Source organism: Rana temporaria, chromosome 1 (assembly GCF_905171775.1).
Source record: "Rana temporaria chromosome 1, aRanTem1.1, whole genome shotgun sequence".
In the NCBI taxonomy this organism is placed as follows: domain Eukaryota; kingdom Metazoa; phylum Chordata; class Amphibia; order Anura; family Ranidae; genus Rana; species Rana temporaria.
In genome coordinates, this window is record NC_053489.1 from 22,932,144 (window position 1) to 23,076,322 (window position 144,179).

General features: G+C 42.9%; 3 protein-coding genes across 3 annotated transcripts in view; all 3 read right to left on the minus strand.

Moving 5' to 3' along the window:
- Positions 1-19,236: 19,236 nt before the first annotated feature.
- Positions 19,237-74,276, minus strand: LOC120928900 (vomeronasal type-2 receptor 26-like). Its single transcript, XM_040340011.1, has 7 exons — positions 74,062-74,276; positions 69,132-69,479; positions 62,876-63,167; positions 52,930-53,712; positions 42,647-42,880; positions 37,766-37,889; positions 19,237-20,977 (listed from the first exon to the last, which is right to left on the minus strand). The coding sequence occupies exons 1-7, from the start codon at positions 74,274-74,276 to the stop codon at positions 20,085-20,087; spliced, it is 2,889 nt and encodes a 962-aa protein (XP_040195945.1). The 3' UTR covers positions 19,237-20,084.
- A 35,817-nt stretch (positions 74,277-110,093) lies between these two features.
- LOC120925187 (vomeronasal type-2 receptor 26-like) lies at positions 110,094-124,734 on the minus strand. The gene is made up of 3 exons (XM_040336005.1): positions 124,492-124,734; positions 118,050-118,173; positions 110,094-111,441 (listed from the first exon to the last, which is right to left on the minus strand). The coding sequence occupies exons 1-3, from the start codon at positions 124,672-124,674 to the stop codon at positions 110,549-110,551; spliced, it is 1,200 nt and encodes a 399-aa protein (XP_040191939.1). The 5' UTR covers positions 124,675-124,734; the 3' UTR covers positions 110,094-110,548.
- An 11,668-nt stretch (positions 124,735-136,402) lies between these two features.
- LOC120925171 (vomeronasal type-2 receptor 26-like) overlaps positions 136,403-144,179 on the minus strand; it is a 22,879-nt gene continuing 15,102 nt past the window's right edge. Inside the window, exon 3 of the mRNA XM_040336004.1 lies at positions 136,403-137,218. Coding sequence (XP_040191938.1) covers positions 136,424-137,218 — 795 coding nt within the window. The 3' untranslated portion in view covers positions 136,403-136,423. The remainder of the gene's footprint in view (positions 137,219-144,179) is intronic.

Sequence of the window (144,179 nt, forward strand, 5' to 3'; positions counted from 1 at the left end):
AGGTAACAGCATAAAACAACTCTATATGGATAAGTGCAGCAACGAAATTTCAGGCCGTTGGAGGTGGCAATGGTCCTCACACGGAAAGATAAAGGAAAGCACCAATAGCATAATAACCTAGGAGCAATTTAATAGTATAAAAACAGCTTATACACTAGGTACTCACAAAGGTAGTTTTAAAATACAGCATATAAAAAACGAGTGGCGGACTCGCTGGCATTACATCCGGTACCTCTTTGAACAGGACTCTTGCGCGCATTTGTCACTCACAAGTGACTTCTTTAGGAGTGATAAGAGGTATGTGGAGTGAGTTTAAATAGTGGGGTTCCACTCATTAGCAATAGTTTGTCAGCTAATGAGCACAGGAAGTGGGGCAGCAGCCATCTTCCCAACAGACAGGAAGTAGGGCAATCGCCATAGGTTTCCTAAGTTTCCATAATCCTGTGATCCCAAAAAAAATACTACATAAAAGTTAAAATATATTGATATGTCCCGGGGGCTATCGGGGCCAATATAATATGTGTGCCGTAGATAAAAAAAAAAAAAAAAAAGCGCACAAATACAATGCCCGGCAAGCGAAAACGAACACCAGAAGTATGTTCGCGGCCATTTTGGAGGAGGCCGGAAGTGAAACCGTGGCCATCTTCTTGGGGTCCGTGATGTATGCACGGAATCCAGCCACATCTCCATGCCGGCTGGATCCACACACAGTTCACCGGCCGCCCCCCCACCGGCAACAAATTTCTGCAGAGTATATACGGCAGGCCCCTACTTTCAAACATCCAACCTACAAACGACTCCTACTTGCAAACGGAAGGAGACAACAGGAAGTGAGAGGAAATCTACCCATAGGAAGGGAAATTCTCACCTGTTCACTTTAAGCATAATTAAAGTTTTTAAAACTTTTTTTAGGACAATAAATTGCATATTAGCCTTTAAAATTAGCACTTTTGATTTTGAATGTTTGAGTCCCATAGACTTTAACAGGGTTCTAAAGTTCGCGCAAACCTTTGGTCCATTAGAAGGTTTTGGAGCGAACCGAACTGGGGGGGTGTTCGGCTCATACTTAATCAAAGGCCCCTCTTCACATCAGAGGTCCCCCATCATGCCATAGTCCTCCCAATATGGTAAAGTCCCCATTATATGTCATTCCCATCATATTAGATTCCCATTATCCCACCAAGTCTTCACGTCACATCAGAGTCTATCTTCACAGAATCCCCAATCACACAGTCCCCATCCACATCAAAGCCTTCCAGCAGTGTGGTAGAAGGCTGATATTGGAGCAGGTCTGGAAAAGCCGGGCTTCCATCCTCTCCTGAATGTTGGGGTGGTTGTGCATGCTACCTGCCATAGAATTGCATCATGAATTGCCATTTTTACATGCAGGTTGGCTGCCAGCATCATAGCAATTATAGGCACAATGCCTACTGCCCTAGAGGATTATTGTTGTTATACTACAATAAGAATAATTAGTTTAATCACACATTCCCAGTGCTGACAAAAAGTGAATTCCCACTGCTCCTCTACAAATGACTACCTAATTAATTCAATTCAAAATTAATCTGTGTTGTTTCTATTGCTTTTGGCAGACAGTGAGAACTGTATGAATTGCCCAGAGGAAGAATGGCCTAATGAGAAGAAAGATCTGTGTATTCCAAAACTCCTTGAATTCCTTTCCTACACTGATGTAATTTCCAAAGTATTCCTAACAGTTTCTGCATTACTCTTCATTGTGACTGTTTTAATAAAGGGGATTTTTATCTCCTATATAAATACCCCGATAGTCAAAGCCAATAACAGAAATCTGAGTTTTGTTCTCCTTGTCTCCATCTTGTTGAGCTTCCTCTGTGTGTTTTTGTTCCTGGGTCAACCACTGGATATAACCTGTATACTGCGTGTCATGACATTTGGAGTCATCTTCTCTATAGCCGTCTCTTCTCTTCTTGCTAAAACAATCATGGTTTGCATTGCCTTCAAAGCCACCAAACCTGGCAGCTACTTGAAGAAATGGCTTGGAAGCAAACTGGCCAATTTCATAGTATCAGCGTGTTCATCCATTCAAGTAATAATATGCCTTATTTGGTTGTCCTCCTCCCACCCTTATAAGGAAATGGACACTCAGTCTTACAAAGATAAGATTGTCATCCAGTGTAATGAAGGGTCAGTTATCGGGTTCTACTCTGTGTTGGGTTATATGGGGTTTTTGGCAGCTGTGAGTTTTGTTCTGGCTTTCATGGTGAGGACATTACCGGACAGTTTTAATGAAGCCAAATACATCACCTTCAGCATGCTGGTCTTTTGCAGTGTCTGGATTGCCACGATCCCGGCCTATCTGAGCACTAAAGGGAAATACATGGTGGCTGTGGAGATTTTTGCCATATTGGCCTCAAGTACTGGACTTCTAAGCTGTATATTTTTTCCAAAATGTTTCATTATTTTATTTAAACCTGAATTGAATACACAATCATGTTTACTTGACAGAAATAGACATGAGTAACTACTCTTAGGGATCTGTTTATAAATGTTTTCAGACAAGAGTCACATCACTGTCATGTAGTTACATAGTCTAATGCTGGCCATACACGCACAGAATTTTGTCCGAAACTGGTCATTTTTTGAAAGATCGTTCGATGATCGTGCCGTTACTGGACCCAACTTTACCAATGATTTTGACCATGGGCTCAACTAATGTCGATGGATCCCAAGTGAGAAGTGTATGTGTGTACTGTACATGTGTATATGTTGTAATCAAAAGCATAAGAATATTCTGTCTTGTATAATTTATATATGTTTTTATTGTTATTCAATGGTAACAACGATCATGGAAATGATCATGTAAACAAGTTTATTCTGTCAGTTAGTGGACAATTCACTTTGGCCCAATGAATAATCGTTCAATCCGCAAACGGTCAAAATTCTTTGCGTATATGGCCATTATAAGTCTAAATGTTAATCCTGGGTGAAAGTTGCATGAATCTTGTGTGATTTTAGTGTGTTCTCACTGCAACACATCTTAATTCATTAGTTATATCTGAGTCACCAAATTGTCTACCCTATATTTTTGTAAGCCTTAGTGAAGGGACTGATGTGGGAGCCCTGAAATGCATTATCTGTTTTATCCATTTCATATTTAATATTTGAAATAAACATATTTAGTGTGGCACTTCAATTCTTCAGATTACGATTTTTGAGAAAACCCCCCTAGTGTCTTTTTGTCAAAGTGTTTCTTATATTGGCATTACTTGCAGCATCTGCCTCTGCTATTGCCCTACACCGAGCCCTAGAGCCACTTTCACTTTCTCCACTTAACTATGGTTTGTTTAGATGGGGATATGTTCGATGATCCCCTGCTGACCAGATTGACAGGTCTGTGTCCACTCAGTTTATGCAGAGCAGATACGGACACAGCTTGCTCTGCTCTATTGGTAGTTAGATGTAAATGGACTGGCTGTTCATTTACACCCGATCTGGCCAGACGAAGGGGAATGAATCCCCTTCCATTTGTTTTTGCCTGATCGGATCAAATCAGATTGGAGGTAGTTGGGTGTCAACAGACACAAATCAGTTTATATTTATGTCTGTTTTCAGACCTCATGTGAAAGTGGTTCTAATTGTCTTTTGGCTCACAAAAATTACATGGGTAACAGGGTCATATTGATGGTTGTTTTGACTTCAGCAATTAAAAAGAAAAAGAACAGGATGGACATATTTTCCAAACAAAGGTTTCCATTTTAAAATCAAATCTTAGTACGAACACATACAAGTCAACGAAAGCAATACACAGTATACAAACTAACGTTCTTCTGACTCCTTCACTTGCTGATATTGAAGAACTTTCATTGCCATTTAATACGGAAGAAATTGCATCACCAATTAAGTCCTTTCTGGTCAGGAAAAGTCCTAGCCCTGATGGCTTTACCCTTCGCTTTTACTACCAGTTTCTAGATTCTATATATCCACTTATGAGAGAGGCCTTTAATTCTATCTCACAGACTTGTCCTTTTCCAAGATACTTACAAGAAGCTTTCAAGATACTTACAAGAAGCTTTTAAGATACCAAAATCCAATAAAGACCCAGCGTTATGTAGTAGTTATAGACCGATTTCTCTTATTAACGTTGAATTTAAACTATACACACAAATGATAGCCCATAGACTTCAATCTTGTATTCCATTTGGACAAGGTAAGGTTTGTCTTTAGCAGAGAAGCAAGGGTTAAAACTATCAAAATGTTTGCCTTCATCATGGACTATGGAACAAAAATAACATCGCCCCCTTGGATCTTAGCGATAGCCAAGAAGGTGTTTTAGCATGTATACTGGGACTTTATTTTTGTTTCAAGAATTTTATTGGGTTTTATAACATTGTAATACAGAACAACATGGCATGAGTGTTGCATTATATATTTCCGATAATAACTAGGCATATAATATCAAAGTAGGTGACTAACATTTTTAGTCTAGCATCCATCAGGCTGGGTTCACACTATTGCAAAATAAATGCAGGTTTCCCTGCATCCAATTAGTATAGCAGAAGATTGTGACCGGCTCTCTATGGACCCGGTTTACACAACTCCACAGCGGCTCTGGTGCGAATTGTACGGGAGTCCTGTGCTTCTTTTGGTTCTTTTCAGATCCAAATTCAGCCAAAAATGTGGGCTTAAATCGGGCATGAAATGGTGAATGGACTCCTGCTGTGAGCCACTGCATTCTCCAGTGTGAACCCAGCCTTGGTGTCAAATTTAGAAAAGGTAGCTTCTTTATAGGGGCAAATAGGTACAGGAGAACATAATGAAGTCACATTGTTGAAGTTAAAAGTAAGTATCATAGCCTACAACAATGAATTGGACATGTATTGCTGTTTAAAGGTCAGCAGGTATGAATCCATGAAGAAAGTAAAAAGGGTATAGGGGGCGAGATGAGGTTTTGGAGAAAAAAAGAAAAACGTAGAAGAAGTGGTCAGGATCTACAGGATGCATAAAGTATCTAATAGGGTATAAGATCCAACATATTTTCCCTGAGGGAGGGGGAACGTCTGTAAGGTCTCCTCTGTTCCTTCTTCCCAGCGACCAAAGTAGATTGTGAGTTAGTGATGTTTGTGGGAATTCACTTAAATATTTCCCTGTGATGCTGTGTGTTAAGACCTGCAGTGGTTATGGTACTGCGGCCTTCTTTCCATCCCTCAATCGCCAAACTTAAGTGATTATCGCTACCATAGGAGGTAGAGGGATAGTGGAGATGAATGCAGTTTCCAGGATGATTCTTCCCAATGATTAGAATTTTCCCCCAAATATGAGCCAAGACTTCATGTAGGGTGTACCAGGCATAGAACAACTTTATTGAGAGGGCAGGCTCTTATATACACCAAAAAGTATACTTGCAGTAATCGAATGGACAATGACACACTCCACCCACAACATCATACAATGGGTACTAATGAGCCTCCAATACACATCTTTTAGGAGACAGACATTCTGTCTCTGAGATAATCTACATGAGTTAATTACTAATCATTTAGGTGACAAAAGATAAGCTCTTCTCACCTGCTACACAGTACACATGTATTATCAATCGAAATTCACACAATACAGTGTCAATTAGCATCACACCATGAAAGGTTCCTGAGAGCCAGACTAAGGTTCATTTACATGATAGTAGTAGATGACATTACCACAGCAAGCTTTTATAGTACACCCGCCCTCTCTCTGCCTGGGAGACATTGAGATCAGTTAAGGAATAAACCGATTATCTCCAGGCAGAGAGCACACAATTTCCCCAAAAGTTTGAACACCCCTTTCCACACAAGGTATCCCTACCATTACATATCTGCTGATAGCCCCGATCTGTGGGACCAACATATCCAAATTTCACCCAGATCGGTACAGGGGTTCTTAAAAAACAAACCGAACCTATGAGAAAATACAGAATAAAGTCTATTTTCTTCACACTGTGCATGTTAGAGAGTCTTGGAAATGGAGCCAATACGCCCATGTACGGCTGAATTTAGATGGATTTTCGTGAACAATAATGATCAGTTCTTACATTTCAGCCATTGGTTTGATACGGCAGTACCAATTATTTAATGTGGGGGGAGTGATGGTTCCCCATCTAGAGGGGTGCACTTTCTGGCCATGTTGACTAAATGTAGAGCTAGTGATTGCAGTAGATATGGTTGGGGATAAAGATATGATGTAGTAGGTATTGGGCTGGAGTAAGGTCAAGTTGGTAGATAGTTATTTTCACTATGGCATCATGTACCTCAGTCCAAAACACCTTAATTTTCAAGCAGTACCACCAGATGTGTAACAAAGTTCTGGGTTCATGACCACATCTCCAACATAGTGGGAAAGTCATTGGTGCAAATTTGTGAATAAGCACTGGTGTCCTATATCACCTTGCAAGTATTTTATAGCCCAGCTCTTGTATCATGACATTCACTGAGTTCTTATGTGTATGAGTAGGCGAAAACAGTTTTGTCGGTCTATGTCTCTAAAGTGTGCCACATCCAAAATTGAAACAAGAAAAAGGAGATCCCCTGACTGGATTTTTCAGGCACAAGGATTACAACCACGTATTGAAAAAATATGAATATAATTCATTATACATATACAAAACAGTATAAAACAGTATGTAATAAAATACGCTGTGTATGGAATTAATACAGTATGGAGTAAGAATTACAACCAAATAAAGATAAGTATATAGGGCATGATTATCCACATTGCACCCGACTTTTTGGAGAGACAACTCTATTTCCTCAGGGGTATAGGGAAAATAATCAGCCAGCTATCTATAATATGTAGGATAATAAATTAACATCAAGTTTAAAAAATATCAAACAATGGTATTTGCAACAGATAAGTATTATGATATAAATGCTCACATAATTGGAGTTATTCTACATGCATATCATTCCAACAAAGCATTTAAAAACAAGGAGAAGGTGAGCAGCAGTACAATACTTAGTACCTACAGCATGCAGAATACCTGTTATGTGCTACATTCCTAAAATCCATAAAGATAGGAATAATCCTCCGTGTAGACCCATAAACAGTGGAATTGAGTCACTTTCATCTAGATTAGGGGAATACATAGATGTACACTTGCAACCACTTGTGAAGCCTCGTACACACGTCCGAGGAACTCGACGGGCGAAACACATCGTTTTGCTCGTCGAGTTCCTTGTGAAGCCGCCCGAGGATCTCGGCGAGCCAAATTTTCCCATTCCCGTCAAGGAAATAGAGAACATGTTCTCTTTTTGGCCCGACGAGATCCTTGACGGTTTCCTCGTCGAAAAGTGTACACACGACCGGTTTCCTCGGCAAAAAAAAAAAAAACAGCAAGCTTCTTGCTGGTTTTTGCCGAGAAACTCGGTCGTGTGTACAAGGCCAAAGTGATACAAGTACATTCCTCAAAGATACAAAGCTTACACAGTTATTGAACAGCTGTATGCTATACTAACAAAAAAACACCACGCTGTGTGATAATGGTTCCCTCGCAGGGAGTTTCTAAAACAAGTTGCAATGACTGGGGGGCCCCTTCTGCACTATATTTCTAATCTATGAAGGCTCTGATATGTGGGGCCCCTGCTGCCCCAAGGTGTCCGCATACATGTGTTAGTCTGTGCAGAGGAGTGAGGCCGTTATTGTTGAGCATTCTGGCCCAGGGCCCCTCTCCTCAGGCTGCCTGTATTGATTGTGCAAAGTGGGGCCCAGGCCCCCGGGCCGCTCACTCCTCAGTGCCCATCAAATGCAGCCTGATCAGTGCCCATCAAATGCTGCCTGATCAGTGCCCAGTAATGCAGCCTTATCAGTGCCCATCAAATGCAGCCTGATCAGTGCCCAGTAATGCAGCCTTATCAGTGCCCATCAAATACAGCATTGCCAGTGCCCAGTAAAGTAGCCTTACCAGTGCCCATCAAATGCAGCTTGATTAGGGGCCATCAAATGCAGCTTTACCAGTGTCCATCAAATGCAGCCTTACCAGTGCCCATCAAATGCAGCCTGATCAGTGCCCATGAAATGCAGCTTTATCAGTGCCCATCAATGCAGCCCGATCAGTGCCCATCAAATGCGGTCTTACCAGTGTCCATTACTGCAGTCTTACCAGTGCCTATCAAATGCAGCCCGATCAGTGCGCAGCAATGCAGCCTGATCTGTGTCTAGCAATGAAGCCTGGCATGTGTCTGGATCTGGGATTTGAATATCCCAGCGCGACCCCGTCCTCCCCTCCCTCGGTCCGCCGCCTCCTCCTCCTCCAGTGGGCGCTGTAACAAAGTCCCAGCACCTATAATTCACATCACACTGATTCAATTTGCCATCGGATCAGTGTTCCTATCAGGGCCGATCCTAGGGTCACAGACGCCTGGTGCAGAAATATTTCTGGTGCCCTCACATGGGCAAGGTCATCTTACAAACTCCTCCCCTTTACACATGTTTTTATGGCAACGAGTCAAACACAGAGATGCTCCTCTAAGAAGTATTTGTTACCCTGGGATCCTCCCATGATCTTATAACAAGAAAAGACAGGAAGAGCTTAAACGAATGAGACCTGGAGGGGAGTCTCTCTAATGCACACAGAGAGTGCTTCTGTTAGAAAGAGCCCCCAGACATAGTACAGGAGATGGTCAGTGACTGCAGACATGATACAAGAGACGGTCAGAGACTGCAGACATGGTACAGGAGATGGTCAGAGACTGCAGACATAGTACAGGAGATGGTCAGAGACTGCAGATATAATACAGGAGATGGTCAGAGACTGCAGACATAGTGCAGAATATGGTCAGAGACTGCAGATATAATACAGGAGATGGTCAGAGACTGCAGACATGGTACAGGAGATGGTCAGAGAGTGCAGACATATTACAGGAGATGGTCAGAGACTGCAGATATAATACAGGAGATAATGGCCGATTGGCCCTCTCACCTGACCCAGCGATACAGCAACAATGGTTCCTATGATCAGGAGTCAGCTCACTCCGAATTGCCCATGTATTTTGGCAATGACTCAATTCATTTCTCTGCCAGGGATGGTGCCAGGCTGTGTGGCTTTTCTCTTTGGTGGTGCAAGGCAGCGGGGTTCTCTCTCTGATGGTGTTCTCTCAGCACTCTCATCTCCCTCTGCCGTTCCCGTGTTACAGTGGGGCTGCCAGTCCTCGGGACTATATGTCCCACAATCCTCTTCTCTGCTCCTTTATCTATTCTATTTCTTCCCTGGCCAATATGAAGGCGGGGGAAGAAACAATTTAGGCGGCTGTGCTGGCAAGCGCTTCTCACTAGTATAGCAGCGCGAGGAGAGGGCGAGGGAAAGAAAACCCTGCGGCTGCAGTGGCTTCACTAGGGTTGATGTCACCCCCCTCCACCAACTATAGTCTCCCCTCAGTAAGTACAAACTCCCCACTAAGTATAAACCCCTCCCTCAGTACAGACCCCCCCTCCATTAGTACAGACCCCCCTGGACAAATCACCACCCCTCCATTGGTACAGACCCCCCCAGGACAAACCACCCCCCTTCATTAGTACAGACCCCCCTCAGGACAATCCACCTCCCCATTAGTACAGCCCCCCTCAGGACAAACCACCCATTAGTACAGACCCCCCCCAAAAACCACCATCCCATTAGTACAGACCCCCTCGGGACAAACCACCACCCTCCATTACTACAGCCCCCCCCCCACAAACCACCCCCTCCTTTACTACAGACCCTCCACAACCCCCCCCATTAGTACAGACCCCCCTAAAGACAAACCACCCCCCTCCATTAGTGCAGACCACCCCACAAACCACCCCTCTGTAGTACAGACCCCCTCCATTAGTATAGACATCCCACAAACCACCCCTCCATTAGTACAGCTCCCCTCCATTACTAGTACAGACCACCCCTCCATTAGTGCAAACCCCCCTCAGGACAACCCCCCCTCAGGACAAACCACCCCTCTCCATTAGTACAGACCACCCCACAAACCACACTTCCATAAGTACAGACCCCCCTCCATTATTAGTACAGACCCCCCTCCTTTTTTAGTACAGATCCCCCTCCATTATTAGTACAGACCACCCCCTCTATTATTACAACCCCCCCCTCAGGACAACCCCCCCTCAGGACAACCCCCCTTTAGGACAAACTCCTCCCGGGCGGCAGCTGGAGAGGTGTGGAGCCGCGCCGCCCAGGTGGAGAAGAAGATCGTGGCAGAGAGAGCAAATGTATTGTCGGCAATGTCCTGCACTGCACGCCACGGACCACCTCACTAACGTCACTAAGTGAGTCTCTCCGAACAGAGACAGCCGCATAGATCTCCTATGATAGAGGGGCAAGGGCAGGAAACAGTGCGGCGGTGCAGTGTCCAGAGGCATGCCGTTAAGGAGAGGAGGAGGGAGGGGAGCACTCTGGCACTTGAGCGCCCCCACCTATGTGGCGCCAGGGTGAACTACCCTGCCCCCTATGCTAGAGCCGAGACTTTGGAGGAGGAATAGGCGGACCGAGGGAGGGGAGGACGGGTGCGCCTTGCTAACAATGGGAACAACGTTCCTGCTGAGGAAGAAGTGGGGGAACGTCGTTCCCATGCGTTCCCGCAGGACTTGAGCCCTGGTGCTAGTGCATGTTTACTGCAGTATATTGCTGTGCATTTGTGCACGTTTACTGCAGTATGTTGAGATGCATTAGTGTATGTTTACTGCAGTATATTGATGTGCCTTTTTTGCACTTTTATGGCCGTACATTGAAATGCAAAAGTGCAGTTTTACGGCAGTATATTGAATTGTGTTAGTGCACTTTTACTGTATTAAACTGATATGCGTTAGTGCACGTTTATTGTAGTATTTTGACAAGCATTAGTGCATGTTTACTGCAATAGATTGATGGCGTTCGTGCACGATTTCTGCAATATATTAAAGTGTGTTAGTACAGTATGATGATGTGCGTTAGTGCATGTTTCCTACAGTATATTGAGCTGCATAAGGGAACTTTTTGCTGCACTATATTGAGGTTCATTTGCGCATGTTTACTGCAATAAATTCCCATGGGTTTGTGCATGTTTACTGCATTATATTAAGGTGCGTTCATACACGTTTAGTGAATAGTGTCTTTCACGCTACTACACAGTGAATAATTAAACAAAATCTTCCAAGATAAACAGTGTATAAATTGCAGCAAAAACTAGCAGCGTTTACAATACACAGTTAATACACATTTTCTGAAGTATATTGAGGCTCAGTTCACACCTATGCGAATTGAATGCGCGCTTCCCCACATCCAATTTGCATAGCAGGAGAATGTGACTGGCTCTTTATGGAGCCAGTTCACATATCTCCGCAGCGGGTCCGCTGCAGTGTGCAGGAAAAATGTGTGCCTTTTTTGGTGCGTTTCAGGTTCGATTTCAGCCCAAAATTTGGTCTGAAATCAGACCTAAAACAGTGAACCAATACGCACCGGACCCCTCCTATGCGACGATGCGGCGATGGTGTGAACCAAGCCTCACGTGTATTAGTGTAGTTTTACTGCAGAATTTTGCATTGCATAAGTGCACATTTACTGAAATATATTGTAATGCGTAGTGCATGTTTACTGCAGTATATTAAAGTGCAATAGTGCACTTTCACGGCAGTATATTGACAGGCGTTTGTGCACATTTTTTGCATTGTATTGGCATGTGTTAGTTTAGTTTTAGTACGTTTACTGCAGTATGTTAAATCATTGGAGATGAATTTTACAATGTTTTGCACTTTATTATTTGCATATTTAAGATGGTTTGTACAATAGTGTTTATATGTATTTAAGTATTTGAAGGGAGTTTAACAAGACACTTGGCCACTCATTAAAATTAGAAGAAAAGAGGTTTAACCTTCCACAGGCGGTGGTCTCAGCGGTCAATGGTTTCAAGAAACTATTAGATAAGCACCTGAATGACCACAACATACAGGGATATACAAGATAATAGACATGTGCATTCGTTTTCGTCCGAATGCATTTTTGTCTGAATTTCAAGTATTTTCGTTATCGTTTTAACAAACGAAAACGAACGCACAGAATACGAAAACGGAAAGATCTGATTTAAACAAATGCTTTATTTTTGTTTTCGTTGGTCGAATGTGCCTAACCTTAATTCTATCAGTCCAAGATTATTCTACATAGAGAGAAAAGATTTGACATTATAGAGAGAAAAGATCGCTGCTGGAATTGGGTGGGGGAAGTAAAGTAAAAATAATGATGATGATGAATGTTATTGGCTGATTGTAACCAAAGAGGAGGAACAGTAAAATAGCTAGAACTAACTTGACAATTCAACATGAGCGACGAAGATTCGACAAAGCATTGATTAACATACAAAGGTCGAATCTGTCATTGAAGGCTCATGGTGTCTGTTGATAGTTATAATGCCACGTACACACGATCGGTCAAACCGATCGGTTATTTATCCATCGGTTAAAAAAATTCAATCTTGTTTTAAATTTAACCGATGGATACCTAACCGATAGAAAAAAACGATCGTTTGTAGGCTAAAAATCAGTTAAAAATCCACGCATGCTCAGAATCAAGTCGACGCATGCTTGGAAGCATTGAACTTCCTTTTTTTCAGCACGTCGTTGTGTTTTACGTCACCGCGTTCTGACACGAAAAATCCATCAGACCGTTTTCATCGGATGGACCGATCGTGTGTACGCTATAAGAAGATTCGAAGGAGCAGCTAAACTGTACGACGCCGCAATCGTACATTTCCGGTCAAATGTTTGGCCCATAGGCGATAGAAAAATTCTAATGTTGGTTGACTAGTAATAATAATTAATAAATATAATTATTACTAGTCATACAACATTAGAATTCTACTATAGCTTGTAGGCTGAACATTTGACCGGAAAAGTATGATTGCGGCGTCGTAGAGTTTCGCTGCTCCGTCGAATGTTCTTTGAACATTCGACAGTCAGACACCATAAGCCTTCAATGACAGATTCAACCTTAATTTGTTCGGATTTTCGGACGAATGCAATTTCCAACGAAAAACAAAATAAATAAAAATTTCGGGAGTAACTAAATAAATGTATTTTTCGGACGAAAACAAAATTCCGAAACAATATATTTAATGTACAGAAAAAAGATTTATGGCGCACGATCAACTAGAGCACTAAAAATATAATGAAACATAACAATAAAGGTTAAAAGTAAAAATCAATATGAGTCCATATAAAACAAAGTCCATCTAAAACATGGGGCTAATATCCAAAGGATCCTGGTTAGTAGCTGTAAAGGGAGCTTAGCGGCAGCACCTGAAGCAGAAGCAGACTTCTGGAGGAATCAAAAAACAAGTCTACAAGATAATACTGACATAAAATCACACACATAGGTTGGACTTGATGGACTTAAATATTAAATAGGCAAATATTAAAGGCAAAGATTTAAAAAATACATAACAAACACGACATACTTGTCTTCTCTGGGTCGGTCCCTCCTGTCAAGTGTTACCAGAGCAAGCAGCTTTAAAATCACTGCTCCTGAAAAAACAGCCATTTTTAAAACTTTTTTTTTGCATTGATACATGTCCCCTGGGGCAGGACTCGCGTCCCCAAACACTTTTTAGATTTAGATTTCAAACGTTCGAGTCCCATAGACTTTAACAGGATTCTAAAGTTCACACAAACTTTTGGTCTGTTCGCAGGTTCTGGTGCGAACCGAACAGGGGGTTGTTTGGCTAATCCCTACTGATGAGTGCTGATAGGTGACACTGATAAGCACTGATGGGCACTGATAGATGGCACTGGTGGGGACTGATAGGTGGCACTGGTAGGCGGCACTTATGGGCAATGACAGGTGGCACGGATAGGCGGCACTAATGGCCACTGATAAGCAGCACTGACTGGCATTACTGCTGGGCATTGATTAATGCCACTGCTGGGAACTAATTGGTGCCACTGCTGGGCACTAATTGGTGGCAATGCTGGGGCTTCATTGATAATCAGGGCACTGCTGACAGAGTGTGAAGTGAGGAGAGCTAAAAAATGGCACTTCCATGTTTACATGCGCTCGGCTGAGATTGGACACAGCCAATCACATGGTTAAAGTGCTGAGTCATCGGCTCTTTACCCAGGTCAGGGTCCTAGGAACATGGCATGAGCGTGATCGCCGCGCTGTGTGCCCCCCCCCCGCTGGTGCGCGATAGCGGGGACAAGGGGGCGACATCATGGGATTGGCACCCCATAACAAGAGAGGAGGCCGCTCGCCATCATTTTACAATACGCCAGGTGGAAGGTAGTTAAAGGGTCACTAAAGGAATTTTTTTTTTTAGCTAAATAGCTTCCTTTACCTTGCTGCAGTCCTGGTTTCATGTCCTCATTGTTCGTTTTTGCTTTCATGTTGCTGTAAATCCTCTCTGTTCTGGACACTTCCTGGTTGCCTGTTTCCTGATGACCACAGTACTGGGAGATTTCTCACGGTGGTCACTAATCAAGGAGGTGTGAGTAAAACTAAACTGGATTGGTGCTGAGGAGTTTTAGACAAAGTATCACTGCCCTCTAGTGGCTCTCTGTACATCAGAGAACCAGGAAACAACAGCAAAAACGAAACTACACTGCAGGCACATTATATGATTGTTTTTTTTATCTATTTTTAATCATTTTTAAAAGGAATCAGTTAACTATTATGTCTCTATGCCCTGTAAACAGTCATTTCAGCAAAAAAAAAAAAATTCCTTTAGTGACCCTTTAAGCTACCATAAGTCTAATGTTTGATGTCTTCTTCAGAATAAAACCTCTGATTGATCAATGAGCACCTGGAAGCTTTGGAAGTTTTCATATCAGTATCTGGCAAGGTCTGGAGTAGGAGTGGTGTCTCTGCAACGTTGTATGGGGAAGCCAAATTTGTGGCAGAAGTTTTTAAAGAGATATATATATATATATATATATATACAAGGAGAAAGTTGTTTTATTATAAGGAAAACACCCTTTAAAATGAAGTCAACTTACCACTTAAAATGTGAACTTATTGAGAACATGCACTCATCACCTTTAACTAATATTAAAAAGGAATTTAGAATACACCAACAAAATGTATTTATTCATTTAGACATAATTGTCTACATACAATATAATTAAAGTGACCTTGACACTAAATTAATGACATTACAATCATCATATAAAAGAACATTTTTAATATTTTTTTTCTGGAGGTGGCGAGTAAAAAATCCCCTCTCTTGAAGAGTGATAGGTGTCTCTGGTATCAGTTTAGTATGTTTTGGATACTTTGTTCCCCTCTGGTCACTGTTGTTCCTCCTCAATACGTGACTACATTATTCTATAGTGATGTAACTGCTGGTGGGAGGAACCACTACACACAGCAGGGTTGAAGATTTCCAACAAACCCAAGTGTCTGATACCAGTGGTGTCCAGAGCAAAAATTCAACTCACCTTCCAAAGGAGAGGTAAGTATTAAATGTCCAAATTTAACAGTGTTCATTCTCCTTGTCAAAAATATTTTATTAAATACAATAATTTGGGGTGCGTGTTACACACCTGTGCATGTGATATGCCGATAAATACGGTACAATAAATTAAGTACTGTACATTATACAATTCAGAATTAATATATAATATTCATAAGTGGTTATAAATATAGGGCCAGATTCAAATAGACTTACGACGGGCGTATCAGTAGATACGCCGTCGTAAGTCCGAATCCCCGCCGTCGTATATTTAAGCGTATTCTCAAACTGAGATACGCTTAAATATTGCTAAGATATGACCGGCGTAAGTCTCCTACGCCGTCGTATCTTAGCTGCATATTTACGCTGGCCGCTAGGGGCATGTACGCTGATTTACGCCTAGAATATGTAAATCAGCTAAATACGCCTATTCACAAACGTACACCCGGCCGTCGCAGTAAAGATACGCCGTTTACGTAAGGCATTTTGAGGCATAAAGATAAACCACCAAAAAGATGGCGCAGCCAATGTTAAGTATGAACGTCGGAACCGCGCCAAATTTTTCACGTTTTACGTCGTTTGCGTAAGTCGTCCGTGAATAGGGCTGGGCATAAGTTACGTTCACGTCGAAAACCAATGAGTCTTTGCGGCGTAATTTGGAGCATGCGCACTGGGATACGTCCACGAACAGCGCATGCGTCGTTCGTTAGAAACGTCAAATACGTGGGGTCAATAGTATTTTGCATAGAACATGCCCCCAACCAGCCTATTTTGAATTAGGCGGGCTTATGCCGGCCCAGTTACACTACGCCACTGTAAGTTAGAGCGCAACTTCTTTGTGAATACAGGACCAGCTGCTCTAACTTACGGTGGCAAAGTGTATCTGAGATACGCTACACCCGCCGAAATCTATGTGAATCTAGCCCATAGTGTTGATTAGGATATAAGGAAGTGTGAAAAGTTAAAGCAATTAGTTAAAGCGGAAGTAAACCCATTTTCAAAGAACAGTTAACGTTCCTGTCATGCCGGGAATGCTAACTGTCACATTGGTTGTGCTCTCAACCAAACTGTCAAACCATCCAATGGCTGCTGTCATAACTGATCACATGTGCAGCATCATGGCAGTTGTAGATTAAACAGAGGCCAAGATGGCATCTTCCTTGGCTGAAAATCATAGGAGGGTTTACTACCACTTTAACAATTATGGGGTAGATCCACATACAAATACATCGGCGCAGCGTATGTGAGATATGCTACGCCGCTGTAACTTACTTTTTGCTGGTTCGAATCCCCAAAGAATTTGCGCCGTAATTTACGGCAGCGTAGTGTATCTCAAGTGTCATAACGGCACGGAATTCAAATCGGCGATTAGGGGGCGTGTTTCATTTAAAGCCGAATGAACTGCGCATGCGCCGTCCCTAAATTTCCCGCCGTGCATTGCGCAAAATGACGTCGCAAGGACGTCATTTTTTAAACTAAGACGTGACTTACGTCCATCCCGATTCACGGGCGACTTACGCCAAAAAAAAAATTCAAATTTCGACGCGGGAACGACGGCCATACTTAACATGGCAAATCTAACAATACGCCGCAAAAAATCAGCTTTAACTATACGCCAGAAAAAGGCAACTAGAGACGACGTAAGAGAATGCGACGGCCGCGCGTACGTTCGTGGATCGTCGGAAATAGCTAATTTGCATACCCGACGCGGAAAACGACATGAATGCCACCCAGCGGACGCCAAAGTATTGCATCTTAGATCCGAAGGCGTACGAAGACATACACCTGTCGGATCTAACCCAGAAGCCGTCGTATCTTGTTTTGAGGATTCAAAACAACGATACGACGCGGGAAATTTGAAAGTACGCCAGCGTATCAGTAGATACACCAGCGTACTCGCTCTGTGGATCTACCCCTATGTGTTCAACCTAAAGAGATGTAGATATCCAAAGAGTAAATGATTCTAATAGCTATGAGTAACGGAATAAAGATTTCCTGAGCAAACTTGGGTTAATGGATTGTCTTTCAAAACTGGTACTATATTCATAACCTATGGAACTTCAAAATCATAAGGTATAAGGAGAGACAGAGTATAAAAGAAAAGTAAAGAGTAAAGAAGAAGTAGTGGGGAGGGGTCCACTAGGTCGATCCAGAAGTCACAGTCAGGCCTGTATGATCAGTATAACTTTAAATCATCTACCACGGCATTAAAACAGAGTCATTAAATGCTGTCGGTAAGAAAAGTTCTATCCAAAGTTGCCATCATTTATGGAATTTAGTTTTGTTTAATAGCCGCCATTTTGGCATGTATCGTAACATTGTTTATTCTTTGCTTTGTCTCGGCCAGCGTCAAAGACTGAGTTTTCCAAGCTCTCGCCACAGTTTGTTTTGCTGCTGTGATCAAAAATATAAAAAGTTTAAATTGGGCATGAGTCAGACTATCTGGTTTGATATTAAGTAATGTCGTAGTAGGATTGGGTTGGAGGGTTACGTTAAACATTTTGGAGGCACATGTATATATTTCTTTCCAAAATGTTTGTACTGTCGGCCAGGACCACCAAATGTGTTTGTATATACCTTCTTCTGTGCAGCCGTGGAAACAATGACCAGGATAGTCAGGGGTAAATTTAGCAATTTTGGCTGGTACTAAGTACCATCTAGTTTGTACTTTATAGTTAGTTTCCATAGCTATTACATTAGGGGAGGAAGATTTAATTAACTTTTAACCATTCTGCCTCATTTAGGACATATTCCAAGTCCTCCCATTTCCGCACATAGGTAGGTTTATCCGTTTCAGCATTTATTAGTAATTGAGAATAAAGGGAGGAGATTAGTCCTCTAGCGTGTAGGTCATTTTTGCAAGCGGATTTAAAACTAGGGAAATGGTTCAGAGGCGTGTCTGAAGTGGTATTAGGTGTAAAGAAATGTTTAATTTGTAAGTATTGGAACATTTGCGATTGTGAGATATTATATGTTTCGCAGAGAGACGGGAAGGGGAAAAAGGATGATGAGTTAACAAAATTGTGAAATTTCAGTAAATCCAAGGGAGACCATATTGTAAAAGATAAAGGATATATCCAAGCTGGTTAAAAGGTTGGGTTTTTGAGGGAGGAGAGGAGAGGGTTGTGTGGAGATTGCAAATTGTGTTTAAATGTATATCTTTCCCAGATGGATAGATAGGGGCAGATGCACATACATCTGCGCTGGGCGCAGCGTATCTAAGATACACTACGCCGCTGTAACTTACTTTGCTTTTGTTTTAACCCACATGAATCCGCGCCATAAGTTACGGTGGCGTAGTGTATCTCTCGCGGCGTAAGGGCGCGGAATTCAAATGGCTGTGATGGGGGCATGTTTTATGTTAATACGTTGTGACCCAACGTAATCAAAGTTTTTTTTTAACTGCACATGCGCCGTCCCTAGGGGGATCCCAGTGCGCATGCTCGAAATTAAACCAGAACCAGCCAATGCTTACGACGGTGACGTCATTCTACGCAAATTTCTATTCGAAAACGACTTACGCAAACGACGCAAAAAATTCAAAATTGTACGCCGGAAGGACGGCCATAATTAACATTGCCACCATATAGCAGCTTTAACTATACGCCGGAAAAAGCCGAACGCAAACGATGGAAAAAAATGCCCAGGGCCGACGTACGTTCGTGGTTCGCCGTAAATAGCTAATTTGCATACTCGACGCGGATTACAACGGAAACGCCACCTAGCGGCCGCCGAAAAATTGCATCTAAGATCCGAAGGCGTGCGAAGACGTACGCCTGACGGATCTAGCCGAGATGCCGTCGTATCTTGTTTTGAGGATTCAATAGATACGCCGGCGTAATTTCTTTGTGGATCTACCCCGTAATGTTTAGTTATAGGATTACTTAGGCCAAGGCGGTTTTTGGAATGAAGCCATATTATATTGGAAATCGATAAAAGGTCACATTCACAAGCCTCTATCGATACCCATAAAGGTATTTCCTGAGTGGCATGGTATTTGGCTAAACTGCTCTATAGTAAGTGGCAAAATTAGGTACTCCTAGACCTCCTAAGTTTCTAGGTAAGTATAGTGTTTTGAGAGGTATATGCGGTTTTGAAGATCCCCATATAAATGTAGATGTTCTTTTCTGGATAATACGTAAGTAGTTGCCGAGGAATGTTATCAGTAATACTCTAAATGGGTATAGCAGTTTGGGTAGTATTGTCATTTTAACTACATTTATTTTCCCCATCCAAGAAATAGGAAGGTGGGACCAGTTATTCATTAGCTTCCTGATGTGTTTTAGAATGTTAGGGTAGTTTGCTGAGTATAGGTCTGATAAAGAGGCTGTAAGGCAAATCCCTGACTCTACAGCCCTTGTGAAGGGTAGTGCTATTTTAGCTGGTGTTAATTCTATTGTTGAAAGTGATATGTTTAATGCAATACATTTCTTGGGGTTTATCTCTAATCCTGATATGGTAGCAAATTTGTTAAGAATGGGTATTAGATTTGGGCCTGAGACTTGGGGGGATGATTCCACCTAGTTATATTCCAGTGATAGTTGGATCTAGTCTAAGGTATTGGGTAACAGTGTTCATTCTCAATAGACTAGCAAAATCTGAAAAATAACAATAATAAAGATAATAATAATAGAATAATGATATAACTACTGATAACCCAGTGTTTTTCCATACATATTAGCGGATAACTGTTTTTGTATTCAGGTCAGGTCTGATCAGAATTATGTAACATTTTGGGAAAAATATACAGCCAAGAAGTCCAATACTTGAGGTTATTATTGCAAAAACCTCCACAGCCACCATGTATTTCCCTCTGGTGCTCAGATAGGCCGGGATCATGGCAATCCAGACACTGCAGAACACCAGCATGCTGAAGGTGATGTACTTGGCCTCATTAAAACTGTCCGGTAATGTCCTGGCTAAAAAAGCTATAATGAAACTCACAGCTGCCAGAAGCCCCATATATCCCAGGACAGAGTAGAAACCGGTAACTGAACCCTCATTACACTGAATGATGATCTTCCCCTGATAAGAGTGAGTGTCCCGATCCTGGAAGGGGGGAGAAATAGACAACCAAGTGACACAGATGATGACTTGAACCAGTGAGAAGACACAAATGATACAATTGGGCAGTTTGGATCCCATCCATTTCCTCCAATGACTCCCAGGTTTGGTGGCTTTAAAAGCTATACACACCATAATACTTTTGGCAAGCAGAGAAGAGACAGCAACTGAGAAGATGACACCAAAAGAGGTCACACGTAGCATGCAGGTCACATCTACTGGATGGCCGAGGAACAAGAAGACACAGAGGAAGCTCAGTATGATGGAGACCAGGAGAAGATAGCTCAGGTTACGGTTATTAGCTTTAACAATGGGGGTGTCCTGGTAAAGTACAAATATCCCCAATATTAAACCAGTCAGAAGACAACAGAGGATGGAGACAGCTGAAAATACTGCAACAATGGGGTCATCAGTGTAGGAGAGAAACTCCACAAATTTTGGAACACACCGATCCTTCTTCTCATTTGGCCATTCATCATCAGAACATTTCATGCAGTTTTCACTGTCTGCAGGATGAACAATACAAACACAATGAGCATCAGGGTCAGAATTTCTGAGAAAATAAATTGTCTTGTGTTGCATCACAGCTAGCAACTGAATTTCCATCAAAGCTATATGAGAAAGAATATATAATAAATAATAAATACATCATAAATATGAACCACTTGACAACCGTATCACTTGCTGTGTTGGATCACGTAGTAGATATGTGATCTGCGCTCCCGGGAAGTAGGAGGTGCTGTCATTCAAACCAGAACCGATCTGTCATCAGGTCCAGGCCAATGATTTTTGGCCTGGACTTGCTGCTCGGATCTGGCGAATCAGAGAACAGAATGTGCCAGTGTTTACATAACACAGGCACAGGAAATAATGATATGTTATTTCCTGGAGCCCTTTTTTAGTTCCCACAGTATTTCTCCGGCAAGCGTGCCAGATTCGGGGTCAAAATGTATAAGCTCTGTGAGAGGGCAACAGGCTATACATGTAATTTTCAGATTTGCAAAGAAAAAGATAGTCATGTTGAGCCCCCCCAGATGTCCAGACTACATGGGGAGCAGCGGTAAGATAGCATGGGACCTGGTGTCACCATTATTACAAAAGGGCTACCACTTGTAAGTGGACAATTATTATAGAAGTGTGACACTTTTTAGACACCTTTTTAATATTGGAATTAGCTTAAGTGGCACCATGCAACCTAATCTATGGGACTTCCCCCAACGGCTTGTAAATACCCAACTTAGAAAGGGGGAGAAAGCCTGCTTGAGAAATTATGAATTGCTTTCACTGAAGTGTTAGGACAAAAGGGATGTTTTCATGCAGACACAACAGTCCAAATTAGCATCCGCGTCTGGTGTTGTTGAGAAGCACTTCTATGTCCAAGACTACAACTTTAACATGGGAGGAGTGGACTTCAACGATCAGATGATGAAGCCGTATTTAGTTTCCTGTAAAGGCAGACACTGGTACAAGAAAGTATATATATATTTATTTCAATTGGGTCTGTTAAATGCTTTTGTACTTTACAAAGCTTCAGGGAGAAGTGGATCCTTAATATAATTTCAGGAAGAGATCAACACTGCCCTTTTGTATCCAGAAGGTGCTGTGGCCCAACCCCCAAATCCAGAGGCAGGTAGCCAGCTGCAAGAGAGGCATTTTCCGGATTTCCTTCCTGGTACCCTGACCCAAAGGTCACCCCAAAACAGGTGTTGTGTCTGTATCAGACACAGAATAAGGCATGACACCAGCTTTTTTTGTCCATGCTGTCCTGGCCAACCTGGTCTCTGCCTCAAGGACTGCTTGAGTCGCTCCATTTTGTGGAGTATTAGTATAGGGCACACATTCACACAGGGTCTCAAAAAGATGTTAAATAGTCTGGAAATTGTCTATCGCATTTTGAGAGAACCTAGTCTGAAAAGTTTACTGTTTTTATAAGTTACAAAAAAAGTTGAAAAAAACATAAAAAGTTTAAAATGTAAAAATTTAATTAAATTAAAAAGGAAAAAAAATAGTTGTCATTTTTATTTAGTTAATGTTCTGTTGTTATTGTGTTTTATTGTTAAATGTTGTTTGCTTTTCAGGAATGCCATTTAGCTGCAGCACTGATCTGTTTATTCTGACAGCAGCAGGGTGTGCTTTACATCAGCGGTTGCAGCGCTGCTGGAGTCAATTTCTCAAAAAATAACGTATATGCCCAAGCACGAGGGTCCTGGGGTAGTCAGTGGGCGTATCGCTCCTGTACTTGGGTATATATTTTTTACTCTTTTTTTGGCAGAGATTTCTTTATTCACATCGATCAATGTGAATGGAGGAATCTGTTAGTTTTTTTTTTTTTCATTGAGTCCATTGGCTATATGGGGATATCACATGTGAGAGATTTTTTTGTCAGTCTAACCATGTACAGAACCTCAAAATACAATAAGCATGTTCAGGCTTTCAAAGGGCAATATTTCTTCATTACACTTCCTGGCTACCTATTACAGTTTCTGAAATGCCAGGATAGTACAAAACACCTCTCAAATGACCCATTTTTGTAAATCAGACACCCAAGGTATTTGCTAAGAGTCATGGTGAGTGTGTTGCCCAAATTATTTTGGAAAATTAAGAAAGAAAACAAAAATTATATATATATATATATATTTTTTACTTTTGAAAAACCTTGTGACACACAATGAGATCTGCAAAGTACTCACAATGCTTCTTATAAAATTCCTTGGGGTGTCTACTTTTAGAAAAGGGGTCATTTGGGGGAGGGGGGTTGTGCCATCTTGGAATTTCATGGCTTCCAAAACTGTGATAGGTAGTGAGGAAGTGAAATGAGCAATTTTTGCCCATAGAAAGCCTGACGGTGGTCATTGGTTTTCGGCACTCGTACGTGGCTAGGCTCCCAAAAAGTCTCACACATGTGGTATCCCCATACTCTGGAGAAGCAGCAGAATGTATTTTAGGGAGCAATTCCACATTCACACATGGTATGTGCGAGCAATATATAATTTAAATGACAACTTTGTGTAAAAATAAAAAATTATCTTTTACAGAAACATGTGGCAAAAAATTAAATCAACATGTCTCAGCAAATAGCTTAAAGCGGAGGTTCACCCTAAAAACATGTATACAACATTACATTCTGCATACTTCCAACATTTACAGTATGCTGTTTTTTTTCTTCTGTACATACTGTATTATTGCTATTTTCCACCCGGCTTCCGGGTACTCACTCCCGCGGGAGTAGGCGTTCCTATGCAGAGGCGCAGTGTCATGTGGGACAAATTTCCCCCTGGCAGATAAGGCACATCACGAGTTTCCGAAAGTAGCCGAACTGCGAGTCGGCTCTACACAGCGCTATACGGCGCCTGCGCACCGACTAGGAGCCCTGTAGAGCTGACTGCGCAGGCGCCGTATAGAGCCGACTCGCTGTTCGGCTACTTTTGGAAACCTGTGATGCGCATTATCCGCCAAGGGGAAGTTTTTCTCAAGACGTCAATCATCTGGGGGAAGTCCCACATGACACTGCGCCTCTGGATAGAAACGCCTACTCCCGCGGGAGTGAGTACCCGGAAGCCGGGTGGAAAATAGCAATAATACGGTGTGTACAGCAAAAAAACAAAAACAAACAGCATACTGTAAATGTTGGAAGTATGCAGAATGTAATGTTATATACATGTTTTTAGGGTGATCCTCCGCTTTAATGTTTCTTCTTTCTGAAAAGGGGTAATTTGGGGGGTGCTATCTTGGAATTCCTTTGAAAGCCTGAAGGCGTCATTGGTTTTTGGCACCCATACAGTACAGTACATGGCTAGACTTTTAAAAAGTCTCACACATGTGGTATCCCTATACTCAGGAGAAGCAACAGAATTTATTTTGGAATGTAATTCCATATATACTCATGGCATGTTTGAGCAATATATCATTTAAATGACAACTTTGTGTAAGAAAAACATATTTTTTGTATTTTTCCAGAAACTGGTGGTAAAAAATAAAATTCCATGGGCTCAACATGCCTCTCAGCAAATAGCTTGGTGTGTCTTCTTTTCACAATTGGATCATTAGGGGTGGGGGGTTGTGCTATCTTGGCATTTCAGGTCCTCCAAAACTGTGAGGAAGTGAAATGAGCAATTTACACCCTTTGAGGCGGTCATTGGTTTTCAGCATCCATACGCTTCCAAAAAAGTCTCAGGCCCCATACACACGGTCGGACAAAACTGATGAGAATAGTCCGACGGAGTGTTTTCATCGGTTCACCTCTGAAGTGGCCGTACGGCCTGATGTGTGTACACACCATCAGTTCAAAATCAGATCGGGTCAGAACGCGGTGACGTAAAACACACAACGTGCTGAATAAAACGAAGTTCAATGCTTCCAAGCATGCGTCGACTTGATTCTGAGCATGCGCAGGTTTTGAACCGATGCTTTTCTGTACTAACCATTAGTTTGATCCGATGGGGCAGCGGTCCATCGGTTCGGTTTTGAAGCATGTTTAGAAATTTTGGACCGAAGGAAACCAGACCGATAGCCTATACACACGGTCGGTTTGGTCCGATGAAAATGAACTTCGGTTCATTCTCACCGGACCAAACCGACCGTGTGTACGGGGCCTCACAGATGTGGTATCCCCATACTCGGAAGAAACAGTAAAATATATTTTGGAGTGTAATTCCACATATACCTATGGCATGTGTGAGCAGGTCATATCATTTAATTCAAAACTTTGTATAACAAAAGAAACAAAAGAAAAATTGTAATTAAAAGAAATGTGTGACAAAAAATAAAAATACATGGGCTCAACATGCCTCTCAGCAAATTCTTTGGGGTGTCTACTTTCCAAAAAGGGGTAATTTGGGGGGGTTTGTACTTCCCTGTCATTTTAGCATCTCAAGAAATGCGATGGGCAGTCAGAAAGTAAAAGCTCCAGTATATATACCATAGTTTGTAGACCCTATAAATTTAGATTGAACCAATCAATATACACTTATTGGGATTTTTTTTTTTACCAAAGAAATGTAGCAGAATTTTCTTTTTGTAGAAACTAGAAAATATAGGGCCAGATTCACAGTGAGAGTACGCCGGCGTATCTACTGATACGCCGGCGTACTTTCAAATTTGCCGCGTCGTATCTTTATTTTGAATTCTCAAACAAAGATACAATGGCATTTGGCTAAGATCCGACAGGCGTACGGCTTCGTACGCCTTCGGATCTTAGGATGCAATACTTCGGCGCCCGCTGGGTGGAGTTTGCGTCGTTTTCCGTGTTGGGTATGCTAATTAGCTGTTTACAGCGATCCACGAAGGTACGCGCGGTCGTCACATTCTCTTACGTCATCGCTAGTCCGCTTTTCCCGTCGTAAAGTTGCGACTGCTATTTCAATGGCTTATATTTAGACTAGCCATGTTAAAATATGTCCGTCGTTCCCGCGTCTAATTTGAATTTTTTTTTTTGCGTAAGTCGTCCGTGAATAGGAAAGGGCGTAACACATGTCGCTGTTCAAAAAATTACGTCGGTGCGACGTCATTTCGCGCAAGGCACGGCGGGAAATTCCAAAACGGAGCATGCGCAGTATGTTCGGCGTGGGAACGCGCCTAATTTAAATGATACACGCCCCATTTGAATTAGGCGGGCTTGCGCCGGACGGCTTTACGCCGCCGCAAGTTTACAGGCAAGTGCTTTGTGAATCAAGCACTTGCGCGGAAAACTTGCGGCGGTGTAACGTAAATTTAATACGTTACGCCGACGCAGATGTACCTGAATCTGGCCCATAGTTTTTTTTCAAAATGTTGGGTCTTTTTACATTTGTAGAATGAAAAACCCAATAGTTTCCATAGGATTGTCAGTTTAAATTTAGGCTAATCATATAATTCATTAAGGAAAATTTTATATCTACTCACAGTCTTTGGATTTGGTTTAATTCATAATTCCAATCAAAGATAATCATGATTTCGCAATGCATACAATGAGGTTCTAGTACATATATGGTCAATTATATCTGACACTCAGTGATCCTTTGGCCACCACATTTGATACACTTGATTGATTTATTTTTTCTTGGTAAATTATTATGAAATGATATGAAGGTTCCCGGATTGGAATTTTCTCAATCCTCCCCAATCACTTGGGTTTGGGACTGACAAGTAGAGTATGGTGACACATTTTCATGGGCAAAATGTACACATACTGGGGTCAGTGTAGACAAGAGCCAGTTAGTCTGCCAGAAAGTCTTTAGACCCCTTTCACACTGGGGCGGGAGGCGCGGTGGCGGTATAGCGCTACTAAAAATAGCGGCGCCATACCGTTGGATTTTTGCTTCAGGATTCGGCTGCTAGTGGTGCGGTATTAACCCCTGCAAGCAGTCGATAAAGGGTTAATACCGCCCGCAATGCGTCTCTGCAGAGGCGTATTGCGGGCGGTATTGCCGCGGTTTCCTAGCGTTTTTAATTGGAAGGAGCGGTGAAGGAGCGGTATACACGCCGCTCCTCTCACCGCTCCAAAGATGCTGCTGGCAGGAGATTTTTGTCTCTCCCGCCAGCGCATCGCCTCATGCCTCATACACACTATCAGTTTTCCTGCAGTTTTTTCTCCTCAGGTTTACCAAAACCATGTAGTACAAGGGCCTGCCTGATTGCATACAAATTAAAACTCTTAAGGTTTGACCTCATATTAGATGGTTTTGGTAAACCTGAAGACAAAAACCTGCAGGAAAACTGATAGTGTTTATGGGGCTTCAGTGTGAAAGCCCTTGGGCTTTCACATTGAGCATGCAGTGCAGGAGTTTTTCAGGCGGTATAGCAGCGCTATTTTTAGCGCTGTACCGCCTGAAAAAATCCTCAGTGTGAAAGGGGTCTTAGAGTGTGGAAGGAGACCGGAGAACACAGAAGAAACACACATATTAAGTAAGAAAAGCTGCTCCAGGTGAGTGAGTCTCTGGTTAATCCCCACACACACTAGTCAGGTGCTAGCCCAGCTCACATGCTGTGTAACGTGAAGAAATAATTCTGAATGGCTGCACTTCCAAAAATCCTTTTATTGAAGCTTCATATGACAAGTGGTTGACAGATGGAGCAGGGGACAAAGAGGTAGACGCGTTTCGAGCAAATGTCATTGCTTAGTCATTACCTAAGCGCTGACATTTGCGCGGAACGCGTCTACCCCTTTGTCCCCTGCTCCATCTGTCAACCACTTGTCATATGAAGCTTCAATAAAAGGATTTTTGGAAGTGCAGCCGTCCGGAATTATTTCTACACATATTAAGTAGTTTACAGTTGGGCCTATAGTTGGACATTGTTTATTTTAGATACAGATTAGTGTAATGTTTAAGTGGTAGAAGGGTACTGTTCTTCTCTTGGAGTTATTCTTTTAGGCCCCGTACACACGACCGAGTTTCTCGGCAGAATTCAGCCAGAAACTCGGTCGGAGCTGGATTCTGCCGAGAAACTCGGTCGTGTGTACACTTTTCACCAAGGAAGCCGACGAGGAACTCGTCGTGCCAAATAGAGAACATGTTCTCTATTTCCTCGTTGTTCAATGAGGAAAGTTGGCCCGCCGAGATCCTCGGCGGCTTCACACAGAACTCGACGAGGAACTCGATGTGTTTGGCACGTCGAGTTCCTCGGACGTGTGTACGGGGCCTGAGTGTTAGGCCAGGACACTATGGATCATTGATTTTCTTATTCAAACATCTATAATGGGCTAAATGGGCACTATTGTTAGTTATGGGATTTTGGACCAACAATCTTGGTAACTTTCCTGCCTTGACGTCAATCAGAAACATATTGGAGAAGGAGACAGCAGCAATCGTAAAAAAAGACTTTGCCACTGATCAGCAGCTGAACTGTTTGTTCCAGTTCCACCTGCTATTATGGTCAAATACCTAAACTGTTTTATCTGTTGTGAGGGTCAAGTACCGGAACTGTCTATATAAATAGGTAAAAGTTCCATCTACCATGGTGATCAAGTGCCTGCACATTTTTGACTTGTGAACTGCAATAGAATGGAAAATGAATTGGACTTTGTATTCTACAGTTCTTTGAGTTCCACTGCATTGCAATTGCTGTACTGAAACTGCAAACGAATTACCGGATGTCTAATGCCCCATACACACGACCGATTTTCACGTAGGCAAAACTGCGATGAGAGCTTTTCGTCGGGAATGCCGACCGTGTGAATGCTCCATCTGACTTTTTCCCACAGGAAAACTGCCGGAGAAAAGAGCAGGATCTATTTTTTCCCCATCAGGAAAAAATCCTAGCGGGAAAACCGTTTGCCTGTATGCCTTTCTGACGTGGAAAAAAACATGCATGCTCGGAAACAATTCAACACATGCTCAGAAGCATAGAACTTCATTTAGTCGGCTTGTCGTAGTCTTTTACGCGTTCTTGGCAGTCAAAAGTTCACCGGACTTTTGTGTGACCGCGTTCCGACGGGAAAACCGGTCGTGTGTACATGGCATTAGACTCTGCTGTCCTTCACCAGATATGGGGGACTTTGAAGTTTGATGTTCAAATCTGCCCTTATGCTTTCAAATTTTTGAAAGGAAACATTTTTTTTTTATTGTTAGTTCAACACATTGTTTTATTTTTATATAGCAGAATACTGCACAGGTAAAACAGACAGGGAAAGTAAAGTAAGTATCTACACTTTAGATAGATACATTTTAGATCCCCCATTTTACATTTAAAGTGGATGTAAACCCAAATGTTTTTTTTTTTTTTTTTATGTCACAATGTAGAGTATAAGATTTCCTATCATCTATGCCCAGTCTTGCCACACAGAGTTTATCCGGCTCTGAGCAATCCTCTTTTATTGTTCAGTAAAAATTAACAGAATTCCAGATAAAATCCTGTCTAAATAAAAAGTCCTTTTCTCTCTCCTTGCTTTGACAGGTTATTTACATATCTAGCTTGGACATGTTTATCATATGTTATGTTATGTTTTTCATAATATGGGGTGATCCACAGAATAAAAAGTGAGAAATCCACCCCTCCCCCACATAACACATCCTGGTTGTAGTGATCTAATATACAATGACCTGTGGATCACCTCATATTATGATAAACATAACATAACATATGATAAACATGTCCAAGCTAGATATGTAAATAACCTGTCACTCAAAGCAAGGAGAGAGGAAAGGACTTTGTATTTAGACATGGTTTTATCTGGAAGTCTGTTAATTTTCACTGAACAATAAAAGAGGATTGCTCAGAGCTGGATTAACTATGTGTGGCAAGACTGGGCACAGATGATAGGAAATCTTATTCTCTACATTGTGACATAAAAAAAATTGGGTTTACATCCACTTTAACCTGCCTGGCGGTATTCCCGAGTCTGACTCGGGGTTAGATTTTCCTGCTGCGAGCGGTAACCCCGAGTCAAACTTGGGCTCGCCTCGCTGGATCCACAGGGAGTGTTTACTTACCTTGTCCCTGGATCCAGCGATGCCACCGCGCTGTGCGAGCGAGCGGGACCTCGCTCGATTCACATAGTGCCTCTGTGTGACGCCGATCTCCATTCCCTGCGACGTTACGACGCACGGGGGCGGAGAACGGCGCCAAATTCAAAAATGTAAACAAACACATTACATACAGTATACTGTAATCTTATAGATTACAGTACTGTATGTAAAAAATACACACCCCCCTTGTCCCTAGTGGTCTGCCCAGTGTCCTACATGTACTTTTATATAATAAAAACTGTTCTTTCTGCCTGCAAACTGTATATTGTCCATAGCAACCAAAAGTGTCCCTTTATGTCAAAAATAGTTTTAGAGCAGCTAGAAAACAGCGATAATAAATTATAATCACTCGCAGAATTGTGCGATAGCGATTTGTGGGGAAATTCGTCATAAAAAATAAAAGTAATGACAGCGACAATTCTGCAACTGAGAAAATTTCAGTGATTTTGATTTGATTACATTATTGAATCATTTTTATTATAATTATATTATTATTTGTTATAATTATTTATAATTATTTATTATATTATAATTTATAATTTTGTTTTTAAAAAAATGTCATACCCGGGATGCCTATTAGAATCTTGTTTGGTCAGATTTAAGTGAGTTATTCCTAAAAATCACAGGCCTACAGTATAAAACACCAAATTTCCTTGCAAATAATGGTACCGCTTTCAGCACCTTTTTTCTGAAAGAATCATACCGCCAGGGAGGTTAAGTTAAATTTGACCAGGGGGGTGGAAGAATGTTAAAATACTGTAGTCAGGTTCTTTCTCTCCACTGTTGACATGTTGCTTTTAGTTACAGTTGGAGGCATTATTATATGATATTTGTGACCTAGTGAATGGAGTGATGGGGAGATTGTGTATGTAATATCCCCTAATTATGTTGGCCTCACAAATATCTAAGAACGCTCCTAATACCCCGGTTGTTCTGGTTACCTTAAATGACTTCATGCTATAGGAATGTGATTGAAAACTAACTATACTGACAAGCCAGCCTACTCTCCTTTCAGGAATACGCCATTTTCCTTAGAAGGCCATTTTGCTCCAGAGGGGGGAGAATTGGTCATGTCCTAGAACAAACACGCAGCTTGTAATAATGGTCATCTCTAGTGTTGAGCAGAATACGCCATATTCGATTATGCGATATATCACGAATATATAGACGAATATTCGAGAAATATTCGCTAAATTCGAATATTCGTGATATTTTATCGAAATTAAATGTTTGCGAAATTTCGCTATTGCGAATTCGAAAATAATTGCGGAATTTCGACAACTGCGGTAGGAGCCCTCTGATTGGCTCAGAATATTCGTGATATTTTATCGAAATTTCGCAAAATGCGAATGCGATATTTATTGCGGGATTTCGACAACTGCGGTAGGAGCCCTCTGATTGGCTCAGAATATTTGTGATATTTTATCGAAATTTCGCAAAATGCGAATGCGATATTTATTGCGGAATTTCGACAACTGCGGTAGGAGAACTCTGATTGGCTCTGATGCAAAAGAAGGGCGGAGAAAAGAATCGCGCAATATTCCTATTGCCGAATATTCGCATTGCGAATATTCGGCAATATAAAATGATCGCTTCAGCTACTCGGCCGGGTCGGCCCAAGGTCTCTAATCATACCAGCAATGCTTTTAGACGTCGATGGAGATCACTAGGATGTGATCTGTTCTAAAAATAAAATTGAAAAAATCCGAATATTCGGAATAGCGAATATTGACCGCGAAATTCGAGATATTCGCGAATACTCGAATATGCCATATTTGAGCCGAATATTCGCAATACGAATATTCGTGAGCAACACTAGTCATCTCCTCAGAACTGCCATCAGGCATTTGTCTGATCAACGGCACCATGCCATATAATGGGAGGGACCCATGGCAGAAACAGCATCTTTAGTATTCTTATTATATTTTCTAATATTGAAAAAAGATCAACTCATGTAAGGCGGCATGTGGTTGCCATAATCCCTAAGGCCCCGTACACACGAGAGGATCCATCCGCTGGAATTGATCCGCGGACCGGCTCCAGCAGATAGATCCTATGGTGTGTACACTCCAGTGGATCTGTTTCCGCAGATTTTTATCCCCTGCGATGGATTTCCAGCGGATAAAAATTTGAAGACATGCTTTAAAATCTATCCGCTTGAATCCATCCCAACGGATTGATCCGCTGGTCTGTACAGACTCACCGGATCAATCCGTCCGAATGAATCCCCCGCATGCGTCGTAATGATTCGGCGCATGCGTGGAATTCCTTATATGACAGCGTCGCGCACGTCGCTGCGTCATCATCGCGGCGACGGCGTGACACGTCATTGCGATGGGATTTCGGCGCAGATTTCGATCCGATGGTGAGTACACTCCATCGGATCAAAATCCGCGGAAATCCTCGAGAGGATTTATCCGCGTATACGGTCCGGCGGACCGTATCCGCGGATCAATCCTCTCGTGTGTACCCGGCATTAGTAGCTAAACAATTGGAAAAAAACTCAAATTGGAATTGGGATTATGGAGGCAACAAATAGAAGCTTCAAAATTTACAAAAATTATACAAATTCATTACAAATATACATAATTACAAATTGATAAATACAAAAATGATGAATAAATAGCATGATCAATACCATATGAATACTGTCCGTCATGGAATACCATCACCAGATGATTAATGGCAGGTTGGAGCGGATAACCTTGGTTATCCACTCCAACCTGCCATTAATCATTTATACTTCATACTTTACTAGTAATATTCTTTACTGTCTATTAAATTGTGTATTAACCACTTAGGGACCGCCTAACACCGATATACGTCGGCAGAATTGCACGGCTGGGCACAGGCACGTACAGGTACGTTGCCCTTTAAGTGACCAGCCGCGCCCCCCCCCCCCCCACGTGGCATGCTCGCGACCCGGTCCAAAGCTCCGTGACCGCGCCCACGGAACCCACGGACCCGATCGCCGCCGGTGTCACATGATCGGTCACAGGAGCTGAAGAACGGGGAGAGGTGAGTGTAAACATACCTTCCCCGTTCTTCTCTGTGGCAGTGACACTGATCGTCTGTTCCCTGTTATAGGGAACAGACGATCAGTGACATCACACGTCCAGCCTCGCCCCCTACAGTAAGAATCACTCCCTTAGGGCACACTTAACCCCTTAGCGCCCCCTAGTGGTTAACCCCTTCACTGCCAGTGTAATTTTCACAGTAACCAGTGCATTTTTATAGCACTTTTCGCTGTGAAAATGACAATGGTCCCAAAAATGTGTCGAAAGTGTCCGATGTGTCCGCAATAATGTCGCAGTCACGAAAAAATCGCTGATCGCCGCCATTACAAGTAAAAAATAAATTATTAATAAAAATGCCATAAAACTATCCCCTATTTTGTAAACGCTATAACTTTTGCACAAACCAATCAATAAACGCTTATTGCATTTTTTTTTACCAAAAATATGTAGAAGAATACGTATCGGCCTAAACTGAGGAAGACAATGTTTTTTTTTTATAGATTTTTGGGGAATATTTATTATATCAAAAAGTAAAAAATATTGTTTTTTTTTCAAAAATTTTGCTCTGTTTTTGTTTATAGCGCAAAATATAAAAACCGCAGAGGTGATCAAATACAACCAAAAGAAAGCTCTATTTGTGGGGGAAAAAGGACGCCAATTTTGTTGGGGAGCCACAAAGCGACAGTCAGTTAAAGCGACGCAGTGCCGAATCACAAAAAGGGGCCAGGTCCTTTACCTGCATAATGGTCCGGGTCTTAAGTGGTAAAAGGTAATGCATAATGTTTTATATTAATTTGTTAACTTAACAAATGTAATACCACTCTATAGCCCATATACGGCTACAGCGCTGCTCTTAAGTTGTGGGAGGGCATCCCTTGATGTCTTCTCAAGAGTGTACTTCCCACATGCCCCCTGGGGTGCTCATCAGTGAGGCCCCATACACACCATAGAATCTATCCGCAGATAAATCCGTGCAAACGGGTTTCAGCGGATAGATTCTATGGTGTGTACACTCCGTGGGATATTTATCCGCAGATAAATCTCCCCTGGGATGGATTTCCAGCAGATGGATATTTGCTGACATGCTCAACAAATCCATCTGCTGGAATCCATTCCAACGGATGGATCCGCTCGTCTGTACAGACTTACCGGATCCATCCGTCCAAAGGGATTCCCCGCACGCGTCGTAATGATTTGACGCATGCGTGGAATTCCTTATATGACAGCGTCGCGCCCGTCGCCGCGTCATAATAGCGGCGACGGCGCGACACGTCATCGGCAGAGGATTTCAGCGCGGATTTCAATGCGATGGTGTGTACACGCCATCGCATAGAAATCCTCTGAAATCTTTGAGAGGATTTATCCGCGGATACGGTCCGCTGGACCGTATCTGCGGATAAATCCTCTCGTGTGTATGGGGCCTGAGTGTCTGTGATCTCTGTGTCCTTTGGACACAATGGATCACAGTTCGGGGTAAAGGGTCAATCACAATGGCCATTTACCATGTAATCACATGTGTTCAGTTATTGACTCTCCTTTCCTCACACAGAGACAGCGTGTGAGGACAGGAGAGCTGATCAATCAGGGCACAGTGAGTACAGCATTTACACTGATAACCAGTGCAGCCTCATCAGTGTTGCTTATTAGTACCCATCAGTGCTGTATATCAGTGCCCCCTCATAAGTGCAGCCTCATCAGGGCCTCCTCATCAGTGCCCATCAACGCAGCTAATTCGTTCCTATCAGTGCCTCCTCATCAATCCCTATTAGAGTACACCCCTCACATTTTTGTAAATATTTTATGTCTTTTCATGTGACAACCATGAAGAAATTACACTTTGTTACAGTGTAAATCAGTGAGTGTAACTGTAAGGCCCCATACACACGGGAGTATTTATCCGCGGATACGGTCCAGCGGACCGTTTCCGCGGATAAATCCTCTCGAGGATTTCAGCAGATTTTAATGCGATGGAGTGTACTCACCATCGCATTGAAATCCGCGCCGAAATCCTCTGGCGATGACGTGTCACGCCGTCGCCGCGATTATGACGCGGCGATGTGCGTGACGCTGTCATATAAGGAATTCCACGCATGCGTTGAATCATTACGACGCATGCGGGGGATCCCTTCGGACGGATGGATTCGGTGAGTCTGTACAGACCAGCGGATCCATCCGTTGGGATGGACTCCAGCAGATGGATATGTTGTGCATGTCAGCAAATATTCGATCTGCTGGAATCCATCCCAGGGGAGATATATCCGCGGAAAAAGATCCGCTGGCGTGTACACACCATAAGATCTATCCGCTGAAACCCATTTGCTGGGATTTATCTGCGGATGGATTCTATGGTGTGTACGGGGCCTTCGTGTAGCTTGTATAACATTATACATTTGATGTCCCTCAAAATAAGTCAACACACAACCATTGATGTCTAGACTACTGGCAACAAAAGTGAGTACACCCCTAAGTGAAAATGGCAGAATTGGATCCAATTAGCCATTTTCCCTCCCCGGTGTCATGTGACTTGTTAGTGTTACAAGGTCCCAGATGTGAATTGGGGGGGCAGGTGTGTTAAATTTCTGCCTGCTCGTGCCATTCTGTTGACGTAAATAGTCGTACGGTGGTCGGCAAGTGGTTAAAGGGTGTGGGTCTAGAAAAATGTTGAGATACACTAGTCTGAATATATTTTCCTGTTGCTACCCTGTTGTCCACAAACAAGTGGAGACTCTGCATAGGTCCCATAAAAGTTAACTGCATATTCCTTCCCTTTCTTTAATTTAGGTAGATATCTTTGGGTAGGTCACCACACCTCTAAAAAGGCTGAGTATCTTGTTATAAATATAGTATGATATAATATAATATAATAGTTACTCCCCCACATGCCCCTTCCCCTGACTTCTCTGTCAAGATCAATGGCACAATAATCAAACCATTCCCGCAATCCTGGACTCTGAACTCTCCCTTCGGCCCCACTTCCAATCTTTGCCCAAAGCTGTGTTATGAGAACATTTCAACCCCTGTGGAAAAATCATGCACAACTTTTGCTGTATAAGAAGAGGTGATAATGCCAGACCAGTCTGAGCACTGCAGCAAGAAAGTCAAGTATATAGGGCCAAATTCTCAAAAAACCTGCCTAACTTAACTTTCAGCAGTTAAGTTACACAGGCGTTAAATTTCTACCTAAGTGCCCGATCCACAAAGCACTTACCTAGAAATTACACGCCGTGTAACCTAAGTGCCTCCGTCGCAAGGCGGTCGTCTGCTCGAGGGGGCGATTCCTATTCAAATGAGGCGCGCTCCCGCGCCGGACGTTCGGCGCATGCGTGTGACGTCATTTTTCCCGACGTGCATCGCGCGAACGTACTTTACGCCGGACTTTGTGGATCGCGACGGGACAATAAAGTTGCGTCGGGTAAAAAAAAAATACGCGCCGGGAAAAAAAATACGAAATTTGAAAAAAAAACGCGGCGATCGAAAAAAAGGTTTGTTTTTACAAGGTCTAAACAGTTTAGGCCTTGTAAAAGCATCCCTAATTTTACGTATGCAAAACGTAACTTACGCAGAAAACACAAAGCTAAAAAGCTTTGTGGATCTGCCTAAGTCCTCATTTGCATACGCAAAGCGGCATTTCGACTCGAAATGCCCCCAGCGGCGGATGCGGTACTGCATCCTAAGATCCGACAGTGTAAGTGTCTTACAGATGTCGGATCTTCTGACTATCTTTGGAAAAATCCTTCTGAGGATCAGTTCCAAAGATAGCCACAGGGATACGCAGGCTGAACAGCAGTTCTGCCTGCGTATCCCCTTTGAAGATTTGGCCCATAGTATTTAAAAACAAATCCAGAGGAGTACCTTGTTGGGAGGGGAGGGAAGCTTGATTTTTTACATGTAGTGTATGGACTTTACTGAAAGTTCTACATCTCACTGCTAGGATCTTAAGGTGATAAGAGCCCAGTAAACTGTCTGTAGTTAGTTTGAACTCTATGGCCCAGATTCACGTAGGGCGGCGTAACTTTGTGCGGGTGTAGCGTATCTTCTTTAAGCTACGCCCCTGCAACTTAAAGAGGCAAGTGCAGTATTCACAAAGCACTTGCGTCCTAAGTTACGGCGGCGTATCGTAAATGGGCCGGCGTAAGCATGCGTATTTTCAAGTAGGCAGGTCGTGGGCGTGATGTATTTAAATTAAGCGTGACCCCATGTAGATGCATGGCCGAATGAACGGCGCATGCTCAGTATCACGTCAAATTTTCAAAGTAAATTACGCCCGCTCAATGCTCAGGCGACGTGAACGTAACCTACGCCCAGCCCCATTCACGGACGACCTACGCAAACGACGTAAAAGACGCCGCTGTTCGGACGTTTCCGACGTCCATACCTAACATGACTTACCCCTGCTTTATGAGGGGTAACTTTACGCCGGTCTGACGACTTACGTAAACGACGTATCTTGATACGCCGGGCGCACGTATGTTCGTGAATCGGCGTATATAGCTAATTTGCATATTCTATGTGGAAATATACGGAAGCGCCCCTAGCGGCCAGCGTAAATATGCACCCTAAGATACGACGGCGTAAGAGATTACACCGCTCTTATCTAGGCAACTGTGAGGCATATCTGATTCTATGAACGCAAATCTGGGCCTATCTCTGTATACATGAATGTTTCCCTCAATAGTCCAAAAACTTGTAGGCTAGAAGTAATATTACGCAATCCCACATGTTATTTCCTGCACCACTAGAATGTTATATACTCTGTATTTGCACATCTGTGAATTTCAGTGTAAAGTTAAAAACCATCAATTAATAAATACAACTTTATATAAATACGGTATACCAGTCTTATTGGATATCTGCCCTTCTGAACATGGGACACAGTCATAGCAGCAAGAGTGGATTGAAGATCCTGTCATTTTTCTGTATCCGGGCAAACAAGAGTCCACACACTTAGATTCCAGCTTCTAAAAGAAGTGAAAAAAAAATTAAGTCTCCTTGTGTGAAATAACATTGGAGATTCAATATTAGTGTGTTGCAAAATGTTAATGTATCTCCTTATCTATTGCTTCCATTGCACTTTAAAGTGCATGCAAACCCTAAATCTATTTTTTAGTAGGGCTTCCAACATGCCTCACTGTTTACAGTCTGGAGATCCTGCCAGGAACAACTCTTCGTATTTCATGCTTCAACACTTAGGCCTCATACACACAATAGAATCCATCCGCTGAAAAATCCCAGCGAATGGGTTTCAGCGGATAGATCCTATGGTGTGTACACTCCAGCGGATCTTTTTCAGCGGATATTTATCCCCTGGGATGGATTCCAGCAGATAAATATTTGCTGACATGCTAAACAAATCTATCCGCTGGAATCCATCCCAACGGATGGATCCGCTGGTCTGTATAGACTCACCGGATCCATCCGTCCGAAGGGATCCCCCGCATGCGTCGTAATGATTCGACGCATGCGTGGAATTCCTTATATGACAGCGTCGCGCACGTCGCCGCGTCACGTCATCGCCAGAGGATTTCGGCGCGGATTTCAATGCGATGGTGAGTACACTCCATCGCATAGAAATCCGCGCAAATCCTCGAGAGGATTTATCCGCGGAAACGGTCCGCTGGACCGTATTCGCGGATAAATCCTCTCGTGTGTATGGGGCCTTAGGCCTCGTACACACGACCGGTTTTCTCGTCAAAAAACAGCAAGAAAACTGCTTCTTGCCGAGATTACCGTTCGTGTGTACGAGGCTTTCAGGTTTCTCATCAGGAAATCTGGCCAGAATCTCGACGAGAAAAAAAGAGAACATGCGCTTATTTTTCTCGTCAAGATTCTTGTCGGCTTGTTTCCCGACGAGAAACCCGAGAGTGTGTATACTTACCTGTCACCGTTGAAACCCGCGCATGCTTTGAGGCATTCGCAGTAGCTTCCACAGCATAGGTAGGGTGAAGCAAGATGGTGGCGACGGCATCGAATGTGACGGGCGCATGCTCGTCGTACGTGATGACGTCACTGCGTTCTTGCCTTTCAAGAGAACCGTGGTTCTTTTGAAAAGGTCAGTGTGTATACACGGGTGGCAAGAGATTCTTGCCAAGAATCTCGTCAGGGAAAACAATGTTTTTTTTCCTGACAAGATTCTTGCCCGTGTGTAGGGATGAGCCGAACATCCCCCCCAGAACCTTTGAACGGACCGACCGTTCACGCAAACATTTATAACCCCATTGACGTCTATGGGACTCGAACGTTCGAATTCAAAAGTGCTCATTTTAAAGCCTAATATGCAAGTTATTGTCGTAAAACGTCTTTGAGAACCCGGGTCTTGCCCCAGGGAACATGTATCAATGGAAAAAAAGTTTTAAAAACTGTAGTTTTTTCAGGAGCAGTGATTTTAATGATGCTTAACCACTTGACACCCGCACGCCGTCATATGACGTGCAAAACGGGGACCTGTTATCCTGGGTGGACGTCATATGACGTCCTGGGCTTTGCGGGGGGATATCTCAATGATGCCTGCACCCGGAGGCATCATTGAGATATAATTTTTTAGCGGCGGCGATCCTGCGCACCGTAAGAACGATCATAGCGGCGGTTCCGCCGCTAGATCGTTCTTACAGGCGGCGGGAGGGGACACCCCCCCCCTCCCGCCGCCATCCGGTGCTTCTCCGGGCTCTCCCGTCCCACCGGGGGCCCGGAGAGATGATCGCCGTCCGCCGGATGTTTGCCATAGAGAAGACTGGTGACCATCTGGTCACCAGTCATCTCTATGACCGTCGGAGGCCCGGGCGCGATGTGATGACGTCACGCCCGGGTCCCCGTAAGTAAACAAACCGCAATTGCGGCTAGTTTGAATGAGATCTGTGAATTTTTTTTCACGATCTCATTCTTTCCAGCCTGGAGGAGAGATGTGCTGTCTTATTGACCCCGCATCTCTCCTTAAAGAGGACCTGTCACACACATTCCTATTACAAGGGATGTTTACATTCCTTGTAATAGGAATAAAAGCGATTGAAAAAATTTTTTTTTTAAAAAAAAGTGTAAAAAATAAAGAAATAAGTAAAATAAAAAAGAAAAAATAATAATAAAAAAATTAAAATGCCCCTGTCCCCGGTAGCTCGCGCTCAGAAGCGTACGCACACGTAAGTCCCGCCCACGTATGTAAACGTCGTTCAAACCACACATGTGAGGTGTCGCCGCGTGCGTTAGAGCGTGTGCAACAATTATAGCACTAGACCTCCTCTGTAACTCTAAACTGGCAACCTGTAAAAAAATTTAAGTGTCGCCTATGGAGATTTTTAAGTAACGAAGTTTGGCGCCATTCCATGAGTGTACGCAATTTTAAAGCGTGACATGTTAGGTATCTAGTTACTCGGCGTAACATCATCTTTCATATTTTACCAAAAAATTGGGCTAACGTTACTGTTTTGTTATTTTTTAATTTATGAAACCATTTTTTTTACAAAAAAAAGCCGTTTGAAAAATTATTGCGCAAATACGGTGCAAGATAAAAAGTTGCAATGACCACCATTTTATTCCCTAGGGTGTCTGCTAAAAAAAACATATATATAATGTTTGGGGGTTCTGAGTAATTTTCTAGCAAAATAATGAGGATTTGTACATGTAGGAAAGAAGTGCCAGAATAGGCCCGGGAAGGAGGTGGGTTTTAAAGCCCGGTATTGAAGTGGTTAAATAAAAAAATAAAAAATCCCTTTAAATATCGTACCTGCTGGGTGTCTATAGTATGCCTTATGAAGTGGCACGTGTTTAGAACTGTCCCTGAACAAAATGAGATTACTATAAGAAAAAAGTACGTTAAAACTACTTGCGGCTTTAATGTAATGTCTGGTCCCTGCAATATGGATGAAAATCATTGAGAAAAATAGCACAGACACAGACAGTACACACACCACGTAGCTTTAGGTGCACACTGCAGAGGACACGGGCAGTACACACCACGTAGCTTTAGGTGCACACTGCAGAGGACACAGGCAGTACACACCACGTAGCTTTAGGTGCACACTGCAGAGGACACAGGCAGTACACACCACGTAGCTTTAGGTGAAAACTGCAGAGGACACAGGCAATAAACCATGTGAGAATACTGCAGCTAGCACAATCACCTGCCTGCCAGTAAATTAGGAAGAACTGATCTAGCTAAACTATACAGTGTATACATATATATATACAACACCTGGGATGCATATATATCCTCTACACGCTGTAACTTTAACTGACTAGCCTGCCTGCCTGCTCTATCTACCTACTAAAAAATGACACTCTCTCTCTGTTCTCTCTTAACCACCGCAACACACTACACAAAGCCGACCTGCAGGCGGCCTTTTATAGTGTGGGGCGTGTACTAAACCCCCTGAGCCATAATTGGCCAAAGCCACCCTGGCTTTGGCCAATTATGGCTCTCCGTTTTTTGCAAGCTGTGATTGGCCAAGCATGCGGGTCATAGTGCATGCTTGGCCAATCATCAGCCAGCAATGCACTGCGATGCCGCAGTGAATTATGGGCTGTGTAAAGTAACTCGAATTTGGCGCAAACGGCCCAAAACGTTCGTAATTCGACGAACGATCGAACATACGATGTTCGAGTCGAACATGAGTTTGACTCGAATACAAAGCTCATCCCTACCCGTGTGTACAGGGCCTAAGCCACTGCCTCACACTGGAGGAATACTTATGGCAGACATACAATATTGCTGATAATATTAAGGCAGTTGTTTAGCATTGTCAGTCTGCTACAGGAAATGCTGCTACTGATGTAATCTCCGGGTAAAAAAAAGCAAAGCATTCACAAAAAAATGAATTGCTTAATAAAACTGAAAACAGTGAGAAACGATGCCTAACGCCTCGTACACACGACCGGTTTTCCCGACGGGAAAACTGCCATGTTTTCTTTTTGTCGGTAAAACCATCCATGTGTATGCTCCACCCCTCCTATAGCTAGAAGCACTCCCTAGGGCACACTTAAACACTTCAGTGCCACCTAGTTGTTAACCCCTTCACTGCCAGTGGCATTTTCACAGTAATCAGTGCATTTTTATAGCACTGATCGCTGTAAAAATGACAATGGTCTCAAAAATGTGTCAAACTTGTCCGATGTGTCCACCATAAAGTCGCAGTCATGATAAAAATTGCAGATCGCCGCCATTACGAGTAAAAGAAAAAACATAATAAAAATGCCATAATTCTATCCCCTATTTTGCAGACGCTATAACTTTTGCGCAAACCAACCAATATACTCTTGCTTTTTTTTTACCAAAAATATGTAGAAGAATACGTATCGGCCTAAACTGAGGAAAAATAAAAAAATTATATATTTTTTGGGGCAAAAAGTAAATACAGATTTTTTTTTCAAAATTGTCGCTCTATTTTTGTTTATAGCGCAAGAAATAAAAACCGCAGAGGTGATCAAATACCACCAAAAGAAAGCTCTATTTGTGGGGGGGGGGGAAGCGACGCAGTGCCGAATCGCAGAAAGTGGCCTGGTCTTTGGCCAACAAAATGGTTCGGGGCTGAAGTGGTTAATTTCTGTGTTATGTATACCTATATGTGAAGGGCAGATAAGGCTAATATAATTTTTAAAGCTAAAACGTTCTTGGGTGATGCTCAGAAATGTCATTGCTTGACTATGCATTTTTACATATCTGTTGTGAAAACTGTAACGTGAGTGGCCAATGTCATGAGAAGTGAGTGCCCCATGTGCTCCTCCTCACCGTATTATTTCCTTCATCCCATGTTATATTGTTGGAGTCAATGTGAAGTTGGTCTTCTTCTTTAGCCCATGGTGTGTACAAACCAACATCAGTATGACTTGTTCTAAAGTGGCTGTTAGACTTCATCCAATTTACTATTTTGTAGTTTGAAGGATATTCACCGTTTTCATCGAAGAAGGTCATCCTGTCTTCCGTCTTATATGGATTTGTGAGTTGTTTCATATATTTATGCATCTGGAGGATAGAAAAATAGCAAACAAGTTAAACCTGAAGATTAATTTGATTTCTCTATCCCCATTAATCAGCATTTTTTCTTTTTTTTTATAAAATCTTTCTGTTTATATTATATGCCTTATTTTAAAGCGGGAGTTCACCCAAATTTTTTTTTTAACATTAGAGTGAGGCTAATTACGGGAGCAGAATCGGGTGTTTTTTTTTAAATCAATGCAGTACTTACCGTTTTAGAGATAGATGTTCTCCGTGGCTTCCTGGTATGCTCTTCGGGACTGGGCGTTCCTATTTGATTGACAGCCTTCCGACGGTCGCATACAGCGCATCACGAGTTGCCGAACGTCGGTGCGGCTCTATACGGCGCCTGCGCACCGACGTTCGGCTACTCTCGGGAACTTGTGATGCGCTTTATGCGACGGTCGGAAGGCTGTCAATCAAATAGGAACGCCCAGTCCTGCAGCCCATACGCGGAAGCGGCAGAGAACATCGATCTCTAAAACGGTAAGTACTACATTGATTTAAAAAAAAACACCTGATTCTGCTTCGCCTAATTAGCCTCAATCTAATGTTAAAAATAGATTTTTCGGGTGAACCTCCACTTTGAGTTCAATAGTTTTTTTTGATTTTCAATAAAATACAAAGAAAACATATACTGTGTTTCTTACTCAAAACAGCGTATAGAGTGAGAAGAAAATTCTGGACAGCCGCGTTTAAAATCAATGCCTTTATTAAAAAGAGTTAATAATCAAAAAAAATGCAAGCCACAGCAAACAACGAAATACAGAAGCTGACGCATTTCACCCTTTCAAAAGTGCTTATGTATCAGCTCCTGTATTCCGTTGTTTGCTGTGGCTTGCATTTTTTTGGATTATTACCTCTTTTTAATAAAGACATTGGCCCGGATTCAGATAGGAGATACGACGGCGTATCTCCTGATACGCCGTCGTATCTCTGAGTGTGGGCCGTCGTATCTATGCGCATGATTCAGAGAATCAGTTACGCATAGATTTCCTTAAGATCTGACTGGTATAAGTGTCTTACACCGTCGTATCTTAGGCTGCAATTTCAGGCTGGCCGATAGGTGGCGCTTCCGTTTGTTTACGCGAGGAATATGCAAATTACTATTTACGTTGATTCAGAAATGAACGACCGCCCGGCGCTTTTTTTTAATGTCGTTTGCGTTCGGCTTTTTCCGGCGTAAAGTTACCCCTGCTATATGAGGGGTATCCTATGTTAAGTATGGACGTCGTCCCCGCGTCTAGTTTTGAAAATTTTACGTCGTTTGCGTAAGTCGTTCGCGAATAGGGCCGTATGTAAGTTACGTTTACCTCGAAACCAATGAGGCTTTGCGGCGTAATTTCGAGCATGCGCACTGGGATTTTTTAACAAACGGCGCATGCTCCGTTCGTAAAATACGTCAAATACGCGGGGTCACGATTCATTTTAATAAAACACGCCCACATCTTCCCCATTTGAATTAGGCGGGCTTACGCCGGACGAGATACGTTACGCCGCCTTAACTAAGGACGCAAGTCCTTTCTGAATACAGAACTTGCGCCCAAAATATTACGGCGGCGTAACGTATCGGAGATACGTTACGCCCACACAAAGATACACAATTGTATCTGAATCCGGGCCATTGATTTTAAGTGCAGCTGTCCAGAATTTTCTCCTCACCCAATCGCCTATGTTTAGCCTGCACCGGCTGTTCCTATTCTGAGGAGAGTTACATTTCCAGACACCCTTCCTAGAGCGGCATCCCTCTACCCTCAAAACAGTGTATACTCATATGAGACAATGCTTGTTTAACCACTTAAGGACCGCCGCATGACTATTTACGTCGGCAGAATGGCACGGCTGGGCACATGGACGTACAGGTACTGTCATGGATATGCAGTAATGTCTGGCAGCTTACCTTGCTCTCCATGTGTTCATCTTAGAGCCCAGGCCCTCTCACCTGGCTGCATTTATCATCTCTCCTCCCTGTATGGCTCCACCTCAGGCCATTCCAGGAACTCTATATTAACCAGTGCACTGCAGGTCTGCATATATTTTTGGGGGATATTTATTATAGCAAAAAGTAAAAAATATTGAATTTATTTCAAAATTGTCGCTCTATTTTTGTTTATAGCACAAAAAATAAAAAACGCAGAGGTGATCAAATACCACCAAAAGAAAGCTCTATTTGTGGAAAAAAAAGAGGGCCAATTTTGTTTGGGAGCCACGTCGCACGAATCGCAAAAAGGTGCAAGGTGCTTTACCTGCATATTGGTCTGGGTCTTAAGTGGTTAATAGTAGCATTAAGTACATATGGTAACCGTATCTATTACAACTTAGCACTGTAAAGTATATGACTACTCAACAACAATTGGCACATTTATCCAACAAAGTTACTGTTAAGACACAACACATAGTAAAACGTATATATAATATACTGTATATATAAAAATATTCAAAATAAAAAATAAAGTCAACAATGGGTACAAACTGCACTCGTCCATGATAAAAAAGGGTTAGTAACTAGGTTAGTAAACACTATTGAGCAATTTCATTATCTAAGTTTGTCTTGATTATGCTTCCTTAAGCCTCATACACACAATCGGACTTCAAACAAACTTTTCCGTGGATTTTTGTCTGAAGGGCATTGGCCGTGAACTTGGTATGCATACACACGACAGGACTTTTTCAGCAAACTTTCCCAAAATCACGTGTTTTTTCTTCTCTTTTCTGTTCTTTACCGACACCCTTTGGTTAACTTCTGCTATTGTTGGTTGATTTTAACATTGGTTCTGAGATTCGTATTTGTACTTCGGACTAAAGTCCAATGGATTTCTGTACACACGGCAGGACTTTGCACCGTAGGACTTTTGTTGCCGAAAAGTTTGTCCATTTGCAGAGTAAACTTTTGTCCGATAAAAAACAAAAAAGTTTATCCGATGGAGCGTACACACGCTCCGATTTATTTGAAAACCTGGGAATTTTGAAGTTTGTTGTCAAAAAGTCAGACCGTGTGTATGGGGCTTAAGTTGTCCAAGGCTTATGGAATTTGTCAGCTTGAAACAGAATATAAGCCATATGCTTTTCATATTCGTAGCCTAAATCTCTTTGCCTTTTCACTTCAATGATATTTGGGGTCTAATTAAATTTCAATCTTTTAGTTATGGAGAGCCTAGCTGTAGGCAAAACATGCATAATAATAGATCTTAGGTTGGCGGGTATGTTCTCTGTTAAGAAGAGCGAGTTCAGGATTAGGTTTTATGGTTAGCTCTGTGATTGCTGAAAGCATTTTATGTATTGATCTCCAAAAACTATGAAGATGTGGACCATGGCATATGCATCAAGGTGTCAATTAAGCCGCAACTTTTCCAACAAGTGTTGTCTGGCGGGATAGCACATTTTGACACTGTATAAGGGATTACGTTCCATCCCAAGTGATTATTTGACACATTTCCCAGTAAGTGATGCATTTGAAATATGCATAACTACAAGTAATGGCCTTCAGCCATTGCGTATCAGTGAATGAGGTATGGAGTTCCCTCCCTAATTTAAGTAACACAGATGATTTTCTAAATAGACATTTAGACTGAAGTATGTTATACAGAGTGGTGATAACCATGTGTGTTGTTGCAACTTTGGTTCAGAAAAGCAAGTATTCAGTAGGGTTGTCCCGATACCACTTTTTTAGGACCGAGTACAAGTACCGATACTTTTTTTCATTTACTTGCCGATACCGATTACCGATACTTTATTTTTAAATGTGTCCATGTGTCCCCAAATGCAGCCTTGTGTCCCCAAATGCAGCCTTGTGTCCCCAATTGTGTCCCCAAATTCAGCCATGTGTCCCCAAATGCAGCCATGTGTAGCCTTGTGTCCCCAAATGCAGCCTTGTGTCCCCAATTGCAGCCTTGTGTCCCCAATTGTGTCTCCAAATGAAGCCTTGTGTAGGTCCCCAGTGGCCTACCCGTGTAGGCAAAGAGAGAGCCCCCCCCACCACCGCCACTGCTGTCTAGTTGATCAGCGCGTGGGGAACATAACAGCTTTCATTTCAATAGCTGTATGTTCCCTGCCGCGCGTCGTCATATATAGCCCCTCCCCCTTGTCCGGGCACTTTGATAGACAGATCACCCGTCTGATCAAGGTATCCAATTTTACCACAAACAACTGGGAAAACATATTGACTTGAGTACAAGCCTAGGGTGGCCATCTGCATGCCTCACTGTGCCTCACTTTGCCTCACTGTGTCCATGTGCATGCCTCACTGTGCCCATGCCTCACTGTGCCCATGCCTCACTGTGCCCATGCCTCATTGTGTTCATGCCTCATTGTGTTCATGCCTCACTGTGCCCATGCCTCACTGTGCCCATGCCTCACTGTGCCCATGCCTCACTGTGTCCATGACTAGACGTTTAACATGGGAGTCTATGGAAGGGGTGCCCGGCTTTGAAAAATAGGTGCTCCCCAGCCGTAGGTCCCCCAGACAACAAACTTTGCACACTTGTAGAGGAAGAGTGGGGATACATGTGTGCCGGTACCGGGTCCCCAAAGTCTGGGAGTTCAGGCGCAAGAAGGTGACTCGAGTATAAGCCGAGGGGGGCATTTTCAGCACAAAAAAAATTGCTGAAAAACTTGGCTTATACTCGAGTATATACGGTACTTTCCCCTTTGCATCATTAAAAGCAGTTTTAGCATTCACATTCACTACTGCTCCCAGCAGACCCACTTATACCAGATGCTACTGTCTTCAAATCCTCCTCCCCCAACATACTCTTTTTAGGCAAAGGTCTCCCACTGCTTGTTACTCTTCCCTGGGTTTCAGTCACACCTTTTAGGCCCCGTACACACGAGAGGATCTATCCGCTGGTATTTATCCGCAGATCAGTTCCAGCAGATAGATCCTGTGGTGTGTACGGCCCAGCGGATATTTATCCACAGATTTTTTTCTGTACAGACTCACCGGATCAATCCGTCCGATCACCTCCCTCGCATGCGTCGTAATGATTCGACGCATGCGTGGGAAGTCTTTTATTTCCAGCGTCGCGCATGTCGCAGCGGCATCATCGCGGCGACGGCGCGACACGTCACCGCGGATGGATTCCGCACGGATTTCGATCTGATGGTTAGTACAACCATCAGATCAGAATCCGCCAGAGGATTTATCCGCGGGAATGGTCCGGAGGACCGTTCCCAGCGGATAATCCTCTCGTGTGTACGGGGCCTAAGATGTCATTTTCCTTTCCACCATTTTTTGCATACCTCCAGCTAATAGAGAGGTCTTCTGATGAAGAGAGGCCAAAGTCTTCTGATGAAGATGCAGCTCAGGATTGCAAATCAGATCCCTCAGAGAGATCATCGCCTAGGTCATCCCCAGATTTTCCCATCCTCACTGGGGCCAGGCAGTAGATCTGGCCCTCTAGTATCTGGATAGAGATAGAGATACAGCACAAGCAACCACCTCGGGTGCCAGAGACTAATGTGACTAGATCAGTTTCCTTTGAAGAAGGGGGCCTGTTTCAGTAAGGACAGGGTACTAGCGCTGCTGCAGGAAGTGCGTCAGGAGAGGCGCAGTGTAGATGTCTTCTTGGATGTCTTCTGCCGCACTTTATACCATGTCTTGGAAGACATTGGAGGAAAGCAGGAGAAGCATTGTATAGATGGCCTGCATGTCGTTGCAGTATCTGCATGCAAAATTAAGTGGTGGGCCACCACCAAGCAACCCCGCAATTTTTTTCAGGATCCGCTAATGCACCCCAGGACCTCAGCAGCGCTAGTACTTCCCTCTCAACATCAGCCGCCTTCTCAATGCCAGCCCCCACCTACCCAGTCCCAGACCTTCTTTAATCACCCCCTGTCAGGAAAGGTTCCATCCGCTGGTATTATCTATAATTTAGCGTGCAGTACTGAGGTCCACCAGCAGGTGTCTCCTGGCAGTTTGGAACTGTCAGGGGAAATTCTCCCTGCTGGTGTTATGTCATCTTTGGGCCACAGTACTTGCATCCACCAGCGAATGGATATTGGAATTATGGAGCAGATTTTACCTTCTGCAGTCAGGCATCACCTGAGCTTTTTAGCAGGTAATAGTATAAATACCCGGCAAGTGCACACACACCTTGCCCTGGTATTGTCCTTGTGCCCTTACCTGTAGCCTGTTTACCTGTTATCCTGATCCTGAACCCTGATTCCTGTATCCTGAACCTGTTTGTATCTGTTCCTGTATCCCTGGATCCTTGCCCTGCAGCCTTGTATCCCTGGATCCTTGCCCTGCAGCCTTGTATCCCTGGATCCTTGCCCTGCAGCCTGATTCCTTCCATCTTATCCCTGTCTGTTTACTCCTGGCTCCCCCATCTGCTGATCTCCTGTTTATGATCCTGGCCTGGCTTGACTACGATTCTGGTACTCCCTTTGCTATATATGCTGGTTGGTTTACTATCACTGTTTTGGTTGTTTGGTTTGTTAACTTTGTTTATATTGGTGGTGTATTCACACGGGCGGGAATCCCGTCTGGAAAAAAACTTTGGTTTTCCCGATGGGATTTCCGGCAAGCCTTGCCAAGCCCTGTGTACACACAGCCATTCAAAAAACCGCCATTCTTTTAAATGGCCAGAACGCAGTGATGTCTTTGACTATGACGAGCCTGCGCTCATCACATTTGATGCCGTCGCCACCATCTTGCTACACCCTACACTGCCCTTGTAAGCTAAAAGTTAAAAGTGCGCCAAAGTCTTTTCAAACATGCGCGGGCTTACGTGGAACAGGTAAGTATACACACGGAACGGGTTTCTCGGCAGGAAACACAGAGCAGGTTCTCTATATTTCTTGTTGAGATTCCTGGCAGTTTTCCCACAAGAAACAAAACACACGCACGGTTTTATCGGCAAAAAGCTCACCCAGCAGCTTTCTTGCCGAGAAAACTGTACGTGTGTATGAGGCTTTATATGCATTTACTTTAACCTCCCTGGTGGCATGATTATTTCAGAAAAAAGGTGCTGAAAGCGGTACCATTATTTGCAAGGTAATTGGGCGTTTTATACTGTAGGCCTGTAATTCTTAGGAATAACTCTCTTAAATTTTTGTATGACGAATTTCCCCACAAATCGCTATCGCACAATTCTGCAAGTGATTATAATTTATTATCACTGTTTTTTAGCTGCTCTAAACCCATTTTGGACAATCTACAGTTTGCAGGCAGAAAGAACAGTTTTTATTATATAAAAGAACAGGTAGGGCACTGGGCAGACCACTAGGGACAAGGGGGGTGTGTATTTTCTACATACAGTACTGTAATCTATAAGATTACAGTATACTGTATGTATAGTGTTTGTTTACCTTTTTGAATTTGGCGCCGTTCTCCGCTCCCGTACGTCGTAAGGTCGCAGGGAACGGAGATCGGCGGCACACAGAGGCACTGTGTGAATCGAGCGAGGTCCCGCTCGCTCACACAGCGTGGTGGCATTGCTGGATCCAGGGACAAGGTAAGTAAACCAAGCCTGTGGATTCAGCGAGGCGAGCCCGAGTCTGACCTGGGGTTACCGATCGTAGCCAAAAAATCTCACCCTGAGTCAGACTCGGGAATACCGCCAGGGGGGTTAATAAACTTACTTACTTTCACCTATTTATGTTTGGGCCTCCTCTGGTGCAGTCCACACAGCTCTGGTCTTATCTGATACGTGACACCCCCACTCCTCACGTGAGTTTCCTCCTCCTTCTCACCATCTACCTCTTTCCCATTTCTATCCCAATCCCACAGTTACCTAATTTCATGGCCCCCCACCCCAATTTTGGTCTTGTACGCCTGCCTCTACCTACCTACTCACACCCTGAAGCCTCTTGAACCACATGCCCAATCCCCACATCGAAACCAAGGGGATAATTCATCTAACACATACCAACAGCTTTAGTCCCTAATTGTTCTTGCCCTGTTCCATATATCACTCTCAGAGACAATGAACAGTCACTTGTGTTGCTGTTTTTTTGTTGTTTATTGGGGTACATCACTTGGTTGCCTTTTAACTTTTTCATCGTGATCACTTTTTTATTTTGTTATCTTTTACTGTATGGCAATTTTATCTAAATAAACCTTAATTGTTTTTTTTTTGGCCTGCACCATTGGGAGCATTTTTCTTTTTCGCTCCTCTTTCTACACTTATTGTGAGCTCACACAGATCTACATTGGCATTTGCCTGCTAGCGGAAGGAGTGCTATCTCCATGTTCCAGTATATCGGACAACTCTCTACAGGATTGTTCCAGATTCCTTTGGAAACCACGGAGATCCCCCACCTGCTTTGATCCAGGTCTTTGAGACCCCAAGCCCGTTTGACCCACTGTTATATAACAGATGAGTCCATCAGTTGCGGTAAGAGTACCTCATTTGTTCATTATATGAAGAATTTGCGTATTTCAACAGTCAACTTGTAACTCCTGTATCCTGTGCCAGTTCTTGGGAAGGATCACTTCACATTTTGTTTTTACAATGGACTTTTACACTGTCTATTGAAGCCTTTTTGGCATTCTTAATACGTCATCTCTTTTTTTTCTTTTTTTGCACCGTTTTTGATTACCAATTATTCACATTGTGGTACAGTATTATTATTCATTATTGATAGTTTAAGCGCTGCACTATTTATTCCATATTTGTGTTTTACTTTGTTTGAGTGCTAGCAGCTTTTTTTATCATTTGGGCTTTAGCGCAGTTTTTTCCCACATTTTTACTACATCAAAGGCAATAACCGACATCCGCGCAAAGTTCAGATATTTTTCCAGATGCATGTGTAGTTGGGGATAGAAACTGGAAGAGTACCCCAAAGTACCCCAAAGAGAAATTTGGTGTCATAATAAGATGCATCCAGAAATGACGACAACGGGTGCTTCTCTCCTCCTCCAGATGTTTCCTTCTCTGTAGCCTCCATAAGGCAATCAGCAGGATGGCCTCATTGATTTTCAGAACAACGGGATCCATTACAGCATTCAAAAACTCATATACACTCTCAGATGCTCTCTCATCTCTCTCTCCAGCCAAAATAAAAATAATTATAATACACTTGATGTTATATAGAAACTTTAAAGGTAGCTTCTCAAATTGCTTTAAAAGGAATACACCAGACAACATAAAGGAGAAAAAAAGGACAGTTAAATTTGCCCCCCCTTCCCCCTGCCCCAAAGCACCCACCCCCCCATGTTGAGGGCACATGGCCTGGTATGGTTTAAGAGGGGGCGCTTGCCCCCCCATCCTGACCTGCCTGGCTGCATGCTCCGATAAGGGTCTGCTATGGACTTTTGAGGGGACCCCACGCCGAAGGGCCTGGTATGGACAGGATGTAACCCTACGTTGTTTTTCTCTTTATTTTGTAACCGTGAGTCATTTTATTTATTTTTTGTTCTTTAGAAATGTCAGTTTTGCTGTAGCATGTTCTGTATATGCTAAAACTGTGCCACTTTACAGAAACGTTAAGGGGGGCCCCCAGGCTCGATAGTTAAATACATTTTTCATTTTCATTGTTTAGGCATCATTCAAAAAAACTTAGTGACACATGATGACAATTATACAATTTCCTTGTTCAGACATGAGATCACAAAGTCTAGCAGAGATAAGTCTCAGAACCAATTTTCTGAGTTATGGTCCAATGCCAAAAGTTGCAAAAATGTATATTTCCTTCTCCGTGTCCTCTCCCCCTATTTTTCCTTTGAGATAACTAAAACAATCATTAGTCCATTCCCTCATGTCAGCATGCTAGGTGTGGTCCTGGACTCAGACCTCTTTTTTTGACCCCACATCCAATCACTGTTCAAATTTTGCTGCCTCAACTTCCCTAACATTTCCAGAATGTTACCCTCTTTCTTATCAATGTCACCACCAAGATACAAATTCACTTGTTATCCCTCAACTTGACTATAGAAACCTCCCCCTCATTAGCCTACCTCTACAAAGGTCATCCCATCTATAGTGCTGCCACTAGACTCAACTACCTTACCAACAGCTCATTAACCAACAATCCTCTTTACAAATTCCTCCACTGGTTTGCGCTTACCCAACACATACATTTCAAACTAACTTTACCTGATAAAATCTGTTAATATTAAAACTGTGATTAAACTTGTTGAAAAAATTTATGGCTTCAGCCATAGCTTCTACTGCAATAAATACTCGTAGAGAATCTCCGAAAAGCAAAGTTTTGTCAATTACTGAAACAAGGACTCTTAATATATTCTGTCTAGAAATAGGAACGTTTTGAAAATAAATATTTTTTCCATTTTGAGTTGATGTTATATTGTAAAATGTAACGATCAGATCATCCAATAGCTGCCCAATTTGTGAACGACTTGTCAATACACTGACATCAAACATAGTTTCATCTCTAAGAATTTGTGGATCAGAAAACTGTAGAGACAAACTTGTTATAAAATCTAAGAAAAGAGTTGTTATTTGAATTCCTTCTAAAGTCCAGCCTGGGGGAAGGATAAGAATATTGTTTATATTGATATGAGTGTATGCAGTAAGGTATCCTCGAGCATTGCTTGTGAAGAAACCACAAAGTATTAAAACATTACATCGTACTTTACTAAGTGTGTCTATCCACTGATCCATTGTAGCTGAATTTGTTGCCATTCTTTTTTCAAAAGCCACACAAATCTCCAGGGAAGCCAAATGTCTCTTCAGAATTTGCGCTTCATTCTCTCCGGTGTCATCATCTGATAAAAGTATTCCGACCCAATTCCAGCCAAAATATTTCACTAGTTTGGCAATTGCTAAATAATAGACATAATCATTCTGAACGGTCCTGAAAACATGCGGGTAAAGGTGTCTGTCACTTAATGTGTAATCGGTGGCCCCATAGGTGATCTGAAAAGAAGAGAATTAACTATTATTATAGTGTTGATATATTTGCAGATTACATTCATATCCAGATGCCACTAAAGCCGCGTACACACGATCAGTTCATCCGATGAGAACGGACCGATGGACCGTTTTCATTGGTTAACTGATGAAGCTGACTGATGGTCCGTCTCGCCTACACACCATCGGTTAAAAAACGATCTTGTCAGAACGCGGTGACGTAAAACACAACGATGTGCTGAAAAAAACGAAGTTCAATGCTTCCAAGCATGCGTCGACTTGATTCTGAGCATGCGTGGATTTTTAACTGGTGGTTGTGCCTACTAACGATCTTTTTTTTCCCATCGGTTAGGAATCCATCGGTTAAATTTAAAACAAGTTGGCTTTTTTTTAACCGATGGTTAAATAACCGATGGCGCCCACACACGATCAGTTTTGACCAATGAAAACGGTCCATCAGACCATTCTCATCGGTTGAACCGATCGTGTGTACGCGGCATTACATTATCATTTAAGACCGCGCTGTACAAATATTTAAAAATGCAATTGATCTTTCAGATTAAATCAGCTAAATACATCTGTTGCCTTATAGTTTTTTGGGGTAATCTAAATTAAATAGCTGTATATATATATAACGAAAGAAGTGTAATGAAGGCCTACAAAACACCTCCCAGCGCCAACACTGAATAAAAGCTAATTACAATAACCTAATAACAGATAACCGCAGATGACAGATGATCTGTATACTACGGTAATGGGAGCAGCCGTTTAAAAAAATAAAGACATAATAAAAATGATCACAATTAAAAGAGCATGAATGCACAAATAATAAAATCACAAACAGCGCTGATAGTGACAGTTCTAGTGTAGATGCCCAAGGCACCACATCTACACTTCAAAAATTGTGTGAAGAAAATCAGTAGGTAGAGGCAAAAGTTCCAAAAAAGAGTGTGGTCCACTTTAAGAAAGGACAGACAGTAAGCACCTTCCACCCGAACTCCTCAAGAGACACCACGTGGGACACAATAAGCCCCCTCTGGGGTACGCACTCACCAAAAAGTAAATAATACAAGGCGATGTATGTGTAACTCCAGACTGATAATAATCCTTCAAGCAGGGTGATCAAACACATCTTTTGGTAAGAGCAATTACAACAGGGGTGTATTTAGACCCTGAATTATCTTCACGAGTGGTGGTTCTGGTGGAAGAGGATGAGCATTTCAAGCCGTTGAGATCTCTTTTGCTATTCTTTGAACACGGACTCTTGTTTCTACTGTTTCTTACTTTTAGTACACTGCTAGGTTCCTCCTAGGCATGCAGTGTGATTACAAGCTCACAGGCTCCGACACAGCTCCCTGCGCGCTCCGAGTCCTCCCTCGCCTCCGGCCGTGACGTCACGCGGCTCACGCTGCTGGACTATACCAAGAGAGTCCCTTGGTCCCTCAGTGTACTAAAAGTAAGAAACAGTAGAGACAAGAGTCCGTGTTCAAAGAATAGCAAAAGAGATCTCAACGGCTTGAAATGCTCATCCTCTTCCACCAGAACCACCACTCGTGAAGATAATTCAGGGTCTAAATACACCCCTGTTGTAATTGCTCTTACCAAAAGATGTGTTTGATCACCCTGCTTGATGGATTATTATCAGTCTGGAGTTACACATACATCGCCTTGTATTATTTACTTTTTGGTGAGTGCGTACCCCAGAGGGGGCTTATTGTGTCCCACGTGGTGTCTCTTGAGGAGTTCGGGTGGAAGGTGCTTACTGTCTGTCCTTTCTTAAAGTGGACCACACTCTTTTTTGGAACTTTTGCCTCTACCTACTGATTTTCTTCACGCAATTTTAGAAGTGTAGACGTGGTGCCTTGGGCATCTACACTAGAACTGTCACTATCAGCGCTGTTTGTGATTTTATTATTTGTGCATTCATGCTCTTTTAATTGTGATCATTTTTATTATGTATATATATATGTTGTAATTATGAATATATTTCATTTAGCGGGCTGAAGATATTTCATTTAGCGTGCTGAATATATGTCATTTAGCACAGAGGAAAGCCATTTTGTTAAGACTAGACTATGTGGAGCCCCAAGATTGTAGAGACAATTCCATTGTGTTAAACCCACTTTCTGTGATTGACCCCATGCTGTGATGTGCAATGAAGATAGCCCCCACCCTTTAATCCTGGGAACATTCAATTTAATCTTCTGCCCGATTATAGTCAGCAGGATTTGCGTGAAAGGGGGCTGACTTATGTAGTAAGGCCTCCAATCCTGATCCTAGCTAGGCCAACCAATGAGACATCAGCATAGAGAGATATACTCCAGAGGGGAGGAGAAGGGAGGTCACTTTATGGAAGGATGGCCTGCAGGATGGTTCTAAAAGGGTAATTATGGAAAAGGGCCTCTGGTGCCTGTAAATAAATATGTCTGTACTGTAATGTTTTAGAGGAATACGCTCTGTATCCCTCCATGTAAATACTTTGGCCCGGATTCACAAAGCACTTACGCCGAAGTATCTCGAGATAAACCGCCCACAATCTGAGATACGCCTGAAAATAGGCTTCCTACGACCGACGTAACTTGCCTACGTCATCTTCATATTTACGCTGGGCGCATTTTCCGCTCCCATTTATTTTCTATGCACATATGCAAATGAGGGAGATACGCCGATTTACGAACGTAGTTACGCCCGGCGCATAATATACGTGGTTTGCGTAAGTCGTACGTCCGGCGTAAAGTTATTCCCCATATAGGAGGAGCAACTCATGCAAAGGTATGGACCAGGGAACACAAGCCGTTGTATCTTTTGTCGTTTTTTATGTTGTACGTGAATATGACTAGGCGTAGGTTACGTTCACGTCGTAGGCAGTGATCCGTCGTATCTTAGGGAGTAGTTCCGACGTGATTCTGAGCATGCGCACTGGGATGCGCCCACGGGACGGTGCATGCGCCGTTCATTTTAAGTACTTCTATGGTGCTTGGCCCATCATTTGCATGGGGTCACGCCTCATTAGCATGGCTCACGCCCACTTCCACCTACGCTGGCTTACGCCGAGGAAACCCAGTGTATCTTTAAGAACGAATGGGAGCAAGTGCTTTGTGAATCCAGTGCTTGTCTCTGTGCGCTGCGCCGGCGTAGCGTAAAAGAGATACGCTACGGCGGCATAAATATGCGCCGATGTATGTGAATCCGGGCCAATGTATTTTAAACTACTATTTCCTGCTTCGTCAAGGAGATAGATAGTATGGCCCAGATTCACATAGAACTGTGGCGGCGTAACGTATTGTAGATACGTTACACCGCCGCAAGTTTTCATCGCAAGTGCCTGATTCACCAAGCACTTGCATGAAAACTTACGCCGGCGGCCTCCGGCGTAAGCCCGCGTAATTCAAAGGGGCGTGTGCCATTTGAATTAGGCGCGCTCCCGCGCCGGACCTACTGCGCATGCTCCGTTTTGAAATTCCCATTTTTCGAACGGCGACGTGCGTAGCATACTTTCGTATTCCTGGATGTCTTACGCAAGAACAACATTTTTTTACATTTCGACGTGGGAACGACGGCCATACTTTATACAGCACATACGTGGGCTGTGTAAAGTTAGGGCAGCTAAAACGACGACTAACTTTGCGATGGGAAACTAGACTAGCAGCGATGTAACAAATGCAAAAAAACGTTGCGGATCGCCGTAACTACTAATTTGCATACCCGACGCTGGTTTACGACGCAAACTCCCCCGAGCGGCGGCCGAGGTATTGCATCCTAAGATCCGACAGTGTAATTCAATTACACCTGTCGGATCTTAGGGCTATCTATGCGTAACTGATTATATGAATCAGTCGCATAGTTAGGAAGACCCTAAAACAGAGATACGACGGCGTATCAGGAGATACGCCGGCGTATCTCTTTTGTGAATCTGGCCCTTTGTGTGTTAGATTAGACTTTGTATAAGCTCTAATAAATGTTTATTCTATTGAAGCTTTCACTTCTGGTCAAAAGAACTCTTATTTAACCCATATCATATCTTTGAGATATTAAATCTTAAATATATAGATTTGAAAAGTAATACATCCCATGTGCATAAAAACAAAGATATTCAAAGTCTTACAGAAACCGGAGTAGTCAAGCCTGCCCCCTGCCAGCATGCTGTAGAGAAGGATCTTTTTTTCTTTGAATTGAAACAGTGGTCTGCCTGAAGATGTACAATTTTCCTCCTGTTGTGTCAGATCTATAGCTCTCCAATCAGCAAGGGTCATAAGTATTTATGCTAAAATTTAGACTTATCAGTGGGTATGTTGGACCTCATTCAGAGAACATTGACCCTTTTCTGCAGCAGGTTGGTGGGGGACAGGCTTCTGTAGGCAAAATTATGCATAACCAGAAAAACGATACAAATCAAGAGACCTGACATCACCCTGACTTTACTTGTGATTGGCTTGCCCTGGATCACTGATTATGGCTAGCCATAAAAGCCAGTGTAGCACCCCCTGTCCCCCAGCATCAGGGAGGGCTGACATTTCACCTAATGCTGTGTACGCATGATAATTGTTTTCGTCGGAATAAACTCCAACGGGTTTTTCCAATGGAATTCCACTCAAGCTGTCTTGCATACACACGGTCACACCAAATTCCGACCACCAAAAACGCAGTGACGTACAACACTACGATGAGCCTAGAAAAATGAAGTTCAATGCTTCCGAGCATACGTCAAATTGTTTCCGAGCATGCATGTTTTTTTCTCCGTCGGAGTTCCATACAGACAAATAGAATTTTCCGTCGGAAAAAAAGAGAACATGTTCTCTTTCTAAGTCCATCGGAATTTCTGACAGAAAAAGTCAGATGGGGCATACACACGGTCAAAATATCCGATGAAAAAAAATCCTGTCTGACTTTTTCCATAGGAAATTCCACTTTCCGTGTGTACGTGGCATTAGGGCACTGGTTCTTAGGCATGGTGGGTGTGGGCGTTTGTGGAAAAGTTGGTGCCAGACACTTTTAGAATGCAAAAAGGTGAGTTTATTACTTACAACAGGGAAGAAATGCGAGAGAGAGGGTTAGGGCACAGGACACCCCAGAACACAATGTCAAAAACGTATCAGACTCCAAAAATAACAGCACAAGTAGACAGCAATACAGAACTGGTGCCTTTAGCCTACACCCAATTTTCTGTATCTATGTAGCCACAGCTGTCTCCTCTAGGGCCTTGTACACACGGCCAGACATGTCCGATGAAAACAGTCCGCGGACCGTTTTCATCGGACATGTCTGCTGGGAGGTTTTGGTCTGATGTGTGTACACACCATCAGACCAAAATCCCCATGGACAGAGAACGCGGTGACGGAAGTTCAATGCTTCCACGCATGCGTCGAATCAATTCGACGCGTGCGCGGGATTTCGGCCTGCTGGTTATACGTCATAACCAGCGGACATGTCCGATGAGTCATACTGACCATCGGACATGTCCAACGGACATGGTTCCAGCGGACAAGTTTCTTAGCATGCTAAGAAACTTTTGTCCACTGGAAACCTGTCCGCTCGGCCAGGAATCCGGTCCGGTAGGCCCTACACACGGTCGGACATGTCCGCGGAAACTGGTCCGCGGACCAGTTTCAGCAGACATGTTCGGTCGTGTGTACGAGGCCTAGCACTCAACTCACAACATCGTAGAGAATTTTCTTGGATCAGTACCTTCTTGAGGTTTCCCCAGCCTCTTCAAAGTTCCCAGCTCATGAAGCATTTCCTCTGGTACTTCCTCAGAACTCCATCCCTCTCAGCATGCCACCGGCAACAAGAGGTGTTTGCTCTCTCGCAATTTCCTCTCCCATGGAGGCAAGTATGACATGTTTGTTATTAAAAAAAAGGAACCTTTAGTGTCACTTTAAGACCCTTTAGCAGCAATAGTCTGGAAAATAGAGGCAATGGTGGAGTGCACGGTGATTAGATTTGTCCTCACACTGGATCAACAGGTATTTTTTTGTATCTATACTATTGAATACCTTTCAGTGGTATGTTCAACAAAACAAAACGGACCAAATGAGAAAAGCTAGAGTGTCAGTAACCCCCCCCCCCAAAAAAGACCCCCCCCAAAACAAACAAGAAACAAAGCATGGCCTCTACAATAAATGTGTCTGCCATTGTGTGCCTTCTATTTTTTTCCATTTCGCTTGTAGGCATTGTGAAGCCCACAAGCACAGACTTCCGGGAAGCAGTGAATGCTTGTCTCCTGGCATTCACAGCTCTATCTCACGCATATGCAGTGTTGACAGCCGTTGTGACGGCAATCACCTGTGTGCCCTTTTTTAAAATGGCGGAAATAGATCCGCCCTTGTCACGTGACCGACTTGATGAATCACGCGACAAGTGAAATCTAGAGAGATTTCGATGGACAGCAATCAGCATTGTCTCCTGGGAAGCATGACACTGTGCTCCCAGGAGACATCCCAGCAAACAATGCAGCGCTGGGGAAAAGAAGAGATATGCCTACTCCAGTGGGAGGAATACCCGGAAGTCCACCTTTACAGAGCTTATTAAAGGTATTTAAATCATCACAAAAAAAAACAACATATGTACCGTATATGTATATGATTCACTGATCAGGATAAGCTAATGTTAATATTTTGGGTGAACCTCTGCTTTAACTTTAAACTAAAATACCAATTTACAATGATCTGCAGGTTTTTCTACATTCTACAGTGTTGACACCACCTGTGAGGATGTTCCAGGTGTCTACTTCTTACCCTGTTCTCTGTACAACTTGGGTAGGGGGTGGGACCTCTGCCCTGTATTGCCATCACTTGTGTAAATGCTCCAGGAGTCTAAAGTACTTATATCTCTGAAAGGGCCTGGTGGAGAGCAGGACCTCTGCTCTGCTGTGAACAGTAACGATAGGAGAAGACACTGAAAATCAAATACCCCCTACTCACCCCATCAAACACTGTTGTTGGCGAAGTAGGCAATTTGGAGCCTTACCCAAGGTGTGTAAAAGTGTAAGATTAACAGTTGCACTTCCTATTCTATAGCCCAGGTATCACCACTGTAATTGGCAGCCACTCCCAGGGGTCTTCTTAATTCTCTATCCCTAGCTCTCCAAGTAGTAGGAGAAGAGGAGACTGAACAGTCACATGAACATAGACCAAAGCCCTAAAAAGCTAATTGCATTGGATTTTAATTCTGAAAAATTTAACAAAATCCTTAGTGATTGTGCCAGCTGTGTATTCATTCATTAAGTGTTCTTGCATAGCAAGATCACTTATTGTTATTTTTAATTGTTATGCCGCGTAATTTCCGACAACAAATATTCGATGTGAGCTTTTGGTCGGATATTCCGACCGTCTGAAGGCTCCATCGGACATTTGCTGTCGGAATTTCCAACAACAAATGTTTAAGAGCTGGTTCTCAATTTATCTGACAACAAAAGTTCTTGTCAGAAATTCCAATCGTGTGTATGCAATTCCGATGCACAAAAATCCTACACATGCAGAAAAGCCGCACTGCCTATTGAACTTAATTTTTCTCGGCTCGTCGTAAGTGTTGTACGTCACCGCATTCTTGACGTTCGGAATTTCCGACAACATTTGTGTGACCGTGTGTATGCAACACAAGTTTGAGCATCAGAAAAAAATCCACAGTTTTGTTGTCGGAATGTCCAATCATGTGTACGTGGCATTAGAGTTTACATGCACTTAAACTTTCAAAGACTGGCATGTTTTTGTTAGACGTGCACACTGAAATATTTTGTTTCGGAATTTCGTTTTCTTCCAAAAAAATTATTTATTTATTTTGTTTTGTTAAAAAATGCATTAGTCTGAAAAATCCAAATTGATTAAGGTCGAATCTGTCATTGAAGGCGTATCGTGTCTGTCGAATGTTCTAAGAAGATTCAATAAAGCAGCTAAACTGTACGACGCCGCAATTGTACATTTCCGGTCAAATGTTCCGCCTACAAGCTATAGAAGAATTCTAATGTTGTATGATACTAATAATAATTATATTTATAATGTATTATTACTAGTCAACCAACATTAGAATTCTTCTATAGCCTATGGGCCGAGCATTTGACTGGAAATGTACGATTGCGGCGTCATACAGTTTAGCTGCTTGTCAACTCTTCTTAGAGATTTCGACAGACACCATAAGCCTTCAATGACAAATTTGACGTTTGTATGTTTTTCGTTGTTCATGTTGAATGGTCTACCCCAACACCGTCTCTGTAATGTTGAATCTTTTCTCTCTATGTCTAATCTTTCCTCTCTATGTAGAATAATCTTGGACTAATAGAGTTAAGGTTAGGCACATTGGACCACAGGTTCGATAGACACAGATTGTTATTGTCAGGGTCATGTTGAATCTTCTATCTATATCGAACTGTTGTAGCAACGAAAATAAAGCATTTTTTTTATGTCGGATCTTTCGGATTTCAGATTCTGCTCATTCGTTTTCTTTTTTTAGAACGATAACGTAAATACCCGAAATTCGGACCAAAATGCATTCGGACGAAAACAAATGCACATGTCTAGTTTTTGTAAAAAATACAGGGTGGGCCATTTATACACCTTAATAAAATGGGAATGGTTGGTGATATTAACGTCCTGTTTGTGGCACATTAGTATATGTAAGAAGGGAAACTTTTCAAGATGGGTGGTGACGATGACGGCCATTTTGAAGTCGGCCATTTTGAATCCAACTTTTGTTTTTGGTGTATCCATATAAATGGCCCACCATGTATAATGTATTTTGATGTCTCTGTTGACTAAGGCCCCGTACACACGAGAGGATTATCGGTCCTCTGGACCGTTCCCACGGATAAATCCTCTGGCGGATTTTGATCTGATGGTTGTACTAACCATCAGATCGAAATCCGCGCGGAATCCATCCGCGGTGATGTGTCGCGCCGTCGCCGCGATGATGACGTGGCGACGTGCGCGACGCTGGAAGGTAAAGACTTCCCACGCATGCGTCGAATCATTACGACGCATGCGAGGGAGGTGATCGGACGGATTGATCCGGTGAGTCTGTACAGAAAAAAAATCCGCAGATAAATATCCGCGGGGCCGTACACACCACAGGATCTATCCGCTGGAACTGATCTGCGGATAAATACCAGCGGATAGATCCTCTCGTGTGTACGGGGCCTTAGAATAATATTACAAAAAAACAAGTAGTATTCACTCACCTGTGTGTATCTGTACAATCCGAGGATTTGGGCAATTGGGATTGTAGTGGATGAATAGCGATCTCCAATAACACCAGTCAGCTTGCCTTGTCCATTACAGGAATAATTAGGAATTGTCCCATTTGGTCCAGACAAGATCTGCAGAACACTCTGTACAGCCTTCCTGGGTTCCAGCCATGAGTCAAATAGATGGAAGCCGAGAGTAATATTTGGTAAGATGTCTGGATCCTTGTTAATATTATCAATTGCAGAAAGGAAAGCTAGGAGGTTCAGGTAATACCCAAGAGAGGGGCTATAAAAAGTTTTTTTTTTCCAAAACAGTAAGTTAATAATTTCTGTATATATGTCAAATATTTTTAAAATATTCATACATGTGATCAGCTTAATATTAAATAAAGAGGAAAAGACTTTTACCCAATACTTCCTGGATGATATATAAAATAGTAGAAACAATGTTGAGGTAATGATAAGTTTTACACAGCATATCGGTAAGTTAAAGTCTCACCACTAGGTGTTTAAACCAATCATGTGGCCTTTTTAGATCCAAAATACCTATTTGTGGACTGTTTTGGTATATTCTGCACAGGTATTGATGAGCCAAACTGCCTTGGGTTCAGTTATTTGGTGAACTTCATTAAAACCAATTAAATAAAACAATTCTCATTATCTGTGCTAATAGGCAAAGGGGTGTCAAAAGGGGGCGGTTCTGCCTGCAACAGTGATTTTTTTAAATGCTTAAAGTGAAACCCTTTAAGTCTTGTAAAGATTGTCTTATTACCGAGCGTTGCTTAGCGCTCACGTGACTGTCCGCTAGTCTCCTCTTCTGTTCTTCTCCTCCCATCTGATGTCAGCAGGGGATACTCAGCCCCTTCCCTGCAGCTATCAGATTGGGAAAGGAGACCGGCGAGCAGTCAAGGAACTCAGAAATAAGGTATTAGTCAGTAGTGTTGAGCAGAATATGCCATATTCGATTTCGCGATATATCTCGAATATATATTCGAATATTCGAGATATATTCGCTAAATTCGAATATTCGTGATATTTTATCGAAATGAAATTATTGCGATTTTTCGCTATTGCGAATGCGAAAATAATTGCGATTTTTTGATAACTGCGGTAGGAGCACTCTGATTGGCTCAGAATATTCGTGATATTTTATCGAAATATCGCAACATGCGAATGCGATATTTATTGCGCAATTTCGAGAAATGCTGGAGGAGCGCTCTGATTGGCTCAGAATATTCGTGATATTTTATCGAAATATCGCAACATGCGAATGCGATATTTATTGCGCAATTTCGACAAATGCTGTAGGAGCACTCTGATTGGCTCAGAATATTCGTGATATTTTACAATACAAAATAATTGCGAATATTCGGCAAATGCGGAAGGAGCACTCTGATTGGCTCAGAATATTCTTGATATTTTACAATACAAAATAATTGCGAATATTCGGCAAATGCAGAAGGAGCACTCTGATTGGCTCAGAATATTCTTGATATTTTACAATACAAAATAATTGCGAATATTCGGCAAATGCAGAAGGAGCACTCTGATTGGCTCAGAATATTCTTGATATTTTACAATACAAAATAATTGCGAATATTCGGCAAATGCAGAAGGAGCACTCTGATTGGCTCAGAATATTCTTGATATTTTACAATAGAAAATAAAAAGTGTTTTGCATTGGTGGTGATTCTTTACTCTATCCATCTGTCACAGCCGTTTGTCAATCAAACACCTTAAAGATTGAACACGTTCATGCTGCATGCTTTGGACTTTTTTTCACTTCACATATCAAAGACATTTTTATGAAAGATTATTTTTCTATTATTGGGACTATATTTCTTTATATATTTGTTTCACTGTGTATTTCACAAGTTATTTGCGCTTGCTTATTTTATAATTTGCCCACATGTCTTGTCACTAGACATATTTTTTATTCTTGTAGAGCGACTCCATTTTCTGTCTTGTATTAATTTATGTTGTATAACATTTTTGAGTTGCTGCTGTATTCTCCCCTTTTTTAAGGTATGCGCAATTTTTTCCTTCTTACAAAAAATAATAATATCAAACATACAAATATTCATAACATACACATACACAAAGCCCCCCCCTTTTGCATCAGAGACAATCAGAGTTCTCCTACCACAGTTATCGAAAATTCGCAATTATTTTCGCATTCGCAATAGCGAAAAATCGCAATATTTTTTTTTTCAATTTGGCAACATAAAAGGATCGCCTCAGCTTAGCTACTCTGCCCAGGGTCTCTAATCATACCAGCAATGCTTTTAGACGTCGATAGGATGTGATCTGTTTTAAAAATCAAATTGAAAAAATGCGAATATTCGGAATTGCGAATATTCACCGCGAAATTCGAAATATAGCGCGATTTCTCGAATATGCTATATTCGAGCCGAATATTCGCAATGCGAATATTCGTGAGCAACACTATTAGTCAGCATATTTTTTATACATTACATCCACTGGGGAGCCTAATGTTATCTAACAGAGGGAACTATGGAACCTTTTGACAGATAATTTTCTTCAAATTATCTTTAATAATTGTATCAATGTTATTTTATTTAATGGAATACAACATTACTTGCACATTCACTCACACACACACATACACATAATTTAATAATGACAAAAATAATAATTACAACAAAAAAAAAAAATATATAAAATGAATAAAATAATAAAAATATTACAACAACAAGATAGGAACATTGATTAAGCTGCTGGACCTGTGTACATGCACTGTTCCCAAGCTAATGAGATTGTTAATACTATTTTAGACATTGAACTGATACCTCCCATATTATTGGTTCTAGCGAATATTTGCATATAACATATATATATACAGCAAAATGTTGGTTCTAATCAATACATACATACATAATTATATACATACAACAAATCAGCTATAGTAGAATAACAGTAATTTTTAAATCTTGTAATATAGAAAACAGTGGGTGCCCTTCCATCTCCCTCGGTTCATTCCCCAGTCTAAATAAAGGGGTGACTTCTTGTAAGTGATATGAAGGCGGGGGCTCGTCCATGGAGGGCAGGTGGGCAGCGTGTGGACAATCCGGGACCACTGAGGCTTGGTGTGCTTTTAAAGAAACAGCGCTTCGTCTGGCCACAGGACATGGCTTCCTCATTGAAAAGTGGTATATATATATATATATATATATATATATATATATATATATATATATATATATATATATATATATATATATATATATATATATATATGTATGTATGTATGTACTACTCTGTGATATTAGAATATACTAAATTATATAAATGATGTATCTATAAACATAATAATTTGTAAACCTTTTCTTTCTCACATATTAATTTATTCCCTGAAGAAGACCAAGAAAGGTCGAAACGCGTAGGGATTATTTGAAGCTTTACAAAATTACAAAAAGTTTACACAACATGAGTTATGTGTAGTTATCCCAATTTTTTTTTTAATGAGTATGTTGTCAATGTTAGGGCCAGAATTGTTTTTTTACGACTTCTATGTAATTATGGAAAATATTTTTGATGTCATTTAACCAATAAATAAATACCAATTTTTATGTAACATCTCTTGCTTTTCAATACTTATCTCAATGCTAAAAAAACCTGAGGGATCTGCCATTAAATACTACAAAAAAAGTGGCTTAACAACCTCTTTAAACAAATCACATGGACCTGATGGGCTCTCAAATGCATATTACAAAACATTTCAGACCTCACAAGTGCCCCATCTCGTTACTCTCTTTGAGGCAGCTGCCACAGCTGCCCCCCCCCCCCCCCTGAGATGCTGATAGCATACATTAAAACAATTACCAAAGCCTGGAAAATAACCAACAACCCCTTCCAATTTTAAAAAGGTGTAAGTGTCTGCGCTGTGAATTAAACTAGTTGTTAAGTGGGCAAAGGGAAGGGAGGGGGGGGAAGGGGAAAGAGTGGGGTGATGTGAACCTGGGAAGTGGAAAACTATACAAACAAAATGGAAGGGACCTTGATGATGATCTATAGGTGCAGTCCTGACTGGACTGTGTTAAAAGTCCATGGTGTAAATACTCCAGTGAGAAACCATATGCATAATGGAAAAAAATATAAAAATAAAAAATATAAAACTAAAAATGAAGATAAAAATAAGGTTTACTGTAGTCCCGGATTAATCCAAGCAAACAAAAAAAAACAGTAAAAACCAGTTCCAGGTGAAGTTGATGGAATAGGTGAATGGTTAAAAGTGAAAACAGAATCCAAATTCAAGTGGGTGGAAGTGTGCAATCTAATCGAATCCACAAAGCATGCAGCCCACACCATAAGTGATCCTGTCAGCTTACCTCCCAGCTGTCACTTAGAGCCAAAAAACAGTTACCAATACTCCAGATTCCTGTTAGGTGGGTGTCACTCTGTAGGATCTCGGTGGTTGGTCATACATATAGGAAGAAAGAATATTTAGTGTCACCTGATCCTCCTGCCACATATAAGGAAAGGGTTTTGCCAAGGTGGGTAAGTGTACACTAACACTACTTACACAATGTGTAAGGAAAGGGTGCCTATCTCCACGAGCGCCAAGCTCATCTCTTTAACTTCTCTCCGCCACAGCTCGAATCCCTCAATATCCTCTGAGCCGATTGCTCGTAGTATGGTGGAAGAAACCGGGGAGGGAGAAGTGAGAGAGGGGGGGGCACATCGCGTAAAACGGTACAACAAAAGTTTAATGAAAACACAAAAGTGACGATAAAAAAACTCACATGGAGCAGTGATGGAACGGTCGCAAATCCACGAGCGCCGCGCTCGTCTGCCGTCCGTCTGGTGATGCTCCCGATTGGTGCTCTGGTGTCCCGACGCGTGTTCGTCACATCACGTGACTTCATCAGGGGATGGTTACTAGAGCACTGTATCATCTTTAAATAGTGTCCGGGTGATTGGACACAGCGGCGGCCATTTTGTTGAAGTCAGCATAGTGAGCTGACAGGCGCTGTATCTGCGCCATTTTCCCTGAGTCAAATAGAAATGTCACACACTGCTGGTCAAGCCAGACAGGGAGGAGAGTGGACAAATTTACAGGGACATGGGTGACATAAGGGCCTGTGTGGCATATGCTGGGAGCGAGTGGATAAAAAGGAAAAGATTATGTTTGTGTATTAGTTTAATTAAAAGGGGCAAATGATAGTACAACTAGGGTGGACGGATGTCAAGGCAGCATACAAACCCTATGGGAAAAACGTCACAGGTTTGATGCACAAGTGCTGCAAATGCTACCGCCGCCATCCGGCATATCAATATAGATATGACCATCGCATAAGGACACAGCGCACTGCGTTGTCCTCAACTGCGACGGTCAGAAAAGTCCTATTGTGAGATGGCACAAAAAAGGAAGGGATAATAAAAACAAATAATTATAAAAAAGGGGAATATAAAAACAAATACAATAATAAAAACAGGTATCTGCAGAGCACCCCTGTAGGTTAGCACAGATAGTCTTAGACATCTGATAAAAGGGAGCTCATATGGGCATAGGCCTAGTGTAGCACCGTGTAGAGCAACACCAAACGCACGACAGATGCACGACCAAAGCATGCAGAGAGCATCCCACTATGAGTAATACACCTAATACACACACTGCAAGAGTGATGGTGGCATGAAGTGGGCGGGCCAAAGGAGGGTGTAGCACACTGTTTAAAAGTCACTCAGGAAACAGTTCAGGTCGAACTCTACGTTGAGGCCTCTGGGTGTGAAAGTATCCATGTTGAAAATATATTTAGATTCCAGTTGGCTTAGGGCCCTAACCTTGTGGCCACCCCGCCATGGTCTGGAGTATGGAACTATCCCCCAGAACTTCAAATGTGTAGGGTCCTTGTGATGTACTTTGGCAAAATGACAAGATACGCTGTGATTGGGAAACCCGCTTTCGATATTTTTGACGTGTTCCTTGATGCGTATCCATAACAATCTTTTTGTGCGACCAATATATTGTAGTCCGCAACTACATTCAAGGACATAAACTGCCCCTTCCGTGTTGCAGCCAATAAAGTCCCTTATTTCATATTCGGTCCCATTGCTGTTGGACTTGAATGTAGACACTTTTTTGTTCGGTTGATTGGTGTGTGTGCAAGAGTAGCATCTTTTGCAAGGGTAAAAACCCTTTCCAGAAAAGAATGTGAATTGTTTCTTCGGAGGGTTTATTACACTTTTCACCAAATGATCCCGTAGTGTTGGGGCTCTTTTATATATAAACCTTGGTTTCTCAGGTAGAAGGTCCTGAAGGTCTTTGTCGCATTTCAGAATGTGCCAATGTTTTTGGATGACCTTTTCAATTTTCCTGTGTTGTACATTATAATCCAGTACTACAGGGACCAGATCTTTCCTAACTGTAGGTGTTTTATTCTCCAGGAGCTTTTCTCTTGACATCTTGGATACTTCTTCTATATTTTGCTCGATGTATATGTCATTGTATCCCTTTTGTATAAATCTCTCTCCTATTTGTTTGGCTTGTACTTGGAATGCATCCAGCTTAGTGCAATTGCGTCGTAGGCGCATAAGTTGGCCCTTAGGTATGTTGTAGAGCCAGTTCCTGTGATGACAGCTGGTGAGGGGGAGATAACTGTTTCTGTCCACATTTTTAAAAAAGGTTCTAGTGTCAAAAATCCCATGGTTCCTGGAGATTTCTAAGTCTAGAAACGCGATATTATGTGCTTCTATCTGCCAGGTAAGTTTGATATTTCTCGAATTGATATTCAAACTTTCCAAGAAAGTCTCGAGTGATTGGTGGTCCCCTTTCCATAGGATAAAGATACCGGAGCATGATGGGATGGTGATGCCTATATAAATGGGATGCAAGGCGCGCTTCCATCATTACAGCGACAAGAGGCGACGAGTCAACATCGGAAGAGGGGAGAAGAACAGAAGAGAAGACCTTGACGTCACAGAAGACCGCGCCGGCTGCCTGTTAGAAATTGAGCTAACACACAAAGATAGCAGGCAGCCAGCGCTGAAGAAGAAGGCACCGGACAGCTGGAGAAGAACCGGGGTTCGCCGAGTCAACAGCGGAAGAGGGGAGAAGATAGAAGAAGACCCCCGGAGAGCGGAGAAGCTCCCCCCCGGATAGCGGAAGAAGAAACCCCCCCCCGGAGAGTGGAAGAAGACCCCCGGAGAGTGGAAGAAGAAGCCCCCCCTGGTAATAGAGCTAATAAAGAAGACAGGGGGGTGCCTCCGGAGCAGAATAATAAATTATTTTAAAAACCCTTGTGTTGTGTGTTTACTAACTTTTACTTTTTGCCTACAGGTGAATCCATTCACTTAGGGTGGGGGGCCGGTATCTGGGGGCCCCCTTATTTGAGGGGACTCCCAGATTCCGATAAGCCCCCGCCCGCAGACCCCGACAACCAACGGCAAGGGTTGTCGGGAAGAGGTCCTGTCCTCATCAACATGGGGACAGGGTGCTCTGGGGTGGGGGGGCCCGCAGTGCGCCCCCCTGCCCCAGAGCACCCAACCCCCCCATGTTGAGGGCATGCGGCCTGGCACGGCTCAGGAGGGGGGGGGGGCGCTCGCTCGTCCCCACTCCCATTCCTGACCGGCCGGGTAGCGTGCTTTGGATACGGGTCTGGTATGGATTGTAGGGGGACCCCCTACGTCGAATTTTCGGCGTGGGGGGGTCTCCTTACAACCCATACCAGACCTAAGGGCCTGGTATGCTCCTGGGGGGGGAACCCATGCCGTTTTTTTCTTTGAAAATTGGCATGGAGTTCTCCCTCTCAGGAATGCATGCTGAGCGACGCTGTCATTTTTTTTTATAATTATTTGTTTTCCCGGCGCGTATATTTTTTTCACCCGTCGCAACTTTAGTGTCCCGTCACAATCCACAAAGCCGCCCGGCGTCAATTACGTTCGCGCGCTGCACGTCGGGAAAATGACGTCACACGCATGCGCAGTACGGCCGGCGCGGGAGCGCGCCTCATTTAAATTTTAAACGCCCCCTGGAGAGGAGGACCGCCTTACGACGGCGGCACTTAAGTTACACGGCCTGAAATTTCTAGGTAAGTGCTTTGTGGATCAGGCACTTAGGTAGAAACTTTAAGTCAGTGTAACTTAACTGCTGAAAGTTAAGTTACACCGCCTGGCTGAGGATTTGGCCCACACTGTATAATGTTCGGAGAGCTTAAAGTCATTTAATGTAAGTAATTTAATTGAATATGTACTTTAAAACTGAAAAAAAAACTGCTCTGGCAGCGAAAATGTTAAAGTTGAACTCCAGGCAAACAATGGAAAAAACAAATACATGGGAGCTGTTTTAGCTGCCTAAAGATTTGTATTTATGTCAATGCAGCTCTGATATTTACACAGCTCTGTCTGACAGAACAGGAGACTTGATTTTTTCTCCGCTGCAGTTCAGAAACACTTAGGCCCTGTACACACGATAGAACATGTCCGATGAAAACGGTCTGCTGGGAGATTTTGGTCTGATGGCTGTACACACCATCAAACCGAAATTCCCGCGGACAGACAGCACAGTGACGTGGCGGTGACGTTGACGCCGCCACGTCACCAAACCGGGAAGTAAAATACTTCCACGTATGCGTCGAATCCATTCGACGCATGCGGGAGATTTCTGTCCGCTGGTTAGGTGTACTAACCAGCGGACATGTCGGACGGACGCGTTTCCAGCAGATACGTTTTAAAGCATGCTTTAAAACTTTTGTCTGCTGGAAACCTGTCTGCTAGGCTGTACACACGGTCGGGTCTGTCCGCTGAAACTGGTCTGCGGACCAGTTTCAGCAGACATGTTCGATCGTGTGTACAGGGCCTGACAGGTCTTATGCTTCCCCCAGTCTGTGGCTGATACTAAGTAAAATGTCCACACTTACACCAAAGTAATGATGTATAATTGAATACAGAGCTGCATTCATTTGTGTCTTTTGTATCTGCCTGGGGTTCAGATTGTAGTCCTTTAGCCACATCAATACTATAGTAATATGATGTTCTCAGATACTGTAGAATCTCCCATCCTGGGCTCGAGTCATATGATGTCCTTGCCGGGCATACATCGCGGCCGCATCACCAAGGAGCTGAAAGCTGTGCCCGGCAGCCGTTATGTACGCCGGACACGCGATTGCCCGGTAACAGAGCAGGACTGTGGATCTGTGTGTGTAAACCCGTTGCCCGTTATCGTACCCTAGGAACCCTCCACTCTGCCCTGTGCTAGAGGTTGTAAAAAAAAAAAACAGCACAGATTGCACATGTGTGTAAAGAATGGTAACAGAACAATTGAGATTAAAGTGTGAGGGCACTTAACACTTTTCACAAAAAACTTCCCCCTGGATTTAATCATGTCCTCTCTAGAGCATTTTTTTGCACACATATAAAATCTTCATCTTTAGTTATAAAATTATCTAAAAGCCCTCCAATACATACCGTATATACTTGAGTATAAGCCAACCTGAATATAAGCCGAGGCACCTAATTTTACCACAAAAAAATGGGAAAAATTATTGACTTGAGTATAAGCCTAGGGTGTTCATCTGCATGCCTCACTGTGCCTCACTGTATCCATGTGCATGCCTCACGGTGTCCATGCCTCTCTGTGCCCATGCCTCACTGTGCCCATGCCTCACTGTGCCCATACCTCACTGTGCCCATGCCTAGACTGACGTTTAACATGGGAGTCTATGGAAGAGGTGCCTGGCTTTGAAAAATCAGTGCTCCCCAGCCCTAGGATCTCCAGACAACAAACTTCGCACACGTATAGAGGAGAAATGGGGCTAAATGTGTGCCAAGTTTCGGGTTCTGAAGACTTACGATCGGCCGGTACCGGGTCCACAAAATCACCAGAGAAATTACCATTTAACATGGGAGTCTAAGGAAGGAGTGTCCTGTTTGAAAAATCGGTGCTCCCCAGCCCTAGGTTCCCCAGACAACAAACTTTTCACACTTGTAGAGAAGGAATGGGACTATAGCTGTGCCATGTTTCGGGTCCAGGAGACTTACGATCGGCTAGTACTGGGTCCCCAAAATTACCAGAGAAATTACCATTTAACATGGGAGTCTATGGAAGGAGTGCCCTGTTTGAAAAATCGGTGCTCCCCAGCCCTAGGTTCCCCAGACAACAAACTTTTCACACTTTTAGAGAAGGAATGGGGCTATAGTTGTGCCATGTTTCGGGTCCAGGAGACTTACAATTGGCCAATACCGGGTCCCCAAAATTACCAGAGAAATTACCTTTTAACATGGGAGTCTACGGAAGGAGTGCCCGGATTTGAAAAATCGGTGCTCCCAAGCCCTAGGTCCCCCAGACAACAAACTTTGCACACTTGTGGAGGAGAAATGGGGTTACATGTGTGCCATGGTTCGGGTCCAGGGGACTTACGATCGGCCAGTACCGGGTCCCCAAAATCACCAGAGAAATTACTGTTTAACATGGAACATGGGAGTCTAAGGAAGGAGTGCCCGGCTTTGAAAAATCAGTGCTCCCTGGTCATAGGTATGCCTGGACAACAAACTTTGTACCGGGTCCCCAAATTCCTGGAGATCAGGTGCAAAAAGGTGACTCGAGTATAAGCCGAGGGGGGCATTTTCAGCACAAAAAAAATGTGCTGAAAAACTCGGCTTATACTCGAGTATATACGGTAATATATATTCTGAAAGCAGAGGCCTTGTAGAACAAAAATCTGTGTATTCTGACAGTGGAGAGTCCCAGAATACAATGTCTCAGTGGGGAGGATTTATCCATCTACCTGGATGGATAAAAAAATAAAATAAATGGAAAGATTTAAAGTGATCACTTTTATAACAACAACAAGTAAGAGATCGCTCCATTCACATAAACAGAGCGGATGGAGGAATACACACACTTTTCAGCTTTAAAGAAAAGACTCTTCCAGCAACTTCTCCAACACCCTGACACTGTAATAGTTTGTCACAAGTTTTGCCACCGTCACCAACCCCTGTCACTGTCAGCCCTTCCCTGTCACTGTCAGCCATGTATGTCACTTTCTGGAAAGCTTGGTTTGCAGGTAAACGAGGAGGTATTTTTTTTATATACATCATTTACATTTTATTTTACATCTTATATTTCCATCACATGCATGTATTCCAATCAAAACCAAAGTCCTATTTGTTGTTCTTTGTCACCCTGATCACATTGTTCTCTTCCTAGAAAGTAAGTTACATACCTGTATATTTTTTCGTCAGATGATTCTAGATCATCTTTTGACCTCACAGTGATCACTCCTCCGATGATCAAATCTCCATCCTGAAAATATTGGAATTCATCAAACACATCAGTAAAATGAAGGGCACAGCCTGGACTTTGCATTTCTGATCTCCAGAGGGTCATACATTGCAGGATCAGGCAGAACTGGAAGATGAAGGTATAGGAAACACCCATAGCTCTGGTCACTGGGTTCTTCTTTAATTAAAGCCTGTAATTATCCATTGTGACACAGACCTCTGCAACATGGATGTCACAATGACAATACAAGGAACTGGCATCTCTCCCCTCCTTTTATACTGTTCAGTACCATACATCTCTCATTGTTCTCAATATACTCACATCATCTTCTATCTACTTTTAGATGTTTGTGCAGATAGTTTATTTGTGAGAGGTTAAGTTTAGTCCTCTATTATTTATGTTATATTAACAACTCTAGACCAAGACACAGAAGTCCTTCTATTCAGCAAGGATCAGTGCTAAATATTCTGTATTTCATACAATTGAAATACACAGATAGTACCCCGATAATATTACAATGATTCTCCCACTTACAACAACACTGCACATAACTGTTCTATCTGACTGTTTTATTATCTTAAAGTGACCCTGTAAACTAAGCTTGGCCTGTAAAAGAAGCACATTGTTACTTACCCTTTTGTTGTCCATTGCATTTAAAAGGTTCCAAGTGTGTGAAAACCTGCTTCTTCGTGACTTCTGTATTTACACTCATGAAATAGTAATGGATTTCTGTTTTTTTTTCTTTCCCTACAGTCATTCTTCTACTTGGGCTCCCTCTGAAATGGTGGGAGTTGATCCACCAGAACTTCCCTTTGTATTGAGAAGGGGGGACACTTCTCCCTTGAAATATTCCACTATATTTCCTGTTGTTGCCAGTATCCCAACACTTCTTCTAACCTTCATCACTCAACACTTCTCCTTCTAACCTTCATCACTCAACACTTCTTCTAACCTTCATCACTCAACACTTCTCCTTCTAACCTTCATCACTTAACACTTCTTCTAACCTTCATCACTCAACACTTCTCCTTCTAACCTTCATCACTCAACACTTCTTCTAACCTTCAGCGCCCCAACACTTCTCCTTCTAACCTTCATCACTCAACACTTCTCCTTCTAACCTTCATCACTCAACACTTCTTCTAACCTTCATCACTCAATACTTCTCCTTCTAACCTTCATCACTCAACACTTCTTCTAACCTTCATCACTCAACACTTCTTCTTCTAACCTTCATCACTCAACACTTCTTCTTCTAACCTTCATCACTCAACACTTCTTCTAACCTTCAGCACCCCAACACTTTTCCTAACATTCAGCACTCCAACACTTCTCCTCTTAACACTCCAACATTCGTTCTCATAATATTCCACCGTTTTCCTTCTGCTTCCTTATGGCATTCCACATGCTGATAGAGGACAGGGAATGGCCTTTTGTACAAAATAAGGGCACTGGCTTGAACTTTGAGCAATTAAAAAAATTAACGATATACATCCTTATGGAGGAGAAAAACAGTCAATTAGTATCCCAAGTACTAATTGATATGTGTCCTTAAATAAGAATTCCAGGTATGGCAGCTTGGACCAATGTACCTATGCAACAGAATAATAGACAAATATATCTCAAGTAAATCCACTTGACTGACTTGGCTTGATGGCCCAGTCATCATCTCTGTGACAGAACCCACTGTCACTGTGTGTTTTGGAAGGGACTGTGGGCGGGCCTGTTACCCACAGATTATGGCCCAGGAGATACTGGAGACAAGCTGGCATTGAGATAATGTAATGTAATGCTACAGCCATTCTTCCCCCCCCCTGTTGCTGTGTCTAATTGTCTTGGTTCATTGCACATAGACAATGGTCTGGACTGGAGACGTCTCTCCGCAGGGGATGTGTATTGAGAGGCTGCCTGCTTACCATATTCTCATTATGTTTATCTGTAGCCTGTTTCAATGTACAAATGTTCAGTTCCCATTGGTTGTTCCTTGTCCCCCTCCCCTCTTTGACAAGGCTAAGGGGAGTGTCCCTAACTGTGTGTAAAACTGTATGCTTTGGATTTTAAAAAAAAGAGATGTTTATGCTCTGCATGTTTAACCCTCAACACCTGATTGATTGATTTAATGGATTTGTAATGCGCCAAATACTGACCCGTCAGGGAAGCGTCTAAGCGCAGAAGACATACCTATAAATAGATAAATCAAGTCAGGGAAAGAAAATAGAAGGAAAAGAAAAAAGGAGAGCACAAAAAAAAGCAAACTACCAAGGAACAAAAGGGAAAACTAACGTGACTCAGCCTGCTTTTCCCTCAAAAAAACAAGTTTTTATCCTTTTACGAAAGGCCATAATGGAGGGGAGAGACCGGATAGAAACAGGGAGACTATTCCATAGGGCCGTTGCTCTCACAGAAAAGCCTCTACCCCCGAAGGTAAGCAGGCGAGCAGATGGACAAGTGACGAGACCAGCTGTAAGTGATCTAAGTCCTCGTGCAGGGGTATATCGCGTTATCAAGGAATTCAGGTATTGTGGGCCCGTCCCATGATAAGCGCGATAGGCGAGACAGAGAGCCTTAAACTCAATGCGATCTACCACAGTGAGCCAGTGCAGTGATCGCAGGGTAGGGGTAATATGCTCCCGCCTATTTAAGCCGGAGATTAGTCTAGCGGCCTGGTTCTGGACGAGCTGGATTTTCCTCAGCCACTTTAGAGGCATACCCAAATACACAATATTGTTGAAGTCAATCCGGGAGTTGACGAGAGATTGAACCAAGACTTTCCGGTGGTACTGAGAAAACAAATTTTTGACCTTTCTCAAACACCTGATGTAATACAGTGCATTGTGGATACATTGATTGACTTGGGGTATCCAATTCAGATTACAGTCAAAAATTGTCCCCAGGACGCGGACTTGATTCACTGGAACCGGACACGGCCCAAGGCTCGTGGGTCAGTTTCCCAAAAAGACAGCTGGATCAATACGTCCAGAGATGAGAATTTCTGTCTTTTTAGCATTTAGACTAGGGGAATTGCGATCCATCCATTGTTTGATGTCTAATAGACAGGAAGCAAGCTGCAGGCCAGGAGCAGGGTTGGATAGGCTGTCAACGACCAACTGGACATCGTCTGCGTACAACCGATTAAACATTGCATGGGTGTCCAGCAGACTCGCAAGCGGCCGAAGATACACATTAAACAGCCATGGTGACAGGGCAGAGCCCCGAGGCACCCCACAACTCATGGTGCTGATGGCAGATAGGAAAGGACCGGTTTTAAACTGAAAGGTCCTGTGGGTGAGAAAGTCTGTGTGGATTGTCTCGTGATTGAGGGGTTAAGGGCTGGTTATGGCGAATCTGCAGGCTGCGGGTGTGTTTGGAGGACAGGAGACACAGGTCTGGCGGATGTTCCCACCTGGGGTATCTGAGATCCGTCACACACCCAAACTCCACTGCCCTAGCTGGGCTGACCCTGAGTATTTGAAGGGGCCTGCCAACCTATCTGTCGGGTATTGATCAGGGCCTTCAAAATACTTCAGACAGCCCCTGATCTCCTTCACTTCAATTCTTCTGAAAGCTTTCAGCAAGTTCCAGAAGCAGGGGGAGGTCTCAAACATGCTGCTTGTGAGTCATACCAGCCTGCCTGAGTCACTTACCCTACCCAGATCAAAACACAGGCCTGGCTCTTTTTTTCCCCATAATTTCTTTTTTTTTCTTGTCAATTTTTTTGTTGAATTTTGACAATTAGTATACATAAGTACATATGGTGGCAGCTAAATAAATGATCACATATATGTTAACAATATTGAGTTGTAGTTCCAACATAAACTCAAGGTAGTTTAACTAAAACAATTTTAGCATGGATCTAACTACTCAAAGGATTACGTTATACGTTGTATAAGAAAGGATAAAACCAACTAAGACCAGGTTAATATAAGATGACCTCAGATGAAAAAAAAGGTCTTAATTATTATCAAGAGTATAGTTTTTAAATAAAAATAAAAAATAATTTATTAATAAATCTAAAATCTTATACTACATATTGGAACTATGTACAATTGGTATAATGATAACTAAGGGAATGAAAGTTCTGCTACCAGAACTATATAAAGAGTAAATTTAAAGAGGAGAGAGAGAATAGGGGGGCAAGTAGAAGAGAGAAAGAAGATAATAGATAAAGTGATCTTAGGTAGGAGAAAAAAATAAATAGGGAAGAAATAAATGAGAGGTAGTAGGGGCCCCCGGGTAGTACATGGTAATAAACACATACTATGAATGCAGAGAATGGAAGTATAAATCAAGATTACCAAGGTCTTAGTAGGGAAGCATCAAAATTGGAATGCAAATAGTGAGTAAGCCAAGGATTCCATATATTCTCAAAGTTGGATATTTTATCTTGAGTTATAGCCTCTGTTTTGGCATGGATCATCGCTTGATTGACTCTATTTTAGGTTTCAGCAATTAATAAGGATTAGGGATGAGCCGAACACCTCCTCCCCCGTTCGGTTCGCATCAGAACCTTCGAGCGGACTGACCGTTCGCGCAAACATTTAGAACCCCATTGACGTCTATGGGACTCGAACGTTCAAATTCAAAAGTGCTCATTTTAAACCCTAATATGCAAGTTATTGTCGTAAAACGTCTTTGAGAACCCAGGTCTTGCCCCAGGGAACATGTATCAATGGAAAAAAAAGTTTTAAAAATGGTTGTTTTTTCTGGAGCAGTGATTTTAATGATGCTTAAAGTGAAAAAAAATAAAAAATTCCTTTAAATATCGTACCTGCTGGGTGTCTATAGTATGCCTGTGAAGTGGCACGTGTTTAGAAGAAATTAAATTACTATAAGAAAAAAGTAATTTAAAACTGCTTGCGGCTTTAATGTAATGTCTGATCCCTGCAATATGGATGAAAATCATTGAGAAAAATATCACAGACACAGACAGTACACACACTACATAGCTTTAGGTGCACACTGCAGAGGACACGGGCAGTACACACCACGTAGCTTTAGGTGCACACTGCAGAGGACACAGGCAGTACACACCACGTAGCTTTAGGTGCACACTGCAGAGGACACAGGCAGTACACACCACATAGCTTTAGGTGCACACTGCAGAGGACACAGGCAGTACACACCACGTAGCTTTAGGTGCAAACTGCAGAGGACACAGGCAGTACACACCACGTAGCTTTAGGTGCACACTGCAGAGAACACGGGCAGTACACACACCACGTAGCTTTAGGTGCACACTGCAGAGGACACAGGCAGTACACACCACGTAGCTTTAGGTGCACACTGCAGAGGACACAGGCAGTACACACCACGTAGCTTTAGGTGCACACTGCAGAGGACACAGGCAGTACACACACAACGTAGCTTTAGGTGCACACTGCAGAGGACATAGGCAGTACAAACACCACGTAGCTTTAGGTGCACACTGCAGAGGACACAGGCAGTACACCACGTGAGAATACTGCAGCTAGCACAATCACCTGCCTGCCTGTCAGTAAATTAGGAAGAGCGGATCTAGCTCAAATATAGAGTGTATAAATATATATACAACACCTGGGATGCATTAATATCCTCTACACATTGTAACTTTAACTGACTAGCCTGCCTGCCTGCTCTATCTACCTACTAAAAATTACACTCTCTCTCTCTCTCTCTCTCTCTCTCTGTCTTCTCTCTCTTAACCACCGCAACACACTACACAAGGCCGACCTGCAGGCGGATTTTTATAGTGTGGGGCATGTACTAAACCCCCTGAGCCATAATTGGCGAAAGCCACCCTGACTTTGGCCAATTATGGCTCTCCGTTTTTTGCAAACTGTGATTGGCCAAGCATGCGGGTCATAGTGCATGCTTGGCCAATCATCAGCCAGCAATGCACTGCGATGCCGCAGTGAATTATGGGCCGTTAAACGCAACTCGAATTTGGCGCGAACAGCCGAAACCGTTCGTAATTCGACGAACAATCGAACATACAATGTTCGAGTCGAGCGTGAGTTCGACTCGAATATGAAGCTCATCCCTAATAAGGATGGGAATTTCCAAGCTTTGGCTATTGTTTGTTTTGATTTCCATACATTTTTTTATTGAAGTCAGAAAGAAAAGTGCATACACAACAAACTTTGTGCAGCATTATCCCACTATGTATAGTTCATAAAGTTCAATAGAATCTTTATACAAGTGTATATTGAAAATTTAGAACGAAAACAGAGAGATGGAGAGGGAGAAGAGAGGAAAAAAGGGGGGATAGGGACAGGGCAGAACTTAGGGTGGTGGGGGCCCCTGGGCTTGAGTCACTTTCGGGCCCTACCCAAAAGTGACTCAAGCATATGCAAAATTCCAGGATCAGATTCAATTATACTGGTATAAGCAACCCATAATGAAAAGTGAAGGGTACAGTTCTCCCACTTCAAAGGGGTATGCCAAGGGAAGCAAAACAGCATAACATTAATGTGTGTATGGGGATAAATAACCCAATATCACCACTAAGAGTCTGGCAAGGAAAGAGCTTCCGCTGTACCTATAAGATGGAGAGAGATCATATAATTCCGCCGTACGAGCCGTCACGTCTGTCCATCGGTAGCCACCGCAACTATAAGTCGTGTAATTCGGATGCCTGCACATGCGCAGAAGAATGACCGGCCGTAATGATGTCATTGCGACTGTGTCACATAATGATGACGCGTAGTCATCAATAGTAAACATAGCGTTGTCCCGAAGGACATGATGTATACTGCACATGGGCACAAAAAAAAGCTCTGACACAAGTCAGAGTGCAATGTATTCAAAGGGCAAATCCAGCAATTGGAGCCAAAGTAACAACATGCCACATGCAGCAAAAGGACAGACACCGGGCATAATTTTGCAAAAATAGCTTCACAAGGGTAATAATAATAAAAAAAAACAGTTTGTCTACTTGGACGGAGGACAAAAATGATCAATGTCCCTAGAACAGGTAACAATGCTAGACCAATCAACACACTTTAAATGAAAAATTTAATGACTGGCATGTTATTGAAAAAAATGGACGGGGCCCATGGGCTTGAGCCCAGTCAAGCCCAATGGTAAGTCCAGCACAGGATAGGGATAGAGATCAGAGGGGAAAGAAGTAATAGTTGAATTAGGGTTATATCTACTACCCTTCCCCTGTCCAGAGATTCGATGTGGGATTCATTCAAAACATGTTGCCATAGGATTGAAAGAACTGTAAAAGTTCAGTAGTTTTAAAGTGGATCCAGCATGCCCACAAGAGATAAGAAAAACCTGCTCAAGGTGGCTGCTTCAAAATATCACCTCCCCCGCCGTTTAGGGTGCAGGCTCAGTATGCAAGATACATATGAGCAAAAATAATCCGGATGGCCGCACTAGAAGAAAATATCTTTATTAAAGAAAAAGTCCATACAATCAGAATAAAAATGTACAGCAGCTAATGCATTTCACACCACTCTTACTGGTGCTTAGTCATAGCTTATGACTAGACTAGACTAGATGACTAGACTTTGGATGATGGTACTGTTCTTTTTAAAAATATTTTGATTACCAATTTATTTTAGAGGTTTAATACTAATTCATATTCAATAGGTGGATAACACACCTGGGCCTCCTGTGTTGGTTAGGTTCATAGAAGGGTGCATCAATGCAGTTTAGGCGCAATCTGCTTATCAACGGTCACCAGAAATCCTCCTTTCCACACACTATACCTTGTGATCCAGAATATTGTTCTGGATACACTGCCTCTTACCCTTAAATTTTTTCCTATTGTCCTTTATATATATAATTTTATTTGTGTAATTCTAGGCAAACTTCATTCTTTTCGTGACATGGATCTTCTGGGCACTGCCTGGATGGGTTTCATGACCTAAATCCATGCCAATTGCTTAACCACTAATGTAACATCCGATGAGGAGATTAAGACATTCTTAGACAGAATTTTTAACCTTCTCAAACGTAAATCCCATTTACACTGGCACACCAAGTATTTTAAACAGTACATCCGAGAGGAGGTATGTCCTCTAGGCTTGAGAATCCAACTGTTCCCTACTACAAATTATCTATCCCCAAGTTTTAAGACCTCTTGGGAGAGGACCCTGACTCATTGTAGTCTAGAATTGATTAAGACCCTTACTAAACAGTACGCACTCGATATGATCTCACTTGATAGTGAAATAGATTGACCCAATGTTCAATACCATCATCTCATGGACGCCACATCCTTCTCCGATAAATGGAAGGAGGTTAGGGGGCATCTTGAGGTGATGAATAGAGATATCATCACTAAGAAACAGGCAAAATTTGTCAAGGACAAATTGGCCTTTTCAGAAGGTTATGCATAAAAGTGGACAGACCGATTTTCGGGCCGAAAAGGGCCTTTTAAGGGTAAACTCTGATTACTCTGAGTCTGACTCATCTGTATCTTCGTCCCGTTCTCTAAAATACAGGTCCAGATCCCAATGGTACTTTTACAGCCAATACCACTTGTAAATGCACAGGTCGCAATGATGGGACTTCACTAGCAGCACCCAAGAAGGGTAAAAAAAATGTCTACCACACATCAATCTGCACATACACCAGGGGAGCCCTCACCTGAGGCTAATCAAGCTTCAGGGGGCATTGCTCCAGCCACCACACTGCATCATCTAATCCCTAAAGTCCTGGGATCAGCTCTGGTCAACCCTAAGAAAGCACTTCTTGATATTGATTTTTTTAGGCCTGACATCTCCCGACACCAGAAAACAACAGCTCAAGATAGACACCTTCACCCGCAAGGTGCCACTCACACCATTGCCCAGTCAACCTCCGATTCAGCCCAATTGAACATTATTAATTTAACCCCGGCTTCCCTCTCTCATGATGAAATGTCAGTCTTGCAACTCGGCTTGGGATTCTGCCCGGCTTACCCAATACACATTACAGAGACCATTAAGGTACCTATTTGCCCGTAACCTCACCTTTAAATTCATTTATGATAAGGACCGCCATAATGCTATTCTAGAACGCGAATTGACTGAGCGTACCAAAGACTTTACCATCGACAAATTTTGTGCATTACAAGATTTGATGCTGCTGTACGATGAGGGGTCCACCGGGGACCCCTTGACGCCTCTCTCTGTAGATCAGTCCGGGGTTGCCGCTGCACCCACTCCTACGGCCATCATAACACAGTCTTCTACAACTGATAGACCACAAAAATGTAAACCCAAATCCCGGGAAATTTCCAGATCTCATGACGTGCCCAGCAATCTGGGCATTCCTACAACAATCCATCAAGGATTTAAAACATAATCAATGGCAGGTTTTTCACCCTAATCTTACTTCTAACCAACAAGCAGCATTGAAAGAGCTGCAGAAACGCAGTGATATCGTCATTAAACCATCTGACAAAGGTGGCAACATTGTTGTTATGACGAATGTTCAATAGGGATGAGCCGAACACCCCCCTGTTCGGTTCTCACCAGGGAACATGTATCAATGCAAAAAAAAGTTTTAAAAACTGAAGTTTTTTCGGGAGCAGTGAATTTAATAATGCTAAAAGTGAAACAATAAAAGCGTACCTGGGGGGGGGGGGTGTAAAGTTAGCATGTGAAATAGCGCATGTTTCCCGTACATAGAACTGTCCCTGCACAAAGTGTAATTTCTGAAAGGAAAAAACGTATTTTAAAATCGGCTATAATGAATTGTCGCCTCTGGAAATTCAGAGCAAATTCATTCATAAAAAAAAAAAATAGTGTGGGGGTCCCCCCAAATTCCATTACCAGGCCCTTCAGGTCTGGAATGGATATTAAGGGGAACCCCGCCGTCAATTTAAAAAAAATGACGTGGGGTTCCCCCCAAATATCCATTCCAGACCCTTCAGGTCTGGTGTGGATTTTGAGGGGAACTCCACTCCAAATGTAAAAAAAAAATGGTGTGGAGTTCCTCCAAAAATTCACACCAGACCCCTTATCCGAGCATGTTAACCTGGCCGGCCGCAGAAAAGAGGGGGGGACAGAGTGCGCCCCCCCTCTCCTGAACTGTACCAGGCCACATGCCCTCAACATGGGGAGGATGTCCCCATGTTGATGGGGACAAGGGCCTCATCCCCACAACCCTTGCCTGGTGGTTGTGGGGGTCTGCGGGCGGGGGGCTTATCAGAATCTGGAAGACCCCTTTAACAAAGGGGACCCCCAGATCCTGCCCCCCCCTATGTGAATTGGTAATGGGGTACATTGTACCCCTACCATTTCACAAAGCAAGTGTAAATAGTTAAAAAAAAACACACACACACTGTAGAAAAAAGTCCTTTAGTAATAAAAAAAAAATTAAAAAAATCCAGCGGTGACACTCGTTCACGGCTTCCTGCTCCAACGTTGTCTGTATCCAGCGACGGGGGCGAGTGATCTCCGGTCCAGCGATGAGAAGATCCATTCATCCAGAGCACAGCATCGACAACCTCCTCTCACTGCTGGACAGCCTGGGCTTCCCCAGTGACGTAGCAGAGGGTGCGTCAGAGGGGGCAGGGTCACGCGACGGGTGGCCCGCCTCCCCTATATAAGAAATGTCACAGCTTCAGCCGCTCATTCGCTGGGCTGTGTCCAGCAGTGAGAGGAGGTCGGCGATGCTGCACTCTGGATGGATGGATCTTCTCATCGCTGTTTGTTAAAGGGGTCTTCCAGATTCTGATAAGCCCCCCGCCCGCAGACCCCCTCAACCACTGGGCAAGGGTTGTGGGGATGAGGCCCTTATCCCCATCAACATGGGGACATCCTCCCCATGTTCAGGGCATGTGGCCTGGTACGGTTCAGGAGGGGGGGGGCGCACTCTGTCCCCCCCTCATTTCTGCGGTCAGCCAGGTTAACGTGCTCGGATAAGGGGTCTGGTGTGAATTTTTGGGGGAACTCCACGCCATTTTTTTTTTAAATTTGGGGTGGAGTTCCTCTTAAAATCCACACCAGACCTGAAGGGTCTGGAATGGATACTTGGGGGGAACCCCATGTCATTTTTTTTAAAAAATTGACGGCAGGGTTCCCCTTAATATCCATTCCAGACCTGAAGGGCCTGGTAATTGAATTTGGGGGGACCCCCACGCTATTTTTATTTTTTATGAATGAATTCGCTCTGAATTGCCAGAGCCGACAATTCATTATAGCCGCAAAGCCGGTTTTAAAAGACTTTTTTTCCTTTCAGAAATTACAAATTTGTGCAGGGACAGTTCTAAGTACTGGAAACATGCGCTATTTCACATGCTAACTTTACACCCCCCCTAGGTATGAAATTTAAAGGAATATTTCACTTTTATTGTTTCACTTTTAGCATTATTAAATTCACTGCTCCCGAAAAAACTGCCAATTTTAAAACTTTTTTTGCATTGATACATGTCCCCTGGGACAGGACCCAGGTCCCCAAACACCTTTTAGGACAATAACTTGCATATTAGCCTTTAAAATTAGCACTTTAGATTTCTCCCATAGACTTTAACAGGGTGTTCCGTGGCTTTTCGAATTTGCCGCGAACACCCCTAATTGTTCTTTGTTCGCCGAACAGGCGAACAGGCAATGTTCGAGTCGAACATGAGTTCGACTCGAACTCGAAGCTCATCCCTAATGTTCAATATCGCACCATGTGCCATTCTGTACTTAGCAATTCCACCTGGTATAAATCCATATCTTCATCACGCATTCAAACCTTTCTCGATGAGTTTCATGAGACATGCACTGACGCTTTCTGGCGTGGTTATTATTGACCAAGATACTCTCAATTATCTGGTAATAAAACACCCTTGTACTCCGACTTTCTATACATTACCCAAAACCCACAAACATTTGTCACAACCTCCTGGCCGACTAATCGTGTCAGGGATTGGTTCCCTGACCGATAACGCCAGTAAATTTGTAGACAATTTTTTGGATTCCTCATGTTCAAAGTCTCCCTTCATACATCCGGGATACCTCCATTTAATTATGCCACATTGAGGGGATCCAGGTCCCTCCGGACTCCCTGCTCGTGGCTATAGATGTCGAGGCCTTATACTCGAGCATCCCCCATGAGCAGGGAGTCCGGACGGCCAGATCCTTCCTCATGGAGGAGGAACGGACTTCTTGGCCTCGTAATGAATTCATCTTGCAGCTCTTATCCTTTATCCTGACCCGTAATTATTTTATTTTTGAGGACCAACATTTTTTGCAATGTCAGGGGGCAGCGATGGGCACTTTGTGCGCACCCTCATATGCCAACATATTCCTTGGTGCCTGGGAGAGAAATGTCTTTGCTAATGATGCCTACACCCCATACCTTCAATTTGTTCTATGTTGGTACCGTTTCATAGATGATCTTTTCATCATATGGACGGGTTCCAACAATTTGCTCAAGGAATTCATTCAGGCCCTGAATCAGAATACTGATAATCTCTACTTCACGTTCACCTCTGATGATACACAGATCACCTATCTAGACCTGTTGATCATCAAGAGTCCTGATAGAACCCTAAGTACTGATCTCTTCCGTAAACCTACAGCAGGCAACACTCTACTGCATGCTTCTAGCGCCCATCCGCAACCCTTTGTACGCAGCATTCCCTATGCGTAGTATCTGCGTTTGCGCAGAAACTGCACACGGGATGAAGATTTTTATCTTCAGGCGACAGCCCTATGCGAACGTCTACTCCTCCGGGGATACTCACATTCAACCCTGAGGAAGGCGTTCAATAGGGCCAAAGAATGCAATAGGTCTTCACTTTTGTTTGCTCCCCCGCGCACCTCTGGTTGCAGCACTGCTAAAGTAATTACTAAATTTTCTGCACACCTTGGCCAATTACGCCATGTTTTAAACAAACATTTGCATCTTTTGACTGACCATCATGTACTTAAGAAACATGTACGTGCTGCTCCAGAGCTAGTGTTCCGGAGAGCAAAATCTTTGAAGGACCGATTAACAAGCAGTCATTACAAACCATGTAAACCTGCCAGTTCTGGTCCCAGGGGCACGTCGGCATGCGGTCAATGCCCACGTTGCCCATGGATCCTGGCAGGTAGATGATACACACTTCCTAATGGGCAATCTTTTGCACCACATTTTTCTGCTGAATGCGGCACCACTGGAGTTATTTATTTAATGCTCTGTGAATGCCAAGCATTCTATGTTGGGAAAACCATCAGAGAACTTAGACAACGGATAGGAGATCATTTGTACTGTTCCACCAATGGCAAACTTACCACAATAGGTCGGCACATAGGTTTGTGCCACAGATATAACCCCTTGGTGGTTAAGTTTCTGGCACTCAAGGTACTTCCTCCTGACCCTAGAGGTGGTGACAGAGATAGAGTACGGTTACAACGTGAGGCTCTCTGGATTGAGATATTAGAGGCCACTATACCCCCGGCCTCAATGAAGTTAATTCCTTCAGACCATTTCTATAATCAATATGGCTTTCTTTCCCCTCCCCTTTTCCTTAATTTTCCTTATCTTTTTTCAGTTTTTTTTTCTTTTTGGTTATAGCTATCAAAATAATTGTTGTATTAAATTATGTTTCTATGTACTTTATGTTTTTTTGCCCTTTTGATTGATGTCCCTTTAAGATTGTTTGCCTTGACTTGTTTTAGCACCCACCTAACGCTGTGTGCTATTATTATTGTATATCTTATTGATTTTGCCTTATAATGTATATTACTTGATTGTATGTACAGTATTTACTTGTCTGCTTAATAATGTACCTATCTCTGTGTCGCCTCCCTACTTGTCCCCTCATGCTCTCATGCCTGCCACCACAATTGTTGTTTTTCCCCAGCGGCCCTGTGTCCGCCCTGGTGACGCCCCTAGCCTGTTCTTGGCTAGATGGACGTCATTTGCCCTTACAGATGGTGGAGCCCTCATCAGCTTTAGCTGTGTCTTCTAGTGTGCATGCACGCGCGTCTGACAACGCGCTGATGTCATGCGGGCGGCCTGAACGAGCGGCGCATCAGACGCAGCTTGTTCAGGGTATTTAAACAGGGGAGCCCACCGCTTGTTGTGTACTGGAACCTGGGTCCCAGGATACTTTGAGCCCCATTGTGTCACAGAAGCATGAATCAGACGTACAACAACAGATAAATGAAATAGGAAGGCTTTATTAAAAACCAAACAGCAAGGTTAAAGTCCAAACGGATGATCAAACAGTCAGCAGAGTCCTTCACCGGAGCCAGGGTCGATAGCCAGGAATGAGCGTCAGCCAAGCCGGAGTCCATATCAAGAGAGAGGTGGTGGAACAAAGCCGGGGATCAGGAGTCAGGAGGATCGTCCGTGGAAGCCGGGTCGGTAACCAAGAGCAGCAGCACAATCCAGGAGCATGTGTATACAAGAGGACCAAGCAAGGAAATGCAGCAACAGCCCTCCTATATATATGCAAGGCATCCAGCTCCTCCCCGTGGGAAGGAGGAGCCGCAGGGTGTGGTAAGTTATAAGAACCCCAGGAAGCAATATGGCCGACCAGCACATGTCAGATGTAAGAAGCCTGCAAAGAGGTAAGACCATGACACATTGGACTTTCAGTAAGTTTTTCCTGGCATGCTGCTTAGACCCACTGGCATCATACCAGCGGCCATACTCTTTTACTTTGTATCATTTATGGTCTTATTGTTTGTTCTAGGTGCCTTTTGCCCTTCCTGACTAGGGTCTAATTGGTAATATAGCCTCTTATTTATCTCACTGTAGATTCCTCACCTGTATCTTCTTAATCAAATGACCTGGCTACTGATAGCACTCACTACCTACTGGGACCCTTGGTCATGGGACCCTAAGGCTGCATTCACACCTGAGCATAGCGTTTTGTGGCATTTTTTACCGCGATTTGCCGCGACAAAACACAGCATTTTTTACCGCGATTTTTTACAGGTCTAGGGTCACCAATGTAAAACGCCCAAACGCCCAAATTCGAGCGACAAAAAAGGGTCCAGAACTTGTTTGGGCTTCAGGCGTTTGGTGTCAGGCATTTTGTAGTGGAGATGTAAACCATCTCCATAGAGAATAATGTATTTTTTCCCCCTCTAGCGTTTTGGGGCGTCGCTTTTCAGGCGACAAAACGCTCAGGTGTGAATGCAGCCTTAATCTACTTCCTGTATTTATTGCAGGTAAATCACTTACCTTGGCCAGTCACTGCATGAATTTTTCAGTGTTCGCTTTAGTTTCACCTTTTCATTTTCACTTGGTCCTTCTTACTTTCACTCCTCTCCCTTTTTTTCCATCCCCCCTCCTCCCCCCGTACCTTTCCCTTTTCTATTTTTCTCTTTTCCTTTTCATACCCCTCCCCCTTCTTTCCCCCTTTACCCTCCCCCTCCTCCCCCCCCCCTTTTTTATTATCTCTCTTTTTTTCTACTACACCCCTCCTTCTCCCCTTTCACACCGTTTCTTCCATTCCTCTTCCCTTGCCTTCCCTTCACCCTCTTCTTTTTCTCCCCTCCTTTTTACCTTTTTCCCCCTCCCTTACCCCGCCTTGCTTTCCTTTCCTTTTTTTCTACCTCCCCTCTTTTGTTCTCCCTTTTTCCTTCCCCCTCTCCCCCCCCCCCCACCCTCCCGTCTTCCCCATCATTCCCTTCATTTTGCTCCCCTTGTTCTTTTCTCCCCCTTTTCCCCTCTCCCCCCATTTTTTCTTTCCTTCCCTGCTCCTACCTATTTATTTATTTATTTTTCCCTCTTCCCCCCCTTTCCCCTCCCCCTCCTCCTTTCCTTCTTTCTCCCTCCCCCTATCTTGTTCCTTTTCCCTTTCTTCTTTTTTTCACATTTTTTCACACCCCTTTGACCACCAGTCACTTCATTTATTTTTACTTCACTTACCCTCCAATAAGTCACATGTGCACACCCACCAAAATCCCTCCTAGATTTTTTGATGATAAGTACCTATGTACACATAATGCATATATTTATACCTATAGGTTACCTTTCATATTTACCCCCTCGACCACCGTGGGAGATATTATATCCGTTGTTGCCCTTGAGCGTTTGAACTGATGGGACAGCTGCTCCTAGGTAGGCAACATATATTATTAATACTTGTTTTCCATTGTTGGATGTTTTACATGCAATGGATTTGTTTTGTTTTCATATATTGTCATTGTGTTTATGTTTGCTGTCTGTATATCAACTTCAGATCTCGTGATAAAGCGATTTTGAATTGCGAAACTAGTAGAGAGACTCCTCGCACCGTGACTCCAACCTTCACCTGGATCCCCTACCAAGGGACTGCACCCTGGTGACTTGATCGGTTGTCACACTACATGTATCATTTTAATTGTCTTTGATGTTTGATGTTTTTTACCTTTGTCCTGTGTTTGTTACTATATTAATAAATTGATTTATATTTTTTGATAAAACTGCTCTTTTCCGAGTTCACTCACATATCTTGTACCGTAATAGTCCTCCCTGACCATTCTATTTTGTGGTTCTCTTGGGTCCTTGGGGTTCCCTGAGTCCTCTTGCTATCTTACTTGCACTACCACGGGGTGATTAAAAATCTGTGGTTAGAGATGGGCGAGCAGTTCGGGTTGAGCAAAAGTTTGCACAAAAAAATAATGTTTGTGAACCAATATCAATATATCCAAGCACCTCGTCCCATAATTGATCAAAAAGGAATAAAGAAGGGAAGGGTACCTACGGAACCCAGGGACTATTAATCGGTGCTGGTAGAAAATCAACAACAAGGAAGTATAGAAAAATAGAAAAATATTTTATTTTTAAACAAATAAATATATATAAAACAACATCAATCAAGATGAATAGATGAGATCTCCAATAAAGTGTAAAAGAAAGATCAACTGAAGCATTGGCTTGTATACTTGCTCGACATGTTTCGCTCAATATGGAGCTTCCTCGTGAGCTTTTAAGCAATGCTAGGCATCAAAAAGAACACAAATAATTAATTAACTGCAATAAATACATTGAATATCAAAATAGATGCAAGGATTGACAGCATAACATTATATCAGAATACAAAGAAATTTACATAATTTAGGTTAATACAGAAGGTGTATGTTCAATACCTAAATGCAACAAAATTGGCACAAATTTAACTTACCAAAAGAAAAGAAAAATAGAGAAAATAAATATATATGTTAGTAAGCCATTTTGTTGCATTTAGGTATTGAACATACACCTTCTGTATTAACCTAAATTATGTAAATTTCTTTGTATTCTGATATAATGTTATGCTGTGAATCTTTGCATCTATTTTTATATTTAATGTATTTGCAGTTAATTAATTATTTGTGTTCTTTTTGATGCCTAGCATTGCTTAAAAGCTCCTGAGGAAGCTCCACATTGAGCGAAACATGTCGAGCAAGTATACAAGCCAATGCTTCAATTGATCTTCCTTTTACACTTTATTGGAGATCTCATCTATTCATCTTGATTGATGTTGTTTTATATATATTTAATTGTTTCAAAATAAAATATTTTTCAATTTTTCTATACTTCCTTGTTGTTGATTTTCTACCAACACCGATTAATAGTCCCTGGGTTCCGTAGGTACTCTTACCTTCTTTATTCCTTTTAGACGAGTTTGCACAGTGCATTCTAAGCGTTGACTGAGCAAAACTTTGCCCGATCAGGGCACAGTGAATAGCTGGTTGTTAAAAAACTGTAAAAAAAAAATAATTCTAAAAAGTAAAAAGCCAGATGTGGAGTATAATAAACTGCTCATGCATGTATGTATATTTATGCCATACACTATAAGCACTCATAGATTTTTTCAAAGTGTACAGGATTTTTTCTGACATGTGATTTAGCTTAGTACATGCACAATTTACTACACTACACTACACAATTTACTACACAGAAAGCCACTTATATTCTTCTATTTTATTTTTTATTAATTCATCTTTAGTGAAGTGTTGACCTGCATTATGTACCGCACCTTACAGGATTGGTTTAATTGGATGTTCAACATTAATAGCAAACTAGAGCTGCAATGTACACATTAAACATCGCTGTACCATTGTATCAGTACTTTGGATATTGCTAGCTATAAAATAATATTAACATTGGTTTTACTATGCTTTTATTTATTAATTTCTATCATATTACTATTCACTTAAAGTAAACTAAATGGGTCAATGAATAGGTAAAGTGAAAGAGACATAGTAAGACTTGTATGATGACAGTCTGTATTGGAAAGCAGATGGTGATCGGTAAATTCAGCGTTTGTTTCCTGGGGGAATCCGGCAGAAACTTTCATCCAATAAAATATCAGGTTTGTTGTTCTTTGGTGACTTAATTGTTCTTTTTGTTCTATTGTGAATGGAGCGGTCCCACCACTGTAATCATGTGTGGGTCATGTGGTGTCTCTATTGAGCGCTCAGGTGTCAGAAGTCCCGGGAGAACGGCACACAGAAGGTTTACAATCACTCTAATAATGAAGACTGACGTCACCGGCATTACTATTCTCTACAATGCTGGAAATATTGTCATCACATGCTAACCATCCTCCAGAATATCACCTATCAGGGGAATCCAACACAAAGTTTTTACTGCTTAAGACACAAAAAGTACAAAAGTCTAAATGTGTCTCTAAACTTTCATCCAATAGAAGAAACTCTGGTTGTTCTCTGGAGAAGATGTCTAATAATGTTTTACTAAAGGACTGCTTTCCAGTATCAGCAATGGTGAGAGAAATATAAGTTATAGGGCCAGATTCACGAAGCAGATACGACGGTGTATCTCAGATACACCATCGTATCTCAGCTTTTTTCAGGTCCTATCTATGCGCCTGATTCATAGAACCAGTTACGCATAGATAGGGCTGAGATCCGACAGTGTTACACTGTGTTACACTGTCGGATCTTTTTTTTGAATTAAAAATGGCGCCGGGGGCGTTCCCGCTGATTTACACTGAATAATATGTAAATCAGCGAGATACGCGAAATTCACGACCGTACGCGGACCCGACGCAGTGTTCTTACGTCGTTTCCGTAGCGCGGTACCCGTCGTATACTTACCCCTGCTAAAAGCAGGGGTAAGTATTGTTAAGTATAGCCGTCGTTCCCGCGTCGAGTTTGAAATTTCCTACGTCGTTTGCGTACGCCGATTCACGAACACGCGCGTCGCAAGTCTAGCTCCCGTCGCAACCACTGACGTCCTATTGACGTCAGTGGGAGCAATGCACGCCGGGAAATTCCCCGGACGACGCATGCGTATTTAAATCGGCGCGGGAGCGCGCCTGATTTAAATATGACACTCCCCTAGCCGCGGAATTTGAATTCCGCTGGGGGATTTAGGATCCGCCGTCGCAAGTTTGGAGGTAAGTGGTTTGTGAATTAGCCACTTGCCTCCTAAACTTGCGGGAGCGGATCTTAATTCACGTAGAACGAGCGGATCTATTAGATCCGCTGCGCTACGTGAATCTGGCCCATAAAGTTTAGTCATTTCTTTGGTTAGATATTCAGTATATATTATATTTAGCATTCAGATGCAACTATGCAAAATAATTTAATTGTAAAAAATATTAAGAACCTGCATATAATAATTAAAGATAAAATGTACTATTCAATAAAGTATCAATAATAATAATGATCACAATAAATACTATAAATAATGGACTTTTGATTTGTGAAGAAAGGTTATGTAATATATATATATATATATATGGATGTTTTTCTCATGCAATGCATCTATAGGGCCAAATAATATATATATGGATGGTTTGTTTGTGAAATGTACCTACAGGGCCAAATATCTTGCTGTTATCTTTTTAACCAATTCAGCTCTCACACCTGTACACCACCTATGGACCAGAGCAATGTTTACATTTCACTATGAACCTATTGATTCAGCAGTAACTTTGTAATAACAAAGTAATACATATATCATTTTTCTTACGGCAAAAAAAAAAATATTACTGATATAGCCTTTTAAAAATGTTTTTTTTTAAGGCAATAAATAAACAAACAGAAAGCCGACCATAAAGCCCAACTGCTGGATAAATGTATTTTAAGCAGTAGAAATACCACGTCTATATACAGTATGGTGCTCGGCTCCCACTCAACGGGTGGCTGAATGGATGAAACAATTGAGTAATCCTGTAGTTATTACTCTATTAACCACTTCCATACCGGGGGGCACTTATACACCCTCCTGCCCAGACTAATTTTCAGATTTCAGCGCTGTTGCACTTTGAATGACAATTGCGTGGTCGTGCTACACTGTATCCAAACTAAATTTTTATCATTTTGTTCCCACAAATAGAGCTTTCTTTTAGTGGTATTTGATCACCTCTGGGATTTTTTTTTCTGCAAAAAATAAATAAAAAATGACTGAAAATTTAGAAAGATTTTTTTTTGTTTGTTTCTGTTATAAAACATTGTAAATAAGTACGTTTTCTCCTTTACTGATGGGTACTGATGGTACTGCACTGACGGGCACTGATAAGGCGGCACTGATGGGCACCGATGAGGTGGCACTGATGTGGTGGCATTGATGGGCACTAATATACGGCACTGATAGGCGGCACAGATGGGCACAGATAGGCGGCACAGGTGGGCATGGATAGGTGGCACAGATGGGCATGGATAGGTGACACAGATGGGCACGGATAGGTGGCATGGATGGGCACAGGTAGGCGGCATGGATGGGCACGGATAGGCGCAATGGATGGGCACGGATAGGTAACATGGATGGGCACAGAGAGGCGGCATGGATGGGCACAGATAGGCGGCATGGATGGGCACGGATAGGCAGCATGGATGGGCACTTTAATGTGTTGCACTAATTTATGTGTTGTACTAAAGGATGCCAATCAGTGCCAAACAATGCCCGCCAATCAGTGATGCCCATTGTGGGCACTGATTGGCATCCATTGTGGGCACTGATTGGCATCCTTTTTTTGTGTTTGTCATCCCTGGTGGTCTAGGTGGGCATCCCTGGTGGAATCTGTGGTGGGCATCCCTGGTGGTCTAGTGGGGGGGCTGTGCTGATAATCGATCAGCGCAAACCCCCCCTGTCAGAGGAGCAGCCGATCGGCTCTCCTCTACTCATGTCTGACAGACGCGAGTGAGGAAAAGCCGATTACCGGCTTTTCCTGTTTACATCGTGATCAACCGTGATTGGACACGGCTGATCACGTGGCAAAGAGTCTCCGTCGGAGACTCTGTACCTAGATCAGTGTTGCGGGGTGTCAGACTGACACCCTGCAACAACGATCGCCGAGGGGGCGCGCAGTGGCTCAATATCCTGAGGACGTCATATGACGTCCAGTCAGGATATTGAAACCACTTTGCCGCCGTCAATCTGTCATTGGCGGGCGGCAAGTGGTTAATAATCAATATTCAGTCATTTATATTGATAAGGAAAGTTCCAGGAAAATCTGTTCAGCTCTCGTGTAAAAACCTCAAAATTGATTTAATAATAAAATAGCAAAATGTAGAATATAAAAATAGCATTAATACGTTTCTTATTCTTGAAATGAAGATAAATGTATCTTTGTGTGTGTGTGAGAAGGTTTGTCAGCTTCCTTCCATCTTTTCCAGTGTGATTATGTGTGTGTAAAATATTCTTGGGTCTCTGCGTGTCTCCTCGTGTCTGCCTAAAAAGCTAAAAGTGACTAGCTCTTATATCAGCCCCCACCTTTTCTCTCTATAGCAGGGGTCTCCAAACTTTTCAAAGGAAGGGCCAGTTTATTGTCTTTCAGACTTTAGAAGGGCCAGACTGTGGCCAGCGGGGGCAGAAAATGTCCTGGGCTTGGCATCAGTGAGAATAAATATGGCCTCAGGGTTGGTGGTCAGTAGGAGGAGGAACAGTGCCCCTATTAGTAGGAGGAATAGTAAGTATCCCATCATTGGTATCAGTGGAAGAAATAGTGCCTCCTTGTTGGTGTCAGTGGAAGAAATAGTACCTCATATCAGTGAGAGGGATAGTGCCCAATGGCCAGATAAAGGCTAGCAAAGGGCCACATCTGGCCCTCGGGCCGCAGTTTGGAGACCCCTGCTCTAGAGGCTAATTTAAAGTTCCTTGTAGTTCCTCAGAAAGCCTGTGAATTTCAAACACACAAGGCAGTTGTTCAATCTCTAAAATTCCTAAGGGTTGGGCTGTGTGTATAAAAATATTTAACTTGTACAAGATAAGATTTTTTTAACATCTACATCAAATACTAATATAAATCAGTATGTATATTATTTCATTAGAAATCAAACGTTCTTATTAATATCCTAATCAAGAAGTATGGTAATCTTTAAGAACTTATAACCTTAACTAAACAAACTCCTATGCCGCGTACACACGATATTTTTTCAGCATGAAAAAAACGTTGTTTTTCAAAAACGTCATTTAAAATGATCGTGTGTGAGCTTCACATAATTTTTCAGGTTCTGAAAAACGGAAAAAAAAAAATCGAACATGCTGCATTTTTTTACGTCGTTTTAAACTATGTCGTTTTTCGGGTTGTAAAAAATTATCGTGTGTGCGCTAAAATGACGAAAAAAACCTGTGCATGCTCAAAAGCAAGTTATGAGACGGGAGCGCTCGTTCTGGTAAAACTACCGTTCATAATGGGGTAAACACATTCATCACGCTGTAACAGACAAAAAAGCGCGAATCGTCTTTTACTAACACGGAATCAGCTAAAGCAGCCCCAAGGCGAATGGAACTTCCCCTTTAAAGTGCCGTTGTACATTACCGCGCTTTGCTAGATAATTTTTTAAAAACGATGGTGTGTAGGCAACATCGTTTTAATGATGAAGTTGGGAAAACGTCATTTTTTAGACATGCTGAAAAATGATCGTGTGTACGCGGCATTACATCTTAAGAATGTAACCGTATCTACTTCATTTGCCATAGGGGAAGGTGAGACTAATTGCTACCACATGTTTGAGCCCTTTAAAAAAACATTTGAAGCTTCAAACAAATAGTATATACCTTTACATAAATATATAAAAATCTATATATTTCACTTTTTCCATTATTAGAATATATAATGATATATATAAGTAAAAAACTATAACACAGCTGACGTCCAGCCGTTCATCCGGTCTGAGTTGCACCTATCACGGCCTAGGGGTGGACTGAGCTGATCCAATGGCTGCTGTTTAGAGAGTACAAATAGAAAGTGACAGCGCTGTGTAGCCACGCCCTCTGTTGAAGTCGGAAGTGACGAAACGCATCAGGGCGTGGCTACAACGGCACCACAAGGAAGACAATCTGCGTTCCACTGTTTACCAGCCAACTAGGATTCGATTACCAGTCACACAGCGCGCGTGCGGCCCCTGTGTGTGGAGGATGGCGGTGACAGCGGTGAACCTTTTGTTTTACATGTTCATTTACAACTGTTACACTGTACGGGCATTATTATTGGGCTTGCTCCTAGCTCATCTAAGGGTGACATTTCATAACAGTATCACACTATATTTGTGTCCTTTTTGTCTTTTATGTACCTCTGCTGAGAATAATCCTGTCACTGTCTGGAGGAATATTGGATGATGTGATTGAAAAACATTTTTGTTTTTCTCTGTGGTAAGCCTGCACCCCGGAGGGGGGAGTAACCCACCTTTGTCTTGGTGATCTCTTTGATTGGTGTAGGGTGCACTAATACCTGTTATAGGATCACCTAGCACATCACCTTATTTTTTCCTATTTACACATTGTTTGGGCTGGATTTTACCACTCCACAGCGCTGTTTTATTATTTTTATCATTTGAACGCCAGTTCATAGATCACTTTGATACTTTGTTTTATGCTTTTAAATGGGATTCCTGTATTCCGTTTCTAAACAGCTGCTTTTAGGTTAATACCACTTACTTTGATTGGTATCTCCTTTATTTCTTGATTAGTATACACCAATTCACTCTCACTTTGGAATAGTTGATACATTGTTCCCTGGCGCAATTTTAGGCCTTTTTATTTGCACCTTTTACATATATATAAGTAAGTCAATTATTCTCAAAGACCCAACTCCATTCAGTCATTTGTTAATATTTGTTAGTAGATGAATATTAGATATTGAATTAAACAATGGGCAAAAGTTTGGGCATTTGGACAAACACCGGAACAGCCAAAGTTTGGTATGACCCTAGATTTGGAAGAAACACTGGCTCATTCCTATCCCTCAGCCATAAGCCTATCCCTGCCCTCCAACATTGTGTGGAAGGTAAGTCGCTTCACCATGTGGTCAGCAGGAGGGTCAACCTCCTGCTGACCACTGAGCACTGACCACTAAAGTGCAAACTGTTGGTGCTATATAAATCCTGTATAATAATAATAATCATACACACGTGCTCTACCAAGTAATGGTAGAGATATTATATATTTCATCGCCCACTGAATAACTCTGCTGGCAGCTGGAATTGATGCAGGATGGCATCAAATGACTACAAACTCTCTAAAGCTCTGTACACACGATCGGTTTGTCCAATGAAAACAGGCAGATGGACTGTTTTCATCGGACAAACCGATCGTGTGTGGGCCCCATCGGTTTATTTTCCATCGGTGAAAAAATTAGAACATGTTTAACATTTTTCCTATGGATAAAAAAACGATAGAAAAAAACAATCGTCGATGTGGAAGTCCATCGGTCAAAAAACCATGCATGCTCAGAATCAAGCCGACGCATGCTCAGAAGCATTGAACTTTATTTTTCTCAGCACGTCATTGTGTTTTACGTCACCGCGTTTGGACATGGTCGGATTTTTGACCGATGGTGTTTAGGCAAGACTGATGAAAGTCAACTTCATCAGATATCCAACGAAAAAATCCATCGGATTAGATTCTATCAGATATCCAATGGTGTGTACAGGGCTTTAGCATGCCTCAAAAGATCCTGTAAAACAGAATACCTATATAGGAATAGCTGCACCACCAGCTTGAGGATGTGTGTCAGAAAAGGCATGTGTGTGAACATTCCCTGCCAAGCAGGTTGGTACTGTTTTCATACACAACCTTTCCTGGCACAAGATGGAGTGCCACCTTTGGGTGTGCCCCTTCAGAGCTTAGAATTTCTGCTCTGGTGTGCATCCTGTCCCCTAGACATCCTAGTGGCAACACTGCATGGCATCATTTTGCCTAAACCCATTGTATAGTCTCTTGAACACTTATGGGGGACTGTTGTTTCAGAAGACAACTTACCCGATGCAATCTGTTTGTTCTATAGCCAACATGTAGTATCCTGTCCAGGCAGGCTTAAAAGCTGTGGTTAAAATTTGTTAACATATACCACTTTTAATCATTCTTGGAAAAAAAGTATTTTTTATTTCTAGCTGCAGTCTGCTTGCTCTCTCAGAAAAAGTGGCCTTGCCAAAAATATTACTCGCTTAGCATCAAATCTGTCAAATTTATATTTTTTCAGTCTGTAAAAAAGAAAGCCAATTTTTTAGTTGTAGATGAAATTTGTTTATTTACCAGAAGAATTCGACATTCATTACAGGTAGCTAAAGTACAGGTAACTAAGTTTGACTGGTGGTGGTGGTGGAAGACGCTATCTATCTCACCCAGTTTGCAAAGATTCTCATCACTCATGTTGATAGAAGATCTTGTGGTGGTTCACGGACATTTATTTTAATACATTTTTTGGGAAATCGTTTATATGGACATTTATTATGCGTGTTTAGCACGCATATGAATTCACTTATGATTTTCAATATTGTTTATTAATGCATATATGGTTATTTAGAGCATGGTATTAAATTTATTTGAATTCTTTTAGGCCCCGTACACACGACCGAACATGTCTGCTGAAACTGGTCCGCGGACCAGTTTCAGCAGACATGTTCGCTCGTGTGTACGGCCGACCGGACAGGTTTCCAGCAGGCATTTGTCCAGTCAACCGTTTTCCAGCGGACAAATGTTTGGGCAAAACATGTCCGCTGGAAGCCTGTCCGTCGGACATGTTCGGTCATCTGTACAGACTCACCGTACATGTCCGCTCGGCCGCCATCCCTCGCATGCATCGAAGTGATTCGACGCATGCGTGGAAGCATTGACCTTCCAGGGCCGCGCACGTCGCCGCGTAATCATCGCGGCGATGGCACAGCCACGTCACCGCGTATCGTGTACACATGGATTTCTGTCTGATGGTGTGTACAACCATCAGACAGAAATCTCCGGGCGGACATGTCCACTGAAAACGGTCCGCTGAAAACGGTCCGCGGTGACGTGGCCGTGATCATAATTAATTAACAGTTTGGGGCCTGGGCCAGATGGTGACAGCTTCCATCTTCTTCGGGTCAGTAGCAACTCAAACAGTGGAGACAATAATACTCAAGGTAGGTAACTGATGACTGGTAGAATTGGCACTTCTCAAAGGATAGTTCCAGCCCTTCTTCATAGAGAAGCTTAAAGATTTTCTTCAACTATTCCTTGTGTTTTTCTAGGGTCCAACCAAAGATGATGATTTTGTCTAGGTGCAGGAGCACTTCAATTAGGTTGAACCTTCCACCAATTCCTGGAAAGTTGCTGGGGCTCCCAACAGTCTTTGTTTTATTTGGCTAAACTCAAAGAATCCCACTGGGCAGACATAAGTGGTTTTCTCTCTATTGTCAAGATTCAATGGGATCTGATGGTACCTGCTTCTTAGGTGTATTGATCTGTAATACTTCTTTTGTTGAGAATGTGATAGTGAATGCAGATTCTTAAAGACTCTTCTTTCTCATCACCACAATGGGAGAGGTGTATGGACTTCTCCTGTAGTATCCCTCTTCTTTTTAGCTTTGTAATGTGTCATGAGCTCATCTAAGTATGCTAATGGGATATGTTAGATTTTGAGGTTATTACTATTTTAAGTTATAAAAGTTTCTGGAATCTTTATTGAAACATGTTAATTTTGAAGGTTGCTGAGGACAAGAGAAAGGTCATTTGCTGTGTAAGTAACATCTATTTCTGAAATACTATGTCACTTGCCCTATCCTTATCCAAGTTGGAAACTTCACTGGGGAACTAATAGAGTTACACACTCAACTTCCTCAAATGTGGTTCAAAACCCTTCAGCTTTTAAGTTATATATTATTATATTTGGGTGCATACCTGAGATAAAAAATAAATAAAAATGTGAGTGAACCATTGTGAGAAAGATCTACAGGTAAAATTGGAAAGTTTAAAGAACCATCTCCCATTGATGTGACTAAAGGTTTATCAACACCAGGTGAACTATCTACCACCAATTTGGCATCATCCTGTAATAGCGCTGGTTGTGTTGATTGTTCCGTGCTTTTCTTGTGCATTCGATCACGTGGATTGTCTCCTTGGAAATACCTCTTTATTTTATGGGAACCTTTAAAAAAAAAAAAGAAGTGGAAGAATTGGATGAAACAGGCAGTATTATATGCATTTCTCCTTATCCTGTGTGTGTTCTTGTTGCCCTTTATAGGCCCTACTTTACTGTAATGGAACACAGTCTTATGAGGGCTGAATTTAATTTCTTCTTTAACTGCTTAGCGACTGCCCATCATAGGTTTACTGCAGCAGGGTGGCCGCTCTGCGCCAGATCACGTACCTGATACGTAATCTGACACTTTCTGGTCTGGGGTGCCAATGACCTGATGAGATTGGACACAGAGGGAGCAAATCAGTGGGTCCAATGGACGCAATATCCGCCGGGCCTGCCAATCATTCAGGATAACGGCAGATCACCGTTCTGCCTGCTGATCCTGTGTTCCTGATAAACAGGAACACAGATCTTTACATTCCCCCAGTCAAAGCACCCCCACAGTTAGAAATCACCCCCAGGAAACATATTTAACCATTTTATCACCCTGATGTTAACCTCCTCCCTGCCAGTGTCATTAGTTCAGTAACAGTGCATCGTTTTTAGCACTGATCCCTGTATTAGGGTCACTGGTCCCCAAAAAGTGTCAAAAGTGGCAGTTAGGTGTCCATTTTGTCTACCACAATATAGAAGAAAATAAAGAGGGGAACTTCCCAGTAGATGCTTGATATAGGGAAATATGTCAGTGGGAGATAGTCCATAGGCGTCACCACATATCAGCAGGCTACCTGAACACTAGCAGCTGTTTTTTAGATTTATTTTTTTCGTTTGCTGTGCTTTAAGAGTTTTTTTTTTTTTTTTAATAAAGCACCATTTGCTTACTAGACATGTGCATTTGTTTTCGTCCGAATGCATTTTTGTCCGAATTTCAGGTATTTTCGTTATCGTTTTGTAACAAACGATAACGAAAGCACAGGAAACGAAAACCGAAAGATCCGACACAAACAAATGCTTTATTTTCGTTTTCGTTGCGGTCGAATGTGCCTAACCTTAACTTTATTAGTCCAATATTATTCTACATAAAGAGAAAAGATTCTACATTATAGAGACATGAAGAAGATTCAACATAGAGAGAAAAGATCTGACATAGAGAGATAAGATTTGACATAGAGAGAAAAGAGTCGACATAGAGAGAAAAGAGTCGACATAGAGAGAAAAGATTTGACATAGAGAGAAAATATTTGACATAGAGAGAAAAAATTTGACATAGAGAGAAAAGAGTCGACATAGAGAGAAAAGATTTGACATACTGTAGAGAGAAATTTCGGGAGTAACTAAATAAATGTATTTTTCGGACGAAAACGAAATTACGAAACAAAATATTTCAGTGTGCACCTGTCTATTGCTTACTGCACTATGAAGTTCTCCTCTTTCTTTTTTTTTAACATTGAACCTTTTATAAGAGAACATTTCACCTTTTTTCCGATGGAATTATTCCGATGGGGCATACATACAGTTGGAAAATTCCGATGGAAAAAATTCTGATCGTGTGTACGGGGCTTTAGTTGTTATACTGATGATCCATAGTCAGTGTTTCATCACCTGCTTATCTAGTCATTTACAGTTCTTGCACATCTTTTTTTTTTTTTTTTTTAATTACAACAGTGGAAGATGCCTGAACAATGTGCATCAGCACAGATTCTTTGGGAAAGCATGTACCAGGGTGATGTACAAGAACAAATTGTGGGCAGAGCAATATCACCCCATAATTCAAAGTGTACAAACAAGGACTTTATATCAGTATCACCAGCTTTTTCATGAACACTAGTGATTCAAGTAAAAATTGGGCTTTGCAAGTAATATTATCATGTTAAAGCTTATATGAGATGTAAGTGGTTGGAATTACACCAACATGCTTGAGTTCTTTGGATTGCAGTGTTGGGGTATATTTTCTTATGTGTCCTGCCTGTGAGCACAGATCTTTACAACCCAAAAACATTTTCAGGACAAATACAGTATTTGTCTGGTACAACTGACTGAACAACAATACCCTACTTACGTTTTTTTCCCCCTTACATGGCATGTGTAGCAGGGCAATCTAGTCTCCTCCAGCTAATGGTATATCCTTGACTCCCACTAAACCAAAGATATGGGGATGTAAAGGTTCGTTTTTTATTTTCTAAATAGGTTCCTTTAAGCTAGTGCATTGTTGGTTCACTTACCTTTTCTTTCGATTTTCCTTCTAAATGTTTTTTTTTTTGTCTGAATTTCTCAGTTCCTGTTTCTCCTCAGTAAGCTTCCCACCATCATCAGAGCGGTGGTCAGTCAGCCAGAACAGCTTACTGAGGAGGAACAGGAAGTGAGAAATTTAGACAAAGGAAACAAAGAAAATAAACATTTAGGCCCGGATTCACAAAGCACTTACGCCAACGTATCTCGATATACACCGCGTAAGTGTAAGTATGCTCCGTCGTATCTGTGCGCCGTGCCCACAGAACTAGATACGCCTGAAAATAGGCTTCATCTGACCGACGTAACTCTCCTACGCCGGCGTATCGTGGGCGCATATTTACGCTGGCCGCCTCATTGCAAATATGCAAATGAGGGAAATACGGCGATTCACGAATGTAGTTGCGACCGGCGCATAATATACGCAGTTTGCGTAAGGCTTACGTCCGGCGTATAGTTATTCCCCATCTATGAGGCGCAGGTATGGACCAGGCAACAGCCATCGCATTTTACGTTGTTTACGTAGTAGTACGTGAATAGGGCTGGGCGTAGGTTACGTTCACGTCGTAGGCAGTGATTTGACGTATCTTAGGTAGTTGTTTCGACGTGATTCTGCACATGCATACTGGGATGCGCCGTACGTTATTCATATCTTTATGACGCTCAGTCCATCATTTACATGGGGTCACGCCTCATTAGCATGGCTCACGCCCACTTCCACCTACGCTGGCTTACGCCGAGGAAACCCAGCGTAGATTTGGGGGCGAGTGCTTTGTGAATACTGTGCTTGGCGCTCTGCACTACGCCGGTGTAGCCTAAAAAAGATATATGCGCCAATGTATGTGAATCCGGGCCTTAGAAGGGAACTCGAAGGAAAAGGTAAGTGAACCAACAATGCACTTGCTTAAAGGAACCTATTTAAGAAATAAAAAGCAAACCTTTACAACCCCTTTAAAAGCATTTTAGTTGTAGCCTTGCTTTTCCTGCCATGGTTTACTTGATCAGTGCAAGAACTGCCTTACAAGGAAACACGTGCAAATAATGTAAAAAAATATAAAAAAGGAAAATTATTAAAAAAGTTATTTAAAATAATAAAACACATAACAAAACAGTGATGTTGGGTGGGAAAATTACTAGGTCTGGACCGTTTGGCTCTTACTACTATCCAAGGTGAAGTTTCTGTCTTTTGGGGGGTGCTCTGGTAAAAACCTGGTGTATGTACTCTGTGCCTCATGCCGCGTACACACGATCATTTTTCGGCATGAAAAAAAACTTAGTTTTTCAGTATGTCCATTAAAAACGACGTTGCCCACACACCATCGTTTTTAAAAAATGATGAAAAAAGCGCGGTGACGTACAACACGTACGACGGCACTCTAAAGGGGAAATTCTATTCGCCTTTGGGCTGCTTTAGCTGATTCCGTGTTAGTAAAAGACGATTTGCGCTTTTCTGTCTGTTACAGCGTGATGAATGTGCTTACTCCATTATGAACAGTAGTTTTACCTGAACGAGCGCTCCCGTCTCATAACTTGCTTCTGAGCATGCGCGGGTTTAAAATGTCGTTTTAGCCCACACACGGTCATTTTTTACAACCCGAAAAACATTTTTTTTTAAAACAACGTTAAAAAATGCAGCATGTTCGAATATTTTTTTTTTCGTTTTTCAGAAGCCGAAAAACGATGTGAAGCCCACACACAATCATTTTAAATGACGTTTTAAAAAACGTTGTCATTAGTCCCACCCTCTCCAATGTGCAGATAGACCAGAGGGTCCACTATTTAGTTCATTCATGGAAATCTTGTTCTCTCTGGCCTTTAGAAATGTTCTTTGTAACCCATTAGAGACATCCCTCTCTCTATTCTCACCTAGGTGATATTCCTTGTAGCCATCACCTCTGTCAAGCAAGTATCAATATTTTTTCTTCTTCTGGCTTTTGTTTCAGGAGGGGGATGTTTGCATTTCTCTTTGGGTATATTGATTAGTATTTGGTGTTGACCCTGGTTGGAATTTTTATATACAACAAGCGCTATTTGACCAACTTATTCATTGAAGTGGTCAGACTTATAAGGTGAGTGGATGACAAATTGTGTTCGTAAAGAGATGGTTTGAAGCACACAAAGGTGAAAGCTTCTCCCATGCCACCGAGGAGGAGATTTATTTCACTTAGTATTGTGGGGATGTAATTTTCACATGTTTCTTGTGATTTAAGGGAATTCAATCATTTTGCACATTCTTTGCCCCACTTTTATTGTGGGATGAGTTTTTGAATGTTAAATCTTAGGAGATCACAACACATCTTACAATGTTTCACACTTTATTATTTGCACATTTAATATGTTGTTTTTTTTTGTAATAGACATTATATGCATTTGAGTAATATTAATAGATAATGTATAACGTTTTGGGTATATATATATATATATATATATATATATATATATATATATATATATATAATTTTAATGTAGAGCTGTTTTTAGTGTTTATGATTTGAATACTTAACCTCTTAACGCTGGCCCTATAAGAGGTTTATGATACCGGGAGGCGGAAAAATGGCTTAAGATTATGTGACCGCTGTGATTGGCTGTCACGGCAGTCACATGGTATGAAAACTCCCGATCACAAGGAGAGATCAGAAGCTTTTGATGAGGTGTGCACGCTCTCAGCACAAGTGTATTGGAAGCAATTGATGCACATATGCGGCCCCTCAGCCTCTAAGGACCAGACGCTGAGAGGCCACATATTTGCGTAGGACAAGCGCCAAGGGGTTAAAGGAAGAGACTGGGGCGTTACTTATCTTTTAGCTTTTTCTTTGACACGTCTGACTAGAAGAACATTTGTTTCTAAACATATTAAAGTGATAAAGGAAAAAATTCATAAAAATAACAAACATGTCATACTTACCTGTTCCTGGCCACTCCCTCCTGTAAAGTGCCCCCAGAGCACACAGGTTGCAATGGGGGCACCCAAGCATACAGGCTCCCAAGCCACTGGTCTGCGTGTCCATTCAGAAATAAGTTGGTTACGTCAACTATTTTAAAATCCACAAACAGGAACTCTTATATTCCTGTGGATAGTTGTCTTATGGTCCCTGGCTTTAAGTCAGTTCCAAAGAGCCAATACATGAGGCTCAAGATAACCTGTTCTGACCCAAATGAGTTGCTGTCACAGGCTGAGATTTTTACAAGTAGATTCTAAAGGCTCATACACACGGTCAGACATCCAACAAAATTTCCCTTGGATTTTTGTCCTAATTGATTTGTCCGGCCACACCCATAGCATACACACAGTCAGACTTTTCTGCAAACTTTTCTAAAACTTTCCTAACATCACGTGTTTTTTTTTGCTCTTTTCTGCTCTTTACCGCCACCCTTTGGTTAACTTCTGCTACTGTTTGTTGCTTTTAACATTGGTTCTGAGCATGTGTATTTGCACTTTGTCCAAAAAGTTGGTTGGCTTGCTGTACACACGGTCAGACAAGGCACCATCAGATTTTTGTTGCCGAAAAGTTGGTCCGTTTGCAGACCCAACTTTTTGTCGGATGAAACCCGAAAAAGTTGGTCCGATGGAGTGTACACACGGTCAGACAAATTAGAAAAGTTGCAGATTTTGAAGTTGGTTGGCCAAAAGTCCGACCATGTGTATGGGGCTTTAGAGAAGGTTTGCACTAAGGATTATTTGGCAACTACCCTGAAGTCTGTTAAAGGGATTAATAGAGATCACCTACTTTCAGATAGGTTACCCCAGAATAATGCATCTTTTGCCCAAGGAGTTCCTTTTGTGACTACCTATTCTTTACAACACAAAAGTATTAAGCATGTAGTGACCAGACACTGGCACATTGTTAATAATGACAGAGTGTTGAGGGCAGTACTACCAGATAGACCAAAGGTGGTATTTAGAGGGGTACCTTACTTGAGAAACAGAGTGGTCCCCAACCTATTTGACCCTCCCACCAACAAAGTTTGTGTTTTTAACCAGTTAACTGGTTATTACCAATGTTGAAGATGTAGGGTGTGTTTTCTGAATAGTTGTACTCAGAGCTTTTTTCTCAGAAAATAGGTGCAGGAACTTAAATACGACCCGTTCAGATTTCACAAACAGTAGAAGGGTCTTAAAGAGGCATTAAATACCAGTATTGCATTACATACAGAGTGCAGAGTTCAGGGGGTTACACACAGAGTGCAGAACTGTCACTTGTAAACAGAGAAACCAGACTTCTGTGTTTACAAGTGATTGTGGTGAGCAGGCGCCAAAGGGTCTGAGCCAGAGGTGGTGGAACTGAGTTCCCCCAAGTTCCCCCTGAAAAAAAGCCCTGGTTGTACTCATAGAAGAACTACTGTACCAGTTTTGTGTCCACTAGCACTCAGATACACCACACTATTAAACCATGTATTACCTGTTCAACATTGGGGGTGGTCTATCTGTTACAGTGCCCATGTGGTCTTCAATATATAGGGAAGACCAAAAGGCCCCTACAGGTTTGTCTTAACAAACACATTACCAATATAATAACTGGGTTTAAAAAACATTCAGTGTCCAAAAAAAAAAAAAAAAAAAATTAGCTCCCCCCCGTCGCGTAAGCCGCATCACGGCTGGCGAAAGGAGCCGAACTGCGATGCGCAGGCGCAGTATAGCGCCGACTCGCCGTTCGGCTCCTTCCGCCAATCCTGACGCTGCTTACGCGACGGGGGGAGCTCGTTTTTTAGTCAAAACGTCAATCACCGCCATGTTAGGAATGCCCACTCCCGCGGGACTCGCAACCCGGAGGACACGGGTGAATAGCTGTACCCAGGTATGTACAGCAGCCAAAAAAAAATTAAAGGCATAATCGTATTGTAATGCGGCGGGGCAGTGTAATAGGGGGAAGTCGTTTTTATGGGTGAACCACCGCTTTAAACAATAACATTTTAATATTTTAAGAAATGGACAGTTTTGTTATAAATAATTTTTTGAAACTCATCAAGTATTGGCTCATGTGTAATGTGTATATATACATATTTTTAATATCTCTATTTTCTAATGTCTATTTCGATTTATTTGCGTGTGTGTCTGTATACATGAAAATCTGTGCAGTATATGCACAAGAATAGAATTTTTTATATATGTTGGGTCTTTATTTATTTATTATTATGTTTATGTTTGAGGATATTGGTTTAATTTATCACTTTACAATAAATTAAATTAAATTAACTAATTTAAAAAAATATATATTTATCTTTATATAATGTTTAATATCATAGCACTGGTTGCTATATAGTGCACAATTATGTACTCCATATGATTGGGTTAATTTAATTTTCACTAATTAGAACTAATACGGTTCTTCTAATTAATCTATTTACTTCTTAATATTATTTGCTATACTTACTTAAATATATATATAACAGGATGTTCTTGTTATTTTATCAATTATTTTTTCACTTAACACATTGTATTCATATAGGTATTGTTTTTTTTATATAGTATTAAATACACTTTTTTTTTATTCAGTATGCCTGCTATGCGGTTTCTGTAATAAGGAAGGGCTGTCCATATCTAAAATGGCGTTTTTTGGTTCCGCATCCGTGACTCAGACCGAGGTGTCATTTTATAAAAGATGGTGAGTCAGCGCGCTGCCTGTTCCCCATTGACAACGTCACGTATAACAAAACGCGTCTGAAGGAGGGTTGCCACGCTGCCTCACTAGGAGGACGGGAGTTTGTTTGTAGCCGGCTGACTTCTTAAATTAAACTTCTAAATGTAAGTGCAATATTTTTTATTTAAATTAATAAAGTAGCAACTAGACGCTATGGCCAGTTTCTCTTTCTGGGTCCAATGTTCAATGTTTCAAACACGGATCTTATGGTGGTATTGATATGAGAATCAGTACAACTACTTACCCAGGGTTTTCCTACGATCATCCGTGCAAGAAAAAAGCCTTGGCTGGGCTATAGCCATATGCCATAAGCCATATGCCTGGTTTTGCTTGCCATCTGGTAAGCGTGTTTTTTATATTGTGGTGGTGCACTTCATGGAAAATCGCTGTGGTGTCTACACTAGATGAATCCATCTCACCATTCCAAACCTTTAGAACAAGTATATTTTCTTTAATCAATTAACCAGATTTATTTGGACTAAAATTAGCATGGCTTCTCATATCTATTTAAATATACTGTACTTGGTATGGCAATAACTTGCATATAATAATTTAAAATTAGCACTTTTGATTTTTCATGTTCGTGTCCCATAGGCCTCGTACACACGACCGAGTTTCTCGGCAAAAACCAGCAAGAAACTTGCTGGGAGATATTTTTTTGCCGAGGAAACCGGTCGTGTGTACATTTTCGTCGAGGAAACTTTCGAGAAACTCGACGAGCCAAAAAGAGAGCATGTTCTCTATTTCCTTGACGGGAATGGAGAAAATTGGCTTGTCGAGTTTCTCAACGGCTTCATAAGGAACTCGACGAGCAAAACGATGTGTTTCGCCTGTCGAGTTTCTCGGTCGTGTGTACGAGGCCATAGACTTTAATGGTGTTCGCACAAATTTTTTGCCTGTTCCCATGTCCTGCTGCAAACCGAACCGGGGGGTGTTCGGCTCATCCCTAGTCATCAACTTTAACTAATATTAAAAATGAATTTTGAATACGCCAACAAAATATGTTTATTAATTTAGACAGAATCATCTACATACAATATAATTAAAGTGACCCTGACACTAAAATAATGACATTACAAACAGCTTATAAAATAATACGTGTAATACATATTTTTCTGGAAGGTGGTGAGTGAAATCTTCCCTCTCTTAAAGAGTAATAGGTGTCTCTGATATGAGTTTAGGGTGTTTTGAAGACTTTGTTCCCCTCTAGCCACTGTTGCTCCTCCTCACTACTATTGTTCTGTAGCAGACAAGATTTCCAACAAACCCAAAGTGTCTGATTCCAGTGGTGTTCAGAGCAAAAATTAAAGGAGAGGAGGGTAACAAATTTAACAGTGTTCATTCTCAATACACTAGCAAAATATGAAAAATAACAATAATAGAGGTAATAATAATAGAATAATGGTATAACTACTGGTAACCCGGGGTTTGCTCCATACATATTAGCGGATAACTGTTTTTGTATTCAGGTCAGGTCTGAACAGAATTATGCAACATTTTGGGAAAAATATACAGCCCAGAAGTCCAATACTTGAGGTTATTATTGCAAAAACCTCCACAGCCACCATGTATTTCCCTTTGGTGCTCAGATAGGCCGGGATCATGGCAATCCAGACACTGCAGAACACCAGCATGCTGAAGGTGATGTACTGGGCCTCATTAAAACTGTCCGGTAATGTCCTGGCTAAAAAAGCGATAATGAAACTCACAGCTGCCAGAAGCCCCATATATCCCAGGACAGAGTAGAAGCCGATAACTGAACCCTCATTACACTGAATGATGATCTTCCCCTGATAAGAGTGAGTGTCCCGATCCTGGAAGGGGGGAGAAATAGACAACCAAGTGATACAGATGATGACTTGGACCAGTGAGAAGACACAAATGATAAAATTGGGCAGTTTGGATCCCATCCATTTCCTCCAGGGACTCCCAGGTTTGATGGCTTTAAAAGCAATACACACCATGATACTTTTGGCAAGTAGAGAAGAGACGGCAACTGAGAAGATGACACCAAAAGAGGTGACACGCAGCATGCAGGTCACATCTACTGGATGGCCGAGGAACAAGAACACACAGAGGAAGCTCAGCATGATGGAGACCAGGAGAATATAGCTCAGGTCCCGGTTATTAGCTTTAACAATGGGGGTGTCCTGGTAATGTATAAATATCCCCAATATTAAACCAGTCAGAAGACAACAGAGGATGGAGACAGCTGAAAATACTGCAACAATGGGATCATCAGTGTAGGAGAGAAATTCCACCACTCTTGGAAGACACCGATCCTTCTTCTCATTTGGCCATTCATCATCAGGACATTTGATGCAGTTTTCACTGTCTGCAGGAGGAATAATACAAACACAATTAACATTGGGGTCAGAGCTTCTGAGAAAACCAATTGTCTTGTGTTGCATCACAGCTAGCAATGGGATTTCCATCAAAGCTGTAGGAGAAAGAAAATACAATAAAATATAAATGTAATATAAATATTATATACATTTAACCGCTTGCCAACCGTATCACTTACTCCTCAAGGCGGCTCTGCTGTGCTGGATCACGTACTAAATACGTGATCTGCAATCCAAGAAAGGGGACGTGCGCGCGCCCACCAGCTTGACGGTCCTTTGATTCAATCCAAAACAGATCTGTCACCAGGTCCAGACCAATGATTTTTGTCCTGGACCTGCTGATGGGGTTATGGTGATTCAGAGAACAGCATGTATAGAAGAACACAAGTTGCATAGGTCTAGTGCATTATCCTCAATAAATGTTTTATTTAATAAAAATGGAGGTGAATATACTCACAAACCAGTGAAAGAGAGAGAGTTACCGCTCCAGGTGGATTGTGTTGGGATGATCAGTATGGTCTCAGGAAATCAAGGGTGCTGGCAATGCACAAGGCAACATGAGGAAAGAGGAAATATGGACAGCCGCACTCCAAAAAACCTTGATGGTTGTCTTAATTTAAAAGAGGAAAAATGCACTTCAAGTCTTGGAGTCCATTTTTCCTCTTTTAAATAAAGACAACCATCAAGGTTTTTTGGAGTGCGGCTGTTTATATTTCCTATTTCTTCTTGTTTACTCACAAACCACTACTTGTGTCATAGCATTATCATAAAATCATCCGCTTGAATCCATATGCGAAAATCCACAACACTTGTAGACACATCGGTTAACGGGTTTCAAGGTTTCCCTCTTCTTCAGAGCCTTGTTTGGATGCCTCTAATGCCGCGTACACACGATCGATCAAACCAATGAGAACGGTCTGATGGACCGTTTTCATCAGACCAAACCGATCGTGTGTAGGCCCCATCGGCTATTTATCCATCGGTTAAAAAAATTCAATCTTGTTTTAAATTTAACCGATGGATACCTAACCGATAGAAAAAAAACGTTCGTTTGTAGGTGCTAATTTTAAAGGCTAATATGCAAGTTATTGTCCTAAAAAGTGTTTGGGGACCTGGGTCCTGCCCCAGGGGACATGTATCAATGCAAAAAAAGTTTTAAAAACGGCCGTTTTTCGGGAGCAGTGAATTTAATAATGCTAAAAGTCAAACAATAAAAGTGAAATATTACTTTAAATTTCATACCTAGGGGGGTGTAAAGTTAGCATGTGAAATAGCGCATGTTTCCCGTACATAGAACTGTCCCTGCACAAAGTGTAATTTCTGAAAGGAAAAAAAGTCTTTTAAAACCGGACTTGCGGCTATAATGAATTGTCGGCTCTGGCAATTCAGAGAGAATTCATTCATTAAAAAAAAAAAAAAAGCGTGGGGTCCCCCAAATTCCATTACCAGGCCCTTCAGGTCTGGAATGGATATTAAGGGGAACCCCGCCGTCAATTTAAAAAAATATGACGTGGGGTTCCCCCCTAAATATCCATTCCAGACCCTTCAGGTCTGGTGTGGATTTTAAGGGGAACTCCACCCCAAATAAAAAAAAAAATTCACACCAAACCCCTTATTCGAGCACGTTAACCTGGCCGGCCCCCTCTCCTGAACCGTTCCAGGCCACATGCCCTCAACATGAGGAGGATGTCCCCATGTTGATGTGGAAAAGGGCCTCATCCCCACAACCCTTGCCCGGTGGTTGTGGGGGTCTGTGTGCTGGGGGCTTATCAGAATCTGGAAGACCCATTTAACAAAGGGTACCCCCAGATCCTGCCCCCCCTATGTGAATTGGTAATGGGGTACATTGTACCCCTACCATTTCACGAAGGAAGTGTAAATAGTTGGAAAAAACACACACACTGTAGAAAAAAGTCCTTTATTAATAAAAATAAAATAAAAATCCAGCGGTGATAATCCACTCTCGGTCCCGGCTTCCTGCTCCAACGCTGTCTGTATCCAGCGACGGGTGCAGGTGGTCTCCGGTCCAGCGATGAGAAGATCCATCCAGAGCGCAGCATCGCAGACCTCCTCTCACCGCTGGACACAGCCCAGCGAATGACGCGACTGAAGCTGTGACATTTCTTATATAGGGGAGGCAAGGCCATGCGTCATGTGACCCCGCACCCTCTGACGCACCCTCTGCTACGTCACTGGGGAAGCCCAGGAAGGGAGAAGACTGGGCTTACAAAAAAAGACAAATCATCCAGAAATGTATAATTGAATGAAGAAGAAGAAGAAGACGGAGTTAGGGCTGATTAGAGTAAACTAATGGTTAATAAAGGGTTAAACAGAAGAACATTTAATTAAAAAAACAAAAACATTTTTTTTTTTACTTGTCAGGTTGCTTTAACTGACTTGTTCTGCAGATAACAATTCATCCTCTTGATTTCTAGATGAATAAACAGAAAGTTACAAAATGAAACAATTGTCATTGTAGCTTTCTGTATTCCAGGCCAAGCAATGCCAACTTTTTTTTGATGTTTTTTGGGAGTGTGTATAGCATGTACAGGGCCTGTAAATGGTTAATAAACTTTTGATACTGCTATCAATCTGGTTTATTTATTTGCGTGTTTTAACATGCATTGAATTCAAACCATTGATGACCATTTCCTTAAAGATATTAATATGGGAGTTGGTGGATGAGGATTGGTTAAATAGGGAAGCATTCCTTAACTACTTGCCGACCAGCCACCATCATTTTACGGCGGCAGGTCGGCTCCCCTGCGCGAGAGCCCGTAGCTATACGTCGGCTCTCGCGCAGGCCACTACTCGCCCCGACTCCCGTGCGCGTGCCCGACGGGCGCGATCGCCGTTACAGAGCGGGGATCGGGAGCTGTGTGTGCAAACACACAGCTCCAGGTCCTGTCAGGGGGGGGGGAAATGCTGATCTTCTGTTCATACAATGTATGAACAGCAATCAGTAATTTCCCCTAGTGAGGCCACCCTCCCTACAGTTGGAACACACCCAGGGAACATACTTAACCCCTTCCCCGCACCCTAGTGTTAACCCTTTCCCTGCCAGTGGCATCTTTATAGTAATCCAATGCATTTTATCGCTATAAAAATTCCAATGGTCCCAAAAATGTGTCAAAAGTGTACGAAGTGTCTGCCGTAATGTCGCAGTACCGTAAAAAAACACTGATCTCCGCCATTACTAGTAAAAAAAAATATTAATATAAATGCCATAAAAATACCCCCTATTTTGTAAACGCTATAACTTGTGTGCAAACCAATCAATAAACGCTTATTGCGATTTTTTTTTTTTTAATATGTAGAAGAATACGTATCAGCCTAAACTGAGGAACAAAAATGTTTTTTTTATAAAAATTTTGGGGGATATTTATTATAGCAAAAAGTAAAAAAATATTCATTTTTTTTTAATTGTTGCTTTATTTTTGTTTTTTAGCACAAAAACTAAAAAACGCAGAGGTGATCAAGTTCCACCAAAAGAAAGCTCTATTTGTGGGAAAAAAAGGACACCAATTTTGTTTGGGAGCCACGTCGCATGACCGCGCAATTGTCAGTTAAAGCGACGCAGTGCCGAATCGCAAAAAGTGCTCTGGTCTTTGGGCAGCAATATGGTCCGGGGGTTAAGTGGATAAATTGGTATTTTTATATAAAGAAGTTGAAGAAAGGGTTTCTAATGACTGGATTCTGAATGACGTACTTGTGTAAGGATACTTGTCTAGTAAATGTATGTATATTAAAGGGGTTGTAAAGGTTTGTTTTTTAATTTTATAAATAGGTTCCTTTAAGCAAGTGCATTGTTGGTTCACTTACCTTTTCCTTCCATTTCCCTTCAAAAATGTTTGTTTTCTTTGTCTGAATTTCTCACTTCCTGTTCCTCCTCAGTAAGCTGTTCTGGGTGACTAACCCCCCAGCCAGATGATGGGGGCAAGCTTACTGAGGAGAAACAGGAAGTGAGAAATTCAGAAAAAGAAAAAAAAATTTAGAAGGGAAATCAAAGGAAAAGGTAAGTGAACCAACAATGCACTAGCTTAAAGGAACCTACCGTATTTAATCGGCGTATATCGCGCACTTTTTTTACCTGAAAATCAGGGCAAAATCGTGGGTGCGCGATATACGCCGATACCCGCTTCCCGCACCATGTTTGAATGCCTGCGCCGACATACATTGGGCCAGGCTCGGCTTCGCTCGTAGTCACGCTCTGTGATGTTTATGCGTGAGAAGCCGAGCCTGGCCGAATATACCCGAGTGTACTGCGCTCGGTATACGTCGGCGGAGGCTTCAAACTGAGCGCGGGAAGCGGGGATTCGACATGAAGACAGCGCGGGAGAAGCCGGAAGGACACCACCGAGGCCGCAGAAGGACGCCGGACTGGACGAGGCCGCCGATGGACACCGGGCAAGACACCAAAACTGTAAGTAGTAAAATGTAATAAAATGTTTTTTTACAGGATTTTAGGGTCAAAATTAGGGGTGCACGCTATACGCCGGAGCGCGCAATACCCCGATAAATACGGTATTTAAAAAATAAAAAACAAACCTTTATAACCCCTTTAACTGTGATTGGCCACAGCTAATCTCATGGTACAGGGTGCTGTGATTGGCCCGCCATGTGATAGTGGTGGGCCAATCACAGCATAGGCATTACAGCTGTTATGAATTAATTCAGTCATGACAACGTTGTTGAAATCCAGAGGAGAACCTTGTTGGGAGGGGAGGGAAGCTACATTTGAATGGATGTGTATGGACTTTATTAAAAGTTCTACATCTCACTGCTAGAATCTTAACACAATAAGAGCCCTGTAAACTGTCTGTAGTTAGTTTGAACTCTATCTCTGTATACATGAGGGTTTCCCTCAATAGTCCAAAAACGTGTAGGCTAGAAGTAATATTACGCAATCCCACATGTTATTTCCTGCACCACTAGAGCATGATTTACTCTGATTTTGCACATCTGTGAATTTCAGTGTAAAGTTAAAATCCATTAACCACTTCAGCCACGGAGGATTCGGCTTCCAAATGACTGGGCCATTTTTTGCGATTCGGCACTGCGCCGCTTTAACTGACATTTGCGCGGTCGTGCGACGTGGCTCCCAAACAAAATTGACATCCTTTTTTCCCCACAAATAGAGCTTTATTTTGGTGGTATTTGATTACCTCTGTGGTTTTTATTTTTTGCGCTATAAACAAAAAATAGCGACAATTTAAAAAATATATATATATTTTTTACTTGTTGCTATAATAAATATCCCAATTTTTTTTTTTTTAAAACATTTTTTTTTCTCAGTTAAGGCCGATACATATTTTTCGACGTATTTTTTTTTTACTAGTAATGGCGGCGATCTGCGATTTTTATTGGGACTGTGATATTGTGGCGGACGTATCGGACACTTTCGACACAAATTTGGGAACATTCACATTTACGCTTTAAAAATGCACTAATTACTGTATAAATGTGACTGGCAGGGAAGGGGTTAACACTAGGGGGTGAGGAAGGGGTTAACTGTGTAGCCTGGGTGTGTTCTAACTGTGTGGGGGGAGGGGGGTGACTGGGGGAGGTGACCGATGCTGTGTCCCTATGTACAAGAGACACAGATCGGTCTCCTCTCCTCTAACAGCACGTGGAGCTCTGTGTTTACACACAGAGCTCCACGTCCCTGCTGTTACCGGCTGTGTCACCGACGATCGCGTGTACCCGGCGGACATCGCGGCCGCCAGGTACACGCATCGGCTCCCCAGCGATGCGGCGGCACAGTGGTTACCCGCCGCGCGCCCCCCAGTGGCGCGCGCGGGTAATGCATTTCAAATGACGTCCAAAGACGTCCAGTTGGCACCTGAGAACCGCGCTATTGACGTCTTTTGTCAATAGCGCGGGTCTCAAGTGGTTAATAAATATCCCCAAAAAAGATATAAAAAAAAACATATTTTTTAGAATTTTAGGCCGATACGTATTCTTCTACATATTTTTGTTAAAAAAAAAATCACAATAAGCGTTTATTGATTGGTTTGCTCAAAAGTTATATCATCTACAAAATAGGGGATCGTTTTATGGCATTTTTATTATTATTTATTTTACTAGTAATGGCGGCGATCTGCGATTTTTATCGTGACTGCGACATTATGGCGGACACATTGGACACTTTTGACGCTATTTTGGGACTATTGTCATTTATACGGCGATCAGTGCTATAAAAATGCACTGGTTACTGTGTAAATGACACTGGCAGGGAAGGGGTTAACCACTTGGTGGGCGAGGAAGGGGTTAAGTGTGTCCTAGGGAGTGATTCTAACTGTGAGGGGACTGGGCTACAAGTGACACGACAGGGAGCAGTAGATCAGTGTCCTGTCACTAGGCAGAACAGAGAAATGCTTTGTTTACACAGACATCTCCGTGACACGATCGCGGGACACCGTCGTACATCGAGTCTGCGGGTCCCGCAGGCATGGTCATGGAGCTCGCGGCAGGCAGCAATTTCAAAGGAACGTCCCTGTACGTTGCTTTGCGCAGCCGTGCCATTCTGCCGACGTATATGTACAGGTGGCGGTCTGCAAGTGGTTAATAAATAAAGCTGTATATAAAAAAGGTATACCAGTCTTATTGGATATCTGCCCTTCTGAACATGGGACACAGTCATAGCAGCAAGAGTGGATTGAAGTTCCTGTCTTTTTTCTGTATCCGGGCAAACAAGAGTCCACACACTTAGATTCCAGCATCTACAGGAAGTAAATAAATAAAAAATTAAGTCTCCTTGTGTGAAATAACATTGGAGATTCAACATTAGTGTGTTGCAAAATGTTACTGTATCTCCTTATCCATTGCTTCCATTACACTTTAAAGTGCATGCAAACCCCAAATCTATTTTTCAGTGAAGCCTCGTACACACGACCGAGAAACTCGACGGGCGAAACACATCGTTTTGTTCGTCGAGTTTCTTGTTAGGCTGTCGAGGATCTCGGCGAGCCAAATTTCTCCATTGCCATCGAGGAAAAAGAAGACATGCTCTCTTTTTGGCTCGACGAGATCCTCGACAGTTTCCTCGTCGAAAGGTGTACACACGACCGGTTTCCTCGGCCAAAAAAAAAAAAACAGCAAGTTTCTTGCTGGTTTTTGCAGAGAAACTCGGTCGTGTGTACGAGGCCTAGGGCTTCCAACATACCTCACTGTTTACAGTCTGGAGACCAGGAACAACATTTCTTATTTCATGCTTCAACACTAAAGCCCCGTACACACGGCCGAGGAACTCGATGTGCCAAACACATCGAGTTCCTCGGCGTGTTCAGTCCTGGAGCCGCCGAGGAGCTCGGCGAGCCGAGTTCTCCCATAGAACAACGAGGAAATAGAGAACATGTTCTCTATTTCCTCGCCGAGGTCCTCGTCGGCTTCCTCGGCCGAAAGTGTACACACGGCCGGGTTTCTCGGCAGAATTCAGCTCTGAACCGAGTTTCTGGCTGAATTCTGCCGAGAAACTCGGTCGTGTGTACGGGGCCTAAGCCATTGCTTAACACTGGAGCATTGGCGTCCGCTGATTTTTTTTCTGGGGGGGGGGGGTGCTTCGGCAGCAGCGATATACAGTCACATTTAACCCTTTCTTTGACCGCTAGCGGGGGTTTAAACCCCCCTCTAGCGCCCGAATATGATGGATGGTGTCAGTAGGGCAGTAGGCGGTGTCAGTCATTTTTTTATTTATTTTTTTACAAATTTATTTATTTTTACATTTTTTAACAGTCTTGTTGGGGGGCTTTGGTGAAATATCAGGGGACTAAACAGACCCCTGATAGCTCACTTTTGAAAAGGGAAAGGGACTGAGTGTGATTCTTCCAGTTCCTTTCTCTGAAGCATTATAAACATAGGCCCAGATTCAGTAAGAATCTGCGCCTTTCTTACGCAGGCACAGGGCAGAATTTTTGCCCTGCGCCCGCGCAAATTTTCTGCGCTGCCCGCGATTCACGGAGCAGAAGCCCTGTAAATTGCGGGGGCGCTGTGTTAACTTGCCCGGCGTAAGGGCGCCTAATGTAAATGATCCCGCCGGGGGCGGGAATCATTTAAATTAGGCGTGCTCCTGCGCCGAGCGTAGAGCGCATGCTCCGTCAGGAAACTTTTCCGACGTGCATTGCGGCAAATGACGTCGCAAGGACGTCATTTGCTTCAAAGTGAACGTGAATCGCGTCCAGCGCCATTCACGATCCACTTACGCAAACGACGTAAAATTTGAACGTCGCGACGCGGGAACGTGGCCATCCTATAGCATTGGCTGCGCCTGCTATTAGGATGTGTAACGTTACGCGAAACCCGACGTACGCAAATTACGTAATTTGCGTACGCAGGGCCCGCGCAAGTTTGTGAATCGGTGTTAGTATGCAATTTGCATACTATACACAGATCACAATGGGAGCGCCCCCTAGCGGTTTTCGCTAGAATGCAGCCTAAAATCTGCGTGGCATAAGAGCTAAAAACAGATTTTAGGCTGCAGTCGGCGTAGCGATGTTCTTGAATCAGGAGCATTCGCTACGCCGGAGCAAGTAAGCAATTGCGCCGTGTAACCTATGGTTACACGGGCGCAATTGCTTCTTGAATCTGGCCCATAGTAAATTGGAACAAATACACTCTCGGGGCCAGATTCACATAGGTTAGCGGATCTTTAGATCCGCCTAACCTATGTGATTTAAGATCCCCCGCCCGCAATTTTTTAAAGCAAATGCTAAATCACAAAGCACTTACCTCAAAACTTGCGGCGACGTATCTTAAATCCCCCGGCAGAATTCAAATTCCGCGGCTATGGTGAGTGTAGTATTTAAATCAGGCGCGTCCCTGCGCCAATTTTAACTGCGCATGCGCCGTCCGCGAATTTTCCCGGCGTGCATTGCTCCCAATGACGTCGCTAGGATGTCATTGGTTTCGGCGTGAGCGTAACTTGCGTCCACCGCTTTTGTGAATCGACGTACGCAAACAACGTAAAATTTAAAAATTTGACGCGGGAATGACGGCCATACTTAACATTGGCTGCGCCTCATAGAAGCAGGGGTAACTATACACCGGAAAAAGCCGAACGCAAACGACTAAAAAAAAAAGCGCCGGGCCGTTGTTCGTTTCGTAATCGGCGTATCTCCTCATTTGCATAATCGTCGCGTAAATAAACCGAAACGCCACCTAGCGGCCGGCCTGGAATTGCAGCCTAAGATCCAATGGTCTAACACAGTTATGGGGGGGACATGGCTGGATATGGGGGGGACATGGCTGCATATGGGGGGGACATGGCTGCATATGGGGGGGACATGGCTGGATATGGAGGGGGACATGGCTGCATATGGGGGGACATGGCTGGATATGGGGGGACATGGCTGGATATGGGGGGACATGGCTGGATATGGGGGGGACATGGCTGCATATGGGGGGACAAGGATGGATATGGGGGGGAAATGGCTGGATATGGGGGGGACATGGCTGCATATGGGGGGGACATGGCTGCATATGGGGGGACATGGCTGCATATGGGGGGGACATGGCTGCATATGGGGGGGACATGGCTGTATATGGGGGGACATGGCTGGATATGGGGGGGACATGGCTGCATATGGGGGGACATGGCTGCATATAGGGGGACATGGCTGGATATGGGGGGGACATGGCTAGATATGGGGGGGACATGGCTGGATATGGGGGGACATGGCTGCATATGGGGGGACATGGCTGCTTATGGGGGGGACATGGCTGCATATATGGGGGGACATGGCTGCATTTGTGGGGGGACATGGCTGCATTTGTGGGGGGACATGGCTGCATTTGGGGACACATGTAAAAAAAGTATCGGTATTCGGTATCGGCGAGTACTTGGAAAAAAGTATCGGTACTTGTACTCAGTCCTCAGTCGGGACAACCCTACTCATGACAATGTCAGGAATATATTGGGACTTTTCAGGTTCTACATAGAAAGTATTCCACAATCCACATTATCAAAAATAATAATTTTTAATAAGATATGGTGTGTGTGGAATGCATCCATGTGGAGCCTGAAAAGTCCCAATATATTCCTGACATATCCGAGATTTTTCCTTTCTCTTTCAGTAAACCTGCACACTGCAAGATGCAGAACAGGTTTGCAGCACAGAATCATACAGCTTGAAAGGCAAAACAGGTTGGGACTCACGGGAGGGGAATATGCAGTGTGGCATCTGTCCTCTTATCTTCAGGGTGAGCCTTGATGTCAACTGGGCAGGAAGCAGTGATCGGGCTGCAGTCTGTGTAGGGTCGCTTGCTCCGCCCACCTATAGAGGAGCTTTGTTACAGCCCGGATCGAGCCTCCCAGCCTGAAAGGAGCCTGTGCCCAGGAGAAAGGGTGTGCTGCTGCCGCCATAGAAAGGAAGCTGGCAGATATGGGCACATCCTCGTCCATGCTTTTGGATTCTTCAGCTGCCTCACCTTTGTCTGGGCCCGCCCACCGGCTCCCTCCTGCATGCAATCAGCGGCAGGCAGTGTAAGCTCACTGAAGTTCTTCGGATCCTCCTGCACTCAGCATTAGTGTGGGGTGGACTGACAATATGCCGCTAGTGGGACAGCGGGGGAGGAGAGACACATCATACACGGAGCAATCTCGTCACTCTTGGTGCAGTCCACTCTGACTTCCAGGGGGGGCAATTGACCCCCCTTGCCCTATGGAGCGGACGCCCATGCACTGGAGGAATATTCATAGCAGGCTGACAATGCTGCTGATAATATTGAGGCAGTTGTTTAGCGATATCAGCCTACTACAAAAAATACTGCTACTGGTGTGATCTCCGGGTAAGAAACTGCAAAGAATTACCAAAAAAATAATTGCTTAAGAAAACAGAATACAGTGATGCCTAACATACTGAAAAATATGATTTTATGTGCACTTTAAAGTGTAATAATAAAAAAAAATAGTAACTGAATGGTGTCAGCCTTGGCCTGCTTTTTTTTTCTTTTTTTTTTCATTTTGAATAGGTATAACAAAATTAATAAAATGTTATATTTAACAGAGCAAACAGGAGGAATAATGCCCTGTACACACGATCAGTTTTTCCATCGGAATAAACTCCGACAGGTTTTGCATACAGGGCCGCCATCAGAGGGGTACAGGTATTACACCTGTAAAGCATCGTACACACGACCGAGGAACTCGACGGGCGGAACACATCGTTTTGCTCGTCGAGTTCCTTGTTAGGCTGTTGAGGAACTCGACAAGCCAATTTTCTCCATTTCCGTCAAGGAAATAGAGAGCATGCTCTCTTTTTGGCTCGTCGAGTTTCTCGACAGTTTCCTAGACGAAAATGTACACACGACCGGTTTCCTCGGCAAAAAAATATCTCCCAGCAAGTTTCTTGCTGGTTTTTGCTGAGAAACTTGGTCATGTGTACGAGGCCTAAGGGGCCCGAATGTTCCCAGGGGCCCGGGCACCCCCCTTCTCAGCTCACGGCTGAGAGGAGAGGAGAAAACTTTAATTTCTGTAGTTCCCCCTCTCATGTCACGGCAAGGGGAGAGAAAACACTTTCACTTTCAGTTTGCAGCCGGAGGAAGAGGTGAGTGAGATGCCAGTGTAATTTTCGGCAAACCCAGCCTCCCCCGATTCTCAATTCGCGGCCAGCCCCCCCCCCCCTCCGTTCTCATTTCGCGGCAGCACCCCCCCCCCAGTTCTCTGCTCCAGGGGGGCCCATGCCTGAACCTGTCTGAGGGGGCCCCAAAATTTCTGATGGCTACCCTGCTTGCATACACACGGTCACACCAAATTCCGACTGTCAAAAACGCGGTGACGTACAACACGTATGACTAGCCGAGAAAAATTAAGTTCGATGCTTCTGAGTATAAGTTGACTTGATTCTGAGCATGCATGTTTTTTTCTCCGTCTGAGTTCCATACAGACGAACCAAACTTCGTCGGAACATCTGACGGAAAAAGTCCGATGCGGCATACACATGGTCGGAATATCCGATGAAACGATTCCGTCTGAATTTTTTCATTGGAAATTTCGATCGTGTGTGTGAGGCATAAGAGAGTATGGGTTACATACAATGCAGTATCTTGGCCTAGATCAACAAGGCCCAGGCCTAGGGCAGCACTTTGCAGGGGGGCAGCATGGAAAGAGTTACCGCCGGCTTGTGCTACACTTTTAGTGCAGTGCCAGTCTTATGAGGTGGACTGGGCCGCAAGACAAATCGGTCTTGCTCCCCCATAAAGCTGCCGCACTGCTGCCAGTATGATAGGGGTGGCGCAGACACAAGTGACACAGACATGGTCACATATACCTGGCAGGTAGGTAGTAGGACTCTCCTGCAATCCTTTGCTTGTGTCAGTTGTACATATTAACAAATCTTAATTTTATTTCTGTTGATTGCCATCCATTCATTTACCTTCATTTCCTGCCCCTTAGCCAAAGGAAGTGAGAGTAAATCTCTGCAGATTAAGGTAATCCCTCCCCCACCAAAGCCCTCAGAACTAGTGTTCCCACTAGAAAATTTCAGGGCAGGTCTTAAACGGAAAGGGGTGTGACCTTGACAGGAAGGGGCGGATCATATTTAATTTAGGGGTTCCACAAAATGAGTCAGGCCTAGGGCAGCACAAAACCTAAATACACCACTGGTTACATACACTGGAAATAATTTTAACCTGGGGGACAGAAGTCATTCCCCATAGAGAGCCCCATAGTCCACGAGTATGAGTAAGAAATGATCCCTACAAATGCAGTGAGTCATGATGCCTAACATAGTAAAACAAAGGATTTTAGTTATACATGCACTTTGAAGTGTAATAAAAATATTTTTGTAACTGAATGGTGTTGGCCTTGTCCTGCAAACAGGAGGAATAAGAGTATGGGTTACATACACTTCAAATTATTTTAACAAATGTATACTTATATATGAAGGGCAGATAAGGATAATATAATATTTAAAGCAATAAAGTTCATGGTTGATGATCAGAAATGTCGTTGCTTGACTATCATTTTTACATATCTGTTGTGAAAACTGTACAATAGGCGGCCAATGTCATGAAAGGTGAGTGTCACGTGTGCTCCTCCTCACCGTATTATTTCCTTCATCCCATGTTATATTGTTGGGGTTAATGTGAAGTTGGTCTTCTTCTTTAGCCCATGGTGTGTACAAACCAACGTCAGTATGACTTGTACTTAAGTGGCGGTTAGACTTTATCCAATTTACGATTTTGTAGTGGAAAGGAAATTCACCGTTTTCATCAAAGAAGGTCATTCTGTCTGCCGTCTTTAATGGATTTTTTATTTGTTCCACATATTTATGCAACTGGAGGACAAAAAAACCTCGAACAAGTTAAAGCTGAAGCTTAATGTGATAGTAAATGTTCAGTTAAAAAAAAAAAAAAACATGTCATACTTACCTCCACTGTGCAGTTCGTTTTGCAGAGTGGCGCCGAATGTCCTCTTCTGGGGTCCCACGATGGCTCTCGCGGCTCCTCCCCACAAGAGCTAACCCCCTCTGGGAAGCTCTCTTCCGAGGGGGTTACCTTGCGGGCGCACTCCTGTGTGATACAGTCGGCGGCCATAGCTGCCAAGTGTATGACTTGGCCCCGCCCCCCGACTCACAGTGTCATTAGATTTGAGTGACAGCAGCGGGAGCCAATGGCTGCACTGCTATCAATCGAATCAATGAAGAGCCGACAAGCCATTTGGAAAGCAACGCGGCATCGCGCCCACTGAAGTTCGGGGTTTAGATAAGTAAAACAGGGGCTCGGGGGGACTGGAGAGTGCAAGGTGTTTTTTCACCTTAATGCATAGGATGCATTAAAGCGGAGTTCCACCCAAAAATGGAACTTCCGCTTTTCGGAAGAGTCACGCCACTTCCCCCCCCCCCACTGTCTCCTGGGAAACACACTGGTCCCAGGAGAGAGCAGGGACCAGTGAGGATGGGTCGCCCCGCTCGCACATGCACAGTAGTGAACCGGGCAGTGAAGCCCCAATGCTTCACTTCTTGATTCCCTCACCGAGGATGGCGGCGGGGCAGTCGAGAGATGATCGATTTCTCGGCCTCGGCTGCCGATATCGCACTGGACAGGTAAGTGTCCATTTTTTAAAAGTCAGCAGCTGCAGTATTTGTAGCTGCTGGCTTTTAAAAAAAAATGTGGGTGGACCTCCGCTTCAACTTGAAAAAGCACATAATTTTACAACCCCTTTCATTTGTTTTTGTCTTGTTTTCCCTTTTTATTCATTCCCCTTTATCAACATTTTTTTTTTAAATAGAATCTTTCTATTTTTATTATATGCCTTATTTTAAATGCAATAGTTTTTATTAATGTTCAGTAAAATACAAAGATAACAGACACAGTATCTCACAAAAATGAGTACACCCCTCACATTTTTGTAAATATTTTATTCTATCTTTTCATGTGCCAACACTGAAGAAATTACACTTTGCTACAATGTAAAGGTGGGGGAGGGGTAGTGTGAGTGAGAGGTCCAGGTTTCTCTGCTGCCCCCTTGTCAGCTTGAAACAGAATATAAGCCATATGCTTTTCATATTTTCATATTCATATTTCGTAGCCTAAAGCCCCATACACATGACCGGTTTTCCTGCCAGGAAAACAGCCAGGAATCCCGGTGGGAAAATAAAGAACCTGCTCTCCATTTTTTTTTTCGCCAGATTTACTAATACTTTCCTATGGGAAACACTGCAAGGCAGTGAAGATGGAGCATACAAGGCTGGGATTCCCGGCCAAAGCTCTCATGGCAGTTTTACTGCCGGGTTCTCGCCTTTCTCCTCGGTTTTCCCAGCTGACTTTAAAGCGTAAAGACGTAAAGCTAATTGCCTTTTCACTTCAATGATATTTCAAATCTCATTAGATTTCCATCTTTTAGTTATGGAGAGCCAAGCTGCAAACAAAACATGCCTAATAATAGACCTTAGGTCGGCGGGTACTTTCTCTGTACCTATGTTAGGAAGAGCGAGTTCAGGATTAGGTTTTATGGTTAGCTCTCTGATTGCTGAAAGCAGTTTAAAGCGGGGGTTCACCCTATTAATAATTTTTATTTTGTTTTTCCTCTAGCATAAAATGAGGCATAGTAGCGTGAGCTACAGTATGCCTGTCTTTATTTTTTTAGCCCCGTACTCTCTGTGCAATCGTAGAGACAAGATTCCGACTCCCCTCGGGGAATGGGCGTTCCTATGGAGAGGGAAGGTGATTGACGGCCGGCTCTGGCACGTCACGCATCTCCGGAAATAGCCGAAATAGGACTTGACGCTTCACGGCGCCTGCGCATAGTCTGTGTGCAGGCGCCGTATAGCGCCGTGAAGAGCCGAGACCTGTTCCGGCTGGCTTCGGGGAGCGTGACGTGCCAGAGCCGGCCGTCAATCACCTTCCCTCTCCATAGGAACGCCCATTCCCCGCGGGGAGTCGGAATCTTGTCTCTACGATTACACAGTGAGTACGGGGCTAAAAAAATAAAGACAGGCATACTGTAGCTCGCGCTACTATGCCTCATTTTATGGTAAAATGTTGTCATGGAGGGTGAACCACCGCTTTAAGTATTGATCTCCAAAAACTATGAAGATGAGGGCTAGACCATGGCATATGCATCAAGGTGGCAATTAGGCCGCAACCTTTCCAACAAGTGTTGTCTGATGGGATAGCAAATTTGGACACTGTATAAGGGGCTATGCACCATCCCAAGTGAATTTTTTGAGACATTTCCCAGGGGGTGGTGCATTTGGAATATGCATAACTACAAGTAATGGCCTTCAGCCATTGTGTATCACTGAATGTGGTATAGAGTCCCCTCCTCCCCATGGTGGTGGGTCAGGCAGCGGGTGACAGGGGCGAGCTGTGAGACAGGCAGCAGGTCAGGCAGCGGTGAGCTGTGGGTCAGGCGGTGGCGCCTGTGTCCTCCTGCTAGGTGTCCAATAATAACGCCTCTTCATTGTATTCTATCTATTTATGCACAAAGGCTTTTATAAGCTCATAAATGTGGCTAAACAGGTGTTAATGCTGGATACAGCGTTAAGCCATGTCAAATGTTTCTAACTACTTGCCCAGTGGGCACTCAAACCCCCTTCCTGACGAGACCAATTTTCAGCTTTCGGTGATCTCACATTTTGAATGACAATTACTCGGTCATGCAACACTGTACCCATATGAAATTGTTGTCCTTATTTTCACACAAATAGAGCTTTCTTTTGGTGGTATTTAACCACTTAAGACCCGGACCTTTAGGCAGCTAAAGGACCTGACCAGTTTTTGCGATTCGGTACTGCGTCGCTTTAACTGACAATTGCGCGGTCGTGCGACGTGGCTCCCAAACAAAATTGGTGTCCTTTTTTCCCCACAAATAGAGCTTTCTTTTGGTGGTATTAGATCACTTCTACGGTTTTTAGTTTTTGTGCTATAAACAAAAATAGAGTGACAATTTTGAAAAAAATTCAATATTTTTTACTTTTTGCTATAATAAATATCCCCCAAAAATATATAAATGACTGCGACATTATGGCGGACACTTCGGACAATTTTGACACATTTTTGGGACCATTGTCATATTCACAGCAAAAAATGCATTAAAAATGCATTGTTTACTGTGAAAATGACAATTGCTGTTTGGGAGTTATCCACAGGGGGCACTGAAGGGGTTAAGTGTGACCTCATTTGTGTTTCTAACTGTAGCGGGGTGTGGCTGTAGGTGTATAAAAGGTAGGTGTATAAAAGGGAACACACGATCAATGACGGCGCCACAGTGAAGAACGGGGAAGCTGTGTTTACACACAGCTCTCCCCGTTCTTCAGCTCCGGGGACCGATCTCGGGACTCCAGCGGCGATCGGGTCCGCGGGTTCCGCGGTCACGGAGCTTCGGACCGGGTCACGGGTATCCACGGCTGGGCACTTAAAGAGGACGTACCTGTATTTGCTTGTGCCCAGCCGTGCCATTCTGCTGACGTATATGTGCAGGAGGCGGTCCTTAAGTGGTTAATCACCACTGGGTTTTACATTTTTTTTTGCTATAAACAAAATGCATTTTTCTTTGTTTCTGTTATAACATTTTGCAAATTTGTAATTTTTCTTCATAAATTTGGGGCAACATTTATACTGCTACAGATCTTTGGCAAAAATAACCCAAATCAGTGTATATTATTTGGTATGTGTGAAAGTTATACAGTCTACAAGCCATGGTGCCAATCATTGAAACCTGATGTACTGAAGTCCTATCTCATTTCTTGAGACCCTAACAAGCCAGGAAAGTACTCCCCCCCCCCAAATGACCCCTTTTTGGAAAAAAGACATTCCAAAGTATTTAGTAAGAGACATGGTGAGTTTTTTGCAGTTGTACTTTTTTCTCATAATTCTTTGCAAATGAAGTTTTTTTTTTCCTTTTCCCCAAATTGTCATATTAACAGGTTCTTTCTCACACACAGACTATGCATACTTGCAACTACACCCCAAACACATTCTGCTACTCCTGAGTATGCCAATATCACATGTGTGAGACTTTTACACAGTCTGGCCACATACAGAGGCCCAACATGCAGGGAGTACCATCAGGCATAAATTACACATTTAAAGGGGTTGTAAACCTCCTTGTTTTTTCCCCTTAATGCGTCCTATGCATTAAGGTGGAAAAACACCTTGCAGTCCGCCGGGAGTCCCGCGATCATCTCACGGAGAGGAAGAATGGGGAAATGCTGATGTAAACATGCATTTCCCCATTCTCCCTAGTGACAGGACACTGATCATTGGGAGCAGTGATCAGTGTCATGTCACACGTAGCCCATCCCCTCTTCAGTTAGAACACATCCCTAGAACACCCATAACCCCTTCAGCGCCCCCTACTGGTTAACCCCTTCACAGCCATTTACACAGTAATCAATGCATTTTTATAGCACTGATCGCTGTATAAATGATGGTGGTACCAAAATGGCGTCAAAAGTGTCCGATGTGTCCGCTATAATGTTGCAGTCATAATAAAAATCGCAGATTGCCGCCATTACTAGTACAAATAAAAATATTAATAAAATACCATAAAACTGCAGCACCCTTTCACTATACCGTTACTTCACATACATCATTAGACGTGATCTCCAAGCGTTAGTTCTGTCACATACGTCTATACATGACACTCTGTTTTCGAAGAGCGACCCATTAACTCGCAGACAAGGTTGCTTAACAGTAGGCTTGCTGGCAGTGCAAGTGTTAGCACACATCACCCACTACAGACCGCAAAATTCCTACGTCGACCGTACCAGACTTCTACTTCTCGTCCCAGTACGCCCTGGGGTTCTGGTCTTCAGGTTTGTGCTCGCCACAGACAGGCACCCAAGCTATCGGTTATCTGGCCAGTCACCTCCTGGCCCACCTCGGTCACCACGCACTCTTCTGAGTTTCCTAAATTTCCGCTCTACATAAGTTCTGCACATCAGAACTCTGTCAGCTTCTGTCTATGCCCATCATTCCTTTCTCTGTACATCTCCCCTTTAACTCCTCTCTGAGTTTTCTCTTTACCACTCCGCTCTCTATCCTATAGTTATTACTCCTGCCCCTCTGTTACCTCCCCAAGCAGGCTCAGACCGCAGCAGCATGCAGTCTCTCAGGGGACGGATCATCCCCAAGCTCATAGCTGAGCTGAGTCGCAGGGATATTCCCTTTCCCGCTATGGCCAGGAAGGCAGAGCTTTTTAGGTTCCTCTTCCCATCTCCAGCTGCAGCTAGGCCCAACAGACATCCCTGCAATACATCCACAGGGCCACTTCCCAGCTGCACTCTTTGGTCTCCTCCTTAGCCGCAACAGTTCAGATGTCCAGACCAGAGTCACACTTTTGAAAGTTTGCCCACCTATGGCCCTCCCTGACCTGGTCATGGTCCGATAACAGCTTCTCCTTCTGCAGGTACATAAAGCCCTACACTTATTGTCCTCCCCGCTCATCTTGTCCCGACCAGGTCGGGGGGATATATTGGAGGGAAAAGATGTCAAATAGCATCCCTGCTCATCTCAGGCCTTGACTTAGCTGACAACAAATCATACGCCTGGGGGGATGTCTCAGTGGTTGTCAAGTCAAGAGACCCCTGCATCAGTCGTAAGCTGTCAGCCGCTGAGTTCGCCCTGGCCTTTGGGATATCCAGAGACGTACTGTGTTCAGCCACCCTCAGCAGGAGGGAGGAGCCTGACTTATACCTTCATGCAGTGACAGATCTTGCTTACAAATATGGAGGTTTTGCCTTCCACCACTACCATTGGTCGTTTTCAGCCAAAGCAGCAGCGAGACTTGCCCAGTTCCATATCAGCTCTGACTGGAGCCTCACAGACACGGAACTCTTTTGTCACCCTGGTAGATCTAGACCAGCTAAGAGAGGTCTTCAACAATCTCAATGAACACATAGTGGAAGGCCTGACACATTTCATACGTTTCTCAGGCATAGTCCTGGATATGCATGCCTTGCAGCCTAGCCTACCTTCTGAAAAATTTGCTTGTGTTAGGTCGGTCATTCACGAGTTTACCCAGTCACAGAAGTGTACTAAAAGACAGCTGAAGTCCTTCATAGGGATGCTCAATTTCACTATGAGAATTATTCCTCAGGAGCGGTCGTTCATCTGATGGCTCTTAGTCTTTCTCGCCCGAGGGCAGGACCCCGACCAAGTCCTCACACTAGACACAGCAGCAATAGCAGACTTGGCTATGTGAGACAAGTTCATCATCAACTGGAACGGCATATCAATGTTTTTTCCTCAGTATCAGCTCAGGCACCCAAGGTAGTCACAGATGCTGGAGCCTCCACCAGCTTTGCTGCAATTTTTGGACATCACTGGTTCGCCAGACCTTGGCACCTGGAAATCTGCCTGACTCTTGGTTTTCCTCGATCTTTGTCATTGTTCGAGCCGTATCCCATTGTGGCAGCAGCCCAATTCTGGGGCCACACGTGGACAGGTCAGACAGAGCTCTTCACCACAGACAAACAGGCTACAGCCGACATCATTAATAAGGGTAGAGCCAAGTCAGTCCCCGTCATGTCCTTCATACGCAACCTGCTGCAATTATCACTACATCACCAAATTTAACAGTTACTGTGAGAATATCCCTGGAAAGTCCAATGCCGCAGCAAATGCACTGTCCCACTTCAATTTTGTCTCATTCTTCCAGCAGGAACCCGGAGCCGACCCATCATCCACTCCTATCCCACCCTGGTCTCAACTAACAATGGATTGAAGCCACACCTTGGCAATGCGACCCGGCTCATCAACCAATCACTGTCTAGCAACACACTAAAGGCTCCGACCAGGATTAAATATCTTCCTTCAGGGTCTGCTATGACTTGTTTGGGTATGAAGGCTACAGAGTCCCTGATAGCAATGATTACTCCTTTCCATTTTTGCGGGGCTGAAGCTAAGTATATATGAAGGTAAATCTTATGTTGAAAATGGGGCGGATCAGAGGTCTCCAAGTGTGACTCTTGTATGCACATTACGTCAGAATGTAACTTTTGAGCCTCTTTCCACAAAGATTACCTTGATTACTACCCTTTGCTTGGCGATTTAATCCATGGACATTAAATGAGATTAGGTTTGGTACCATGATCGATTGGCAAAAATGATAAAGGCAATATCTCAAGGAGGTCCAGACGCTCTATTGCTTTTTCTGAAAGTTGAGTAGCACTTCACTCAATGAATAGTAGTCCATCTAAGATAGGATATGGAGAAAAGAGAACAAAAGAAAACAAAAACAATAATAACAAAAACAGATCAAGTCAAATGGTTTGAACCAGTGTGGTAAGATAGAAGATTCTAACATGAATCTGATGGCAGTATTACTGCACATATCTTAGGTGGGGGGAAATTTGTGCACTGAGAGTTCCATAGTGCCATAGGAAACTTATAGGTTAGGGTAGAGTTGAATGTCAAGGTGTTCAGATGTTGCGCTTTTTGTTGCGAAATTCTTGTGTGATGCTACCTGCCAAGTATTCTGGGTCTCCAGTTTAGACGTGGAAGGTAGGCCCTCGTTGGATTGGTCAGGGAGTATTTTCCAGGCCCAGAGTAGTGTGTGTCCCTCCTCCAGGTTATTGATCACAGACGTACCATCATCTTTTGTGACGGTCAATTTGGATGGGTACCCCCAATGGTAGGTGATGTCATGATTGCGTAAAGCTTTTGTGATGCGCAGTAGGGATTTGCGTCTCTACATGGTAAATTGCGAGAGGTCTGCAAACAGTTGGATGGAGGTATATTTTTCAGGTGGTTGTTTATTTTTGCAGAAAGCTGACATAAAGTGCTCCTTTATGTGGAAAAAATTTACTCTCATCAGAATGTCTCTTGGAATGTTATCAGAGAGATGGGATGGCTTAGGCAGATGGTGAATACTGTCTATCACTAGGTCTGAGTCAGACAGGTCAGGCAGAAAAGCTTTTATGAGGTCTTGGGCATATTTCTGCAGCTGCCCAGGTTGTATTGATTCAGGGACACCGCAGAGTTTTATATTGTTCCTTCTAGACCTGTCTTCGAGGTCTGCAACCTTGGCTTTCAGCCAGGTCACCTCATCAGATTGCTCATTGTGGGCATCTACTAGTGAGTTATATAAAGAAGAAGCATATTCCCCCATTTTGTGCTCCACATGATCCACTCTCTCCCCCAATTCACTCACTTCAGCTTTAAAACCTCTCATGCATTCCATCATGTCAGCGTGAAGGGAGCTGCAGAGGGAGACGAGCATATCCTTTAGTGTCAGAAACAGGCTGGTTGGCCATGGGGAAGGAATTGATTGTCTCAGCTAGCTTCCTCGTGTCATCCATTGATTCCAGACATGTGCTTACCTTTTCCCTGCTGAGATCCGACATCATGCAGGGTTTATATTTGGCTAGGCTGCGGGACAGTGGTGTAGATGCCTCCGGTGATTGGCGGTGGGAGCGTCCCTGTGTGCCTGGGCTGGTGTCACAGAGCTGGAGCCGCTAGAGGAGGCTGGAGAGGTGCCGCCACCACCACCTTGGATCGGGCTGCAGGCCGTCGGCGGGAAGAATTGTGGCAGCTTCTGTAGCTGGGATGAGCCTTTCCGCTTGTTAGGCATCCCGGTGTAATGGCAGTAGCTCGGTAGCCACGCCCCCTTGATATTAACTTTTTAATTGCTCAGTTAATTGCTTTATTTACCATGCAAATAGATTTTGGTGTGGAGCTTATATGAGTATAAATGTATTGCCAATTTTATGTTTAACATGCTATGACAAAGGCTATAGAATTTCGAAAGAATTTTCTTTTGAAAATCAGAAAATTTTGTGATCCGATGGTGCCACCATTGATTTCAAAATTCGACCAACCAAGCCTTCAATTTCACCTCATGATGCTACAGAAAATAATTTTCATAGCTGGGAATCTTCTTTTCTTTCCAGGAATTTTCTTTTCATGCACAGGCGCATTTCTTTTTCAATTTAAATTTCTCGCACGATTCTCCCATCATTGATTAGAAATTGTTTGTTTTTTAAAACAAGGGCAATTCGACTTACAGCGCGACTTTGCAAGGCGATTTGGTGGTAATTTCAGCGCGACTTCAACACGACTTTGAGCAACTTACAACGCAACTTAAAGTTGCCTCCAGCACAGGCAACTTTGGCTGTGGCCAATCACAGAATTATCAGCTCTGTGGGTGGGAGGGGTTTGCCTGGGTAAACTATTTTCTTTTTCCTGTAAAGTCACTTGCCTTGGAGGCAAATTCTATTGAAATCTATGGGTACAAGTTGCCTAGAACAAAACAGATTATAGCGCACACATGCAAAAATTACATTTATCCTGCAAGGCTAGTTAAAAACACCTGAACATATTCAAAAATACAGGGGTTTGGTCATACTATATGGTCATATAGTGCTAAGCCCACTTACTGTTCAGGTGTTTTTTAACTAGCCTTGCAGGATAAATGTCATTTTTGCATGTGTGTGCTATAATCTGTTGTGTACTGTCTTTGGTCTTATAGCAACACCATCTTAGATGTATAGCATTTTGTGGGTGTGCCCCCCAAGTAGGTCTTTGCAAGTTGCCTAGAAGTCACCTTGAAGTAGTACAGGAACCTTTTCTGAAGTCGGAGCAACTTCAGTAGTGTACATTAATAGCTGGATTCAGAAAGCTTTAGATACGCTGACATAACTCTGAATCTACGCCGTCCTAAATTTAAGCGTATTCTGGAAACCAGATACGCTTAAATTAGGCTAAGATACGAGCGGGGTAAGTCTCCTACACCATTGTATCTTAGGGTGCAATATTTACGATGGCCGCTAGGTGGCGCTTCCGCTGAGTTTGACGTAGAATATGTAAATGCCTAGATACGCCAATTCACGAACGTACGTGCGCCCGTCGCAGTAAAGATACGCCGTTTACGTAAGGCATTTTCCGACGTAAAGTTATTCCAACAAATAGCTGGCCTAGTCAATGTTAAGTGTGGCTGTCGTTCCCGCGTCGAAATTTGAAATTTTTACGTTGTTTGCGTAAGTCGTCCGTGAATGGTGCTGGACGAAATTTACGTTCACGTCGAAACCAATACGTCCTTGGAGCAATGCACACTGGCATATGTTCACGGACGGCGCATGCGCCGTTCGTAAAAAAACGTCAATTACGTCGGGTCACCACCCATTTACATAAAACACGCCCCCCTCATCCTCATTTGAATTAGGCGCGCTTACGCCAGCCCCATTTACTCTATGCCGCCGTAACTTAGGAGGCAAGTGCTTTGTGAATACAGCACTTGCCTCACTTACTTACGGCGGCGTAGCGTAAATACGATATGCTACGTCGCCGTAAAAATACACACAGCTACCTGAATCTAGCTATCAAACAGCTCTCATTCACTTCAATGGAATTTCTTATGTCCAGCGACTTGGGGCAACTAGAGGTCTGACAAGTCAGATCCCAAGTTGCTTTAATTTGAACCGGGACACGTCACCTGTTTTGCTTGCCACTTCATGTAACCAACCATTAAAATCGCTATATGGACTACAGAGTTGCCGGCTCAATCTTTTTACTTATCTCCAGAATACACCCCTTGTTACCAATGTCACCACCAAGATAAAAATTCACATGTTATCTCTCGGCTCGACTATAGCAGCCTCCTCCTCATTGGCCTACCTCTACACAGGTTATCCTATCTATAGTGCTGCTACTAGACTCATCTACCTTAACCACCCTGGCGGTATTCCCGAGTCTGACTCGGGGTTACATTTTTGTGCTAGGATCGGTAACCCCGAGTCAGACTCGGGCTCGCCTCGCAGCATCCATAGGCAGGGTTTACTTACCTTGTCCCTGGATCCTGCGATGTCACCGCGCTGTATGAGCAAGCGGGTCCTCGCTCGATTCACACAGTGTCCCCGTGTGCCGCCGATCTCCGTTCCCTGTGACGTTACGTCGCACGGGGGAGGAGAACGGCGCCAAATTCAAAAACGTAAACAAACACAATACACACAGTATACTGTAATCTTATAGATTACAGTACTGTATGTAAAAAAATACACACCCCCTTTGTCCCTAGTGGTCTGCCCAGTGCCCTACATGTACTTTTATATAATAAAAACTGTTCTTTCTGCCTGCAAACTGTAGATTGTCCATAGCAACCAAAAGTGTCCCTTTATGTCAAAAGTGATTTTAGAGCAGCTAGAAAACAGCGATAATAAATTATAATCACTTGCAGAATTGTGCGATAGCGATTTGTGGGGAAATTTGTCATAAAAAAATAAAAGTAATGACAGCGACAATTCTGCAACTGATCAAATTTCAGTGTTTTTGAGTTGATTACATTATTGAATAATTTTTATTATAATTATATTATTATTACTAGACTCTTGTTTGGTCAGATTTATGTGAGTTATTCCTAAGAATTATAGACCTAAAGTATAAAACGCCAAATTTCCTTGCAAATAATGGTACCGCTTTCAGCACCTAAAATCTGAAATAATCATACCGCCAGGGAGGTTAACAACAGCTCATTAACCAACAACCGTCTTTGCCAATCCTTCCACTGGCCTGCGCTCACCCAACAAATACATTTTAAACTAACTTTACCTGATTAAATCTGTTCATATTAAAACTGCGATTAAACTTGTTGAATAAATGTATAGCTTCAGCCATAGCTTCTACTGCAATATACACTCGTAGAGATACTCTAGAAAGCAAACTTTTGTCAATCATGGAAATAAACATTCTTAATAAATTCTGTCTAAAAGTAGGAACGTTTGGGAAATAAATATGTTTCCCATTTTGAGTTGATGTTACATTGTAAAATGTAATGATCAGATCATCCATCAGCTGCCCAATGTGTGAATGTCTTGACAATAAATTGACATCAAACAAAATTTCTCCAAGAATTTGTGGATCAGAAAACCGTAAAGACAAACTTTTTATAGAATTTATGTAAGCAGTCAGCATGATCATTTTATCTGGAGTCCAGCCTGTGGGAAGGATAAGTATATTGTTTCTATTAATCTGAGAGTATTCATTAAGGTATATACGAGCACTGCTTGTGAAGAAACCACAAAGTATTACAACTTTACAATGTTCTTTACTAAGTGTGTCTTTCCACTGATCCATTGTAGCTAAATTTTCAGCCATTTTTTTTTCAAAAGCCACACAAATCTCCTGGGAAGCCAAATGTCTCTTCAGAATTTGCGCTTCATTCTCTCCGGTGTCATCATCTGATAAAAGTATTCCGACCCAATTCCAGCCAAAATATTTCACTAGTTTGGCAATTGCTAAATATTGGACATTATCACTCTGAACGGTCCTGAATACATGCGGGTAAAGGTGTCTGTCACTTAATGTGTAATCGGTGGCTCCATAGCTGATCTGAAAAGCGGAGGATTAATTATTAATTATAATGTTGATACAGTATATTTGCATATTACATTCATACCAGACTTGTGCGATTATTTTCGGTCAAAATTCAAACAGATTTTTGATTATTACGAGATTTGGATGTATTCGAATCTCCGAATGAAATAGTAACGAATTTCCGAAATGAAATAGTAACGAATTTCATTGAAATCCATAAAAAAAAAAATTGTTTATTTATTTTCTAACAAATTCCAACATTTCAGGATGATTCAAATGCTGGTCGTTATGCAGCGGGCCGGGAAGCTGGTCACCCGCATCCTTTCAACCATGAGTCATCATCTGTCAGTGGGCTTCACCACTGACAGATGAATGTAAAGATAAATAGCTGGATTCATAGAGAGTTACGCCGGCGTATCAGTAGATACGCCGTCGTAACTCTGAATCTACGCCGGCGTTAATTTAAGTGTATTCTGGAAACCAGATACGCTTAAATTAGGCTAAGATACGAGCGGCGTAAGTCTCCTACGCCGTCGTATCTTAAAGTGTAATTTTTAGGCTGGCCGCTAGGTGGCGCTTCCGTTGAGTTCGGCATAGAATATGTAAATGACTAGATACGCCGATTCACGAGCGTACGTGCGCCCGTCGCAGTAAAGATACGCCGTTTCCGTAAGAGATACGCTGCGTAAAGATAAATCTGCCCCCTAGGAGGTGTAGTCAATGTTAAGTATGGCCGTCGTTCCCGCATCAAAATTTGAAAATTTTACGTCGTTTGCGTAAGTCGTCCGTGAATAGGGCTGGATGTAATTTACGTCCACGTCGAAACCAATACGTCCTTGCGGCGTACTTTGGATCAATGCACACTAGGATATGTACACGGACGGCGCATGCGCCGTTTGTAAAAAACGTCAATCACGTCGGGTCACGAGTAATTTACATAAAACACGCCCCCCATCCTCATTTGAATTAGGCGCATTTACGCCGGCCCCATTTACGCTACGCCGCCGTAAGTTAGGAGGCAAGTACTTTGTGAATAGAGTACTTGCCTCTCTGACTTAAGGCGGCGTAGCGTAAATACGATATGCTACGCCGCCTTAAAGTTGCGGCGCTCTCTATGAATCCGGCTAAAAGACTACTGTTAAAAATGAAAAAAAAAGATAAGGAATGCCAGTGATTGCCCGGCAATAGAAAAATGTAAAAAAAAATGTCAGGGGTCCCCCCCAGTCCATACCAGGCCCTTTGGGTCTGGTATTGATTTTAAAGGGGAACCCCACGCTAAAAAAAAATGGGTGTTGGGTTCCCCCCCAAAATCCATACCAGACTCTTATCCGAGCATGCAGCCTGGCAGGTCAGGTGGCGCACCCCCTTCTGATGTCACATGACATCATGTGACATCAGAAGGGGGCAGTTCAACCAAGTGACGTAACCCGGAGGCCCCATCCCTTGCCTATATAAGAGCTGTCAAAGCGAAGAGACAGCATAAGGTGGGTAACCTCTTTTTTGCGATAGATAGATAGATAGATAGATAGATAGATAGATAGATAGATAGATAGATAGATAGATAGATAGATAGATAGATAGATAGATAGATAGATAGATAGATAGATAGATAGATAGATAAGATTTATTGTCATTGTAGAAACAAATTCACAATGAAATTACATTTATACTCCATACATTATTCATACATTAAAAATGTGTCCCCATATTATAAAAGTATAAAAAGTGTCCTCATATTAAAAAATGAAACAAGACAATAAAATAAGACTTTGTGACCTCCTTTCATTTCATTCCTGCATTGGTAGCCTTAACAGCCCTGGGAAATAAGCTCTCTATCACTTAAAGCGGAAGTAAACCCATCCATAAAACCATTTAATTTCCGGCACGTGCCAGAAATGTAAGGCCCCGTACACACGAGAGGATCGATTCGCTGAAATTGATCCGCTGGTCGGTGTCAAGGGAATAGATATTTATCCGCGGATATATTTCGGGCCGACCGATTTCCAGCGGATAAAAATTTCTTAGCATGCTCCGTCCGATTCCCTCCCTCGCATGCGTCGTAATGATTCGACAGCGTCGCGCACGTCGCCGCGTCAATTCCGCGGGGATTTTGATCTCCTGGTTAGTACAACCAGGAGATCAAAATCCGCCAGAAGATTTATCCGCGGATACGGTCCGGAGGACCGTTTCCGCGGATAAATCCTCTCGTGTGTACCCGGCATAACACTCCAATTGGTTGCACTCTCAACCAAACTGTCAAACCATCCAATGGCTGGTGTCTAAACTGATCACATGTGCAGCATCATGGCAGTTGTAGATTAAACAGAGGCCAAGATGGCAGCTTCCTTGGCTGAAAACGATAGGGGGGTGTACTTACACTTTAAGGACCCCTCACTGTATATATACGTAATTTTTTTAAAGATGGATATCTCGGTAACGGCAGCAGCTACTGCCACAACCGAGATATCCATCTTTTTAGTGAGCGGTCCTGTAAATGATAACGGTGGTCTCCGCAGCGGATTTGCCGCGAGATCACCATTATCGGCGGCGGGAGAGGGCCCTGTCGGGTCCTGTCCCCTGCTCAGCTGGGATACGAGTGAGGGCAAGATGACCCCCACCTGTCTCCATAGCATAGCAGGGCGGAAGCGACGTCAAAACGTCACTTCCGCCCATGCTTCTTAAAGGGACATTGTCTTGTTGTCATTTTTTCAAATGACAATTTTTATTTTTTTTGCATTTTAGTCTAAATATGGGATCTGAAGTCTTTTTGACCCCAGATCTCATATTTAAGAGGACCTGTCATGCTTTTTTCTATTACAAGGGATGTTTACATTCCTTCTAATAGGAATAAAAGTGACCCATTTTTTTTTTGTGTAAAAATTAATAAAATAAATAAAAATAAATAAGAAAACAAAAACATTTTTTTTTTAAATTGCCCCGTCCCGACGAGCTTGCGAACAGAAGCAAACGCATACGTGAGTAGCGCCGCATATGAAAACGGTGTTCAAACCACACATGTGAGGTATCACAGCGATCGTTAGAGCGAGAGCAATCATTCTAGCCCTAGACCTCCTCTGTATGTAAAAAGATGCAACCTATAGAATTTTTTAAACGTTGCCTATGGAGATTTTTAAGGGGAAAAGTTTGACGCCATTCCACGAGCGGGCGCAATTTTGAAGCTTGTCATTGTTGGGTATCATTTTACTCGGTGTAACATTATCTTTCACAATATAAAAAAAATTGGGCTAACTTTACTGTTGTCTTATTTTTTTATTCAAAAATTTGAAACTTTTCCAAAAAAAGTGCGCTTGTAAGACCGCTACGCACAGCGTGTCTATTCTACCCAAATGGTTTTAATGGTTACCTGTGGCGGACTACTCCCCCCCCCCCCCCCCCCCCCCCCTCTCCCCCACCCTCCCCACCCCTTATTGATCTCTTGTCCCTTTCTGGTCTCTTGTGTATTTCTTAACCTTTCACTTTTCTTCTTGTCTTTTTCTGTCATTCGATACATTGGTGTCTTACGGATCCAGTGGGTACTTGCCAAGGGTACTGGGGAGGGGGGTGATGGTCTGCGACTGACGCAGGGAGTGTTAACTAGATGATTATGATCGCACATTACTTAATTCATCTTGGTAGCTCTCTGGGCTCGGTTGCGTTCCGTCTCCCCTACCCCTTCTCCTTTTTGTATTTAATGGTATTGTCCTTGACCCTGTATATGAAACGTTACCTGTATCCATGTGTCCAAGTGACTTTTGTCTTTTTTCTTTCTTTCTTATTTACTTTTGTGTATTTTATATCCTAATAAAAACGTATTGAACAAAAAAGTAAGACCGCTACGCAAATACGATGTGACAAAAAGTATTTCAATGACCGCCATTTTATTCTCTAGGGTGTAGAAAAAAATATATATAATGTTTGGGGGTTTTAAGTAATTTTCTAGCAAACAAAAAACAGTTTTAATCTTGTAAACACCAAATCTGAAAAAAAAGGCAAGGTCCTTAAGTGTGCTTTTTTATTCACCCTAAAACGTCTCCCAGGTGGCAATAATTCAAAGAAATTACAACCAGGATGAGTCTGATCTACAAAGGCAACGAGTCTCATATATTTCTTCTAGAGAAACAAGTTCACAACCTACAATTTTCTGCGCTGTTCGAACCACTCTCTTTACAGCATTTTCACCGTCCTGTGTACAACTAGGATACCAAACTAGAATACAATATGTTAATGTACTCTCAATGGCAGAACGATAGAAGGTCTCTAGTATCTTCCTTCCCAAGCCATTCTTACTAAGAAGTCGCAAAAAATATAAACGTTGCTGCAATTTCTTAATAATGACTTTGACATTGATTGTCCATAAGTTTTCAGAAATATACCTGTATGTTCACAAAAACTTAAAAAGGTATAGACCCGCTCCACGCACACGCCTTTAATAATAAGCGGAGCTGGTTCAGGCCTGTTCCTTCTGAAATCTACAATCAGTTCCTTTGTTTTCCCTGTGTTTAGGATCAGGTTATTTTATGTACACAATTCCACTATCCTATCAACCTCTCCCCTGTATTATTCCTCATGGTCTCCAGTGATACAACCGATTACGGTAGTGTCATCGGCAAACTTAAAGGGGTTGTAAAGTTATTATTTTTTTTTTAAATAACAAACATGTTATACTTACAGTACCTCCATTGTGCAGCTTGTTTTGCACAGAGTGGCCCCGAACCTGATCTTCTGGGGTACCTCGGCGGCTGTCTCGGCTCCCCCCCCCCCGCAAGGACTCAACACCTTAATGCGAGCGAGCTTGCATGGTGTTAAGTGCTTGTGGGCACGCTCCCGTGATACAGCCGGAGACCATAGCCACCCACTGTATCACTCGGCCCCGCCCCCGGCGCGCCGCATCATTGGTCATCGGTCCATTCGATGAGAACGGTCTGATGGACCGTTTTCATTGGTTAACCGATGAAGCTGACTGATAGTCAGTCGTGCCTACACACCATCGGTTAAAAAAACGAACGTGTCAGAACGCGGTGATGTAAAACACAACGACGTGCTGAAAAAAACGATGTTCAGTGCTTCCAAGCATGCGTCGACTTGATTCAAGGCTGATAGTTACAAGCATGACTCCCACAGGCAGAGGCATGATGGGACTTGTAGTTTTGCTACAGAAGGAGGGGCACCAGTTTGACACCCCTGGTCTACATGCTTCTCTCAGTACATGTTTGCACAGGGGGCGGAGAACGGCGCCAAATTCAAAAAGGTAAACAAACACATTACATACAGTATACTGTAATCTTATAGATTACAGTACTGTATGTAAAAAATACACCCCCCCCCCTTGTCCCTAGTGGTCTGCCCAGTGTCCTACATGTAGTTTTATATAATAAAAACTGTTCTTTCTGCCTGCAAACTGTAGATTGTCCATAGCAACCAAAAGTGTCTTTTTATGTCAAAAATGGTTTTAGAGCAGCTAGAAAACAGCGATAATAAATTATAATCACTTGCAGAATTGTGCGATAGCGATTTGTGGGGAAATTCGTCATAAAATAATAAAAGTAATGACAGCGACAATTCTGCAACTGAGCAAATTTCAGTGATTTTTAGTTGATTACATTATTGAATACTTTTTTTTTTTAATTATATTATTATTTGTTATAATTATTTATAATTATTTATTATATTATAATTTATAATTTTGGTTTTAAAAAAAAATCATACCCGGGATGCCTACTAGACTCTTGTTTGGTCAGATTTAAGTGAGTTATTCCTAAGGCCCCGTACACACGACCAAACATGTATGCTGAAACTGGTCCGCGGGCCAGTTTCAGCATACATGTTCGGTCGTGTGTGGGCGCGAGCGGGCCGAATTCCAGCAAACATTTGCCCGCCGGGCCTTTTCCCAGCGGACAAATATTCGTGGACATGTTTTAAAACCGTCCGCTGGAATCCTGCCCGCTCGGACATGTACGGTCGTCAGTACAGACCTACTGTACATGTCCGAGCGCCCGCCGTCCCTCGCATGCGTCGAATGACTTCGACGCATGCGTGGAAGCCTTTAAATGGCAGGCCCGCCCACGTCTCCGCGGCATCGCCGCGTCATCGTCGCGGCGACAACGCGGACACGCCCCGCGTATTGTTTACGCGCGGACTTCTGTACGATGGTTAGTACAACCATCGTACAGAAGCCCTCTGGCAGGCATGTACGGTGAAAACGGTCCGACGGACCGGTTTCACCATACATGTTTGCTCGTGTGTACCGGGCCTAAGAATTACAGGCCTACAGTATAAAATGCCAAATTTCCTTGCATATAATGGTACCGCTTTCAGCACCTTTTTTTCTGAAATAATCATACCGCCAGGGAGGTTAAGTAACCCTCACAGACACAGACCTTCAAATAAGCTTCCAATTTTTTTTTAAAAACAGGCAATTAAGACTTTTTAGTAGCAATAGCTTGAAAAAAAGAGACAGATATGGAATGCACAGGTAATGACTATATTTGTCCTCACCCTGGATCAACAGGTATTTTTTGTACCTATACTATAAAATGCCTTTCAGTGGTATGTTTAACAGACCAAAATGGACCAAATAAGAAAAGCTAAAGTGTGAACCCGCCTCCCGGGTGAAGCCTGCGACCTAGATCAGGTAAGTGCGACAGGGGTGGTGTGGGGAGACCCAACCAACTGGGGGCAGTATTGAAGAACCGACTGACCAGGGGGAGTGTTGGTGGCGGTGGACAGATCCCCCCCCCCCAAAAAAATATACCACCAGCTGCCACTGCTGTGAATAGTAATGACAGGAGGAGCCATTGTAAATAAAATACCCTTACTCACCCCATAAAAGAGTGCTGTTGGTGAAGTAGGTAAATAGCAGCCTAACAGGGTTGGGTAAAAGTGTAAGGCCAGTTTCCGTGGACATGTTCGGTCGTCTGTAAGGCCGACCGGACCGGATTCCCGGCCGAGCGGACAGGTTTCCAGCGGACGAATGTTT

What these genes read in the sequence shown, in the direction of transcription:
- LOC120928900 (XM_040340011.1), bottom strand. Translation starts at nt 74,276, where the DNA reads ATGGGTGTTTCCTATACCTTCATCTTCCAGTTCTGCCTGATCCTGCAA. An exon ending in TCTGACGAAAAAATATACAG is followed by an intron (nt 69,480 to 74,061) that starts GTATGTAACTTA and finishes CCCCCTCACCAG; the next exon opens with CTGTCATCACAGGAACTGGC. An exon ending in ATATTAACAGATTTTATCAG is followed by an intron (nt 42,881 to 52,929) that starts GTAAAGTTAGTT and finishes TCTATCCTCCAG; the next exon opens with ATGCATAAATATATGAAACA.
- LOC120925187 (XM_040336005.1), bottom strand. Translation starts at nt 124,674, where the DNA reads ATGACCTTCTTTGATGAAAACGGTGAATTTCCTTTCCACTACAAAATC. An exon ending in GGGATGAAGGAAATAATACG is followed by an intron (nt 118,174 to 124,491) that starts GTGAGGAGGAGC and finishes TACTTCCTGTAG; the next exon opens with ATGCTGGAATCTAAGTGTGT. An exon ending in GCAGATATCCAATAAGACTG is followed by an intron (nt 111,442 to 118,049) that starts GTATACCTTTTT and finishes TTCCTCCTGCAG; the next exon opens with ACAGTGAAAACTGCATCAAA.